The sequence below is a fragment of the Rattus norvegicus genome, chromosome 20, assembly GCF_021556685.1.
Source record: "Rattus norvegicus strain SHRSP/BbbUtx chromosome 20, alternate assembly SHRSP_T2T, whole genome shotgun sequence".
Taxonomy (NCBI): domain Eukaryota; kingdom Metazoa; phylum Chordata; class Mammalia; order Rodentia; family Muridae; genus Rattus; species Rattus norvegicus.
Window position 1 is genome coordinate 10796401 of NC_141553.1, and position 122330 is coordinate 10918730.

At 48.5% G+C, this 122330-nt stretch overlaps 2 protein-coding genes and 1 long non-coding RNA gene across 17 annotated transcripts; 2 read left to right on the plus strand and 1 right to left on the minus strand.

Annotated features, from left to right (window-relative positions):
• Window positions 1–7988: 7988 nt before the first annotated feature.
• Window positions 7989–94515, minus strand: Hsf2bp (heat shock transcription factor 2 binding protein). 14 transcript variants are annotated; one of them, XM_087598102.1, is made up of 9 exons: window positions 94343–94515; window positions 92649–92903; window positions 91452–91602; window positions 80702–80805; window positions 71159–71308; window positions 69018–69150; window positions 64982–65099; window positions 45961–46064; window positions 9268–10014 (listed from the first exon to the last, which is right to left on the minus strand). In XM_087598102.1, exons 2-9 carry the CDS (start codon window positions 92778–92780, stop codon window positions 9806–9808), a joined length of 1101 nt encoding a protein of 366 aa, XP_087454228.1. In that variant the 5' UTR covers window positions 92781–92903; window positions 94343–94515; the 3' UTR covers window positions 9268–9805.
• Window positions 32892–36402, plus strand: LOC147998566 (uncharacterized). Its single transcript, XR_015645659.1, has 3 exons — window positions 32892–32958; window positions 33239–33357; window positions 33965–36402. It is a non-coding gene; the product is annotated as an uncharacterized LOC147998566 (long non-coding RNA).
• Window positions 94516–94566: 51 nt separating the features above from the next.
• Window positions 94567–120214, plus strand: Rrp1b (ribosomal RNA processing 1B). 2 transcript variants are annotated; one of them, XM_087597433.1, is made up of 16 exons: window positions 94567–94763; window positions 103362–103681; window positions 104979–105036; window positions 105872–105957; window positions 106759–106820; window positions 107265–107394; window positions 108332–108396; window positions 108880–109046; window positions 109763–109851; window positions 110951–111048; window positions 112301–112320; window positions 113161–113289; window positions 113945–114630; window positions 116222–116362; window positions 116805–116868; window positions 117852–120213. In XM_087597433.1, exons 2-16 carry the CDS (start codon window positions 103679–103681, stop codon window positions 118043–118045), a joined length of 1992 nt encoding a protein of 663 aa, XP_087453559.1. In that variant the 5' UTR covers window positions 94567–94763; window positions 103362–103678; the 3' UTR covers window positions 118046–120213.
• The last annotated feature ends 2116 nt before the right edge of the window (window positions 120215–122330 follow it).

Consider the following 122330-nt stretch of genomic DNA (forward strand, 5'->3'; position numbering starts at 1 on the left):
TAGTATAGGGCTCCCAACGCTGCCACCAACTAGCCGAAGCCACGGTGATACAGATCAGGAAGGGCAGTGAATATTTCTTCTCTGAGTCACTTCCACTGGCCACATGAAGGCCCGGGGTGAGTGAGTGACTTAGGGTCACTTTGCCTCAAGTGTAGGCCTACATGGCCCTCACTTCAGACCACACCTCAGTGTGAATGAAGATCAGGCGGCTGGGGAAGGCACTCTTTCCGGTGAAAGGCTGTCTCCCCGTGAATTCCAATCTACACATGCCAATGCACACATGTACACACAATTTGCATGTGCACACATGAACACCTTTCCATATGCACCTAAACAAGGGCATGTGTGTGACAACATACGCATGCACACATTCCAGAGGCTCCTGGAGGTGTCCCTCGAACCTCTCCCCAGGATGTCTGGGTGTGATGCTAGCATGGCTCCTCAGGGAGGTCTCCGTCAGGCTCTCCTAGCTTCCATCACCCCAGGGCACGGTTGAGCTAGTGGATGTGAGAGGGGGTCAGGAGGCAGGGAATGAGAAACAAGACATCACCAACCTAGATCTATCCGCCTGTGATACTGGAGCTGGAGAACGGATGCATTAAGCCCTAGACAGAGGCCTCAGCCCTCCTGCTTCCATAGAGAGGGATCCAGACTTCCAGAAAATTCCAACAGCAAGTTCTCTAGGAAGGGCAGGCATCGGACATTGGAAATAGGGGCCAATCTCTGGGAAGGGCTCTGTCCAAGGACAGCAAGAAAGACCTGTGCTGTAATGTTAAGAGTATTCTGACGCCACCTGAGGCAAGCTGTTGCCCCTCCCACATGGCTGCTGATAGAAATGGTGACGTTAAGCTAGCCCTGCCCACTTTATCTGAAACAAAGGCCCTTAAACACCAGTCAGCTGGTCAGTGCTCACACAGGGTCAGGACCAAATACTCCATTACACTTGGACTTTTTGATAGGAAGGGTATTTACACTAAAGGAAGATTTATAAAAGAAGGGGCAACCATGACTTTTTAGTATCCTCTTTACCACACCAGCCCGGTCACGGTGAACCAGCCCAAGCTTCCTAGGTACCAGCGGAAGGAGCTGGAAGTTGTCCCAGTTAACCTTGAACTTGTAGTTAGAAAGTCCCGCCTGTACCCTTGCTCCCCTTCTGCCTTCCAGGACACAAAATCTATCTGACACTATGAAAGGGAGAGATGGGCTGGGGAGAAGGCTCCGTGGGTAAAGCACTTAACACCAAGTGTGAGGACCTGAGCCTAAGTCCCTAGGCCAACAAGAAGTTGGGCACAGTAGCCCACACCTGATACTTGCAGTACCCTCACAGGAGGCAGACAGGAGAATCCCCAGACGCCTGCAGGCTAGGGAACCTGGTGTACAGAGCGCAGACTCAGTCTCTAACAAACTGGAAAGAGAGAACTAATGCCCACGGCTGTCTTCTGACCTCTACCCTCATAACTTCAGTTCGGCAACACCCATTCGGACCCTGGATGGCAAAGTCAATCTGGTTAGGAGAGACAGAAACCACCAGGCTGACCCTGTGACACTATGTGGGAACGCATCCCATTTCTTCCCAGGATGCCCCTTCTCCACCAACCCCACTCTCTGAGTCACTGGGAGAGACTCTGTTTCTCAGCACGACCTAGCTTCTAGGCCCCCATCTCTGGACGTGGCAAACCCTTAAAGCATCATCTGATAACAAGGATCATGTGGGTGTGATGCAAACCCCAGCCCAATCTTTCCAGAACTTGGTCTTGAACCTTCGGCTTCCTCCCCAACTACAACCACTCCTTGTATTTGCCAGCTGGGTGGGGAGGCTTGCCTAAGACCAGCCCAGTGCTCCAGCAAGCTTAGCCTGCCCACGTACCGGGCTCTTGGGAAGCACCGGGACTGTGCTGGACCTGACCCGCAGCTTTCTGAGTCACTCTGCCTCCAGTCTAGCCTGCTGGCGTGCTGGGTCTGACGCACCTGCTCAGTGGATCGTGTGCCTTCCCCTCACTCTCACTTACTGACTCACGGATGCTTTATCCTGCCTCCGGTAGAAATTACATAGCAAGGGCTGGATGGCCAGGAACGCACACACCCTGATCTGCAACAGGGAGGAATGTAACTCAACTTTCTCTCAGACGGCCTGGCTTCCCCCAGAGCAAAGCCAGAGGCAGGACTCCTGCACGGACAGCCCTGCTGCACTTAGAAAATCCCAGGGAAGGAGTGGGCCTGGAAACCAGAAGGAAAGGGAGGCCAGCCTCAAAGGTCAGGTCTCCAACCGTCCATGTCCACCAAATACGGGCCTCCTTTTGGAAGCTACTGACCGGGGCTGGGGGTGTCCTCCCTCTACCCTGCCCCACTACAGACACCTAGGAGAGGCTCCAGAGAGTGGGCACAGAAGTGGCGGGAGAAGTGAGCAGACACAGGAGCGTCCATAACTGTGTGAGAGACAGATGTTGGCAGTTCTGTGGAGGAGAGTTCTGGAGTACAGCCTTTGAACTCTCCCAGCTGTACTCTCTGGGGAGTGAGGACAGATGACAGAGGTACCCCTGGAAACACCCGGGGGGATGCTGCCATACCATGGGGAGTCAAGTGAACGCTCAGATATGTCCACATGCCAAATACGGGGCAGTGACCTGACCTATGACCTATGACTGGGCAGCGAGGTGGACCACATTCCTTCACTGTGCTGTCCCTGGCTGGAGCTCCGCTCCCACCTTTCTTGTGTTCGAAATGCCAACAACACGTAGATAGATTTTTAACAGACACCTAAACAGCGCAAGCCGGGAAAGACTGACGGATGAAAACACGGCTTTCCGAGGTGCCCTACACTGTCCTCTCTCGGTTCCGCTGCTCTGAGAGCTGCCTGATTTTCTTAGTACAGAAAACTCTCCCACTTTGAAAGTGGGAGGCCTGAGGGAACTGGAGGCACTGGTTGGTGGGGGACAAGTTCTCCTCTTGCATGAGATGGCGTACGCCTACTCCCATTTCCACAAGTCTACTCCAGATAAGGTTTCCAGACACCACCAGCATGGTGTGAGGTTGCTGAGGGCTGCCCTGCCCCCAAGGAGGCCATGCCTCTCATGTGTCATTCAGGACTCAGGTAATGAGGGCAGACCTCATGCTTAGATGAATGCTCCGTGAGAACATGGGGGCAGGCCATATCCTCAACACGGGGGATGCCTCTTGGAGGATGTCTCAGGATACTTCTCTTGGGGGGTGCTTGGCCAGCTGTGGTGCTGGCTCCAGTGGGTGTGAGAAGAGGGCGGGTGTGTGGAGTGTTAAGAGGCCAGTGGCTATGGATGAGAAAGGCCCGGGAGTCTCAGGAAATGTCCGCTTTTCTGAGAAGCATACTGTTTGAAGGCTGGTATCACGGGTTGACTCACTGACGTCCTAAAGCATAGCATATTCAGATCTATAAGGAGTTGAGGTAACCTCAACGTTTGCCAGCTGTTCTTGGTGCCCACATTCCTTAACCTCAGTCACCCCAAAGCATAAATACTGCCCCTCTTTCTTGTTTTCATGGGTGGTGAGGCCACTTCATGTGCCAGGAGCTGGGCATATATGGTCCAGCATTGCCTGTTCTAGCTCAGGCCAGAGTTCACGCCAGCACAAACACTCAGAGAGGAGATGGAGTCTCCAAGTCTGCACAGCAGTCCCTGGAAAAGCCAATGAGCTCTCCCAACACAAAAGCTCTTGTCTTTTCTGAAGTGAAAGCTGCATCTTCACAGCCCGAGGCGTGGCCCAGGTCAGAATGTACTGGAAAGGACTTGAGGAAATAATGAACTGTGTGCTGAGGAAGGTTACGGTTACAAATTTCGGGAAAGAGAAGCCGCTCTGTGATCTGCAGCATGGCTTATGCAAGCCACACTGGATGCAGTATGCCCTCTTGGGAAGGGACTGATGCCAAAGGGGACTGCTTGGCCGGCAGTTGAGTGTGACAAACAGGAAGGCTTTTCACCTGCCTGGACCTCAGTCAAGGGTTTCCTGAGACAAGACGATAGGATCAAGAACCCAAGAGTACAGGCAGCTTTGTTCCTTGCTGGGAGTCTCCTGTGCTAATGACGTCAACAGGACAGACAGGGCCCCTGGAGCTAGCCAGCTGGCAGGTGCGTGCACCTCACACACCACTCTTACCCCAAAGCCTGAACCCTAGGCCTAGGCCCAGGGTTTATTTGTTTTCCTTGAGGCTCTAGTATATCCTGAATAAAGCTTTTTCCTGGCAACCCCCAGAAATGGGATTCTTTCTAGAACACCAGAATAAAAGAGAGGCTTTAGGAGGCAAGAAAGCCAGAAACAGAGATAGCAGCAGGATACGGTGCTCTAGTTTAGGCCAGCCTTCTGCTCAGGGCCCTGGTCAGTGAGTCACTGGCAATGGAAGAAGCAGTTGGCTAGAATCCTGCAAGGTGGGGACTTTTGGTGGGTCCTATAGGACAATGATAACTTGTCACCGCTTCTGCAGAACTGATCAAGTATCTGAGCATGCATACTTGGTCTACAACCGAAACATAGTCACACTGCTAATACAGGCCTGATCGCAGAACACACAGGGCTGTAAACCTGTCCCCTGGCCCCACAGACTCTTGCAGCCACAATGCCCCACAGGCCCACCAGATGCAAGGGGAATACATGAGGGAGATGAGAGGAAAACTGTATAGTGTTCCAGAACCCACAGCCTTGACTGCTCAGAGACATGTGGCCTTTACTTTTGATGCCTGCTCCTTGGAAGAATCCTGTCACATGGCTATGATTCACCTTGGAAAGAAGAGGCACCAGACCCAGGTTGGCTTAAGTCTTCCCATCCTCCTTGCACCCTCTTGGGGCTGCCCTCACTGCCTAGAGTCCAGCTTCATTCATCAGCACCCTGGTTCCCTGGGTACTAAGGAGGAGAGGCCTTTATCCTGGGGAGGTGTTTGTGGACATGAGCTCACTGCTAGTCTTAGCATCATAGTCTCTGACCATACTGTGTACAAGGGTAGGAAAGAGCATCATGACGGGGAGAGAGAGAGAGAGAGAGAGAGAGAGAGATTGTGCCCATTTCATGCTCAAAACCATAATCTTCTTTTAGATTTACGTGTAAATCCAAGGTTTCCCCTGCCCCACCTTCCAAAGCCAGCTATCATACAACATCCACCACAGAGTCTCCCACAGCTACAGTCCAGCTCCCCCTGCCACTGCAGGCCCTGGATGAGTGCTCTCCGGCCTTCTGCCTCCTCCTGCTGCCTGGAATGTTCTTCATGGACAGTCACAGAAGTACTCTGCATAAAAACAGAGCCATAAAAATGCCTTCGATGAAAAGCCATGCTTGACTATGCGAGCAGGTGTCCCTTTTCCAACCGTCAGTGACTGTGCCAGGGACTTTAGGCCCACCTTTGAGAGGAATAAGAGGCAGTCAGGGAGTCTGTTTGGGTACAGCCTACAATCCTTATAACAAGGGCTACTTACGAAGCCAAAGTGTTAAAAAAAAAACAAACCAGAAGGCAAAATATACACCACTTTCTGAGCTCTGAAAATCACATTTGTGATGGCGTGTTAAAATGACAACTACAAAGTTGAGCAAGTGGTATTTGGAAAACTGGATATCCTCACACCCAGGCCTTTGCTCAGACCATATGTAAAAATGCGTGCACTGGGAGTGGTGTCAGGTTCCTCAGTTACTCAAGATGTGAGAGACAGGGGGACTGCTTAAATCCAGGAGCTCCAAGTTACACAAACTAGTGAGATCCTCATCCCAAAACAAAAATAAAACAAAACAAAAAATCTCAAAGTGGATGGAAGCCCTAAAGCAAAAGAGATAAAACCATAACTATGGTCACATGACGACAAGGGGGGCCGCCCTCACGACTGCAGAATTGGTGATCTCTTAGATGCTCAGAGTAAGGACACAGGAAGAAACAGAAGCTGGAGGTGAGGGAAAGGAACAGCTCCTCTGTGTCAGACGACACCACAGTGAAGACGCACCATGAAATGACCGCAAGCAGAGGCAAGTCCTTGGTCCAATCAGGGATCCTGAACACATGGAAACTCCTACAGCTCTGCACAAAAATAAACAGTAGCTCAACTCAGAAACATCTCAAGGGCCTCAACAGGCCTCCTCCACAGCGATGGCCACAGCAGTGCCACCACAGGCAGGAAGGGAAGACCACAGTGAGACCTACGTCATGGCTACTGCCATCAGTGGTCTGTCGGTAAGACAGAAAAGGCAGAGTGTCCAAGGAGAGCGTAGGTGAGGACCCCTGCATTGCTGCTGTGTGGACAGAGACTGTGTGCAGCTTCTGTGGATAAAACTTTGCCATGAAAGTATGGGGGCCAGAACCTGGATCCTTAGGACCCGTGGAAACATCAGGGGTGTGTGACACTTACCTGCACCAGGTAAAGACAGCGTCCCTAGGGCAAGCTGGCTGGCTAGGCTAGATGGACGCATCAAACTCCAGGTCTGGTGAGAGCTCCCACTTCAGTATACACCTCTGAGACTAAGAAGATACCCGCCATCGACTTTAGGCCTCCAAACTCACACTTACACATATGCACCTGAACACACATACACAACCATGTACAACCACACACACGTATGCAAGAAAAAAAAAGGTAAACATAGCGTTGCAGCATGATCTAGCAATTTCACTACTAAGAATTCGCCCAAAGAATCAAAAGCAGGGACTTAAGCAGGCCTTTGTACACGTGTGTTCTTGGCAGATGTATTCACTAGTAGCTAAAAGATGGAATGAACCCAAATGTTCACCAAGAAATGGACAAGAACACTGTGATTACGTAAACGTGGTTGCATGGCCATTAGAACAATGGCGCTCTGACATACATTCAACGCACACAAACCCTGACGTCATACAGACGGAATAAGCCAGACCGAGTGGGACAAGCTAAACCCACTGACGCAAAAACAGAACAGGCACACCAAGACCTAGGAGGGAGAGGCTTGCGTAAGGGGACGTTATTCACTGGGTCCTTCTATCTGAGATGAAGTCCTAGACACAGTGAGAGGTGACAGATACACTGCTGAATTCTACATGTAAAACGGTGAGACTTTATGCTGAACTTACTTTTGTGACTTTTTTTTAAAACCACAAAGACAGTTTTCATTGTATGCCACACGCTAACTTCTTATCGTAAATCTGCACCCAAACCTAAATGTGGGCATGAGAAACGCAGAGACAGCTGTGTTGTGGCGACGTGGCGGTCACAGCATCTGCGGGGCTGGCCACAGTAATTGTTTCCTGGCTTTCCTGCCCTAGGTTGGACTGGGAAAGTATCCAGGGACCTTTCAGTGGATCCCCATAATCTTCCAAGCTCCCACACTGTTCTGGAAGGATACTGGGTCTGACACCTCATCCTGTGCTACCCCGGGACCTTTACTCAGGGTCATCAATTGGGCAGAGCCATTCTACTGGGACACTCTGAGCAGCTATGCCATGGGAAGATATATAGCAAATGCTAACACCATGACTTTCTGGGACATCAGTAAGTCTGCAGAGACACCTGCCAGTCCTGTTCAGTGTAACGCCACAGCAGCACACAACAGCAGGTCTGGAAGGACAGGTGTGGCAGGGAGTCTACAACCTTCTTCACATTCCTCCTTGGCCGTGTGATTTTCTTCTGGCCACGGACTTATGATTCTAGGCTTTAACTGATAGTATAGGAGTTGTACAGCCCTGAATTGTCGCACAACAGGCTTAACCCGGTCATACCCCATGAAAAGAAGAGACAGGTTTCTAGATCCATCACCAGACTTCGAATGGCTCTGAACATTCCAAGGCTAGTGCTGATAACAGAGCCAAGGAGGCTCAGTGAGGAGGAGTGGGTACATGCTGGCTCTCCTGCCAGGCTCCCCACCTTCTCCTAGAAGCTGATAGTGCCAAAGAAAAAGCTCTACAAATGCACGGAGAATACTTTAAAACCTAAAATTAAAAGTACTTGTATGTATTGCTTTACTAGTTTATCTCTGGGTTTTAAATTCACAAGGGTTCAGGCCCTGCAAGGCATACACCTCAATGTGTATTTTTATTTTTTAGCTGCTAGGTTTTCTTTAAGTGGCTACATACAGAAGAAACCAAGGAGACCATGATTTCCTGTCAGCCCTGCAGTGAAGAGTGGGGTCACTGGGCTGGGTCCTTTGGTGCTCCCTTTGGTGCTCACAAAGGACACCTGTGCGTAGCGATTCTAGGAGAATCTTGCTGGAAATCCTTGCCTACAGTGTACCTCAGAAGAGAAAGGATGATCACATCTTTACCCTCATGACCATCTAATAACTGCCAAGCTACCTGGTGTTCTGAGGACGGGCAGTGGTAGCCACTACTGCTGCCTGTGCTGCGGTTCTGGTTTCCTTTTCTTTTCCGTCTCCTTCTTCCTCTTCCTTCTTCCTCCTTCTCCTCCTTCTTGGTTTTTTTGAGACAGTGTTTCTCTGTGCCACCCTTGCTGTCCTGGAACTCACAAAGATCTGCCTGCCTCTGCCTCCCGAGAGCTGAGATTAAAGGTGTGTGCCATCACCGCCTGGCTGGCAGTGTCTTGTAATCTACACTAGGACACCAGGCTAGGCCTTTTTGGTAGAGAAAAGCCCAGCAATCCTGAGAGGCACAAGCGGATCACAACAGCTCCCCTTGCTAGGACACTAAACAAGCAGAAGGTTGGGGTGCCATGATTGGGTGTGCACTCACTCACCCTTCATCGGGACCCACAGAGCCACCAAGCACAAACGGACCCACGTCGGCCTCCCCTCCATGAATCCTGAGTGCTCCTCTCCCTGGCTCTGCTGAGTTAGTGCTCCACAGAGTCAAGCAGCCATACTTTCTCTTAAGTTCTTCGTTCAACATACAGTACATATTCTCTTAAAAGAAAATGAAGTCACTCTACAGCACCACACACAGGAAAGCAGCTCAACGTGTGTGCTGAAGCCGCCATTGCAAGGGGACACACACTTCCTCCTTACAGGATGCCCCAGCTCAATGCCCTGCAGTATCCTGTCCTGCCAGAGGCTTCTGTGGGAATCTCTCGCACAGCTCACCACCTGTGACAGGGGCAGCATGCTTTCTTTTGTCCTCTGCCAGTTTCTTAGAACAGAAGCTAGGCAGTCGAATGGCTGCACAGACAGACAGAGCAGCCTACGCACGCGTAGGCAGATGGGTGACCACGTCATGGAATGTGACCTCCTACTGCTCATCTTGAAGCCATTCCCCATACTTGCTTTAAGTTCATAGTCAAGAGGCCAGAACAAAATAAGGAAAGTGTGTTTTCCTAAACAAATAACAATGGACAAAGGACACCAACTTCCTAACCCCAAGATTATATTCAGAAACTGATACTGACTCAACTTTATTCAAAAATAAAAGCACGGAGACAGAGATCAACTGTCCATTGCATGTGAAGTAACAGGTCATAAAAGGTTACAAAGGTAACCTGTGCAGTGGGGTCATGGTTACCAGAGAAGGGGGTGGGCCATCACAGAAATGCTGCTGGAACACAGACCACATGGGAGGTGGTGGTCCAACTCCACGCGCAGGCAGCCTCCAGGGCAGCAGGACGCTACTCTGCGAAAACTCAGAGTAGCCAAGTGTTCTGAGGTGACCTTTCTGGAGAATACAACCTTTTTGGGGTCACTGCTCTGGCAAAATTAACCAGCTGCCTGACCAGTGTGCACTCCCAAGGGAGACACAGGATGCTTACCCATCATGCTCATCTCTAGTCCTCAAGGCCTGTGATCTCTAACACGTGACATAAGTGACATACTAGTTTTGAACACAAAGGTAGAAGCTCAGGAGGGGACAGGCCACTGGCACTTTCACCAAGCTCCGGTAGTTGGGCACATCTAAACACTACAGTCCAGGGCACGGAGGTCTTCCAGGAGCTCCCGGGCAGCGGACTGCAGGTGGGAGTTGCGGCTCTTGGACATGGCCAGGATGCGCTGCAGGGGCAAGGAGCTCTGGAGCTCAGAGGCCACCTTGGAGAAGACGTCTGGTTCTAGAACCACAGACTGGATGAGCCGCACGGCATGAAGGCACACTTCTGCATCTGGATCTGGGGAGAGGAGATGCTGCTGGTTAAAATCAAAGCCTCTTCAGGAAGCCACCCTGGAGGGGTCTTTCTGAATGACAGGTCTGACAGGTGAAAAGGCTGTGGGCTAATCCAGAAACAGAAGCCCAGCTTGGTATGTTTGTGATGGAACACAAGCACCACCACCTTTAGCAAACACCCATCCTCAAATGCTGTGATTATGTAATTTAAAGCAGTTCAAAGCACTTGTTTCCTTGGAGGACCAGGTTCAATTGCAAAACCCACATAGTGGTTCACAACCATCCATAACTCTCTAGTTCCAAGGGATCCAACACCTTCCTCTGACCTCCATGGGTACCAGGCACATATATGGTGCACATGCACACATACAGGCAAAAGAGTTGTACATATAAAATAAAATAAAATAAATCTTTTTGTTTTAGTTTGGTTTTTTGTTTGTTTGTTTGTTTGTTTGTTTGTCAGGACAGGGTCTCTCTGTGTGGCTCTGGCTGTCCTGGAACTTGTTCTACAGAGCAGGCTGGCCTCAAACTCACAGAGATCCACCTGCCTCTGCCTCCCAAGTGCTAGGATTAAAGATGTACACCACTACTGCTGGCAAAAATAAAATAAATCTTAAAAGAAAACCTACTAAGCTACAACTATCAGGGCTTCTAAGGGGTTTGATGTTTCCTTGTGGCTCTCATGGGAAAGACCTGGTGGTTACCTGGGGTGCTCTCAGGAGGTGGTGAGACTACAGAACTGCAGAACTGCACTTAAGGGAAAGCTCGGTCACGAGGAATGTACTCTTCAAGGGGACACTAGGACCCCTAGTCCCTTCACTTCTCTCCTGCTTCTCAACTGCTATGTGGTAAATAGGCATTTCTGCTGTCACAGCCCAAAGCAACAAGGACAAATGATCAAAGACTGAAGCATCTCAGACCACGAGCCAAAGCAAGCCCTTCGTCCTTCTGATATAGCAGTCCAGTGTACAGAACTCACTGACATGGGGCCTCCCACGTTCTGCTGGGCTGTCTACTTCTACAATTGCTTAAGAAGGTAGTACCTCTCATGTTCACGCCAACTGTGACACGTTCCTCAGTAATAACATAGATAGTGCCTACTCGTGGCCTTTGAGATGGAAAATGTCACAGTGTCATCGTTTCTGTTCTACTGCTGTGAAGACATCACGACCAAGGCTACTTATAAAGAAAGCATTTAACTTGTGCTTAACTTGTGGGGCTTGTTTACGGTGTTGGAGGGTTAGTCCATGATCATCATATGGCTGTCACATCATGGTGGCAAGCATGCCAGGCAGGCGGGCAGGCCGGTAAGCTTGGTGCTGGGGCAATAACTAAGAGCACCTATCTTATTCACAAGCTGGAGGCAGAGAACATGAAACCGGGCCTAGCGAGGGCTGTTAGAAACCTCAAAAGGATAGGCCTCCTCCAGCAAGGTCACACCCCCTGACTCTTCCCAGTCTACCACCTAGGAATCAAATGTATGAGCCTGCGGCAGCCATTTTCATTTACTCCACCACACACAGGCTACAGGATCCACAGTGGATTTCATTATTTTCCTGAATGCCCCTCAGGAGTGACAGAGCCTGGGAACCCTGCTTGTATTAGAATAACCACTGACAAGTAGACCAAAATAATAGCATAAGTCAAAGCTGTACTCTTTAACCCGGGTAGACTAACCATTCCTCTCTGGTGGATACACTACCGGCTGTAATGGGAGCCAGCACACAGCCAGCACCTCTTTCTTAGACTACACTCACTCAAAAGGACCCGTCAAGAAGTCAGTGGGACGAAACGCTACTCCCTCTGCCGGAACCACAGACTTCTCTTATAGAACAAAAGTGGGGATTGTCGTTAGGGAAGGCTAAAATAAAACCTGTTCTTCAATGAAGGAGAGACACAGAGCTATCCTAAACCCAGACCATAAAAACCTTTCTATTCTAGAGAGGTAAGAGAAATGAAGGGCATGGTGGCTGCTAAGGAATCCTACAGAGAAAGTCCGACACAGGTACAAGTAACATGGGTGCTAGGAACTAAGCTGGGTCCTCTCAAAGAGTAGTGCATGCTCTTAACCAGGGAGCATCACTTCAGCCCTGAGTTCAATTTTTTTAAAGAAGTAAACAAAAATAACATGGCAGGAACCACATACAGCTTCCAAAATTCAAAATGTTCACTATATGACCTCGAGTAGAAAAGCTTGTCTGACCCTGCTCTGTTGACTTACACACCATGCCCAACATTGAATCAAAAACCACAACAAAGAAACAAAGGCCACTAACTAACTACCAGCGACAGTCAGCCAGAGACAGTCAGCGTGTGTATCTGCACAAAGGCATGTGTAGCACCCGCATGCAGTGCCCTTAGAAGCTGTAAAGTGATGGATCTAGAGCTGCAGTTGTAGACAGAGGATTCTGAGCCACCGTGTGTTTGCTAGGAGCTGAACCTAAGTGCTCTGAAGCACTGAGCCACCGCCCCGACACCGCTCCACAGTATAAAAGCATATATACTCTGATTAAACTTTATATTGTGAACTCTAAGGCATAAACAAAAACATTAATGCGACCAGCCATACCAGACAAGAAGGAGGAAGAACTAGGTTTGAAGCCCTCCATGTGTTTCTAATAGATGGGTAACGATGTTGTGATCAAGTCTACCCCCAGCTCCCTCTGCCAACTCTCCCCATTCCCTGCCATCGCCACCTTCCCTCCCAGCGTCATGTGATCCTTTTAAACTCACTGAGTCCACTCAGTGCTGCCGGTGTGTGCAGATGTGGACTCGCCCACTGGAGCATGGCAGCCTATCAGAGCTGCCTCTGAAGAACACTGACTGCCTCTGCCCCGCAGTCATCAACTGCCCAGGGCTCCTTCCTCAAAGATTTTCTTTTTATTCGTATATGTGTATGCCATGTGTGTGCAGGTGCCCATATAGGCCAGAAAAGCGTGTCTGATCCCCTGGAGTAGCCATTAAAAGGTTATCTGTGAGCCAGCTGATATGGGTAGTGGGATTTTACAAGAGAATACTGTTAATTGTTGAGCTAATGGTTACATTAAGAGAAACAGTATGGAGCAAGATGCCCTCGTGCCTTGTGTGGTCTCCATGGGCAATGTATGCACACACACACACACACACACAGAGAGAGAGAGAGAGAGAGAGAGAGAGAGAGAGAGAGAGAGAGAGAGAGAGAGTGAGTGTGTGTTTTAGAAACTGCGTAAGTACAAGAGACAGAGAACACTCTCTGTATGGAAGCAAGCCTCTAGACTCTTGCTAGATATAAATGTAAGAGTCAAAACAGAACAGCCGGGCCTCACCAGTAAATGGCATCTCTGAGAAGACTAAGGCAGGCCTGACACGAGTTCCAGCCCAGCTTGGGCACAGAATGAGAAAGCCTGTCTCCAAAAACAATATGAAATGTTTAACAAAATAATGTGACATAAACACTAACTATAAGAAAGCGATGGCTGCCTATCATTATATCACAGTCTCTTATGTGTGTTTCAGAACAAGAAGTGTCAGGACTGAAGAGGACCTTGAGTAATTAAGAGGTCAGGGCATCCAGTGATGAAGCGGTTAGAATATGAATGTGCTTAACAACAGAGTGCCCAGAGCTGAGGCAACAGGGCAGAGAGCCCGGGAAATCAACATTCACAGCCGAGCTGGGAACTCTGACGCCGTCCCTATCATTGACTGTTGTTGTTGTTGTGTTGTTTTAAGATCAAACAAGATGAATAAGGAAATAGACAGCCCTGGCTGCCCTAGGCCTCGCTCTTTATACCAGGCAGGCCTGGAATTCATAGAGATTGCACTGCCTCTGCCTCCTCAGGGATAGAATTAGAGTGAGTCACCATCCATTTCTAAACAATGCTACCATCTCACCATCCTGGTCATTTAGACGACACTACACCCAAAATTAGTGTAAGAGATTCCTCCCTAGGACCTATGGGACAGCAAGCCCCAACAGAAACTCTGCTCAGGACCATAGGACAAATCTCAAAACAAAAAAACATTTAGTGACTCCTGAGTATGTTCTGTGACCACACCGTTAAGATGGAAACAGCAGTTCTATAAGAAGAACATAAAGACACCCCTAAAACTCTCTAACACTAAACAGGCATCAAACATAAAATCATTTCTAATCATCTTTGCCTTCATTTTTTAAAATTGAAGGGAAGGGCTAAACTAAAACTTGCAAAAACTAATAAAGATGTGTGCAGAAATTAATACAGTTGAGAATAAAAATGCTGGGTATGGTAGCTGGTGTCTGCAATTCCAGAGCTAAGGCAGGAGGACCACTGTGAGTTCAAGGCAAAACTGGGCCTTGAATTCAGGATAGCCAAAGACACACAGATTGTGTCTTGTCTCAAAGACCACCAAGTGAACAACAGAAAGATAAGTAAGTAAAATTAATTCAGGAGGAAAATAAAAAAGCCCTTCAAAAAATAATTCTAAAACTAGCCAAGATTAGTGGAGAGGGGGAAAGTCAGAAATGAGAACTGTCAAGAATAAGGCTGTTACCCTACAGAAAGTTAACAGTAATAAGGGATATGAACAGTTTTGTGTCCATAATTTTAAAACTTGGATGAATGAACTTTCAAAGTTCCCTGAGTTTTCTCTTTAGGTTGAAAAACCTAAATTAGTCCTATATCTACTAAGGAAATTGAATTTGAAGTAACAAGAAATGTTTAAACAATGAGTAAGAACCCAGAGCCAGATGGCTTCATTTAAAGAAGACACAGTAATTCTGCATAAACCCTAGAGTAGATGGCACTAGGCAGATGGCTCAGCTCTAATAGAGTGCGATGCTTTTCCCGAGGACTCAAGTCCCGTCCCCAGCACCACATCATGTGGTTCCCGACCACCTGTAACTTCAACTCCAGAGGATCCAAACCCGATGGCCTTTGTAGACACTGCATGCTCGTTCTCTCTCTCTCTCTCTCTCTCTCTCTCTCTCTCTCTCTCTCTCTCTCTCTCACACACACACACACACACACACACACACACACACAGAGACAATTTTTTGAAAGACTTCCAGAAATTAGAAAGAAGAACAAATCTCAATTTTCTAAACGAGGCCAGAGCTATCCTGATGCCCAAACCATATAAACATTTTATGAGGAAACAACAGAGCCTCGGCTTTTGTGAAAGCCCTGGACAACATATTAGCAAATCAGATCCAGGAACATAGAGACAATATCAAATAAATACGCATTTGCATCCTGGGAATGCTAAATGGGTTCAACACTTGTAAATTATGCAAATATCTCTTATCGTAACACAGACTAAGGAATATTTATCTTTCAACCAGATGCTGACAAGTCCTTTGGTAAATTTAGTATTTGTTCGGATTTGTTCTCAGCAAATGACAGCAGAATGAAATATTCTGAGCATATGAGGGCATCTACAAACACAGGCAGCCAGCAGCACACATAATGGTAGGAAAAAGCCTCGAAGACGCAAGGGCACGTCCTCAAAACCCCATCCAAATCACAGTTGACACGTGATACAATACAGAGACATATAGACTGAAAAGAAGAGCTAAAACTGTCTCCACTTCCACAGAACAGTTCACAGAACACACACAAAGCCACTGAACTGAGTTGTACAAGGTTTCAGGATTACAGGCTCAGCATATGAAGATTAGTTTTATCCACAAACTGACAAAAATCAAAATTTTTAAAGAATACCACTAAAGATGAAAAAATTATAAATACTAAGCAAACAGTTGTACAGAATGTCTGGAAGCTTCAAAAGGTAAACCCACGTGACACTGACGTGGGAACTGGAAGCAGCGGAACCCAGAGGTGTCCTACGCTGAGACCAGCTCCGTGCTGCTCAGAAACTTACACGAGGCTCGCAGCGGCTTGGTCTGATCGCTTCAGGGCCTCTGATGAGCTAGAACTTCATAGTTAAAGCACACGGTAGGAAAAGCAGCTCACCTCACACTGGGCAGAAACAGAAGGGAAGAAGAGAAGCCGGCCAAAGTTCCACAGTCCCCTTCGAAAGCAACTTCCTGAAGTGATCCAATCCTTTCAACTAGGCTCCCTCTCCCAAGGTCCCTTCATCTCCGGGCAGTCCCATCCACTGAGGACTGAGGCCATAATGACATTTAGGGACAAGATGTCTCAAGAGGCTTACAATGCCAAGTCTCTTCAACTTTATCTACACGTGTAATGTGATTCCAACCAAAATCCCAGTAAACACTTTAATAAAAATCAACAAAACAGAGCCCAGCACTTAAAAATACTGGTTGAGGGGTTGGGGATTTAGCTCAGTGGTAGAGCACTTGCCTAGCAAGCGCAAGGCCCCGGGTTCGGTCCCCAGCTCCGAAATAAAGAATAAAATAAATAAATAAATTAAAATACTGGTTGCTCTTCCAGGGGATCTGGGTTCAATTCCCAGCACCCACATGGAGGCTAACAATATCTATAACCCCAGCTGCCTGGACTCCGATACACTCACTCTGCCAGCTTCTGCAGGCACCAGCATACACATGGTACACAGATAAGCAAACACCATGCATGCAAAATGAGTGAGTGAGTGAATGAATGAATGAATGAATGAATGAAGCTGACACATACACACATATACACATACATACATACACACACACAGTTTTAAAAATCAATAACCCATTCTAGGTCTTACAAAAAAGGTAAAAGACTGCAAGAGCCAAGACAATTTAAAAAGGAAGTCAAGGCCTTGTGGCTCCACTGACAGAGCCCAGACCCATAGTTCTTAAGACGACATGGAATTACCAGGGGATTGACCTGGAAATAAGTGAAGAGGGTTGAAGACTCCAGAAGCAGACAATCCAAGGATGCTGCTTCGTGTAGATTACAGCTAATCTGCCTGACTTTATAAAACAATACAGCAGCGGGTACTAGACCCAGGGCCAGCTCCCCACTCTTTCCCTTCCCGCATGACTGGAGGCTGAAGGAGAGAAATGCTGCATGAAAAGGCCCTTCCAGAGGATTCCAGCACCTTCCTCCAGGACATAGAGATGACCTACCACCCACTGGGAAAGAATCTGATGCTCCCAAACCAGAAACTTTAGGCACTAAAGCATGGTCAGTCACAGAAATAAAAACTTCAACAAGAAGTGTGCAAAATGGAATTGAGGAGCTCTCGTAAGCAGTGTTACTAGACAGATGGACAGGGACAGCCACCACAGTCAAGAGAACTAGTCAGCAAAGTCAGCCACCACTGTGCAGTGACGCGGTAACTCTGAGCAGACCTCTGAGGTGAGGGGTATGTGTGTGCAAACTGAAAGAGTGCTTTTAGTTTTCAGACAAATTGATTAAAAATGCACAAAACATAGGAGTTCCGAGAATGCGACAGAGGGGATAAGATAAACTAGAAAAGCACAGCAGCACAGAGGATGGAGATGCCATCGTGAACGCCAGAACTTTAAATAACGAAACAAAGAAGTCACACATTTCTAAAGTCAGATCAGGTACAAAGACTCTGTAGTGAATCCCGTCTCAGATCAAAACAAACAAAACAAGGAAAACAATGAAACTGCAGCACGGGACACCAGAACAGAGTGAAGAGACGCCTTCACCCCGGAATCTCTGGGTGAGAAGAAAATGAACGTCTCTCAGACACGAAGCATCTCCTCAGCGTTCTCACACGCTCTTCTCCAACGCCAGACTACATGGTCCAACCTAAACAAGCCAACAAAGCAAGGAGGGGGAGGCAGAGGGGAGGGGGGCCCTTAGAGCATAAAGAAGCAAGGCGAGACTCTGCGGAACAGGAACCTATGGGCACACTTGGGCTAGAGAAATGTCTTCAGAGGAGAACTGAAGGTTAGATACATTATTAACATGTGGGATCCAGGCTGAATGAACCGGGCCTGACCGCACACACCTGTAATCCCAGCACTAGAGAGGCAGGGACAGGAGGCTCTCTGGGGCTGGCTGGCCAACCATCTGCCCGCCGGCCTGCTTCTGCCTACCTAACCTTTTTGGTAAACTACAAATCCCAGCGAGAAACCCTGTCTCTCAACACATACAGATGTGTGTACATATAAGAATACACATACACAGACACAAACATAATAATAATAATAATAGTAATAATAATAATAATAATAAAAAAGAAAATATACAAAATGAGAAAATTATTGCCACAATAAAAAACTGGAAGAAAAGGAAATAATTTAAGACTTAGGCGTGAGTCCTAGCAGTCATAATAAAGCGAAAAGTGAATGTTATCCTGACTCAAGCTATGACTGTCCTGGGACAGTGGGTTGTGGGAGCCAACGAGCAATCCTGAGGAATAAGTCTCCTCGGAAGGCCGTCAATGGGGAACCTGAGCAGAGCAGCCCCAGTACCCGTAGGAAACAAGTGGCGGTATCCACAGGGCATTTGAGAGGGATCAGCAGGGCTCTGATATGGAAATAATAATGAATTTGCACAAAGCTTTTAAATAAAATATGAATCTAATGAGAATCCTATTTCTATGCACATATTCTGTACATTAGAGTTCATATTCCAAATCACATGCAAATTAACTTAATTGAGAATATGCAATGATGTGTAATAAAAATTCTTCACAATCACCAAAAATAAGTCATCTCTGTCCACATATTAGTAATGGTTTACAGTTCTTTTCAACCACTCAATGTGTTCAATGACTAAACTATCCTGAAGGAATCCAGATGGCCTTTCCTCTCATCTGAGGCAAGGGCATTTGTTTCAACTGCAAGAATACTTGTTCCCACCAGGATTTCTAGATAATGGCCAAGTTCTTGGAGCACGCCTGTACAGTCATCTTCCTCTGAGACCCCTGGCCACTTCCAAGGCACTGTGGACACCTACGAACATAGTCTGTTCCAGCAGCGGCCTCAGCCTTGTGCTTCCAAACTGCAGAGAATGGTGTGTGTGTGAGAGTGTGTGTGTGTGTATGAGTGTGTGTGAATGTGTGCATGTGTGTGTGTGTATGAGTGTGTGTGAGTGTGTGTGAGTGTGTGTTGTGTGTTTGTTCACTTGCAGACCCCACAGGCCTTTTGCTTCCTGTCAGGAGACTCTAGGACTGACTGCTCAGGAGCCTCTAGGACTGACTGCTCAGAGACTCTAGGACTGACTGCTCAGAGACTCTAGGACTGACTGCTCAGAGACTCTAGGGCTGACTGCTCAGAGACTCTAGGGCTGACTGCTCAGAGACTCTAGGGCTGACTGCTCAGGAGACTCTAGGGCTGACTGCTCAGGAGACTCTAGGGCTGACTGCTCAGAGACTCTAGGGCTGACTGACTGCTCAGGAGACTCTAGGGCTGACTGCTATCGCTACCATTCCTGCTCCGACTCTCACTGCTCCTTACTTTGCAGTCACACTGCCACTCCTCAGTGCCTGAGGTGGCACCTCTCCAGGTCATGTTGATCTCCACATTGGTACTGCTCAGTTCTTTAGTGCTCTGACACCCTAGCCCTCCCTCCCCCGTCCCATGGCTCCACAGCACGTCCTCCTCACTGTTCCTCTCATGCCTTTGCCTCAGTCCCACGTCCTTCTCCCCACTTGTCTCCTTAGGTGGCCTCAGCCATGCTCACCGGTGCTGCTCTTCTGTTCCCCTAACGCCCCTCTCTCTGAAATCTGGATTTCCTATTGAGCAGCCTGACGGAAAGCTCACCTTGGGTGTTTAATGCCACATGTGCTTGTACAACATCAAAGTCCAACTCTCATTAAGTGGGCACTGACACTCTCACCCATCAGAAGTCTACAATGACTACACCCCAGACAGAGCTCTCTTGCCCAGTGAGCTGCGGAGGCCCGTTTAACACTTCCGAATTTTCCTGTGGCAAGAATGATGCTTCCTAAGTGGAAATCAAAATGCACCCCTCTCTGCTTCACGCTTTTGACAAAAACACAGCCTTGTGCATGGCAGAAGTCTCGCCCATCAGTTCTGCTGCTTCCCCGTTGCTCCCCCACGTGGGTGCCATCCTTCTAAACACTAGGACACTGCCTTGCCCTTGCTTTCCCCATTACTGTCTGTCCTTTCACCCAGTACACCTTGCCCCATTTCAAATGCCCTTCCTCCAAAGTTCAGCTGAGCTGTCTCATCAGTGACACAGACAGCACCTCAAAGCTATCTCTGAATCCTCACAACAAAAGGGATGAACTTTTGATCCATCTGAGGGCTGAACTCCAACAGCACCATCACTGCGAAATCTGGAGTCAGCGAGATCTGCTTCCCTGGAAAACAAACAGCTGGGGCCTTGGGCTCTCCCAGGGCCATCGTCTTAGGGTTTGCTGTTGGCATCTCACCAGGTCCTGCCGTCTAGAGGCTGTGACAGGGAGAAAGGTAGGCCCCTAACAAGTAGCGTGCCCTCTACATAGCAAAGCTGGTCCTCAGAAAAAGATTCAGGTCACACTTGAGGAGAAATATTGGTGACAGTTACAGCCCAGAGACACGTGCCACTAAGATGAAGTTTTTGTCCTTTGACAGGACATTTTCACTCCTCTCCCACACTCTACTTCACAGCAGTACCAACTACAGTTCCATGGGGGTCTACAGCTCAGGGAATGCCAGACACAAATCTCATCTCAGGAAGAAGACCCAGGAAATGTAAAAGCCAACAGGGGAGAGAAGCAAGAGCCTGACATTAGACACAACTCAAATCCCACCTAGATTAACAGAGAATGTCAGTGTAAAGACCTCCTTCCCTCAGTTCCTGTTACCCAGCAAAGCATAGCTCATCAAAAGCTGTCAGAGTCAGTACAGTACTGTGTTGAGCTGTCAAATCCAAACCAAATTAATTAAAGACTATTGGACGGTATGAAGGAGGGGGCTCTCATGGTGGTTCACGATCGACTGCAGGGACTAGTTTTGCACTGAGGTCACTGTAGCCTTGTCCGGAAAGTACCTCTTCAGGGACAGCCTGCCAGCAGCGTGCAGAACCTTGGACTGTCGTCACTTTATTGATCCTTGTAGCCAAGGAGTATTGTTTCACAAGGTTACATAATCTTCACTTCACTTTTGACAACGTCTCCTCAGCTCAAGCCCTTAATATGGCAGTTTACCAGGGCACACCTGTGTCCACTGCACTCCTCTGTCCGTCTCCAATAAATGTCATTATTCAGGGGCACTGCTCTGTTTCTCTGGTTAACCCAGTTTTCAACTCTACATAGCACAGTAAGAAGAGAAAGAAGGCGCTGGAGGGATGGCTCAGCCCTTACGAGCACTTGCTGCTCTTGCAGAGGACCTGAGTTCGGTTCCCGTCACTCATGGCAGCTCACGACCACATGCAGCTCCAGTTCCAGACAATCAGACGCCCTCTTCTGGCCTCCAGAGCAGACACTGGGTAAGAGATAGACATAAAATAACTCTACTACAAGAGATAAAATAAAAGCAGATCTTTAAAAAGAAGAGGAGACCAAGCATGGGAAGCAGATGCAGACACACACAGGGAATCGACCCAGCTGATTATAACATGCTCAGGGCAGTGCCGGCTGCCACAGCAACATCACAGAGCAGGGTGTAAACAAAAGAAAGTTACTCATTACAGTCCCGGAGGCTGGAGTCAGAGTCGGGTGCCAGCAGCTGGCTGCTCCTCAGGCCGCTCCTCAGTGTGCAGCCGGCATCTTCCCGTGTCCTTACACGGCCGCCCCTCTGAGTGTTCTCATGAAGACAACAGTCAGATTGGATAGAGGACTACCACAGTGAACTCATTAACTTAATTACCTCTGAAAGACCCTGTCTTCAAGTACAGTGACCTTCTCAGATCAGACCTTCAGCCTGTAGGGCACAGTTCAGACCATGGCATATTCTAACAGGAAAGGCTGAAAGTAGATGGATTTAAACAGAGACGGAAACTTAAAGAATGCATCAAATCTTACATCATCTCCTCGCTCACTCTCCAGCCAATCTGTCTTCATTCCCTAAACTTATTACAGGGCTCCTCCTCTCTGTGACCAAGTATCTAACAAAGACACTTGAAGAAAGATTCACCTTGACTTGTGGTTTAGGGAAGTCTAGGCCACAGTTGCATGGCTTCCGACGCTTGGGCAGAGCCTCCTGTTGATAGGAGAATGTGCTGGAAGGGCTTTTTAACCTCGTGGTGGATCGGGGGCAGAGAAAGGGGACAGAGGGCAGGGACAAGACATTCCCAAGGAATACTTTTCACACATACTTCTGCTAGCCAGGCCTCTCCACCGAGAGACCTCTTTCCCAGACCCTCTTTAAATAGCACCAGGGACCATGGGGTGTTCATACTCAGTGTATACCACTTCTGCAAAACGACCTTCTCTCTTTTCCCACCAGACTAAAAGCTTCACGACAGCAGGGTTTTGGCTGTCTTGCCAATAATACTTAAAATATCCACTATAAGTGCTTCTTGGCCATCAGAGATTCCTCTGTTGAGAATTCTCTGTTTAGCTCTGTACCTGTTTTTAAATTGGATTATTTGCTTACTGTTAAATTTCTTGAGTTCTTTATATAGTTTGGATATTAGTCCTCTCTCAGATGTACGGTTGGTGAAGATCTTTTCCCATTCTGTAGGCTGCTATTTTGTCCTATTAGATGGTGTCCTTTGCCTTACAGAAGCTTTTCAGTTTCATGAGGTCCCATTTATTAATTGTTGGTCTTAGTGCCTGAGCCATTGGTGTTCAGTTCAGGAAGTTGTCTCCTGTGCCAATGTGTTCAAGGCAGTTCACCGTTTCTCTTCTATTAAATTTAGTATATCCAGTTTTGTGTTGAGGTCTTTGATCCATTTGGACTTGAAGTTTTGTGCAGGGTGATAAATATGAATCTGTTTGTATTCTTCTACATGCAGACATCTAGCTAGACCAGCATCATTTGCTGAAGGCGCTCTTTTCCATTGTATGTTTTGGTTTGTCAAAAATCAAGTATTCATATTTGAGCTTATTTTTGGCTCTTCGATTTTATCCCATTGATCCACCTGTCTGTTTTGGGTTTTTTGTTTGCTTGTTTGTTTTTTCTGGAGCTGAGGACTGAACCCAGGGCCTTGCGCTCTACCACTGAGCTAAATCGCCAACCCCAACCTGTCTGTTTTTATCTCAATACTATGTGGCTTCATTACTGTTGCTCTGTAGTGCAGCTTGAGGTCAGGGATGGTGACACCTCCAGAAGTTCTTTTATTGTACAGGACTGTTTTAGCTCTCCTGGGTTTTTGTGTTTCCATATGAAGTTGAGAATTGTTCTTCCAAGCTCTGTAAAGAACTGTGTTGGAAACCTGGTGGGAATTGCATTGAATGTGCAGATTCCTTTTGGTGCAATGGCCGTTTTTACTATGTCCTCCGAGAGGCTTCATTCAGCAGCTGATGGAAAGAAACAGATGCAGAGGCCCACAGCCAAGCTCAGGGAGTCTTGTGAAAGAATAGGGGGTAGGGGGAGCAGAAGGATGGAGGGAGCCAGAGAGGTAAAGGACACCACAGGAAGATCTACAGAGTCAACTAACCTGGGCCCATGCAGGGTCATGGAGACTGACCCACCAACCAAGGAGCATGCATGGGCCCAACCTAGCCTCCCCTCCCCACATTTGTAGTAGATGTGCAGCTTGGTCTTCGTGTGAGTCCCCTAGCAGTCGGAGCGGGGGTGGGGCTGTCTCTGACTCTGTCGCCTGCCTTTGGATCCCTTTCTCCTGGCTGGGCTGCCTGTCTGGCCTCAGTGGGAGAGGATGCACTGAGTCCTGCTATGACTTGATGTGCCAGGGCAGGCTGGTACGCATGGTGCTTCTGAGGAGAAGGGACGGGAGTGATGAGGGAGGGGGTTGTGAGGGAATACATTGGAGGAGAAGAGGGAGGGAGGCCATGATGGAGATGTAAAGTGAATACATCTATAAATTAATGAAAATAGCCACTGTGTGTGCAATACTCAGAGTAAGGCTGTTACCCTGTAAGTAAAAGGCCTCTTTTATGTGGATAAGGCCATAACACAAATATAGAGAAACTGTTGGGTCCAGAGCAAGCCCCCAGATGGCAGTGTCGCTGATACTGTCCTGAATGACACAGTCTAACCTCCGCTCAGGCTGGACTCTGACCAGGTCAGCAGAAGGATCACTAGTGGGCAAACAAAAGCCTAAACTCCACATTCCTCAGAACCCTTGTAAAGTTGCTTTCTGTTTGTTGGGAAAGCTATCACTTCCCCTACCCAGCCCTTACAGGCAACTGCCTCTGGCAGGGGCATCTAGTTCCTGATTAACTCAAACAAACCTGTAACCGATTAAAGTCCCTTGGTAGTTTCCAGGCTGTTCTGGCCCACATCAGACCTCCCCTTGCTCTAACTCCCAGGCTGTTCTGGCTTACATGCCTCCCCCACTGCTAGTTGTCTCCTTAAAACTGGCAAGACTTCTTCCTTTTTTTTCTTTCTTTCTTTCTTTTTTCTGTTCTACCCTCTACTTTGAGACAGCCTGGAGGTTTGATTCCCCACTAGACCTCTCCTTCTACCTGTGCAGTGGCCTAGGCAGAGCGGCCAGCCTATGGGCACTTCCACTGCACCATCACTTACACTAGGCACCCTAGAGAGAGCTTGTGTAACCCCGGAAAGGGTAAATAAGACTTGAGCTATGAGATAAATGCAGCCAAGGATTCAGCCAACAGGAATAGCCTCATGATGACACCGTAAGAGCCCAGGCACGGGGACAACAGTTTCAGGAAGGCAGATCGTGGAGGGAACTATCATAAACCATACAAATAGAGTAATACAGAACTCAGTCCTACTCACAAAAACTTGGGACAGGTGAGGCAACATGATGAAGGCTCACCAAACAGAGGACACGCTAGGACTGTCTCACACAGAGGACACGCTAGGACTGTCTCACACAGAGGACACGCTAGGACTGTCTCACACAGAGAAGACACGCTAGGACTGTCTCACACAGAGGACACGCTAGGACTGTCTCACACAGAGAGGACACGCTAGGACTGTCTCACAGAGAGGACACGCTAGGACTGTCTCACACAGAGGACACGCTAGGACTGTCTCACACAGAGGACACACTAGGACTGTCTCACACAGAGGACATGCTAGGACTGTCTCACAGAGAGGACACGCTAGGACTGTTTCACAGAGAGGACACGCTAGGACGGTCTCACACAGAGGACACGCTAGGACTGTCTCACACAGAGGACACGCTAGGACTGTCTCACAGAGAAGACACGCTAGGACTGTCTCACACAGAGGACACACTAGGACTGTCTCACACAGAGGACATGCTAGGACTGTCTCACAGAGAGGACACGCTAGGACTGTTTCACAGAGAGGACACGCTAGGACTGTCTCACACAGAGAGGACACGCTAGGACTGTCTCACACAGAGAGGACACGCTAGGACTGTCTCACAGAGAGGACACGCTAGGACTGTCTCACAGAGAGGACACGCTAGGACTGTCTCACAGAGAGGACACGCTAGGACTGTCTCACAGAGAGGACACGCTAGGACGGTCTCACACAGAGGACACGCTAGGACTGTCTCACACAGAGGACACGCTAGGACTGTCTCACAAGGATCTATAGGACCCCTGCCTTTAGAGCCTTGTTCCCTCCCAGGACTCATGTGGGAATCTAAATGGCAGTCATGAGTGGTTAGTAGTGTAGATAATATATTAACTGCTTTTAGAGGCAAGGCCTTTGGGAATTGATTTAATCATTAGTGACTGAACCTTGGTAGCTTCTTAAAAGTAGATGACACACATACACCTGAGTTCTATACTACTACATGGCACAGCTCAGGGGTTCCTTACAGAACATGAACAGAGCTGTGAGGGCATTGAACCTCAAACCCATGAGCCAAAATAAGTATTTTTTAAAATTTACAAATTAGCCTGCCTCAGGTATTTTAGTGTAGTGACAGGCCAATATAATGGTTTTAAAGCAGCCATCATGAGAGTTCCTCAACCAACAAAGGTGTAAAGTCTTAAAAATAATATCACAAATAAAGAGAAGGTGTACAGAGTAACAAAAAAGACTAAAACTGAAAATACAAAAGCTGAGACAAGGGTGTTGGTAGAGAGAGAATTAAGGGGAGAGACGAAGAAAATCCTTGAGGGCCAGGAGGACGGACGCCTCAGTGAGTAGAGTGTTTGCCAGGCAGGCCCAATGTGTGACCTCAGAACCCACATGAAAAGCTGCCTGTGCTAGTTCACATCAGCATGGTGGCAATGTGTGCACACAGCACAGGAGAACTAAGACGTGAGAGATGAGTGGGGGAAAGGCAGGAAAATGGGATGCAGCAATGTGAGCTAGCAAGAGAAAGATGACGTTAAAACACCAAGGGAACTGGTGAGACACAATGTTGGCATCACTGTAGTCTAAGAGAGGGAGACTAGGAGGGCTGGAAAGAGCTGAGAAACAGAGCATGTACCTGATTAAGCCAAAGACAGGCTGCGGGAAAACCAACTGAAACACACAGTCTGATAGAGAGCTTACCAAACCTCGGGAGTCTATGCTGAATGCAAGAGAGAAATGACTCCTTAGTAGTGGGCTTCTCACAGGAAGTGATGCTGCACTTCCCACACATTGAACAAAAGAGAACGGTCAGTTCTAGAGACCTGTTTCCACGGGAACAGTGTTTTAATATGAAGGGGAGCTCTAGTCATGCACAAGTGAGGGAAATGACTAGAAAGCAGACTTGTGTAGGCACACTCCAGTGGCATGGGTCACAGCTAATGACTCAAGTGCCCATCAGACCATGAATGCATACATGCTGGACACCCATACTATAGACATTATGTAGCCATAGAAAGGAATAAAGTGCTGATTCATGTTATAACAAGGATGAATTTGAAAATGCCAGTGGAAGGACACAGGGGAATGGTAACGTGCTCTAACGAGGGTTAACAAGCAGACAGTGAATTACACCAGGGCGAACTTGGTAACTGTGTTGCCACTGTAACTCACTAGTGTGTGGAACACTAGTAGGATAGCTAATCTTGGTTGTCAATTTGACTACATCTGAAATCAGCTAACACCCAAATTTCTAGAGATGCCTGTGAGAGGTTTTCTTGATCAGGCTGTTTGAGGTGGGAAGACCACTGAATCCAGGCCACACCTTCTACTGGCAGCTCACATGACAGGACATGAAGACTGAAGCCACTGCTGCTGTCTACTTGCCCTGTTCTTGATGGCAAGTTCATCTTACCCTGCTGCTGCAGCTGGTAGTAAACCCAGCTCCTTCAGGAGCCCAGTATAGACCCAGTGACTGTCTAGGTACCCTCCCAGACTGGAAAACATCTAGTTTCTTGGACAGAACTTCAAGATTCTTGGCCTTTCTCTCCATCATGGGGCAGCCATTGTTGGACTATCCAGACCACAGCTTGTAAGCCAATTTAGTAACACACACACTCTCTCTCTCTCTCTCTCTCTCTCTCTCTCTCTCTCTCTCTCTCTCTATCAGCCAGCTCTGCCACTCTAGAGAGTTCTGACTAATACAACTAGTCTTGCAAGTTTTCTATAAATCTGAGCAATGAAACGGGAATGGAGTGTTGGGTAGGAAAGGAATCTCGTACAAGAGAAAGAGAAGGTGTGCTGGACTGAGAAGGGAAAGGCCAGCAAAGCTTTCCTGGGGCTGGTGAGAGTCGACACACATGAACACAGATTACAGGTGTGTCCAATGTGAACTCTGATGGCTAAGAAGTTTTCTTTTGTTGTCTCACTGAAGCAAAACTAGAAATTACAGATGACGACCAAGTTCTGACACTCAATTCCATCCCAGCAAGTTCCCTCACATCCTTTCCTTCCGCCAGCCAACCGTAAGCAACTGAAGTTCTCATGTGCTCAGTGGCCGCGTTCTAACCTGCTCTCGAAAACTGTGTAAATCAAACTATCCTGTGTTAATTGGTTTCTCTAGTTATGAAAAAATTGCTGAGAAACTAATTTAGAAGAATCATTTAGTTTGCACACAGATTCAAAGTTTCCGTCCATAGTCCTTGGCTGTTGATCCTGGGCTTCTGGTGAAGCAGAGCATCATGGTTCCCAGAGCACACAGCAGGAGTTGCTCGCTGCACAGGAGACAGAAAGCAGTGAGGAAAATACCACTGCCAAGAACACACTCTCAGTGACCACTTCCTCCAGCTGCGCCCCACCCCCTGAAGCTTCCAGAAGCTCCCCAAACAGGCTGTCACCAACCAGGCACTGTTCTTTAACGTCTGAGCCCTTCAGAATGACATTTCACACGTTATGATTCTGCCCTTGGCACCCAAAAGGCTCATGCCCACCACAACACAAAATACCTTCCTTCAGTCCATTTCTAAGAACCACCGTGGTCTTAACAGTTCTAATACAGTTCAGAAGGATCAGCTCAACGTCCTCTGGGACTCAAGGCAAACTCACAGCACATTCCCACAATGCAATAGCACCGAGTGAACACTCCCATTCTAGATGAGGAGGAAGACTAGAAAGGATGGACTGGTCAAAGACTGAAATCAGGAAGGGAAATGTTAAGTCCTGTAGCTTCCATGTCTGTCATCTAGAGCAAGTGATAATGGATGTCAGCCTCAGAAATCTTGGCGAGCCACACCCCTAAGGCCCTGTCACTCACAGCCCACATGGCCTCTGCTGAGGACTGCAGCTTCCCTTCACACTGGTTTCACAGCTGGCCTCTCTAACTTCAAGTCTCCATCTCATGTTCGGTTTCACCCCGCCCTCTCAGGAGCTTCCTGTGAGGATTCCACATGTGCTCCATATTGCCTGGTTTCCCAGGTTTCCTGTGAATCTAGTGACACCTCCATGCCCATAACTCTTGCACTGTGCATGACTGAAAGGTCGGCATCAGGTGGATGACATCAAGGACTGCCAAAGGCTCAAGCAGTAAAGAGCCGTGTCCCTGTGACCCTCAGCTGCAGCCGCCTCTGGGGAGCTGAGAGGAAACACTGTGCTAGGTGATGAGACTCCAGAAGGGTGACTCAGAGGCATGTCTTCTGGAAGGAAAGTCTCAAATGAATTCACTCTTTCATGCCTTTGAGCTGCCACAGCTGAGATGAAGTCAAGCCCTGAGATGTCCCCCGTCACCATTCCTATTGTCCTTGTGAAGTGGGACTTTGTGAAGGGCAATAATCTCCTTAACGCTCTTACTTTGGTTCCCACTTTAAATTTGCTTCTCTGGCCAAATGCTGCTCAAATCTTTCTAGACTCTTTTACTCCTAATTCTCACTGCCAATCGGGCTGAAGCTCTCACCACGACCTGGTGCCTGTAAACTCAGCTTCCCCTAAGTCTTAGGGCATGGACAGAGCACACACAAGTCCCATGTCACAGGAGCGTCAGTGGCCTTGGGTCCAGTCCCAAGCAGTCTCCATTCCCCCTTGGAAGCCTCAGAGCACAGGACTCTGCAGCTCAGCATCCCTATGAGATCTGAGTTCCGTCTGCAGCGTTCTGGTGCCTGTCAAGCCTCGTCTCTAAGAGCCCTCCTCCCTCTTGCGCACCAGCTCCAAAGGCTAAGAAGCATAAGTCATGTTTATCACAGCAAAGGTTCCACCCCCAGAACCAACTCTCATTTTTCTGTAGCTGTGAATAAAATGCTTCAAAGAACCACTCAAAGGAGGGCCTTTCGCTCACAATTTCAGCCCATAGTTCAGTTGATTCTGTGCTTGTAGTGAGGCAGTATAAGCTCCTGGTTCCTAGGTCCCTGAATTTAGGGGGTGGGGGGGGTGTGCAGAACAAGGTACAGTCCCTAGGACCCCAGCCCTAGAGATGCCTCCTCTGTTTATGCCCTACCTCCTAAAGTTTCCAGAACTTCCCAAAATAGTGTGACCAGCTGGGGACCAAGCCTTTAATACATGAACCGTAGGGGGAAATACTTTATGTCCCTATGGTAACACTCGGGGATTACAAAACAAAACAGGCAGTTTTATTACAAAAGCCCAAATAATCAATGAGTAAAGTAGCTTGTGCTTGTGTGTTTTCCTTCCAGTTTCTCGATGTGTGTCATCCCCCTTCCCCTGTATTTAAGGGGGTATTTTCTCCATAGTTCTTGGGAAAACCACGCCTCTGAGTCTCACTGTGCCTCCTCCTCAGATGGGACAGGCTCCCTGTTGGTATTCCCACTGTCTGAATCATGTGGGCGTGTGAGGGCAAACATGAGGCTGAGCACGAAAGCCACTGATCTAGAACAGGTGTGACAGGAGGGGACGGACAGCTGTGACACAGTGCTGAGATTCCAGATGGACATGAGGCTGTCAGCTTCTTACACAAACGTCTCCACAGCAGTGAGGGCTCCAACGCTGGTGTCTACCCCCGTGATCAGAGACATGTAACATACCCACGTGATAAAGATGGCACCGTCTCGGTCCCGCTGTCACCACCCGCACCTCGGGAAGGCTAAGTCAGTTAGAAGAACGTCCTCTGCTGCACCCTCCCTCAGCGATGCTCTGCCAAGCACACGAAACAGGGACGGGAAAGGAATCGTCTTCCATTTCTCTCGGATGGCCCTCGAGTGCCACTGGGACTGTGCTAGTCTAGAGAGCAGGGACACAGAGGACTGCTGCTGGGGCGGGAGATGCCTCAGTGGTTAGGACAGCCTGAAACTTCCACTCTGAAGGGGTTCAAAGAAAACCTATGCTCACCATCCAACCAAAACTAATCAAGAAGACAAATGACAGCAAATGCTGGAGGATGTGAAGGCAGGAATCCTTACTCACTGTTGTTCGGGATATAAAATGGTATAGCCATCATGAAAACAATGACCAAGCCATGTGGCCTGGCTCCACCACCCCTGGCATGTACATAAAGGTCCCTACATTCTTCTCCAGCAAGGCTTGATGTACACTGTGTTGCTACTCTACGTGTCTAACACGTGTCTAATGAATGGAGGATGAAAATGTACACATCAGGCCAGCAGGATGACTCAGAAAGAAATGCTTGTGGGGAACAACTTGTATTTCAAGCTGTAACAAAAGATTTGTCTCAGCTGAGAGCTGACGAGAGAAGCCATAGAGAGGATGGGGCAGCCTGGCCAGAAGCCCTTTCTGTGCAACAGTAACTCCCGAGTATTCCCAATACATTCTCTGAAACCAATACCTTCCTGCCTTCCATCCCTGAGCCCAGCTCTGTGGGCTGACTTCCTGGGAATAGCTAGCAGATGGCATAGACTTAAATGAACTTCTCTGAACTCTTGGTTCATCCCTGCTCCTTAGAACAGCGTTATCCCTGGCTCAGACGTGCAAACTGAATCCCTAGGTACCATCCTGACTGAACTCCCTTCCGTCTCCATTCTGCCTACTGTGGTTGCACTGGCACTCTCACCCTACAAGGTCCCTATGGCTCCTCTTAGCTCCCAACCAGTAGTCAGAACCAGCGATGACAAGGCCTCCTCTGTTCAGAGTATTGTCTGAGTCGTCACGTCGTCACAGGTAATTTGACTCCATCAGTCCCTCTGGTCACTCCTACACACACACACACACACACACACACACACACACACACACACACACACCCCAGTATAGCCACACTGACCTCCAGTTACTCCTAAAATGCCCGCTGCTACTCAGGTCCTCTCCACTGCTCCCCCATCATCCTACTGATCAGCTCCTCCTCTTAGTGTCAGCATGGTTTGTTCTTTGTTCAGACACCAAGAGGAGCAGCCTCACGTGTCATCTCTAGCCCACGCCAGATCATCTGCTCAACACGCTGCAAACGTTTTCTGTGTGTCTACTGTCAAATCTCCCTACCTGGCTATGACTTCTTGAGAGGAAAGCTCAGTTTTGCTCACTTAGAATCCTGCAGTAATAGGTGGAGCTGGTCCCTCTAAGACCACCCTGCCAAGAGCCACCCACAGCAAGACCAGTAAGGCAATGGAGGCTCTATCACTGTCCTATGTGGGAGACCAAGGAAACATGACTCAGAATACCAGCTCTCTCACAAAGCCAGCAAGTGCAAAGGTGGCAGCACAGGTATCAGAAAATGGCAGATCAGCAACACGAGCGTGCCAGTCCCCAAGAAACACAGAACAAGGAATATGGAAAGGCTCCAAGGACTGTGACGGTTTGGGAAGATAACAAAGCCCATCACCCACACACTCAGGAGACATGCGGGAAGGACCAGACCACCAGCCACTTCATATTTTTAGTGTTTTCCTTCCCAAACCCAAAACAACACTATTCCTCACACTTCAGAATAAATTAAAACCATCTTATGATGGAATGTAGCCTCCTGACTTACTCCACAAGCAGTGCTGTCTGCTTCTAAGTCGCACTCTAGCAACAGATTCCTCACTTCCTGCTCGCAAACTCTGCGCTTTCCAAGTGATAGCGCAGTTAGCAGATCACAGGGAAGGCAGTGGAAGAGGCGCTGCTTAGCCAAGTAGGCAAAGGGACAAGGCCGCTCTTCCAGACAGACTGTTGTGGCAGGTGGCTCCACTCTGGTGCAGTGCTGAGCCCGAGCCCCACTCTAACACATGCAAGACACATTCAAGTGGGCAGAAACGGCACGAGCGAGAGCTCTCAGAATGGTGTGCCGGCTACTGAAGTGGAGGCAGCATGTCGTTTTCACAGTTCGCATTAGATGTCGGTTTCACTAATGACTTCAGCCTGGCACAGCGAAACACACAAGCCTGGGCAGAGGACCAAGGACCAAGCATGGGGCCTCCTGGGTGGGCAAGGCAGGGGAGGCAGTGTCTCTGTTCTCTGAATTAGTGTCCTAGTAGGAAACAGGAGAAAGCTCTCTGGAAGCTTCACCCAGCTTGATGGGTCATGCTGGGGAGAGGGTGTCAATACCAGCAAGGGTTGTGGGGGAGGCCGCTGGCACACTTCTGCTACCATGTACAGTGAGAAGGCGTCTGAGCACTAGCAGGCAGGCAACAGCTGACTGCTTCTGGACAGTGGGTGCGGTTGGGAAGGGCTGCTGTGAGCCCCTGCTGCGTTGACTCTCCGCCCACATGGACTCCTTCCACCACATACAGAATGAACCTTCTGCCCTTAAGCTGGTTTTGTAAGAGTACTGTATCACAGCAACAGGGAGAGGACCTGAGACAGATGGTGACAGCAGCAGCAGGACAGACGTCCACATCTGTGAGCTTCTTGCTATTCATATGGGTGCAACAGCATCAGAATGTAGCTGGAATATGTTAAACATGCCCATTTTATCACCTAAACCGCCACCAAGAGAGAAGGAGTTAAAGCTGATAGTCAATAATGGAGAGACAAAGAATTACTACTTGTGCTGGTCTTAATATGTTTGGCCCAGGGGAAGAGGTACTGTTGGGAGGTGAGGCCTTGCTGGACAGAGTGAACCACTGTGGGGCGGGGCTTGGAGTTGCTAGTGTTCAAGCTTCCTCCTGGCTGCCTGCAGGAGAGAATCTCCTTCTGCTTCCCTGGAATCAAGAACTTTTGGATCCTTCTCCAGCCCATGCCTGCCTGGATGCTGCCATGCTTCCCGCCATGATAATGATGAACTGAACCTCTGAACCTGTAAGCCAGCCCCAATGAAATGTTGTCCTTTATAAGAGTTGCCTTGGTCATGGCGTGTCTTCACAGCAGTAAGACACTAACCGAGACACTACTATTGACTACTACTAAATTAATCCAGAAGACAGCAGGAATTTAATGGAGTAAGGAGCAAAAGACAGGAAAGGCAGAATATAAGCCAGGCCTACTGACGCAGGCCTATATTACAGATATTTAGAAGGCTGAGACAGGAAGATCACAAGTTCAAGGGCAGCTTGGACAACTTAGTGAGACACTGATTCAAAAGTTCAAATGTTTTAAGGATATGAGGATATACAGTGAGTGGCACGGAGCTTGCCTAACATACATAGGATGAAAAAAACATTTAAGTCCCAACTAAAAAACAAGGGACACTTTAAACAGAGGCAGGGTGCTAAGTTGAGCTCCTGCAGGCCGGTGTATTTAAATACTTAGTCATCCGTTGGTGGAACGTTGGGGAAGGATGAGAAGATGTGGCCTTTTATATAGCTTTGAGGTTTCAAAAGCCCACCCCATTCTCCCCCCTCTTTCTCTCCCCCTGCTTCCCCACCCTCACCCTTGTTCTAACATTCTCTCCTCTTCTGACTTGCAGATCAGGAGATGAGCTCTTAGCCAAGGCTCCAGGGCTGTGCCTGCCTGCCTGCTGCTTCCGTGCTCCCCGTCTGATGATCATGGACTCTAAGATTCTGGAACTGTGATCCCCCAAACTCAGTGCTTCTTTTTTAAGATGCCATGGCCATAGAAAAGTAACTGAGAAGCATGGTGTTCCGGAAGCACGGAGATGGACAGCAGGGATGATGTCCCCCACCAAGCCCAACATCAAAGCAGTCTTCAGAGCAAGAGCTACCATCAGGGGCGTTCATACATGGCAACACGGTCAGCTCATCAAAGGGACACAACGATAGGGAGGGGGTGTCGCTGAACATCAGAAGGGCAGAGCGGACAGAAATAATGGTCCGATGACCTCAACACTCCTTTCTCAGCCATCAGCTGAACAAGTGGAGAGAAAACCAGCCAAGACATACAAAATCCTACAGCCATCATGAACTAACAAGAAAGCACAAACACTCACAAAACTCCCTCCAACAGCAGCAGAGGGCACACACCCACTCCTTTGAGTACACTCGGGACAATTATAGAATGGGCCACACTTTGAACTATAAAACAAGCCTTGACAAATCCAGAAGGACTAGAATCAGCCGTAGAATGTTCTCTGGCACATTTACCTCATTTTAGAAATCAGTAACAGAAAGCTAGCCAGAAAACCTCCAAGCATTTGGAGATTAAAGATGCCAATTTAAATTATAGTATATGTCCAAAAAGCCAAAACCAAATAAATGGTGCCCTAATTCCACTAAAGCTAAGAAAAATGCTTATTTCTAATATCTGCTGTGGAATGCTAATATTGCACATTATGCTAAACACATTCATATATGCTGATTAGTCAGGTGTAATAAATTATTCACAGCTTGATTGCACATCAGGGCCCCTCCGAGGCTGCCCAGATGCAAATGGTGACCTAAGAAAACCACAGTCTCACAGGCCACAGGCTTCTTGTGCTCAAAGCCTGCTTTGAGTGCTCTCCTCTATGGTCCTGGATGGACTGCTCTACCCTGTGGCTGATGGCTGGGTAGAGTGCACAGTGGAGCAGAAGCCTCCCTGCAGGATCTGCGAGTGCTGCTGCCGTGTCATGGCCTGGGAAGTGTACATGAGAAGAGGCCAGAGAGTAAGCAAGACACAGAAATAGAGCCAAGCAGCCAGGTGTAACCTCCATGGCAATGGTGGATTCCTGTCATGGGGGCACAGCTGAGCAGAAGCAAGGAACACAGAGAGGCAGAGTGGGGAGGAGGCACTGTGTGGAGGAAGACTGAAGGAAGGGAACTGAGGACCGCGTGTTCAGGAGGGCTGAGGACGACAGCCATATTTTTTGAGTTCCTCTGCCCCTAGCTCCACATGCCTTCATTTCAGAGCAACCCTGAGAATGATGGGTGGTCTGATTTCCTCAGGACCAAGAAGATATTCCAGATGGAGGTGCTGGCCTAGTTGCTAGCAGCCTTGAAACTCACAAGGGCCAAGATGCCACTGAGCTCTGTGCTCTACAGGTCATTTCTGGAAGTGAAGAGCACCCCAGGCAAAGTCTCGCACTGAGATTGTTAAGACAGGGGAGGAGACAACTCGGTGGCCCAGCAGGCACCTGGAGACCTGAGTTTGAGCCTTGTAACCCAGAGAGAGGCAGAAAGAGAACTGATTCCTACTGTTGTCCTCTGACTTCCACACGCACTGTGGCACTCACCTTACCCCGCCCCTACCACACACATGGACTGCTATCGGCTCTAAATTCATGAACTCTCCTTCTGTGATCTACTGTCTGTCATGAGCAGGGTGAGGGAGGCAGGATCTCTCTGGCTCACTGTCTGTGGGCAGAGCTCACAGGGAAGAGGAGACTAATGGGCACACCGTTTCCAAGCTTAGGAGACAAGAAAGGTGGAGGCTGCCCACATTTAGTCTAATTCCCTCGGAGTCTCCGTCTAAAAATTCCCTCAGCATCACGCCCACAGTTTTTGTCTCCTAGATCATTCTAGAACCTGTCAGGTTGATAGTATTAATCATCACAGGGTATCAGATGCCCTGGAACTAGACTTATTGATAGCTATTAGGCACCATATGAATGCTGGGAATTGCAGGCGGGTCCTCTGACAGAGCAGTCAGGGCTCCTAACGTCCCATCAACTCTCAACCCAGCAAGTATTTTTTTCTACCCCACTCCCCTTCTCTTTTTCCTTGGTGGTTCTGTATTATAATGCCCTGTCTCATTTTGATCAACTCTTTAGACTGGATACTCTACTGACCAACTTTAAATGTGCTAATTCTTTCTACTCCTCTCAGACCTGTTGTTGGGCCTACCTGGAAACATCTGCTTTTGTTTTTTAACTTCTTAACTGATTCTTTGTGAATTTCACACCATGCACCCCAATCCCACTCATCTCCCCATCCCTTCACATTTGCACTCCACCCTTGCAACTTCCCCCATAAAAGAAAATAAAAAATTAAAATAAAAAAAATCTCACCATAGAAGCTGTGGTGTGTCACAGTATATCTATCACACAGCATACTCTTCTGTCCACACATCTTTACTTGCAAATGTTCATTGCAATGACTCATTGTCTGGTTCAAGGCCTCCGGCTTCTGCCTCTCAAATATTATGTTGCCCTGTGCCATAGAGATCTTGTGACTCTGGACTCATAGGACCAGAGTCTGAGCAGTTCATACATGGCATAGATGTTGGGTGGGCTCAGTCAGAGCCCTAGATCTGGGCCTGGGTGCAAACTGAGTTGGTCAGCGTACCAGCTCTCCCACATCTATGCCACCAGGAGAAGCTCTCCAGAACTGCCAGAGCTGGCTCACCCAAAGCTGCAGATGGCGAGCGGCAGGGCCAGCTCTCCAACTCTCACGCTCTCGGACCACACAGCCAGGGCCAGCTCTGCTGCTAACCAGGCAAGGGGTAGTACCTGCTCTCCTGAGTGCTGCAGCAGATGAAGGACAGGGACAGTTCTTCTGCTCTCATGACCCTGAGGCCAGCTCTTCCTCCTGCCAAAGGCAGCTAGGGGTGGGGGAGGAGGTTATCTCTCCCTCACCCATGCCACCTCATGGTAGACAAGGTGTGGGGCCAGTCTCCCACACTCACACTCTTGAGGCCAGCTCACCAGTGTCCCTGACCCCAGGCCCAGCTCCACTGTGCTACCCAGGCATGATGCAGAGTCCACTCTCCCAAGTGCTGTGGCAGGCAAGGAGTGGGGCCAGCTCTCATGAGTGCCCCAGCCTATGACATCAACATGGCTCCAGGTGGTGGCCCAGATCAGGGACATCTGCATGACCTTTGGTGGTAACGAGAGTCACAGACATGTCCCCAGACCCCTGCTGCTGCATGGCCACAGACCCAGACATGGCTCTCGGTGGCAGCACAGGCAGGGACTTCACCATAGTCTGGGGTAGGAGGGCAGCCCACTCATATCATGGAGTCCTCCCCACCCTCACCTCTCCAGTTCCACCTCTGCTCATGGTCCTCAACCATCCACTCCCCTCTCTCTACAACAGACTTGCGCATTAGTGGCTCCTGCTGCAGGGGCCACACAGCAGGCAGGCCTCTGTGTCTGCTGCCCACCTGCCCAACTGTTCCCTTTGGCGTTTACTTTTTTCTTTGTGCTTCTTTCAATTTGCTTCAGTTTCTTAAGTTCTTTTTCACAATTCTTGCTACATTCATTTGTTCATTGGAAGGGCACACGACACGATGTGTGTGGACTCGCAAGGCTGTCTTCCACTGTGTGGGTCCTTGAGCTTGGCGACAAGTACCTTTGCCCAATGAATCATCTCCTCACACGCACTCCATAAGTTCTTATGACACAAGTTTGGTTCACTCATTTTGTACTTTCTTCTTTTTGATATAAGCACTTGAACCTTGTACTAAGTGCTGATTTTAATAAATCTCACTGAACTGGCAGGCAGGGTAAAGGAGCTTGCAGCATAGACCTGAAAACCTGAGCTCCATGCCAAGTGGAAGGAAAACACTGATTCCTGGGGGTGGGGGTGGGTTCTCTGATCTGCCATTGTATGTGTGTACACACACACACATACACACACACGCACAGAGAGAGAGAGAGAGAAAGAGAGAGAGAGAGAGAGAGGGAGAGAGAGAGAGAGAGAGAGAGAGAGAGAGAGAGAGAGAGAGAGAATGAGAATGAGCTCATCCATTCTGATGTAATCCTCTTATTTAATCCCAAACCATCTGGCTTCCATCATGGCTGCCTCACTCACTTTGTGTCTGCATGAGGCATTTTACTGACCTCCAGCTTCATTGTACTCTACACTAAGAAGGCACTCCATAGATGACTCTGGCTGTCTAACATCTGTGGAACTCCCCTGATGTACAGTCAATAAACTCGCCAATTCTGGTGCGTGACCATGTGTTCAGGAAACACAGACATTCTCTATCTGGACACAGTGTTCTGTCTATTCAGCAGGCAAATTCTTCACATCCCGGCTTCGTTTTGGTGATACTGATCTGTCATCACTGCCCGTGGAGGGCTGAAAGCCCCCTCACCACTGAGTCACTGCTGACACTTCCGTTTTTCTTGAGACGATATACTATATACTGTCATTCGAGTGCATCACTTGTCACTGTCCTGTGTATCCCGTACCTTCCATACAAGCCCATACATATCCCAAAGCACATCCCTCAGACTGTCCTTTGCTCCCGATGGCCTATGGCCAACAGGCTGAAGGGTGTTTTGTCTAAAATGTTCTTGAAGGCTATTTGGTGGGTGTTACGGTGTGAATCCCCCACAGGCTTACGTGTTCCCAAAGGTGCTTTCTACAGGGCAGGTGAAGGGGAAGCGAGAATTTTAAGAGTTAGGGCCTATCTGGAGCAAGTTGATCACTGTGAGCGTGTCTTTGACAGACATGTCCAACCCTGGTCCCTTCCTCTCCCTGCCTCCTGTCTGGCATTATGGGATCTACTCTGCCACCCCTCCCACTCAGGAGGAACTAAAAAACTCTGAAACTATGAGCTTGATAAGTCTTCCTTCCTTTAAGTTATTTACATCTGGCATTCTGGGATATCAAGAAAGGAAACCAACACAAAAGAGAAAGAGAGTGTATAGATCATAATTGGCGGGTAGCTTTTCTCCCAAGAAGAATCACACTACTGTTCTGAGGGACAACTATCAGTCCACCATATTTCTTTTAAGGCTTTTACCTTTTATTCACCTTCTTCAAAGGTTAACAGGCGGCTTACTTTTTAAAATTGTTTATTTTTATAGTGTGTGTGTGTGTGTGTGTGTGTGTGTGTGTGTGTGTGTGTGTAAACATGTGTGCAGTACATGCAGAAGTCAGAAGAAGATACTGGACATTATAAAAGCCAGAGGCCTGGAGAGTTTGGTATAAGATTGTGACTCCCAGGAGTGCCAGAAGCTACACACACAAAGGCTCGCCAAGGCTGCTTAGACTGAATCGAGTAAGAACAGCCAGGATAGAAATGCCAAAGTGGATAGGGAAAGCCCAAGAGGCTTCAACACCACAAAGGAACTGCAACTAAGGTCAGAAACCAAGGGGTCAGCCCTAAAACCAAGTGAATGTTATACAGATCGAGCAGGTTGTACCTACTGTGTGTTTGGAATATATATGCACACATAAATGTGTATAATAACAGTTAATTATTAAAAGGGGGCCTTGAATTTGAAAGAGGACAGGAGGGACAAATGGGAGGTATTAAAATAAAGGAAAGGGAGGGAGGATATTACGTAATTATATTATCATCTCGAAAAATAAAAGATTCTTTTTAATTCTGAAAGGATATTTTAAGAATTCATTAAGGACTTAACTGAAGTAAAAAGTTCTTCTGGAAACATTTTTCTCATGGTTCTCCAGAGAAATGTGGCTGAAAAGATGTGGGGATGGATGAGGCTGGATCAGCACAAGAACAGCAGGAGTGAACAACACTAACTCTCGGCAATGGTGCACACGGCAATGAAGACTGCACAGCACCAAAGCAGTCAGGAAATGGAGACCCAGGAGAAACAACACACAGCTCCGGGTCAGAAGCCATCGGACCGACAGCCTCACACAAGCATTTCCAGTAAGGCAGGGAAGGGCCGAACTGCAGCTTGAGCAGCCTTTGTGTCCTGCTCAGGCCCCCGTCTGACTGGGCAGAGCTCACTGCACCAGTCAGTCTAGTAATTGCAAAGCTAATCTCCTCTGCAAGCATCTAACAAGTGTGTGCTTACAGTGGCAGGTGGAGAAGCCTTCGACTCAGCAAGGAAGCAGCCTGGCCACTCATTCTGCTTTTAAAAATTTATTATATATATAAATTTATTCTATATAAGTACACTGTTGCTGTCTTCACACACACCAGAAGAGGGCATTGGATCCCATTACAGATGGTTGTGAGCCCCCATGTGGTTACTGGGATTTGAACTCAGGACCTCTGGAAGAGCAGTCGGTGCTCTGAACTGCTGAGCCACCTCTCCAGCCCTGGCTATTCATTCTTGAAAGAGACTTTTCCTCCAGTACACTCACAGGTCACAGAAACATTTTCCTAGTGATCAGACGTAGGGGAACATCTCCACTAACTACCCTTGGGAGGTCTCTATTAGGTTATTACCAAGATTCAAACTTAGGCTTCCCCCGTCCTCTAAGCCCTGTCACAGAATCTGAAGGTCCGGCGTGAGAAAGAAGTTCAGTTATACCGACACTCACACCTCTAATCCCAGCACACAGTAACCTGAAGCAGGATCACAAGCAGGAAGCCAAACCAGGGGCAAACAAGAAATTCTCAGCTAAGCTCTGTCCTGCTTGAGCTTTATTACTTGAGTACAATTCGCCGTTCTAGTTCAAAGAAGCATTCTTAACAAAAGTTTTCTCTCTCAGTCCTTGGTTCCTGGAAGAAAGCTGGCCAGTGATCTGTTCCTCCTACTCCTGGCTCCCAACTCAAGGCCTGAGAGATGGACCACAAGACCTGCAGGGATCCCCCACATGAGAGGATGGTGGCTCACACAGGGAAGAAGTGGCAGTTGCTATGCTAATCCTAGGTGTGTTCTGAAAGCGGTCATCGGTCTTCCGGAGCAGACTGGATCTTGGTGTGACAGAGGAAAGGAATCAGGAGCTGTTGGGGAGTTGTGAGCGGCTGCTAAGCTGGGAAGGAAAGGTTGGATTCACTGAGACTGGGCAGACTGTGGTTAGGGCTGGTGGGGGAAGACTGAAGTGTGGTGTAAACATTGGCTGTGAATGTCTATTCACTGAGCCTGTGGACTCAGCACACAGAGCCGGCTCTGAGTCTGGAGCTCTGGAGGAAGTCTGAGCTGAAGAGGTCTGTAGAGCTCGCCATGCTTCAGATCAGTGGGAAGCACGTTCATGTAAGACGGGTGTGAGTGAGTGCCATGCGCACCTCAGCAGTGGATCCGGGGCGGCAGCACGGCGGCCACAGAGGGATCTAACACTAATCTGCTGCACTGCGGTTACATAACATGTGGTCACCACCCCAACACACTGTCCGCATCAGTTATTTGCTATAGTTCCGTGCCAGGTCTGTGGCTTAAGAGGAATGTGAAGAATCTGGGCCCAGCCTGGGAAAAAGGCAGCCATGGAGATGAACACATGCAAGAAAATGAGACCCAGCAGAGGTTAGAAGGAATGAGATGGGCTTACCAGATAGGCCAGCAGAAGTGCTGCTGTTCTCTGAAGCACGGGGTCTGAAAACCCAGAAGCAACGGCTTAGGTCAAGCAAAGAAAAAGGCAGCAAGCTTCCCCTGAAGCCCAAGATCCTTAGCCCAGCAATGAAAGGGAGAGCTGACACCGTCTGTATTAGGTGTCAGACCCTGGGGTGGAGTCCCACAGGACAGATCAGAGAAGTGAGTTCAACAGATTAGATCAGTTTCCCAGAAAGAAAGCTTCGATTCCCACCTCCATGTGGTGAGTCGAAGACTGTGCTCTTTAAAGCCATCAAGTCCCCTGACAGGGGTTGTATGATGAAGTAGAAACTGATTTCTGAGAGTTAGCAAGACCCTGGCTTGAGAGCTTTCAGAAAGTATTAGAGATTCTGAGCAAACCTGACTACATCTCACCAAGTGGATCTCCCTATGGCAGAAGAGGGCAGGCACAGTCTTCAAATCCTTCCCCGGCCTGAGGTCAGAAGGCGGGGTCCTGGGAGCGGGAGCACAGGCAGCAAGCACGAGCACCACAGTTTCCCAAGCAGCCGAAGCTCCTGTTTTCCCACCTCCCCATAGAATGTTTCGTCAGCTTTCTAAACTTCAGGGCAGTGCTGGGGAAGCAGCTCTGGAGCAGACTTTCTGAGCAGGCCAGGAGCCCCGGGTGCCGTACCACCACCACCACCACCACCACCACCACCACCACCACCACCACCACCACCACCACCACCATCACCAGCAGCAACAATGAAAAACCTTAAAACACATTAAATTCTAAAACAGTAAAGCCGGAGCAACATAAACAGAGCATACGTAACTCAGTGGTTAAGCATCTTGGACTTGAATCCAGTTTTGGTTTGACTTTACAAAGAATGAGTCTAAAGTTAACAAATGAGATAAGCTTTCAATAGATCTCAAGGTTTGGGCTACGCTTGCTATGTTCAAAGAGCCCTGAAGTGTCTTTAAGGACAAGAAATCCTGGGAAGTCAAACAGCCCTAGAAGCAAAGAGGTATTTAGGATACCTTAGAAGAGCTGGTGTGTGGTGTTGAGCACCTTTAATCCCAGCACTCAGGAGGCAGAGGCAGAGGCAGGCAGATTTCTGTGAGTTTAAGGCCAACCTGGTGTACAAAGTGAGTTCTAGGACAGCCAAAGCTATCACACAAAGAAACCTTGTCTTGAAACACACACTCGTGAGCAACCCCCCCACACACACACTCCCACTACACACACAAAGATTCCTTAGAAACTACCCCATTGAGTTTGTGACACAAAATCAAGGCAAGAGTCTACCCATATCAGAGCACACCCAACAGCCGTATAAACTAACTTGAAGCACTGAGGTTCTCATCCCACAGGAACTTCTGGACTGGTGCAGCTAGGGCCTCCAAGAACGCTTAGCCTAGGCTCTTCCTTCATGAGCGAGCAAATGCCTGACAAAGGCTGTTCGAGGGTCACTATGGCAGGAGGGATAAGCAGAGACAGGCACGCTGTTTAAAAGCAAAAGTCTCTGCAAAACCAATTCTGATGGCTTGGAGGTTTATGGCTCTGACCAGTGCCTGCAGAGCAGCTTGTGTGGGGGACAGGGCCATACAACAGGCAATCAGGGTTCAAACCCAGCTCTGTTGCCACACAACTGCTAATGCCCAGCATGGCACTTGGCCTCCTCATCTGAGAGCAGGCAGGAATGCCTGACCTCACAGGACACTGACAACAATAAACCACAGGACATATGTGGTCACGATAGCAGCAGGGCTGTCGGGGGTCCCTCTTCCTCTTCAATTATCTAGGCTAATACTGAGGACCTGCACACCAACATGAAGTCCAAAAATCACCTGATTTTGTGATGCATCTTCAAAATTAAAAAGAAAATAAAGGCTGCTTAGTTGAGTATCAGTCCTGGGGCAGGTGGTTTTACTTAAAGCCCACTCAACCAACCCTCAAGGTGGAAAGCCTAGAATGCCACCCTACGAGTGGGTTGTCAAGCTACACGCTACATTTTAAAGACTGCTAACAGAAGATCCACTCCTGTCTGAGACAAAACTTCTTACTCCTAAGTGCAGCCGGAGTACCCATGCCTGTGCTGGTTTAGGACCCAGTGCACAGATTACGCACATGACATAAACTGCCTCTCAGCACAGGGATCCCCAAGCCCAGAGACGCCACATCTCCTCACATGGGTGGTAGTGTGCCTGGCCTATGCCCTGGAATTAACTATCTTCATTCCAAACACTTCCTGTTGTGGAGAGAGGGAATAGATCTGTGTCCACCCAAGAGTGTTCACTCTATACATACCTCAAAAGGCAGCCAGAAGCCACGGAGGCCTGTCCACCTTGTCTCTAGACACACACACAGGGAACACCCACATACGTGGCCCCTTGGCCTAGAACTCACTATTGGTAACATGTAGATTCTCCCCTAAAGGAACTCCCCTGAGTCAGCCCTTTCTAAGAGTTGGTATTAAAGGGGTTGGGGATTTGGCTCAGTGGTAGAGCGCTTACCTAGGAAGCGCAAGGTCCTGGGTTCGGTCCCCAGCCCCGAAAAAGAAAAAAAAAAAAAAAAAGAGTTGGTATTAAGTGACAAGTTATTAAATGGCAAATCCATGTCAGAGGACTTAGAAACAGTCAAAACAACTTGGGAAAGAGTATAGCTGGAGGATTTATGCACTTAAGGTGATATAACAATCAAGATTCGAAGCACATTCAAACATGTTTAACAGTTAGGTCTTGAACCCAGGTCAAATGGCTAAGATGCCTAGTCAACATATCGAATCAGACTCTGGCCACCAGCTTTCCCCAGCATCCCTCAGTCCCTGCGGTTACAGGGTCCTGGCTGGCATACCAAATCCCCTACCTTAATATTCTCCAGCCCAAGGACTGGGCTGAGTTGCCCTTCCCCAAGTTGCTCTTCCCTATATAATCCAGCCACTTTGGCTATATTGGTCCTATTTTTACCCTTTTTCCTTTCTGTTTGGCCTCTTGGTCTCCTGACTCTCCTCTCTTTCTTCTCCTCACAACGGCCCGGCTCAGGGTTGTATTTACTCTGGACTCTCCCAATGTCTCCGTCTCTAGCTACTATGCTCTCCCTCATATCTACAATAAACCTCCTCCTCCCCCGTTCTAAGGGTGGTCAGGTCCTCCTTTCTTCATCCGACAGCATTAGTAATAATGGAACAGTGAGGAACTAAGACATCCCATCTGGAACACCTAAACCTAAATGGAACAAGTAGACCAAGGACAGGAAGACAAACGGCTGGTACTGTGTTCTCTGCTGGAGATGGGCACGGCAGAGCAGCTGGCGGTGTGAAACCATGAACGTGCATCCTCCATGTGACCCAGCCATTCTGCGCCTAGGAGATTCCCAGGAGAAATGCCAGCACATCCTCGCGCAAAGACCTGCACAGGCCACTCCAGCATCTGTGTCTGTAACGTGTCGAAGCTGTAAACAACCCAAAAGGTTCATGTGCATAACGGAGCAGTGGGTAAGGAGGCGGTGCACGAGTAAGACACAACCACTGTAAAAACAGAAACCGAACGACAGTGTAGAGGACAGGTGAACAGCTCTCTGGAAGGTGAGGGGACGTGCCGTGGGCAGTGATGCCTGGGACCTAGACTATGGTAATGACCTTATAGGTAGATATTTATATGCAAATAATCAGTTTTCCATTTAAGATATATGCAGTTATTAGATCTCAATAAAACTATTAGAAAAAAAGTACATCAAGAGTAACTAAAGCTCAAAAACAGATTAATATGAGTTATGAAAAAGGAAAAATGTATTTTTTACCACTTGAATATGGATGATATGTGTACTTTTTAGGCTTTACAGTTATGGTGAAATTGGGACATGACTTTAGGTAAAGATAAACAAGAAGGAAGCAGTGAGTTAAGTTTTATTTACAGCCCTGAAGTTCCAGCCACGTGGGTCTTCGCACGTTTCCCATCCCACTCTGTCTGGACTCCTCCCATGTCCACCTCCTATCTGCTCCTCTGCCTCAGAGAAGGAGCAGTTGGTGCCGTTTCATCAAGTCATCTTTGTGTCAAAGATCACAACTAAACTAAAAACGTAATTTAAGAAAAATGACTATAAAGCACTGACATACCAAATGGCTTTCTGAAGTGGGGAGTCATCGGGGGAGGAGCAGGACAGCCATTGACAAGCCAGTGTCTCAGAGAACCCAATGTGAATGTTGCCACTATGAAAGAGCGTTCCTCTTCCACCCCTAGAAGCCAGCCCAACACAGAGAAACTGTCACTTGCCAAGCTGTTCTGGTAGTTCGTTTTCAAAGAGTAGACATCCTACAGCAATGGTCCCACTTGCTAACACACCAACACCTCCTCCAGCTGTGGAGGAGAACACATGGCCACACAAGAACATAGCAGATACTCCTTACCACTCAGAAGCCACCATAGCAAGGGGATAAATCCAGGACTCTCACTGATGTATTTCAAGCCTTTTGAATTGATGCTCACATTGTACAGGGACATCAGCATTAGACTGAAATGCAAAAGAACACAGTGTTGACATGCGGGGCTATCCACATTGTTCTCACCTCAAATTCATCTCCTCCTCTGAAGGACCTAGACATTTTTACATCTCAGATGTCCGAGGATGGCATCTGGGTAGAACATTACAAAGTGGAAGACGTGTCTAATGGTCTTCCTCTACAGAAAGCCGTAAGATACCGGGAAGCTTTAGCAGTAGCTCTGTGACATCACCTTCTGTGTACTGAACCACAGGCAGAGAGTCTCATGGGAAACCTCACAACCCAGTGTCTCTGCCCTTGAAATACCAAGCGGGCATTTATATTCAGGCAGCCCTCAGTTTATAAGAATACTGAGTTCTTGAGGTTCAGTGAAGCCATCTACAATCTAATCACAGGTTTTATCCAAAGACTGCATGGTGACCTGGATGGGAATGGTTCACAGGTTCACATTTGAATACCTGGTCCCAGTCAGTGGGACTATCTGGGAAGAATTAGGAGGGATGGCCTTGTTGGAGGAAGTTCTCACTGGGAGTAGGCTCTGCAGTTTCCAAAGACTTGTGCCATTCCCAGTGTGCTGTCTACTCCCTGTTTTGGGGGTGAGATGTAGTTCTCAGCTGAGGCGACACTGCCATGCCTGCCTGCCTGCTGCCATGCTCCCCACCTTGATGGTGGTGGACTCTCATCCCCCTGGGACCACAAGTCAAGCTCCTTTTATAAGCTGCCTTGGTCGTGCTGTTCTATCAAAGCAAAAGACAGTAACTAAGGCACTGACACTGTAGTAGACTAACTGCAGTGCCGGACTTGACCATGTAGGTCAGAGGATATGGGAGGCTTTGAAGTTCTGGAGTAGAAAAATGGTTGACTATCGTAAGCAGAGCGTAACGGGCCATGCTAGCAGGAACCTGGAAGCCAGGGCCAAGTGCACACGGACTGTGGCGGTCAGGCAGAAGAGGCTTTGGAGGGAACACTGTCAGCAGCTACGCTACAGACCGATCTTCCGCTACTTGGAGCAAGAGCGTGGCTCTCCTTCTAAGAGCCCGGCTGAAGCTAAACTGAAAATTAAGCAACTCCTTTAGTAGTGGAGATTTCAAGGCAGCCTGTTACCGACTCTGTCTTCTGCTTCTCAGTAATCAACTATGCAGGTCTACAGCGGGGAAAAAAATCAAGCATTGCAAAGAGAAATACAAAATGCATAGTTTGAAGAAAAATGAGAAAACTGTTGGAGCCAAAGCTTGTGTTGAAGGCGATGAGAAGCTTGAGACGGCTGAGTCACGCTGGAATAAAGGGAGGGATGTCCTCAGGGCAAGACTCCACTCAGATAAGCTTCTAACTTCTGAAAGGAGAGGGCCTAAGGAATTTTCTCCTCCTGAGAAGCTATGGCAAATCAAAGCTGCTGCAAATGTGATTCTAGAGGACAGGGGTCACCCACACTGGTCATCACACTTGGCAGTGTCACCTATGTGGTGTCATGAGGGGCACACCAGTAAAGGGATCATGAAACCTCCCTTTGTGGTTATAGACCGCTGCTTAGGTCAGGCATGTGTCAGGAGACTCCTGCGTGGGGGCCCTCAAAGGCCATCATGTAAAACTATAAAAGTGAATTCTGGATTGCAGTGGAGGTCCCAAGATATGGAGATGTCCAAGCCATGAAGATCTGCCAAGAAGAGCTGCAGACAGGGAATGAACCAGCCCACGAGCAAGAAGTGGGTTACAGGCGGCAAGGCTGGCAGGAAGAGAGACGTCTAACTAAGCTTTGACATTCGACATGGAGCTGTAGGGCTTTAAGTATGCCCTGCTGGCTCTCAGTTCTTCTTCCGCCCAGCATTTCCTAACTAGGCCCCATTCCTCCATTCTGGGGTGGTAACGTATATTCTGCGCCACTGTATGTTATTATAAGCATATAATTTGCTTTTTGACTTTACAGAGGTTATAGTTAAGAGGCTGCTTTGACTCTCAGAAGAGATTTTGAACTTTGGACTTTTAAACAATGATCGACTAAGACTTTTAGGGACTTTTGAAGGTAGGTTAAATGCCTTTTGTATTATGATATGGCTTGGGCCTATGGGAGCCAGAGAATGGAATGTACTTGTTTGGATGAGAATAGCTCATAGGCTCACATGTTTGAATACCTGGCCCCAGATGGGGTGAATATGGGGTGGAACGGTTTGGGATGGGTTAGGAGGTGTGGCCTCGGTGGAGAAGCGTGTCACGAGTGGGCTCTGAGGGTTCAAAGAGTTCTTAGTGTGTTCCTGCTTCCCGTTTGTGGATTACGATGAGCCTCTCAGATGAGGCTCCATCACCAGGCCTGCTGGTCTGTCTCCCTGTCCCCTGCAGTGGTGGACCCTTATCCTGCTGGAACCAAGGCCCAGATAATCCCTTCCCTTTAAAAGTTGCCTTGGTCATGGTGTTCTATTAACACGACAGAAAGGTAACTAAGACAGTATGTGACATGTGGCATCATCAGGCCAGGCCAGATGGCGCAATGCATAGCCTGAAGATCCAAACACCTCATCTTCTGAACAATCAACAAGAAAATGGCCACAGCAAAATGGATATTTTGCACTGTTCTGAACAACTGGCAAGTCAAGTGTCCATAGAAGCTATGAACGATAGCCCTTTAGTTTCCCAGATTCTTCACATTGCTGAGTAATAAAACAGGTCAGACACATGTTTGAAGATGGCTCCCTAGATAAAAGTACTTGTCATACAAGTACCAGGAACTCGGTTCAAATCCCCAGAACTTACAGAAAGGTAGGTGTGGAGCATATTGATAATCTCAGTGCTCCTGCAGCAGTATGGGAAGTGAAGGCAAGAGAATCAATCCCTGGAAGCTCCTACGCCAGCTAACCTGGAAACCACAGCAGCAAACATGGGACCCGTCTCAATAAGATAGAAGGGGAGGCTGGACACCTGAGGTTATCCCATGACCTCTACATGTGTGCCATGGCATGTACATGCTCACATTCACATACCTGCACAGGATCTGTAGCATGTACAGATACCATAGAAACACACGCACAGTAGTTAACAGCGGAAGTGTAATTCAGTGGTAGAGCACTTTCTAGCACGCCAAGGCCTCCTGGGTGCGGGAACTATTTTATAATTTTATGTACAGCATCTTGACACAGGCACATTTGCATCTATAGGAACTTAAGCGCTGCACAGCCTATTTTTTTTTTTGCCCAAATTCTTTAATGACAAGACTTCATGTTTAAATTGCCAATGAGCTTGCAAGGAATTAAAGGAGCATCTCTTTGATCCAGGCCAAAGCAGGAGGCAAGTACAGACCATGACAGGCTCCAGAAGCTGAGAGCTCCCCTTACAACGCCTTCATGTGGAAAGACAGAGAGCCCCAGGCAGACACAGATGCAGTCAGACCCTGATGAGAGCAGATAAGAACAAATGTTAAAGCTGGCCTGAACTCATACTGTCAGCAAGCCTTAAACGCTCATAAACCAATGACAATATACAGTCAGCCAGAATGGGACAGTCCCCAGTCCTCCTAGATAGTAAAGATCTACCTGGTCTTCCAAGATGCACAGATACAGCCCTAACAAATATGAGCTTGCACCAGACTGCTGGATAGCACATGAAAAACCAAGACTGAACAAGTCACAGCCAGCATAAGAACAGTAGCAGAGCCAGAACCAAACAGCTTTCAGGCATTACAGACAGGTATCAACCCCAGAACAGAAAACAGATATGCTGACTAGGTAGAAAAAACTTTGTTGTTATCTCTTGGTTTTAGTTTTGATCTGTCCTGTTTTTTTAAAAAACCAGAGTCTCACTATGTAGTTCTGGGTAGCTTGGAACTAGAAACACAAACCAGGCTAACTTTGAACTCACGAGAGGTCAGCCTGCCTCTGCTTCCTGAGTGCTTTGATGAAAAGTGTGCACCACTAACATCCAGCAGTAAAAATTAAGAGGAACTAGAACATGACCAAGAAGCTAGGGGCACTATTATGAATTGGCAGGCAAAGCAAAGCAAGTCGAGCCTAGGTCAGGGAGATGTCTCAGTCGGTTATGTGCTTGCTATACAAATATGAGAACCCGAGCTCAATGCCAAACACTCAGAAAAATATAACCTAACCATGAATGGCAGCTGAGGAAGACAGTCAACATCAACGTCTGCTCCCTACACGTACATGAGTACACACAAACAGGCACACACACATAATGAAAAATCTCCTTAGCAAACCTTATAAAACTGTTATAGGCATATTATTTTTCACAACCTACTTTAATAAGGTTCAACCTCCCCTCTAGCCTGCCACTCGCCAGAGGTAATGGAAAAGAAAGGCTATTAGGATACAGGGAAGTGGGCCTGTTTAGAAATAGTTCTTTGGGGTTTTCCAATCTTCACTGTTCTCAGTCCGGTCCACTAGCAAACACCAAACATGAATCAGCAGCTGCAGTCCAGTCCACTCGGCAGACACCACACTAGAATCAGCAAGGACAGTTCAATCCAGAAGAAACCAGAAGGACTCAGCCCAAGTCCACAAAAGTGGCAAGCAGCCCTGGGAAACTTACGAGAAGTTCTTGGTGAGTTTCTGTGAAGTCACCACAAGTGAAGCCCAGCAATGCAATGTAAGGTAAACCAATCCATGCGTGTGCTCACCGAAAACCAGCAAGGTAGAGTAAAACAAACCAATGCTGGAGCTCCCGCTGTCTGTGGGGTCATATCTATATTCCTTTGAAGCATCACGTGTCCTTTCACATGTCTGCCCAGCAAAACATCATTATTCCCTAACTGAATATCCAAAGAAACCAGAAATTTCCACTTTAAACTATGAATACTAGAGAGATGGTTCAGTAGTTAAGAACACTGGCTGCTCTTAAGGAGGACCTGGTTTAGTTCCCAGAACTCATGTAAAATGGCTTACCATCACAAGGGATCCAATACTCTCTTCTGAGCTCCACAGACACCTCATATGCACATGTCCACCACAGACACATAACTTTTTAAATAAAAAATAAAGAGGTTGGGGATTTAGCTCAGTGGTAGAGCATTTGCCTAGCAAGCGCAAGGCCCTGGGTTCGGTCCCCAGCTCCGAGCAAAAAGAAAAGAAAAAAAAAATCCTAAAAAATCAACATACTGTAAAAAGTTCTAAGACCTGGACACATGCAAAAGGAAAAATATAAACAAAGCAAAGCAAAACAAAACAGAAAGATAAATGAGCGTAGCTAGAGAAAGTCCAACTGCCTTCCAATTAGTACCCCATGAAAAGAGCAACACACACACACACACACACACACACACACACACACACAAAGTGTTTCAAAAAAGTAAGACTGACACTTTTCAAGAAATGAGGAAATAGCCTTCAGATGAGAACAAATACAGATATACACGCATCACAATCCGACCACAGTACAGAGCCAGAGAGTTCCAAAGTGCCAGGGTAAAGGACTCTGTCCACAGAAGACATCCTAAAGCTGGACCTCAGCATCAAAGACAAAAGCCAGGGCTGGGGAGATGGCTCAACTGGTAAACCACTTACTGTGCAAGCCAAAGGCCTGTGTGTGGATCTCTATGCTCCACACACAGCTAGACATGGTAGTACATGGGTGCTGTGCAGCACTTTACCAAGTCTACCTTCCAACTTGGAGGGAAGCTTCTTAAGACACAGCATACAGATCAAGAAGCAGAGCAGAAGCAGATAAATCTCTCTGAACTTTTTAAAAGCCATATGATGTAAAGGAAAGGGGGGTGATAGGGCATTCTAGAACATGATGTTCACAAGAAGGTGAAAAGGCAGGGTATTTGGGGAGTACTGGGTAAAACAGTCTATCTTGCAGAGAAACCTAGTAAGACAGGAAGCAAATAATTCAAAAGAGCTTCAGGAAGTCCCCAGAACTGGCCAGATTCACTAGGCCCAGTTCTTCCCCAAGAACCAGCCCAGCCACCTGGAAGGAGCAAGAACGGTCAAACTGTAGAAGAAATTAAAAGTGGCTGAACGGCCTGTAAGAGGCTCGGCCCAACCAAGCAACCCGGAAAGGCACTCTCCCGCCTCCGAGTGCCTGCAGACTGAGCAGTGCACTGTCACACATGGCGGGGTGGCTCTGGTGATACGACTTTGCATCATTTCTGCTCCTATAAGTAACCCACATTCCTGTAAGCACCCTCAATAAAACTCACTGGTTCTTCAAGCTGAACTTGGATGGGATCTGCACTTTGGTCTGCGGTGGGCTCCCTGTGCAACAGCAAACCTGTAATCCCACCGTCCCTACAGGGAGATGAGAGGCAGACGCAAGAGAGTCTCTCAATGCATGGGCCAGGCTCACACACATCAGAAGGATCTCACACAAGGCAGAAGACAAAGATAACACTCGGGGCCTCTACATGTGTACTATAGTGTGCTTGCCTACATCCACACACATGAACACGCACATACACTGTACACACACACATTAAAAACAAAGGTTTTTTTTTTTAAAGATAGATGCCAGAGGGCAGGCAATGTGTGCTTTTCAAGGGAACTGAAAAATTGCTGTAACCTCAGAATTAAAATCCCATCAAAAAATATTTCCAGCAAATAATACAAAAGAAATCTCAAGAGATTGTCCCCAAAACAAACCTTAACTACAAAAACTTAAAAGAACTTCAAAATAAAAGAAAATGACCTCAGAAGAAAGTTCTGAGCTACAAGAAACGGGAAAGGGAACCACAGGACAGAAATGCAAACAGAGAAGGAAACACTGGGAAAGGCAGAAATAACAATGTGTAACACTGTGGCTAATACATTTCCAACAAAGCAGGGACACAGTCTCCAAACACATGTGGACTGGGAGGTAAGAACTGAGTCATTCTGAGGTCCTTCTTCTGCTCAGAAGAGAAAGGCATTCATTACTTTCAAGTAGACACCAAATATATCCAAGCGTGCTCTAAAGGGAAGCTAGCCACTGAGTAGAGGTCAATTTTTAATACCCTGGGGAGGAAAGTAAACTCAGAGAAGAAAGGCAGCCAAGGAGCAGCATAAGAAACAAGAAAAGGAGGAAGGAATAGAAATACAGAGGGGAAAATACCAAATAATCCACATAAAGACAAAACGACGGAGTGAAGCCGAGAATTTCAGTAGCTGGAAATGTTAGTAGGGAGGACCATCTTGCCAAGAGGCAGATTGCTAGACGGGATTACATCACAACCACAGAACACACCTAAACCCAAAGGTCATACAACAGATGAGCCCAAAGGAACAGCAGAAGACACATCAAGCAAATGCTGACAGAGAGGGAACACTCACTGAGGACAACTGCAGTACCAAACACCCAGGTCCTCAGGAAGCCATCCCTCTACCGGGGCAGGCATCTAGACTTGCGCCTCAAAGATACCTTGCAACAGATAAAGGCACTTGCTGGCAAATCTGACAACCTGAGTTCAATCCTAGGGACCCACACTATGGAAGGAGAGAATGAACTCTCTGAAGTTGTCCTCTAATATCTATCTGATCTTCACATGCATGCAAGGGCACACATGTACATACATGTACAACATAAACACCAACTGTAACTACAGTGTTTAAGTATGCACAGCGTTAAGAGCCCATCAACAGAACTACAAAGCAGCCGGTGCACAGCAGCAGCTCTCACAGTACCGAGTACGCCATACGGATTCTCGGACTCACCACGCAATTAGGTTTAAAACAAGCTTTAATCGCTCTGAAACAGGATCTGACTACATAGCCAGGACTTTCATCCTCCTGTTTCAGACTGACTTAAAATTATTTTTTAAAGTAAGTTTTAAAACTCCAAGCAGTATTTGGAAAATAGAAACAATGTCTCCAGTCTGGAGAGATCCCACAGCCGTTAGGAGCACTCGCTGCTCTTCAGAGAAGGAGTTCAGTCCCCAGTACCACTTGGGGCCAGTCTCATCCACATGGACTCCAGGGGATCTCACACCACCCACACTCGAGTGCACATATTCATATGCTCATAATTTAAAAAACAAACTTCTCCCAGCTACGAAGAATGTCTCTATTAAAATAAGCCAAGTAACTAACTAGAAGTTGTAAAGCCCAACCAACTCCAGTTTTGAAGCTCCAGGCGCTAAACTCCAATTCCAGGAGGAAAACCAAAGTCCACTTGAGCAAACATCCTATGGCAACCCCCTCCCCTAACAACAGCCAGCCAGGCCGTAAGAGCGGGGTCAAGGTACATATAAATAACCTAAGACATCCTGCAGACAAGAGATAACCAGGCCATCCTGTGTCAGGTAGCTTTGCCCCCGTGTTTGCTTCCTGCAGATTATGCCAAAAATGCAGTTTTTAAAATATTAACTTGTTGACCCATATGGAAACTCCCCAAGTTTGCTGTAACTACAATAAATACCTACACGCCTGGACTTGAGGCTCTCACTTCTGACCCTCTGTGACAATGTCCATGAGAGTCCTTGCTCTACATCTCTAAAGACCCTTGTGTTTGCATTGGAATTGGCTCCTACGTGGTCTTTGGGGTCCCTGCGACTTGGGCCATTACAGGAGTAGTCAGACAACAGTTAGAACTGAACTATAATAAATACATAGCATAAAACTTTAAGGTGAAAGTAATGGAACACACACACGCGCACACACACACGCGCACACACACGCACACACACACACACGCACACACACACGCACGCATGCACACACACGTACACACACACACACACACACACACACACACACACACGCACGCACACACACAGTTTTAGGGGAAGTTGAAACTTACTGAGCAGCAGTGATGATAGCCCAGACTGCCTGGCAACAGCCCTCTTACTTGTAGTAAACAGAAATTCTCCCTCTTAAGAGGATCGTGAGCAACACCCCTTCCACGGAGAGAGACAAGGAGGGCAGCTTTCACACAGCCCACACAGCATGAGTGAGAAGACAGCCTGGATCTCCCAGACTGTAGGCAAAGGAGGGAGAGGCAGAGGAAGAGGCTCCAATTAGAAGCGCCCAGTGCCCAGCCAGAGCCCCTGAGTGCCCAGCCAGAATCACCTTAGTGTCTGAGGCAGACACTGAGCCACCAGAGTGAGTGCTGCAAACTGAGGATGAGGCACAACCAGAGCCCTGATAAGACAAGCACTGATTCTCTTCAGGAAAATACCCAGAGCTTAGAGGCCCAGAACACACATTCTGCAATGGCCAAAAGACAGACTAGCAGGGACAGTCAATGTGTGGAGAGCTAAGTAGTTCCTTTGGGCACAAATTTGAAGAATTTCCTAAATGCTCTATGGCCATACTTTTTTATATAATAATATAAAAATTCTTTAAAAGCTGTAAGTTTATAAATAAAGGTGAAATGGGTAACAGCACCGTGCTGGGATGTATGGCAGCCCGGAGCGAGAAGAAACCAGAACAGTGATGCAGTGTATTTGCAGGGACTAATTAAGGAAACGATGGCACATGTGTGCACCGCACAGACAACACCCACTGCTGTCTTCTGTTGGGAGGCTGGGTTCCCCAAGACTTCAGTCTGAGAAAGGCAGGCTCTTCGTTTTGTCTTTACCCCACCATAGACTACCAACTGGATATAGAAGGAGTCACACCAGCAATTGAGAACTTCAACTGGGCACAACACGCACACAAGCAAAATCCCCCTTCTTCCATATTTCCATGACAATTTTCAAAGCCACAGCAATGCCAGGAGTCAGAAAGACAAAAGGCACCAGCACTTTCCAAAGCAGTGTCTTAGTTAGGTTTTCTATTGTTGCCATAAAACATCACAGCCAAAGCAACTTGGGGAGGAAATGGCTTTTGTTTACAACTCTTAGGCCACTCTGTTGCTGAGGGAAGTCAGGGCAGGAACTCAAAGAAGGCAGGGACCTACAGGCAGCAGCTGATGCCAGGACTATTAAGGAGTGCCACTTCCCTGGCTTGCTCTTTCTGGCTTGATCAGCCTGGCTTCCTATAGTTTTCAGGATCATCAGCCTAGGAGTGGCACTGCCCACAGAGATGCCCCCACATCAATCCTCAGTCAAAATAATTCCCCACAGGCTTGCTCACAGTAACCCGCGGAGGTGTAAACCAGCTTTTCAATTGAGGCTCCCTCTTCCCAGATGACTCCAACCTGTGTCAAGTTGACATAAAACTACCAGGAAGGCAGGGATTCTCAGTCCTCTGAGCTCCCAACAGGCTGTGAGCCATCTGAATTTCATTAGCAGTCTCACAAGGTTTACAAAGTCGCACCCTAACAAACTATGTGGTAGGCCTTAGGGCTGTTCAGATGTAGTGCCCCTAGAGAAGTCAGCCCTGAGGCTGGCTTTCCTGGAGTCTCTACCCAGGGGCTCCAGAAGGGAAAGCCTTTACTTCAAATCACAAACACACAAGTCCTCCACCTTAAACTATGCTCCAAAGCTGCTTTTATGAAGGTCATAAGAGCAGGACGGAGTAACAGCAAGAGCCCCGTGTGACCCACTAAGCCCAAAACACCTCACAAATACTTTTACAGAAAGTTGCCAACTTCTCTTTTACAGCATGATAATAAACCAGCCAATCTTCTCTAGACCTCAAAAAGCAAAACTACCATATGAGGATAACCACGGTTCAGGGAAACCTGGGCAAAGTGTCCTGGTGATTTAGCACTGTCATATAACCTTAAAATGGTAAAATTTACTCATATTGTTAGCATTCTGTCTAAGCTCTGCCCCACAGTTACCTGGGTAACATTCAGATTTCCTGACACTATAAACGGGGCTATTAGTTCCTCCCCACTCTCTTGTTCTCTCTCGCTCTTTCTTTCTTTCTTTCTTTCTTTCTTTCTTTCTTTCTTTAATGTAAATGAGTACACTGTCACTGTCTTCAGACACACCAGAAGAGGGTATCAGATCCCCATTACAGATGGTTGTGAGCCACCATGTGGTTGCTGGGATTTGAACTCAGGACCTCTGGGAGAGCAGTCAGTGCTCTAACCACTGAGCCATCTCCCCAGCCCCCACTCTTGGTCTCTTGCTTTTGCCTTCCTCCCTCCACTCTTTCCCCATTCCCTTCCCCCCACCTCTCTTTCCACGTGCTCATGGCTCATGCACATGCGCGCTCGCTCTCTCTCTCTCTCTCTCTCTCTCTCTCTCTCTCTCTGCCTTGCTCTGCCCCTCTTAACTCCCCTCCCCATGCCCTTAATAAACTCTATTCTACACTATACCATTGTGTAGCTGGTCCCTTGGGGTCGGGGAGGGAAGATGCCCCATGAGCCCGTTGAGGCACCCCCTTGCCCCATACTCCACCACACCTCCACAGAACATATTTCCCTCTCTTTATCTTTTTATAAACACATCACATATATCAGTAACTGTCTTTAAATTTTCATATCTGTCCCCAGAGCAGTTGTCCTTAAGAAGCTAAAATGAAACCAATGCAATTTTGAGAGACCTGAGCCCATGTCACTACCAGGGTACATGTCACAGAAGCCAGAGACCTCTAGGTCATGAAAGAGTTACCACACCAACCCAGAAGACTCTTGTTTCTTGTGCAAATGATTGCTCCATATGATATTTCTATTCCAACAAAAACTATTTGTGAATGATGTATCAAGTTTCTGATTGTCACATGGCCCGGTATCTGCTCCCCTGATCCTGTTAAACACCGCTGACATTAAGAACACAAGGACTAAAGGCAAGACAGAAAACAAACATGCGGCAAGGCCTGTCCACTGTTAACTCTGTGCCCTTAGAGTGCTTAGCTATCAACTGGATTCCTTAGTAAAACAAACCTTCTGTACAGAAGTGTTCTGATACACCATGATGTTTAAAAGAAAAAAGTTGTTTTAAACGGGAGGGATGAGCTTGGACAGTCACGCAGGCAATTCTGCTTAATGAAATGGAAGAGGCCAGAGATAGGACAGAAAGCACTCTTTGCTCTTGACCAACTGTGCCTGCAGGTGAGTCGCGTGAGGTGAAAGTGGTGCAAATGAACCACCTTCCTGCTCCATACTGAGGAGCTACAGTGAACCAACAGTACCACAGACAGACACAGACACTGGAACCCAGTCATCCTCAGCCTGCCGGCCCAACAACCAAGTCAGCACCACACCAATGCCAAGGCACAGAAACTAATTTCTCACCGAGGACAGCTTGTAAGTGGAGAGAACTGGTTAAGCTGTGTAATCTAGCCAGGGTGATGGAGATAGGACCTAGCACTTATACACACGAGGCAATGTTCTAGTCCTGGTCAGTTAATCCATGAGAGAAGCCTACAGCTAGAGGTCTGCTCATTTCTAACAGGAAACAGGGCAAGGAGGTATGTTTTCCTTCTGCATAGGGCCAGTCCCAGGACCTGGTGCATCCTTAGCAGCCAGATGGTTCTACCACGAGCCCGCCTCAGCCCTGGTCATGAATTGTTCTACATCTTTACTTAGATGTGGGGCCTCCACCCGTCAAGTAAGAGCCTAAAGCTGTGACTCACATTCCCACAATGCAATAGCACCGAGTGAACACTCCCATTCTAGACCACTCTGTGAGTGTTAAGGCTTATCACTGTGTAACACAGACAGAGCAGACCAACACCAGCCTCACTAGCTATCAATCCACACGTGGTGCTTTAGTATCAGCTTTTCTCAAAAGCAGCTGTTTTAATTTAGACCTTCAATGTTGCCTAGAGGCCATATGGTAAAACTGGATGCCAGCCTGTGGCAGTACTGAGCGGTGATGAAACTTCCAGAAGACGGAACCTAAAAGAAAGAAGTGAGGTCACTAGGGATTCTGTGATGGTTTGTATGGGCAGCCCAGGGAGTGGCACTATTAGGTATGGCCTTGTTGGAGTGGGTGTGTCACTGCGGGTGTGGGCTTAAGACCCTCACTCTAGCCGCCTGGAAGCCAGTCTTCCCCTAGCAGCCTTCAGATGAGGATGTAGAACTCTCAGCTCCTCCTGCACCATGCCTGCCTGGATGCTGCCATGCTTCCTGCTATGATGAGAATGAACTGAACCTCTGAACTTTTAAGCCAGCCATAATTAAATGTTGTCCTTTATTTATTTATTTATTTATTTATTTATTTATTTATTTATTTATTTATTTTTGGTTCTTTTTTTCGGAGCTGGGGACCGAACCCAGGGCCTTGCGCTTCCTAGGCAAGAAGCGCTCTACCACTGAGCTAAATCCCCAACCCCAATGTTGTCCTTTATAAGAGTTGCCTTGGTCATGGTGTCTGTTCACAGCAGTAAGACCATCACAAGTTGGTACCAGGAGTTGGGTACTGCTATGATAGGCTCATGCTTTTGTTTGGCAGAATGTAGATTTTAGCACTTTGGATTTGGAAAGCAATGGAATCCTTTGGGTGGAGCTTAATGGGCTATCCTAGTAGGAATATGGAAGACTTTGTTGCTGAGTGTAATTTGAACTGTGAAGAACCAGCCCAAGAGATTTCAGAGGTGAAGAATTTCAGTATGTGGCGTAGAGACTGTTTTTGTGGTAATTTGGTGAAGAATGTGGCTGCTTTTTGCCCTAGTCTGAAGTGTCTACCTGAGGCTCAGGTGAAGAGATTTATGTCAATTGCACTGACAAAGGAGTCTCAGATACGCCCAACAGAGACTTTGTTCTCTGGTTAGGTCTTATGAAGAGCATTCTGAACAAGTGTAGCAAGCTTGGAAAGGAAAAATATAAAGTCTATGGTTCGAGTATTAAAAGGGCACCGAGATATGAAATGGAGCTGAAGAGACCCCTGACAGGTGACATGAAAAGACCTGTTCCTAAGTGACCACTTGGTTCTCAGCTAAATGTTCCACCCCAGGTGTGGGCTGGGTTACAAGCCCAGCGAAGGGAACAACCTTTCCCTGAATGGTGCCTAAGTGGCAGATACAGTGTTTCACTGAGAAGGGTTTCAGAACAACATGCATGTAGGTCAGACAAGGGCAGGAGGGAGGACAGGCTCTGCAGGGCCACTTCTGGTCAAGGAATGGTGAACTGTAGAAACACATCTCAGAATTTCAGACCCACCTAGTCCTTCTCTGCAAAGTTATTATTTTCTTATGCCTCCTCAGTGTTACCACCTGGGGGAAATCAATGGAAGCACTGACCAGGTAGAGTCTCAGGGCCTTCACAGCCAACTTGTCCCACTAAGGTGAGCAAGCCCACCTTTGTCACTGGATCATGTCTTTCTCACTCTCTGGAAGACATGTCTTTCAGGCATGTGTGGATTGCTATGAGACCCTTTCTCATGGAAGCTCTTATTAGCCAAGGACGAGAAGTCTGGAATAGTCAGAGTGAGGGCTATTTTTGTTGTCTCTTTGCTTTGAGACAGAATGTCATAGAGCCTATGCTGCCTTGAACTCTAGGTATAGCTGAGGGTGATCTTGAACTTGTGTTCTGATTCCTCTGTTTTCAGAGTGTGAAGTACAGGCATGTACCTCTGTGCCTGATCTATGTGCTCAGTGAGAAGGTAGACCTCCTATGTGCTCAGGGAGAAGGTAGACCTCCTATGTGCTCAGTGAGAAGGTAGACCTCCTATGTGCTCAGTGAGAAGGTAGACCTCCTATGTGCTCAGTGAGAAGGTAGACCTCCTATGTGCTCAGTGAGAAGGTAGGCCTCCTATGTACTCAGTAGCTCTTCTACTAACTCGGCCATAGCCTGAGTGTGTTGCTTCTCCCCCGTGCTTGTCAATTAAATAAGACCTTTAAAAGGCTGGCGAATTTCACTTGTCAAATATGAAGCAAGAGTTCTGGTTGCCTGCTCTTATCCAAGATCAAATGGAAATACCAGTGTCACATGACAACAGGGGAAGAAAAGCTCAGGAAGTAACAAACACACTTCCTGGGAAGTTCCTGAAACTCAGAAGCCTCTCCCCGAGGTTATATAAGCACTGACAACTGCTAGAGGATGAGCCAGTTGCCTCCGAGCTGTCCAGGGAACTGAGGGCACAGCTCTGTGAGTCATCACCCACACTAGGGCCAGAACTCAGGGATGCAGCTGCTTTGACTCATCGATGCTTCAGTAAGGAACCCAAAAAATTTAGGTCCACTGAGCTAGACTTGGGTACAGTCACTAATTTGGTCTGTTGTCCGTGCCTTGTCTGGGGGAGCAGACATTTGTTCACATTTCCCATAAAAGGTAACACCACACAGCCACTCGTGTTACATTTTGCCAAAGACTCTAGCTGAATTGTGCCAGTCCTGAGAACTTGAGAGAGGCTGGATTCAAAGCAATGGGATTATTTGGTGGAGGGAATGTGAAGGCAGAATAGCATTCAGATTGTGACATGGTTTCTTCCCAATGCTCTTATCTAGGTCTACAGTTAAAGTGAATTGCAAGTGGAATAGAAGGATGTGATCTGACCCATAAGCTTGAGTAAAGAGAAAAAGAAAGCTACCTGGGAAAGTTGTGGACCTTTGAAATCTCAAAGCCCACTCCTAGGGACACAGCTCATCAGACGAGGCCACACCTCCCAATCCTTCCCAAACAGTTCCACTAACTAGAAACACACATTTGAGCACAAGGGACCTTTCTCACTCAAACCACCATAACGACTGAACCGTCTTTCAAGCCCAGGATGCTCGGTTTTTAAAGAAAGTTTGCACTTAAAAAGCAGCTGGAAAAAGGCTGGACCCATCTCCAGGCCTGAGCACAGCCCTGAAAGGGAATATCCTTTGATCATAAAGTGAGAAGAGCAAAATCCCAGGAGAGAAGTGAAACACAGATGTACAGGAAAAAGCTCAGCCCAGCACAGCAAAGGCCTTAGGCTACTGTCAACAGTGAAGGGCTTCAGTGCAGGAGGGAGAAGATCCGTGCACACACCTGGAAGGCTGCTGGGAAAGGAAGCCACGTGATGGCTCTGCAGCAGGTCCTTCACCATTACTGCCTTCACCACATGCTGTGATCCACAAGAACAGGGGCCAAAGAAGGGAGGCAGAGAAGCAGCCCCCATACAAAGCTCGCCGAGACGCTGAAGGAAAGATTAGCTGGCCATGAACACTTACAGAGACCACAGAAGAAAAGGAAGCAATGGACCAACACCAGAACCCACACAGACACCAGCACATCACTGTGGAAACAGCTTAGCAGGAGAGAGAGAAAGGTACAGACAGGTGATTCACAGAGAAGACATCATAGGACAAGCACGCAGAAAACACGCCAATCTCGCTGGTATTCCAGGTCAAAGGGGGGATGCAGGTAGACAGCTGGCTGGCCAATTGGCTGATGACACATAGACTCTCTATAAGAAAAAGGAACAAAATGCCGGCAAGGGTGCACAAGGGAGTACAGTGCCAGCATCTTACCGACCTGCACGGGTGCCACTTCTCAAAAAGCCCTCTTCTGGGGGAACTCCTAAAGGAGCTAACACAGGTCCACAAGGAGATAGCTATCAAGTGTTCAGTGTAGCAGTGCATATGTAGAGAAATTAAAAATATCCCCAAGCACAGAAAGGTGGTCTCAACATTAGGTCTTCTGCAATTTTTGAGTCCCCCCTCCCAAGAAATGGATGAGATCCACAGTCAAGCCTTAGCATGACTACAAAGCATGATTACAAAGAAAACTCCATGTCATATTACAGCATGCATTGCTCGTACACACAGACATGTCAGCATAAAACACTACTGCAGACTGCAGTGTGGTCTACACAGGGCATCACAGCAGAAACTCCCTCCGCTGAACACAATGCATGGAGCAGCTACCGAGACCGTGGAAGGTGACCAACCATGAGCTGAAGAAACGGGAGCAGAGCATCAGGTGCCCCAGCACGGCTTCCACGGCCTGCACTCAGACTGCGCAGAAGGCTCTCTCTGTCTTAAGGAGGAGAAAGGGCCATCCTTCTGGTAGCCACAGTAAGAGGAGGAGCCCTGGGCAACTCAGATGCTGCAGAAGGGGATGTCTTCCCACCGTGAAGGACCGTGGTAGCTGCGTGCAGTTAAGCAGTACCACAGGAATACTACAGACCACCAGACCTCAGCATTCTAGATGCGGCTAAAGAGTGGAGCTCAGGGCACACCAGAGCACTGCAGGCATCGTGGAGAGTCAGCAGTCAGTAAGTGACCCCACAGAGATACTTCTGAATTCCCAGCCTCACCTCAGCACACACAGCATAATCCCTGGGCCTCTAACCAGCCCATGAGTGGCACCAGAAGACACACAGGACAGCTCCACTGGCCTGGGGAACACCAGATTGAAATGTTATAGACAGGGGCTGACACTGAAACAACATTGTAATTTGTGACTCAAATCCAAATGGACTGTGGAGTTCTCCAAAGACTTTAAAATGAGGCTTCTGACATAATATTCCAAATGCCCAGGGTGCATCCAAAATTATTCAGCATACAAGGAGGAAAAGAAACTCTCATCTTCATGGGAATATATGAGACACCAAGGCCGAAATGGCACAGAATCTAGAAGTATCTGCCTCCGACGTTTAAGGGGCTCCTGAACTACGAAAGAGAAGCCTGCAATACACAAGGCACACAGTTGGAGAGATCGTGTATCACAGGGAGAACCCTAAACCCCCAAAGCTTTCTGCCATGGGTCTGTATGTTAGCACAGGGATGTTTGCTATGAAGAGCACTGGCTTCCATTCCCAGCACTGCCCTCCGAAGAAGAAAAAACGATTTCCTGTCCTACTCCCCAAGACTATATCTGCAGCATACTCTGATAAAGTTAGATTACATGGCCAACGAGGGTCTGCAGACGCAATCACAGGTACTAATCAACAGGCACTGAGCTGATTGAACAGGTTTATCCAATATGCCTAATCTAAGCACAGGAGCCCACAGAAAGCAGAGATGCCTCTCTGGTCGGGAGCAACAGAAAACGTGTGATACACACTGCGAAGGATAATCATCAAGTCAGTTAGATTTAGAGTTACCACGGAAAAGCAGCTCTGGGGATGTTTCCAGAAGGTATGGAAGGAAGACTGGCTCTGAACATGAGTGGTGCCATTCTGGGATCCGGGATCCTGGACTGAGTGAGGAGGACAAAGTGAACTGGTGCGATGGTGCAACAGGGAAATACCTCCTACTAAGACTGACTGGAGCCCACATAGCAGAGGGAACTGATGCCCATTAGTTGTCCTCTAAGCTCCACGTGCACGCTATACCTTGCACACAAATTCATGAGGAGCGCACATGTGCACGCACATAAATAAAGAGTTAGAAATACTTTACAAAAGGAGAAATGCAGCTGAGTGTCAGCATTCTGTTTCCTGACCATGGAAGCCATGTGACCAGCTGCCTCACACTCCTGCCACAATGCCTTCCCTGGACGAAGGACTGACTGCACCCTTGAAGCGTGAGCATAAACAAAGCCTTTCTTCTCTAAACTGCTTCTGTCACAACGACCAGAAAGGAAACTAATAGAGATGCCAATTTTAAGAAGCAGTGTGGCATGACAGCAGGGCCACGTGAGGAAGAGCAGTCCACCCTGGACAGGATTCAGCTGGCCATCTACTCACTCGGCTGATAGAAGAGAATAGGGAAGCAGATTCCTCCAGAGCCTCCTCCAAGGACCCAGCTGAGCACCACCTTGATTTTGGCCTTAGGAGACACCCAGCAGAGGACCTGGTCAAGCCAACTCAGATCCCTAGGACACTGAGATTCTAAATGGATGTCTGTCCTGTTACAATGATTAAGAAAAACTTGCTACAAAGTTTAGTACCTGAGTAGGAAACTGCCATAGCAAACACCTAGGGATGTTCATTCTGAGGCCCCAAGTAACACAGCCCAGGCTCTAAGGGGTAAATGCTCCTTTTCTTGATTTAAGTTTTTTTGTGTCCCCCCCCCCCCCGAGATGCTATTTAACACAACAGCCAGCAGGCTAAAGCAGGAGGAGCATGAGTTCAAGGCTACACATTGGGCCTATCTCAAATAAAATTAGATAAAATATCCTCTAAAAAGATAACACATTCCTTAAGTCCTCATCAGCTGGCTTCCTGTTTTGTAGAATTGGTGGATCAAACAAGTTTCCTTAAAGAGAGGCTCCGTCAGCATATTCTAAGCACTGTGCAAGTCGAGAGGCTGAGCTGCTATCTACTCACACTTTGAGTTTGGTGCACTGGCCAGGCTTTAAGTCCCCCAGCAGCTGCAACATGGTGTCCAAGAGCACCCGGCTGGAATTCACCAAAAATTCACGCCCACACGCAACAGCAGCAACATCTGCAGAAGACAGAAGGAAGCGTCAGGGTCACAGGTGTGGCCCAGGGCACACAGCTGCAGGCGGAGAGCAGCAGCTCCTGGTCTCCCTCCAACCTCCAGGCAGGCATCAGGGCATCAGTGCACCTGCACTTCCACTCCATTTCTGCCACCATCTCTCACGCACATGGTGAGGATGGCGTCGGTGAGGATGGCGTCGGTGAGGATGGCGAGGGTGAGGATGGCGAGGGTGAGGATGGCGTCGGTGAGGATGGTGTCGGTGAGGATGGCGAGGGTGAGGATGGCGAGGGTGAGGATGGCGAGGGTGAGGATGGCGTCGGTGAGGATGGCGAGGGTGAGGATGGCGAGGGTGAGGATGGCGAGGGTGAGGATGGTGTCGGTGAGGATGGCGAGGGTGAGGATGGTGACGGTGAGGATGGCGTCGGTGAGGATGGCGAGGGTGAGGATGGTGACGGTGAGGATGGCGAGGGTGAGGATGGTGACGGTGAGGATGGTGTCGGTGAGGATGGCGAGGGTGAGGATGGTGACGGTGAGGATGGCGTCGGTGAGGATGGCGAGGGTGAGGATGGTGACGGTGAGGATGGCGAGGGTGAGGATGGTGAGGGTGAGGATGGCGAGGGTGAGGATGGCGTCGGTGAGGATGGCGAGGGTGAGGATGGTGACGGTGAGGATGGTGACGGTGATGGTTGTGACGGTGATGATGAGATGGTGACAGTGATGATTACTTTCCTAAGAGATCACAGGTGCTTCACATTCTGGAAATTTCTGCTTAGCAGATCGTATACTCCCTGACTTTCTCCTTATAGATCCAAGGAGAGCAGGTACCCAAGGACACTGAAACACAGTGCTGCTTGTAGAGCTCACATGGTACTGACTGAGGACCTGACAGCGGTGTGACTGCACATCAGGAAGTCATGCCATAACTATGGAAGGGAGCGCTGGGACCTGGGTGTCTGCAGCACCACGCCCTGGAAAATAGTCTTGCCTTGGACCAATAGTTACGTGGTCCAAGAAGAACATGGGGCTGATGACTGGTCTTACTGGGGGACCGAGCATTGAGAAATCCTTCAAGAATGGCCTGAAGACTCTTCACGGTGACATGAAATGGGAATCATGTGACGTCACAAGCAGAGCATGAAAACTGAATCTGAATACTCTCCTGAATGCTCCTCCTGACTGTAGTCAGTAAACACATTTCCATACCCCAGGCTCTGCAAATGAGCATGGAGACCAGAGCGGTCACTGGCCCCATGACTGGTACAGCCAGCACTGGCTGCCCCACCAGTATCCACACACAACCAAGATTCATCCGTAAGCCCAGCACACAGTGCCCCTCTCTGCAGAGTCTTCTTCGTCAGGACTGAGAAGAAGGCAAAATGCAAAACGAGGAAGGTAGTGAACGAGGGGCCAAGATGGAAAGGGCCGGGGCGGCGGCCTGCCTTCCCTTGGCCGAATCTCTCCGGGGGATCCAGGTCAGTGGAGTAGCTCGTCTGCTTACAGTTCTGACTCCATGAACTGTTCTGAGCTCCTCACACACTATGTGGCACACATACACGCACACACACAGTGGGTACTGCAGAGATGTAGCTGAGAGCACTTGCTCTCGCAGCTCCTCCGGCACTATCTACTCAGTGGCAGATGGTGCAGATCCCGGGAATAAGAAACCAAGTCACTATCCGCATGTCATCGAGCCACTGTGGTGGTGAGGAAGAGTGGCCCCGATGGGCTCATGTATCAGGAATGGCACTGTTTCAGAAGGATTAACAGGATGAGAAGGCGTGGCCTTGGAGAAAGTGTCACTGCGGGTGGGCTGTGAGGTTTCAAAAGCCCATGCCAGGCCCAGGTTCTTCTCCTTTTCTTCCTCCCTCCCTTCCTTTCTCTCTCTCTCTCTCTCCCTCTCCCTCCCCCACCCCCTGCCTGTGAATCTGGCTGTGGCTCTCTGTACTGCTCCAGCACCATACATGCTGCCATGGTCCCTGCTATGATAACAATGGGCTAATCCTGAAACTCTAAGCCAGCCTTCAATTACGTGCTTTCTTTTTAAGAGTCATCTTGGTCATGGTGCCTCTTCACAGCAATAGAACAGTGGCTAAGACAAGAACCTAACCTAACCCAGACAGCCATCTCTGCAGCCTTCCTGGAGCCAAACTCTTCACAGAACAGAGAACAGCACATCCAGATTTTCAGGGTCTCATCCATAAAGATGAAATTCTGATCTGCCTTCATCTGCACTCAGAAGGTTATGTCTGCCAGGACTGAACAAAACCCCAAGTTATCTCTCCCAAGTCTTAAACTGACACACACATACCCATTTAGGACGCGTGCAGTCTCGTGCAGCATAACTGTGTGCAGTTCATATCTGCCCTTCACAGTAGACTGACTACATGACTTCCTCACTGACCCAACTAAAGAGAAACATGAGTTTCCAATAAAAATTCCAATTCATCGTATAGGGTCAGCTCTACTAACTGAAGAATGTTAGCAAGACGAGTAGGAGTTCCATACAAGAAACTGAGTATTACAGGTGAGCACTGCCAATTTTTCCAAGTAAGCAAGGCACTTATGTGATGGCGTTAGAGAAAGACATCAGAGCGAGCGAGCCCTCGGTGACCTCACAGTACCATTCAGCAGCCACCTCTTGGAGCCAACCTGAACATGAAGCTTTTATCGATATGTGTGAAAAGTCGGGCTGTGCACCAGAGCCACAGGGATGATTCTGTCTCCACATCTACAGACATTTGTTACGCTTGTCTGCTATACCACAGAATAGAGAGTGGTAGAAATATCATAACATCCTACAGTATGTGGGTATCCCTCTGCACAGCATGACAATGCCGAGAGGGAATGTGTTGTGCGTGGCCCTCCTTAAAGATCAGCACCTATCAGAGCCGCTGTACTGCAGGAACCCAGGCTTACTGCAGAGCAATGTGTGGGGGGCGGGAGGGGGAGGGTTGTTAGGGAAGGAGGGGGCGATGAATACAGAAGAAGGGGTGTGAAATAACAGCAAGGGTGTCTGAAAGTTCACACAGAGTCGTACTGATATCAGTTTACCTAAACATACGTACACTGCCGGCCCCAGTTAATGCTTTCTTTTATAAGAGTTGCTGTGGTCACGGTGTCTCCTCACAGCAATGGAACAGTGACAGAGACAAGAGCAACGTCTACACACAGAAGACATCTAGTATCAGTTTCTGCTTAGAATATGGTAAGCTGGAACTGCTCCATTCTTCCCCAGGGAGGGGAAGGGACATTCAAAAACATCACAGCTTTTCTTGATGTGAGAGCTAAGGCTGGCTATGAAGCACCTGAGGAAAGAGACCAGGACTTCCAGGTAGAGACATGGGTCAAGCACGCTCAACCTGGGACAGATGCTCACTGCCATGTTAGCCAATCCCAACAAAGCAGGCAAATGTTTAACAAGCCACCAGGACAGCTGCTGTGGAGGGCTGATATGGAAGGAAGGCTGTGTAGGGCTCCACTCCCTAGCTGGGGTGTTCACTGCCACACAGGTTTACTGAAATTCTCAGAACTTCAGAAGGATGAAGGGATTGGGGATTTGGCTCAGTGGTAGAGCACTTGCCTAGCAAGCGCAAGGCCCTGGGTTCGGTCCTCAGCTCCGGGAGAAAAAAAAAAAAAAAGGACGAAAAGGAACTGACAGAGTGAGACTGAAAGATCAGTTTGGCAGCAAAATAAACGACAGCCACCAACCAACCAAACCTGTTTCCTTTAGCTCAGTAATTTCTAGTAAGTGCTAGTAACCACAAGCCCTCTGGTGCTTTCCCATACACACACCTGACAGCCCTCCCAGCTTACTGAGATGGACTCCAGGGTGAACACTGTCCTTCAGACCCTGATACACACAGACGCACCCCTGTAATCACCAACACTGCCATACAGCACTGTGTCTGAAAAGTTACCTACTTGTTACAATTCCAGCCAGCGCAAAGACAAACTGATTTTCATCAGAGTCAACCTCCTTGACGTCCCCATCCAATGACTTCACAAAACTCTCCATAGTCTGACCAGTGATGTTGAAAAACTTCAATGCTTTGTCCTGAAAGTTAAAAAAAAAAAATAGAACTGTCACATCTTTCCACAGAGGCCAGTGTAACAACACCAGAATGGGCAAACCAATAGAAGAGAGACAGTGTGTAACTGTGTAATTACAGAAATAGTCATAAAGAATCCAGTGCCACCCCTTAACGTCCCCAGGAAGGGAAGCAGTCGATGCTGACACTCATGCCTGGCCACAGGAGCAGAATAAGCGACTTCTGCATTAACCCCACACACCCAGGCTCGGGGAACATCACAGAAGACTGGAGGGAAAGAATGCCAGACTTGGAGGATAAAAGGAATGCTGCAAAATGCTGTCCCCTGGACATGACAGGACTGCTGCACTTGTGAACTCCCAGCGGCTGTGCTACCTGTACAAAGCAAGCCAGGCCACAATCTAGCAATGAGAGGAGACAGCCTTAGGGGGCGCTGTGCCTCACCCTGCCTCACAGAAGAGCAACAACTGATGGCTGCCGGGGAGTAACGTTCTTCAGGACTGTGGGCACTGGCAGGCCCATGCTCTAGTGGATGGCCCTGCACCCAGCAATATGCAGGCAGCACTGATGGCCTTAAGTGAACACAGGAAATCGGAGAGGACCTGGGTTATGTGACTGAGATATACTGTGCACACATATGTGTATGTGCATATAAAGTTGTCAAGATGTACTTAGACCAAGGCACATTTTAGAATGTAAAAACAGAAAACAAAACATTAGAGAACAGCGTAAAGAAGCATCCTTGGTGATAGAATAGTCTGAGAATGGGGATGGTCTCCCAACTCTAGAAATTTTCTAAGAAACCAGCGAACCGTTTAGGTTCAGTGGGAAAATTACAACATGGAAATCATCTTTATTTTAAGGCAAAGTCTCATGCAGCCCTGAAAATTACACTTTAATAAAGCTCGACAAATGTTTAGAGGACACCTAAGACCTTCCCTGGGGTCCTTAAGACCCACCACTGTGTGTCCTCTAAGCGCTAAGTAATGAATTTGGCTTTCTGCCAAATACCCTCCTCTCCACTTCTGTTCCTCCCCCTTAGCTGTCACCTGTACCTGACACCTCATCTGTCTCACTCACACAGCTCCCACATGCCTTCTCCTTCCTCATCTGCCCTGCAGAGAGCTGCACACCTCAGCCCTAACCCTCACTCGCTCATCATCACGTGCATTTCCCGGCTATGCTGTGTCCTACCATTCCTTTGTCCAAAAGCACTTGAAGACTCTGTAGCCCTCCTACCCTCAGGGCAAAGCCAGCATTTGCTTCCTCTAATAACAAAGTGACTTCCCAATACCCAGCGAGTGACTTCCCACTGCTTCAGGGCAGGAGCCCTCTACTCTGTCAAGTGACGTCCTGCCCCTCTATCCTAAAGGAAGACATACTTCTCACTTCTACCTTTTTTGTTTTGTTGTTTGGTTTTTTGAAACAGGGCTTCTCCATGTGTATCCCTGCTGTCCTAACCTGCTACATAGACCAGGCTGGTCTCAAACTCACAGAGATCCTCCACCTCTGCCTCCTGGGTGCTGGGATTAAAGTATGTGCCCCGTGGGCCACTCTATTCCTTTGCTTTGACTGCTTCTTAAAGTGTCCTTACCACTTCTGCCATTTCTGTTGACTCATCAAAGGCCATTTCAAATTCCTGTCCTTATGTACCCTAATGTACACACATACAATCTATATTCTAAGCACATGTAGACGTCAAATAATTTGTGTTTAATTCCTATCTTACCCGTGAAGTGAAGCACATGTGAGCACTGTGAATGCGGCTAGCTTTTTATGCATACATTAAGTGGTTAAGATACAAAACGCCTGAGTGCTGGGACAGAGCACGACACTTAATTTTACATCCCCAGAGTGCAGGTGACATACTGAACACAGCAGGCATCTGGCCGCCATCTGGTGAATGAACTTTACAAATGTGCGGCAGCATGGCAGGACTCAGCAGTCAATGTCATGGCAGACATGCTGCCTCTTCTAGTCGCAAGGCACGTTCAACTGTGCTAGACAACTTACTCCTCCTAGAATGGCTTTGACGACCTCCTCGCTGCTGGAAACGCCCCAGAGGAGGGTACAGGTGACAGCCCCCATTTGCGTGCAGTACTCTGCCTGCTGCAGGAGCTGCTGCTTTGCCTCGTTCAGCTGCTGTCGAAGAGCCAACTTCTCCTAAATTCACAAAGAGAACAAGAGAACAGATGCTAGCATTCACTCTGCAAACTCTGTTACAAGTTCTCCTTCACAGCGATATCAGAGAGAGCGCAATCGGAATTCTGGCCCTTATGAGTCACCATCGCATCTCAGTTAAGTCCTAGCTTACAGAAGAACACACGGCTGTTTTACAGCTTATGAAGGATAACTTCATCCGTTCAAGAGAAAACTAGCAGTGGCTTGGGTCCCAAGTGAGGGGACCCACAGCAGCACTGCCAGTCTCTGGAGCGACCTGACACGCAGCCTGCACTGCACAGCATTTCTAGTAGGGAGCCTGCTGTGACCAAAGATTCACCATACTGGCAGACACCACACAGAGTTAAACAGAATTGTAAAAAGTCCGCTTCTAGACCAATGGTTCTCAACCTGTGGGTTTTAATCCCTTTGGGGGTCAAGCAACTCTTTCACAGGGGTCACCTAAGACCATCAGAGAACAGAAATATTTACACTATGAGTCATAACAGTAGCAAAATTATAGTTATGAAGTAACAACAAAAATATATTTATGGCTGTGGGTCACCACAACACTGAGAAACTGTATTAAAGGGCTGCAGTGTTTGAAAGGTTGAGAGCCACTGTTCTAGGCACACATCATGAGGAAATCCTCATGAGAGGGCCTTCAAAGGTGCTGGAATAGATGAAAAGCACGTGTGGCTGTGAAATGACATCAGAATCAAACACCAGACCTAAGACCAGGCAGGAAGGCTGTGAAGGTGGCTACCCCAGACATGCTCAGGCACAGCACATGGTCAGATCATGGAGGCCCGGGGAGGCTCCCTGCCCTCCCTCCAGCAGCATCTGAGAACACCTGCAGCTGGGCCAGACCCCGACGGGATCATTAAGGAAGAAGAGAATCATTCTCCTGATGACCCTCACGTCGGTACATCCGGAGAAGTTCTCACCTCCCTAGGAAATCATGTTTTCTGGTACTAAAACTCCCTCTAAGGAGACAGCATTTCCCGAGAGATGGACAGGGATGGGCATATCCCTCGGTTGTAGAGCACCTGCCTATCATACATGAGGCACCAGGGTCTACTCCCAGTACCACCAAGGAGGGAGAAATAAACCAAAAATTATAAAAACCTAGGTAAATTCATTTGTATTAAACAGAATTAGTTCAACCACAATTTAAATTATACTAGATGGTTGAGAGGTTTTTTTCTTTTAAAGAAGTCAATATTTAATAATAAGAAGGGATTTTTGTCTAGGGTTTCAAGAGATTTGAGGGTGGGACTAGAGAGAAGGCTCAGTGGTTAAGCGTATGGACTGCTCTTCCAGAGGACGCAGGTTTAATCCCAGCAGCACACCGTGGCTAACACAGCCTGTAACTCTAGTTCCAGGGGTTCTGACACCATTTTGGCCTCTGTGAGTACCAGTCTCACACATGGTACACATACATACACACAGGCAAAATACCCACACATATATAATGAAATCAAATAAAAAGTTTAAGAACCTAAATGTAAAACTATGTGCTTTTCATGTCTGACTTACTGACGACTACAGCCTGGATTCATGGACACAGGTGTAACTACACTGGCAGACAGAGTCATGGGTCTCATCACAGCATATTTACACACACTGTCACACTGTGTTCTCGTTTCCTCCCTCCATCGCATTCACAGTCACTAACGGAGATAATAAACACACCCAGGCCTGGCTGTTCTCAGCCCACTTCCTTCACTCTTCACAGCTCTGGATCGAGACCAGGAAAAGGTAGCACGTACATTCAGGGTGAGTCTTCAATCCCACACAGATCAAGGCCACCAAGAACATGCCCCACAGACATGACCTGATCTACAAGTGCCTCTCTTCCCCGGCAAGTCTAGGGTGTATCACGTCACAGCAGCATACTGGTAAAGTGCTTTTTTTAAGCTTACTGAAAGCATACTGGGAAAGGGGAGCCACCCCCCTTGTCTCACACTCCAACATGTTTATGTCAAGTGTCCTCCAAAATGCCCTGTCCTGGGTCAGTCCTCTCTCCCCTGCTCTGTAACAGGGGCAAAGAAAAACAGCAAGTAGCTAAGGGGATTAAAAACACTGTGTCCTTGAGAACAGCTAGAAGGTGAACCCTTCCCAACAGATCATTCTGCTGGTCCCGCTGTCTGATACGCCTGCTGCTGGTCCGCGGTCTGATACGCCTGCAGTGTTTCTTCCCCGGCCCATTCCTTCTGAGTGCCGCAAGCCTCCACTGGATGACGTTACCTTTGTTTGCTCCCGATCAGGATACACCAGTCATGTCTGGTGATGTTATCTGTTCCTTGCTATTTGTTCTCTCCATGTTGGTTGCTACATATTCAATAAGTCCATTTATCTGGAACTGTAAGTACAGAACTTGAAAATGTATCACAACAAGAACCTGACCCATTATTTAAAATAAGGTAAACATCAGCCTTCCAATTTCAACCAGGCAGCACGCACGTGATCCTGGCACTCTGGAGTCAAAGGACGGAACTGAGGAATGCACAGCAATATTCTGTCGAGGGGAGGGAGGGAGGCCACAGGCTGGGAAGAACTGTATCCAAAATATATCGGGCCTGCCACACACGCCTTACAGGTTCCAGATCCACTGATTCAGCCAACAGAGGCCTGAAGCTGCCACAGCAGTCTTGTTCTGTAGGTGCCACAACTGAACTCAGTACCCCACGCTCATACGGCATCACTTTACCAAGTAAGCCACCTCCCCAGCCCACGTACAAGTCATACAGCTCTCCATTGAATTAGATAGGAATAACCAAGGACGGCTTATGTGTGTAGGCTGCATGGAAATACTGCACTTATTCACAGAAGGGCCCCACCACCCCAGGACTATCCACAAGAGGTCTGGAACCGATTCCCCTCAGATACTGAGGGACAACTGTATCTGAAAGAGGACCCATAATGCAATCGAACAGGGAAGAAGTGTTGGCTTCTAGGAATACTACAGTGGGAGAAAAACATCATTAGTCTTACTCAGCTGTCACCCCTAAAGCTACAGTAATGACTGGCCTGGCAAGTTTACGGTGACTAGTGTATGGTGACTAGTGTATGGTGACTAGTGTATGGTGGCACAAACACAAGGGAGGTAACCATCCTGTCCCTAAGTTCCCATCTTTATACCTAACAACTAGTCCATGTCTCAACCCTCATCAGAGAAGCTTCTTTGTAAAGATAGCAACTGATTCAGAGACCAACAACCTGTCTATACTACACACACACACACACACACACACACACACACACACACACACACACACACACCATTCAGGGACCACTGGAAGAGAGAGCAGAACAATTTAGGAGCCTGAAGAAGTAGAGTCTGTATCAAATCAGTGTCTGCTGCACACATGAACTCATGAACACATGTGGCTAGGGCTACATGCATATGGCTTGCACCAAGTCAAGTCAGCTAGATTTCCAGCATGGATGGGGAGGAACGCATGAGATCCCAGCCCCATCTGAAGAGCTATTAGCAACTGGTGGCTGCTGGAGGAAATGGAACCACTTTTCTCCAGGGATATGGCCCCTGAGAGACTACCAAGCTCCCGTAGATGGTCTCACACCTGTGCACATCAGACCACACTAAATGGACTCAGTGGGTATTCAGAGAGGTGCGGGTACAGCATGAGAGCATGTGCAAGCTCAAGAGTACACATGAAGCTAGCAGTGGAAGTGGAGCTGATGTGATAGGAAAGGAAGTGGAGGCGGAGGCATAGGAGATGGATTGGATCCAAACATAGTATATGCATGGATGACTATGTCATAAATATTGTTTATCAAATAAAGATGCCTTCTAAAGATTTTCTACAGTTCATTTCAGATTCTAGCTGGATTATTCTACCAGCTAATTTCCTTTAAGAGGTTTCTTGAAGGGCTAGAAAAGATGGCTCATCAGTTAAGAGTACACACTGCTCGTACAGATGGCCTGGGTTCCAGTCTCGTATAACCACCACCACCGCTGCCGCCTCCACCGCCACCACCGCCGCCGCCACCACCACCTCCACCTCCACCACCGCCGCCACCACCACCACCACCGCCACTGCCACCACCACCTCCTCCTCCACCTCCACCTCCATCATCACCACCACCACCACCACCACCACCACCACCTATAACTCAAGTTCCAAAGACTCTGACACTCTCTTCTGGACTCCAGGGGCACCTGCACATACATGGTGCATATAAACTCACACAGGCACAGGCACACACACATACACACACACACACACACACACACACACACACACATTTAAAAATAAACTTTTTAGAGTTTCTTGAATCACTGAATTAATGTTTCCAACAGCTTCCTTTTTAGCATGCTAAAAGTAGCAACTCTTTCCTGATAAATTAAAAATATAGAAAGTAAAATATAACAGAAAACTGACAGTCTCTGTCCTGGCTGGTTTGCTAATGGGGAAAGGTCCATGCTATGAGATAAAAGTACATGGAGCCAACATGCTGGTAAATGCCTTTCATTCCAGCACTTGGAGGCTGGCTGAGACAGGAAGATCAAAAGTTCAAGGCCAGCCTAAGCTACATAGCGTTGAAGGCAGCTCAGACTCCATAGCAAGACCACATCTCAAAATAAAATAAAGTAAAATAAAATAAAACAAAATAGAGGCGTGGCTGCAGCTGCCTTTCAGTGCACAGCCTGACTGACTGATGGAATGGCCAGGCTCTGAACACTGAGTATTATTGCTGTCATGGTGTGCAGTGCGCTGACCTTATGGAAATGAGGGATGCTTTAGCCCTGACTAGTTTTCTATCTCCAGCTAAGCTGAACAGTTCACTGGATGAACGGGGTAAGTAAGCTGGCTATAATAAGGTCACTTGTCTCTGCAGCTGTCTTTTCTGAGGCACTGTCTGTGGTCCCTGCCCAGGCCTGTGCAGACCATGAGGCAGGAATGTCAGCTTATTATAGAGCTGAGGAAGCAGGAAAGAATCCAGCACCTCGGAGACTGAGTTAGATTACTGCCAGTAAGCACTTCAGGGTGGGTGAAATCAGTATCAATCCAGTACGTAAGAAAAGTATAGAATGTAAAACATGAGTGTGCAGTGCACGGGACAGTTTCTGTCCCCTTGGGCTGAGGACTCTGATGCAGGGGCTTTGCTGAAGCTGTAGTGACGTGGTCTCCTCTCCTTCAACGCAGCAACTAAGTTGGATCACTGGAAAAGAGAGTTGGGATGGATACCTGCTCTTGGAGGACAGAGGCCAGGGGAAGAAACTTGGCAACAGCAAAAGGTCTCTGTGCTCTGGGACAGGCACAGCTGTCACTGTTTGTTTTTGAAACAGGCAGATCTCAAGGTCACTATGTAACAGAGGATAATCTTGAATTTCTGACCTTCCTGCCTCCAACTTCCAAGTGAGGTGTGTATCACCACGCCCATTCTACACAGGACTAGAGAGCAGACCCCAGGCCTCATTCACCACCCCACTTCAGTGGGACTGCTTACAGTGGGCCTGCTTACAGGGTGTCTGCCCACAGACCTTTCAGCACTGAGCTGCTGTGTTATTAGCCTTTCATCACGGACAAATGCCTCACAGAACAATGTAGAAGGACAACAAGTTTTCCATCAGTTTCAGGGCTTCAGTCCATAGTCTGTCTGTCCCACAGCTATAGTCAGGACGGGACAGTAGAGCAGAGCAAAGCTGCTCACCTCACAGACACCAGCAAGCGCAGAGAGAACAGTCCCGTGCTTTCTCCTTCTTGCCCTTTAGTCTATCTGGGTTCTCAGACTAGTGTGTGACACAAGCAGGATTCGGAGTAGCTGTTCCCCCTCTTAATCCTCACCAGAATTACGTCCATAAGCACAGCAGAAATGTACCTCACAAATCTCCTTGGCATTTCTCAGTCCAAGTTGACAATCAAGATTAACTCTCAAAAGTGCACCCTCTGTCAACCTGACACCCAAACACATCTCCTAAAACCATATCTAATTCCGGAAGGTAGCAACAAGGCCATGATTAGTAACACATAACAGAACCATCCTATGTATACCCAAAGTCCTTTAGTTCATTTCCCCAGTGTCTCAATAGTTCCTGCACTGGCCAGTAGCACTAGTATAAAGCTTCCTGAGACTCAAGACAAGCTCTTGCCTGTGAGTCCCTATAAGGCCAAAACGAAAGTTTTGCATATCCCAAGTACACAGCAGAATAAAGACCTCCAATCCAAAAGGGGCACAAGGCAGAGAGCACAGAGACCAAAGCAAGACAGGAATCAGCAGGGCAAATGTCAGCGCCTACAGTTCCACGGCTGAGATGTGCAGTGGTGTTACCCGGGTGCCAAAGGCTGGGGAGCCCGTCCCCTAGAGTACACCACTGCAGCTCCATGGCTCTTCCAGGCTGGCCCTGTTCACTGTCTAGAACTTTCCCTGGCGGACAGTCTACACTTGCAGGATCTTCAGTGTCCTGGGGTCTCTGCCCCACCTCACACCCACTGCTCTCTCAAGGGCTACCTCCAAGTACTCTTACCTCTGTCACACATCATCCAGCCTCCCCAACATTCCTTGAAATCTGAGTAGAAGCCTCTGTGAACTGCCTTGCATACATAGCATCAGATGGGGGACAGCCAAGGCTATCACTAGCTTAGGCTATAGCGAGGCCCAGTGAAGACAAATTCATTGACCGTTCTAGCCCAGATCCCATCTCAACGCTCCTGAGCACACCCTTTATCTCTGTGTGTGTGCAGTCATCCTGGTCTTCTGACTTCCTCCACCAGGACCGTCCATGAGTTCTGCTCACAGTATCTTAGTCTGTGCTGGACTACGATTTTCTGGGTAACAAAGTGAGGCTGGAAGAACTCCAGTAGGGCGTGACTGTATTACAGCTGAGTACATCAGTTCTTGTCTAACATGCATAGGGCTATGTTGACCAGGCTGGTCTCAAACTCACAGAGAGCCTCCTGCCTCCGCCTCCTGGGTGCTGGGATTAACACCAGGTTGTCCTCTTGATTGCAGAGTGAGTCTGCTCTCTGCCATCACTGAGGTGCCCTCAGGCACCTACCTGTCCTATTGTCTTGGTACACACGATGGTGCTAATCTCCGATGATTATCCATTGATTGGTCCCAATTTTAAATGTGATTTTTTTAAAGCCAGTTTTAAAATGTTTCTACCCTGTTTTTCACTCTCAGTACTCATTGTAAATCAGGCTAAAAGTGGGCAGCAAAACCCCTGTGAGAGCTCAAATGCTAGGCGACCTTAAGTTTCCCTTTTCCAAGGGACTGGTAAGATTGTAAGAACCGAGAACCAAAGCTCTCTGTGAAGCTGTCTTCTAACTGTGACGAGAAAGCTATACCGCTGTAGCATCTACAAGATGGCTGCCTTAAAAAGACCCGAATAGCTCCAACATCAGCTGACGCACTAATGTGAATGAGGAAAGCTCACAGGGCCCACTCCTAAATGAAGAACTATGACAACCTACAACTGCTGAGAGCGGGAGAATTAGTCTCCCCCAGCAAAGAGGCCCTAAATGACTCTCCATGCCAAGTGGTCAACCCTGGAATCAGATACAGACAAGCAACAGTAAACAGACTCAGCAAGTTGCATTTATATATGTATTCATTTGTATACTTATGTGTGTGTGTGTGTCTGTGTGTGTGTGTGTGTGTGTGTGTGTGTTTGCAGAACAATGATAAAGAAAAACAGGTCATGAATTTGAAAGGAGCAGGGGTTAGAGACACGAGAAGCATAAGAAAGAAAAGGGAGAGAAATTATGCAATATTTGAATTAAAAATAAAATTCTTGGGCTGGAGAGATGGCTCAGCAGTTAAGAACACTGACTGCTCCTCCAGAGGTCCTGAGTTCAATTCCCAGCAACCACATGGCGGCTCACAACCATCTGTAATGGGATCCGATGCCCTCTTCTGGTGTGTCTGAGAGAGTGACAGTATATTCTCATATATAAAATAAATAAATAAATCCTTTAAAAATGCTTCGTCTGAAACTAACCACACTGCCTTGCAATTTATGAGCCGATCTTAATGGAATATAGCAACGCTAAAAATTCAACTTTGTGTAGTTTACACAAAACCTAATCCAGGCTTAAGAATAAACTCTCTCCTACCATGTTCTACTTGCTCTGTATTGAAATACAAGCCCGCTCTACCAGTTTACAAAACATCTGCTACAGCACGTTCAGAATTCCCTAGTGCGCAGGCAGTATGCGGACTCAGTGTCTTGTACGACAGTAACGCCTGCTGATATGTTTGTGAGCACACGACAGTATCCAACACACATTGGCTGTCACTGCTCAGCACTACTGCTCCATTATTTTAAAATACAGAGATAGGCAAGCCCAAAATTCTACAAGTGGAAGCCCAGGACTAGTTTTATAGTAGAAGAATTAATATATGCCATCCTATTATAAAAATATTTTCAAAAAATATTATAGGGGCTAGAGAGGTGGCTTGGCAGTTAAAAGTGCTTGCTAGTTTTGCTGAGGACCTAGGTTCAGGTCCAGAGCCTACAGGGCAGCTCACAGTGAACTGTAACTCCAGTTCCAGAGGATCTGACACCTTCTTCTGGCCTCTGGGGAAACCAATCCCACACACACTGGACAGACATACATGCAAAACACATAAAAATATAAAATAATTTTAATAAAGAAAAATATAGTTTTCCCAATAGTAAAATAAAATATAACTAGTTATTTCCTAAGTATCATTAAGTCATAACCAGATTAATTAGCAGTATTTCTAACTTAATATATTACCAATATAAGTTACTTGCTTCCAGATTCTTACCATGTTATAAATATGTACGATAAAGCAGACTTGTTTTGTTTTATTTGAGACAGGGTCTCCCTGTGTGGCCCTGGCTGCCCTGGAACTCACTGTGTAGACCAGACTGGTCTCAAACTGACTGAGAGCCACCTGCCTCTGCCTCCTGGGTGCTGAGGTTAAAGGTGTGAACCATCATGTTAAGCTGAAGCAGGCTTTAAATATAAACTTTACGAGGAGGCGGGTGAGATGCTCAATGGGTAAAGGTACTTACTTCCCACCAACCCAGAACCCACATGGGGGGAAAAGAAGCAACTCCCACAAGTTGTCCTCTGAACACCATACAAAGTGAAGCAAACACAAGCCTGCATAATATGCATAAATAGTCACACCAGACACTCTCTTATGCCCACAGACTCTAAATATACAAAAAATATATACTAAAAAGAAGTGAATGGTCTACCTGTTAAATGGTTATAAACTCCATTAACAGTTCACCTACCTTCGAACCCACTCAAAATACACATCTTTGAAACTACAATCTCCTGAGGGTTAACAGAGAAAATGTGAGATTGGTTGCTCCTCAGGAGCAAAAGGCAGCAAAGCAACAGCCTCTGGGCCCAGCCCCTGCAGGAGCCTTGCCCAAGAGCCTACCTTCTTCTCCCTCCCACTGTCTGCCAGTGCAGTTTCTAGCCGGGCTTTGAAGTGTTCACAGTCCAATCTCAGCTGCTCTAATTCTTGTTCTTTTCTTTCCAGGTCTAGAAGAGACAGAAAAATACTTAAGACATGTGGAACCACACACAACATTCTTATAGTCCTGTGTCTAGGCTCTCTTCCATTTTTCAAGCTTTACCAGAAATCCTTTTTTGTGGGGAGGGGTGGGAATAGACGCTGGGGAGTGAAGCCCGTCCCATGCACACTAAGCACAATTGTGGCACTGAACTGCCTCCAGTCCTGAAAGAAATTCTCCTGTTATCTTACTTTGTGATTTAAAGACCTCATTTACTGCCAGACGGGTACTCAAGGCTTCAAGAAAGCGAGTTATTTATAAAGTACTGAAGGCAGAGCGGAGAAGCCTGACTATCTCATGGCACAAACGTGTGTCTGTGCCATAAAAAGCAGAAGGCACCTCACGAGTGGCTGGTGCCAGCAGGAGCTGACTCAGAGAACAAGTCCCACCAACTGGCAGACTGACTCAATGGAACAACTGCAGTAGTAGTCAGTGGAGGCGGGAAGCAACAGAGATCAAGACAAGAACATGCTACCGTGAGGGGTAGTGACGACGACGTAACACTTCCTCTCCACCATCACTCAGCTTATGAGTCAAATGGCCAACAAAAAACTCAAAAGACACCCACATCAATAAACCAACGAGAAGCATATTATCAACTTTAAATACTGTCATACTGCAGAAATGCCACTGTTCAAAAGAATTGGGCATTTAATTGAAAATTTTAAGAATCTGATCTCAAGGCTAAGAAATCAAACATTGTTTTTGCCAATATATATACAAGATTTGAGACTAAGTACTGAGAGACAGTGACGAACAAATCCTAATATGCGAGGATCCCAGGGGACTTGGGCCTGGCGCTCAGAGTTTGTGATTCCACGCGTTTAGCTGGGCCTCAGAACTTACCTTTCTTTTCTGTAAGGTACTTCTTTCATGGACACATCTACTACATCTGGCTCCTTTCCGCCACCATTATCCACTCTCACACCCCTCCCACTCCTGATGATCGATCACCTGATGGCCAAGAAGCCTCCTCTTTTTTTTCTTTTCTTTTAATTGTTTTATTATATATTTCTTTACTTACATTTCAAAGGTTATTCCCCTTCCCGGTTTCCTGTCCATAAGCCCCCGTTCCCTCCCCTCCCTCTCCCCCATACAGGTATCCCCCTATACATCCCCCTTATTGCCCTCCCCCATATACCCCTGTACTGGGGTCCAACCTTGGCAAGACCTAGGGCTTTCCAAGAAGCCTCCTCTTATTCTCACGGCTTTGGCTGCTGCTGAGTTTGGACATTTTTATGACCTTCTGAGTTTAGTTCCTGAGGCAGGGACGTGGAGTACAGCGACTCAGCAGTGACTGCACCGCTGAGGAGAACCGTCCCCTTCACCCTACACCAGTCGCTGCCAACAGCTCCTCAGGGAGGGTAAAGAAAGGGCGCGTTTCTTTTTTTAAGATTTATATGTGGGGGCTGGAAAGATGGCTCAGTGGTCGAGAACAGTGGCTGCTCTTGCAGAGTTTTGTTCCCAGAACCCACGTGGCAGCTTACGACAGCCTGCAACTCTGACCGCCACTCCTGGCCTCCTCAGTACCAAGCATGAATACGGTGCACAAGCATACATGCAAGCACTCACACATACACTGAAAAGAAACAAGTCCTCTCTTTTCTGTATAAATGTTTGCCTGCATATATGCATCCGTACCATGTTCACCCCTGATGCCAGTGGATGCCAGGAGAGGGTGTCAGATCCCCTGGGACTGGAGTTACAAACAGTTGTGGGTTACCAGTACTGGGACCCAAATCCTAGTCCCCTGCCAGAGCGGCAAGTACTCTTAACCACTGAGCCATCTCTCCAGCCCAAAGAAATTAAATTTCTAACAAGGCTCCTAGGTGAGGTTTTATGGGAATCATACTTCAAAAACAACTTCCTCAGCTCTCATCACTAGCAGTAGGAGTGGAATGCACAGTGGACAAGAGGGCTCGGCTACAGCAATGGAGGAGTATAAACAGAGACTAATGGAACCCGGGAAAGGGAGGGTACCTCTGAGAACATACAGAACCATACACCCCTCCACCTCAAGGAGAAACAGTTTTCAGGCTGAGGATCAATTCAGCACAGGCAAGGGAAGGGGCAGGCTTGGTGCTCCAGAGGTCTGAAAAGGCAAAGGGACATTTACACAAAAACCCCAGGGACTGCCTACAGCCACTTGGCATCCCAAGCATTCTGGAGAAAGAACAAGGAAAGCGTCTACATTTCCTTGAGACCCTGTCCAAGAAGGAAGATTAGAACCCAAAGGTCAACAACAAGTTGGAGATTATGAAACTGGCTGGCAAGAGCCCGTTCACATTTCCTAGAAGCATGCAAGCTGGGCTGGCTATTTATTCTCCCTCCGTCAGAGCTCTCCTCCCTGACTTTTCAGGTCTGTCATACCGTATGAACTCTCCCTTGTCCCACTAACCCTGACCACCCATGCAACCAAAGAGCAGTGGACCTCTAGCTTTAAAATAACACTGTTGAATACATGTAACCGTGTTGAATGACACCTACACATACCCATATTACATTATAAGCACATGTGAGCTATGAAATACAGACCATAGCCAGACAGGAACTAAACAATAGAACTACCAGCAGTGTCGATGTTTGCTCCTGGTAACCAACTCTGAAAGTCGGGTTCTGTTATTAAACTTTGCTACTCGAACATAGACAAGAAGGGGGTAACTAAATGTCTACAAATCTTGTCATGTAAAACCAGCCGCCACTTCCGTTATATAAGTTCCTCTCTGTGTAGCTTTCTGTGAGCGTGCTGCAGGTTTTCAGATCAAAGCAACAGGCTCAGCGAGGCCCGGGTCAGGACATGGAACCTCAGGAAATTCCAGGCCACAGTGCTCAGGAGACTGTCCAGCCCTACAGCGGTCCTATCAGCAGTGTCAGAGCACCCCCTAGTGGCCCAACGGGACCACTGCTTGCAACCAACCACCACCACCACCAGGACCGGAGATTATCATGGTTTGTTTCATGCTGCACCCCAAGTGCTTAGGAAAGTGTGTGGAATGTTGTAGACACTCCCTAAATATTTTCACACGAGTGTCACTTCTTTATACATTCTTCACCTTTCTGCCTGGACAGACAAATACAGCTTTAGTTAAAACAGAAGATCTCCCTTAAGAACATGGGGCTTTAAAGTCAGGAGGTGGTGGTGCACTCAAGAGGCAAAGGCAGGCTGATCTTGGAGATCAAGCCTGGCCTGGTCTACAGATCGAGTTCCAGGGCAGTCAGAACTATACAAAGAACCCCTGTCTGTGGGTCGGGGATGGGGGAAATAAACTGCCTTTGGCCAGGAGTGGTAGTGCAGAAAGCAGATCTCTCTGAGTTCCAGGCCAACCTGATCTACACAGAATCTCTAAAACAGTCATAAAAACAATACATAAGGAAACAAAAACATATTGCCTTTATAAATTTTTAAATCTACAAACAGAAATAATATAAACAATGCAATGGCTGATACACAGAATGGAAACATCTTACACGAACTCTGTCACAGGGTGTCTGTCACCCAACCTAGCTGCCTCCACTGCTTTTAGAACTCAAACCAAGAGAATCTCTAGACACCTAACTGGATAGAAGGCGGCGCACTAGACAGGCTAGGATACTGGGAAGCCATCTATGCCACAGACTATTTCAACAGCAGTACTCTGGAATGAGGATCTTTATATAGCTCTGGCTTTGTTTGGGGGGTTAGATCACAGTCTCACCGTATTTTCCAGAATCCAGCTGAGTCGGTCTTCTCAGGGCTGGGATAATAGGTGTGTACCCCCATAGTCCGATAGGTTTGATGGGTTTTGGTGGTGGTGGTTTTGATAGCCCTATGGATTGAACGGAAGGTCTCGAGAATGCTTGGCAAGCCCTCTGTCACTAAGCTGTCTCCACAGCCCTCTTTTTTCATTTTTGAAGTTACCCAGGGTGGACTTAAATTTACTCTGTAGTCCTGGCAGAGCTCAATGTCAACACCCACCCCTCTGCTACAGCTCCCAGCTATGTAGCTGGCATGGCATGTGACACCAGATGTAGTTTTGATGGTGTTGATACCATGAGAATGAGTATCTCCACATTCAGCCTACTTAGGAAGAGGGACAGGAGCTGCTGGTGAGAGGCAGGGCTTCTGGAAAGCAGCTCACACTGGGGTCTGGTTTTTCTTCCCCCGTTACCTGGCATGTCTACAACACGTCATCAGTTGTTTTCCATAAATGTGAAATAGTTTTTACCACAACAGCTGTCTGAAAACCCAGATACTTTTAAATAACCATTAGCCTTTTCCTTCCCAGCACTCTGGAAGCATCAAGAGAAAAGAGTGCAGTGCTGACAAGCTCCATCTTCACTTTGAGCTGAGATTTGGGCGGTGTATACATTCCCAGCACATGGAACGTATGCCTCACAGGCCAGGGGTTAGCAGGGCCAAACGCGGGGTGAAACCTTGACAGGCAAACCTGTTCCTTGCCTCTTTCTGCCAAACATTCCCTGGATTAAGAAACACTTTGGCAGACCCTACATGGCCTGTTCTTCACGGTCTCTCCCCTCACTGGCCTCCCCCTATCTTCACACAGACCTCACTGTGACCACGATTAAAACTTTCCTGACAAGAATGTCATACTGGACTAGAGCCCATCAGGCCTCATTTTACCCCTGTGAAAACCTTTTTCCAAAGTCCCGTTCTGAGGACCTGGGGACTGTACTTGAAGGTACCTTTTCAGGGAAATTCTTGACAGATACTCTGCAACTTGCCAGGGTTTCATCAGACTGTCAGCCCTATCGCTTCTCGGCCTTTTGGCTAAGATCAAGTGCAGACTGTCAGCCCTTCGTGAGGCACTTTTACTGACATAGTTTTCCACAGCAAACAGACACCTCCAGAATGATTCTGCATCCTACAAGTTTCCCAGAAACAAGCCGTTGCAGAAGCTCAAGGGCTCCAGAACCAGCTCTGGACCACTATTCCAGAGGAGCTGTTAAGTATCTCCGGTACATAGAATAATCCAGTGACCCACAGAGGACGACCACATTCGTTTACCTGGTGAACACTGCTTAAGTCTAGTCAACTCATTTCTACAGTGTGCAGACTGTACACTGCACGACCTGCATTTCCCAACATGCTGAACTGAAATCCATTTGCCTACCGTACCAAATGCTGTTCCTTCTCTTGAATAAACTAATTCTAGGATGCATTTTAACTGTCCCCTAAGTCTACTCCTTCATAAAGCTGCCTTGGCTTCCCCCAGCCAACCCCCTTGGGATTCTGGTGGCCTTTTATAGTTGTGTGGCATCTGTGACACACCTCCCCTTTCACTGTCTCTGTCTTTTTTTACCCCTATTGTGCCCCAAGATTATAACTATCTGGTGTACTTGTCTTTCAAGTAACCACTAGAGGGCCCCCATGGACCAAGATCCTCAAGCTCACAAGATGTTCTAGCAGAATCTAAAATTCCCGATCATCCTGTCCCCTTTCAAGTCACAAGACTCTGGGATATAAGGACAATCTGGACTTGGTATTTCACTCCAGCCTCCACAGGGTTATCAGGCCAGGTAGACAGGCTCCTTCCTCACCATTCCTTGTGCTTCCCTTCCCAAACACCCAGTTGAAGAGGACAGCCTTCCCTGACTGAGGAGGACCATTCTTCAGCCAAACAAGCTCCTTAACCTCTTAAGGCTCTGCTTCTTGAAGCTGGCTCTGCCCAGGACTCGGCTGCCAGCAGCAAATCCTTTACCGTCCTCACTATAATTACAGAAAACTGAAGGGCTCGGTCGCAGTCTCTGTCCTATTAGCTGGCTGGTCTTGGATGATAACTGAAAGCCCCACAGTGCTCTTCCTCTCCCTGTCTCAACTGAGACCTCAACACGATCAACAACCGTGCAGGACTCCTCCCTTCCTGCACTGCCCAGCACTGAAGAGCACTGACAATGTCCACGGGAGTATTTCATATTTACACACTTTCCAACTTGGTAAACTTCAAGTCAAGGCTCTCCCAAGTTCACTGTGTGATAGCATCTGAGCCACAACTGACGCTGCTGGGCTGTGGATCTGCCAGAATGCTCTCTCCAAAAACACTTCCTCCAAGATTCTACAATGCAGGTACCATACAAACCATTCAGAATGATTAAGTCATCTCAAACCTGCCACATCCTTGGAGACTTGGGGGTTGGGGGGAGTAACAGAGTCCTAGGACCTTACTCGGGGCCCAGTATGTAGCCAGGCAAGTGCTCTAATGCTCTTAGATGAGTGCTTTATAGTTCCAGAAAACACAATGAGATGCTAGCCAACATGGAGGACACAGATGTCACAGATGTCCTGCCTCTCCACACTTCTACCATGGCCGATCCTGACCTACAATCCTTCCCTTCACCATCATCTCATGAACCCACCCATCCAGTCAGAGCAAGTCCAGTGGAGCCTAGCAGTTGCCCTGAGGGATACTCTCCATCCCACCAACCCTTCTAACTCTTCTGGATCCTCAGATTCAAACCATCCCCCAATACACACCACTTGATCTGTATTTTAGGATCACTCCAGTTAGGGGTTCCAAGCTCCTCTGACCTCAGCCAATCCCCTCCCGTCCGCCGTGAACATCCCACCTTTACTGCCTTTCTTCTGCTGGCCACAAGTCCTGCGCAAGCAGGAAAGCCACCTGACAAATCCAAACGACCATCCTTACTTACTCCCTTTGTGACTGTCACGTGTCTTTCCTTCTCCTCCTTAAAATAAACAGTGCTCTGCGGGGGATAGAGAGCAGCTCTTTCGGAGGACCTGGGTTCAATTCCCAGCACCTATATAGCAGTTCACAACTGTCAGTAAGTCTAGTAACAGAGGATCCGACACGCCCTTCTAAGTTCCTCAGGCATGGCACACATACATGCATTCAGGCTACATACTCAGACATATAAAATCATAATAATACTTAAAAAAAAAAAAAAGAAAGTGTGCCTTTTCCTCAGTGTTGCCTCTTTAAAAGACACTTAGACAAGGCACTGCTTACCTGCCCAGCTTCTCAGAGGCAGGTCTCATGCTAGCTCAGAATCAAGTTCGGCATGCTATCTGATACCTAGCTCACCCACTCGGGCCCTTGGGAGGCAGAGGCAGGGGGATCTCTGTGAGTGAAAGGCCAGCCTGATCTACATAGAGAATCCCAGGACAGGCAGGGCTACCAAGTGAGACCCTGTCACAAAAAAAAAAAAAAAAGAGAGAGAGAGAGAGAGAGAGAATTCAAGAGCAAAAAGTAGATAAAGGCGCTGTAGAAGGCCATCTCTTCAACCTTGCCTTGCCCAGAAAAGCGGAGGTAGTCAGGGAGGGCCTAAGTTGAAAGTTTACAGTGACCTCCCAGGAAGCAAAGGACACGAGGTGTGCCTAATGCCTAAACAGGGCTCGTGTCTGGGTAGTCAGAGCTACTCTAGGCAAGGCTTACCCGTCAGTACAAAGGCTTCACCGTTTGCTAGCTGCCCTTTGTCCTACGGACAAGGAGCAGCTATTGTAACAGCTTCGCTCCAGTGGTAGAATGATAGAATCAGGCAAAGATGACCAGGCTGGGGACAGTAGACACGGCCTAGAGGAGGCAGGCACAAGGGCCCCACCAAAACAGCAGAGATGACGACAGGCTGATAAAGTCAGAAAGCATCTCCCGAGCTCACTGGCGGTACAGCTCCAAGGCAGGCCAGGGAGAAGCAGCAGAAGGGAATCAGTAGGAGTCAGGCAGAAGAAAGTAAAAATGATCTTGCTAAGTGGAAGGGTGCCCTGCCACTTGTCGGGCTACAGTAGCAGGCCCAGATAGAGCCAGCTGCCAAGTAAACAGGAAACGTTATGTCTCCCATTAATGGGAACGTGTCACGATGTCACTTCGCAGTCATCGAATTCCTTTCCAAAGCTCCCCCACTTTCAAAAGATCTTTTATTTATTTTATGTATATGAGTACACCATAGCTGTCTTCAGACACACCAGAAGAGGGCATCAGATCCCATCACAGATGGTTGTGAGCCACCATGTGGTTGCTGGGAATTGAACTCAGGACCTCTGGAAGAGCAGTCAGTGCTCTTACCCTCTGAGCCATCTCTCCAGCCCGCTCCCCCACTTTCAGAAGGAGAAACCTGACCTGGCCTGAAGAGTGACACACAAACACAGCCTGGCTTCCCGATAGCCTCAAAGGTGCGGGCAAGGTCCGTCCACACAGTGGGCAAGGTCCGTCTACACAGTGTTCTACATTTATTTGAGCGTCACTGTTTATGAGCAAACAAGACCCGGGTCCGCTTCGCACTCAGCCTCTAGTTGCCTCTTTACACAAAGCTCCACCTTGCTCTGAGCCGTCGAAACAGCGCTTAAGGACTTAGGGGGCTGAAGCAGGAATGTCTACTGTTTGAGGCCAGCCTGGGCTGCACAGAGAATTCGAGGTTATCCCAGGATATAGGAAGCCATCTCCAACATAAAACACTGCTTCATTCCCACACCGCCTAAGTCCAAGCCTGTCCCCAGGGCCCGGTGAAGTGCCTCCCATTCCTCTGTACCTGTGGTCATGCACGCCTCAGAGAGACGTAAACCTGATCTAGTCAGACACACACCTGTCCCTGATAAGCTTAGCATGGGCACTTAGAGTCCAAATGATCAAGTGAGAAAAGATGCCAAGTGGGAGTCAGGGAAAGGCGGATGCTGGCTACAGAGATACGTCCAGCAGCCACTCACATCAAAAGGACTAAGGCTGTCTGTGTGCACGAGACTGCCTTGGGGAGGCTACGATGAAATAGGAAGGACTAGGCTGGGCCTCAGGCACCTGCACTGTCTAAGGGCTTCTGAGTAGCAGTTTTCAACCTGTGGGTCACAACCTCTTGAGGGCTGGGGATCAAAAGACCCTTTCACAGGGGTCACCTAAGACGATCAGAAAACAAAGGTATTTGCATTACGATCCATAACAGCAGCAAAATCATAGTTATGAAGTGGCAACGAAACTATTTTAAGTTTGGGGGTCACCACGACATGAGGAACTGTGTCAAAGGGTCGCAGCGTTAGGAAGGATGAGAACTGCTAGTCTTGAGAAAGGTGAATAGGCAAAGGTGACCAAGAGGACATCGCAGAGATAGATGGGGAAGGGACACACAGCCCGGGAAGGCCACGAACCTCAAGTGAACAGCCCCTACAGTCTGACTTTATCAAGTTACCAGATTCATGTGTGGCCTCTAGCCTGCCCTGGGAAGGAGACTGGCGTCTAATCTCTGACAAATGAGATCCTGATACGTTTTCGCAGACCACCGGTTCGTGGCTTTACAGTGAAACAATCAGCCAGCAGGCTAATGCACTCTGTTACCAGGCAGCATTTTCCTTTTCTGGAAATAAATGCACTGACGCTAATTGCTCTCAAAACTTGCCAGCTGAGCATAAGATCAGAATGAAGTGGTTAGAAAGTCAATAACCGGCGACAGGAGGAGTAAGGCCCCCCACGAAGATAGTGACATAGCCAGGGAATGGTGATGGCCCTCTCAAAGGGAGAGTGTGTTATTGAAGCCCAGTAAGAGGTAGACTGTGGAGGAGGCCACTGGGAGGGCACTTGTGGAGCAATGCCACCCAAACACCGGAGTAACAAGAGGGGCAGAGGGCAGGCCAGCACCCCTCCCACCCGGTCCCTCTCTCTTTGCTCAGAGAGGCCTTCCAATTCTAGTCTGTAGGGGGTCTACCTCCCAGAATACAGTACAAGGCAGAAGTTAATGGCTGAGAAAACTCCTGACAGAATAGGACAGGGCTCCGTGTAACCATTAACCGTTTACTCCTTTCTTTTTTTTTAATTTTTAAGTTCACACACATTGGCATTTTGCCTGTAGGCGTGTCTGTGTGAGGATAATGGATGCCCTGGAACTGGAGTCTCACAAACTTCTAACTGCTTCACCCTTCTAACTGAATAGGGCTGGCTAACTGGCAAAGTACACGTGTACAAACTAGAAACCCACATTCCGATCCCTTCTAGCTTACAACTTATGTGGCCTGATTGTCCTCCCCTTCTGAGATCACTGTGCTGCCTGTTTCACAGCTCTCAGGTGAGGCTTGAACTTGGTACATAGGGGAAAATGATCCTGAACTCCCGGTCCTTATACCTCCACCACCTAAGTACTGGATTACAGGCACGGGCACCATCGAGACTGGCTCGGAAACCTACATTCCTCAGTCAAGACACTTTCTTGGTGGGGAAGGAGGTGGGGGCAGCTGAGGACACCTTCGGGATGACAGGACGACACCACACTGGTGTGGGGGAGGGGCTGCAATCGGGACGTAAAGTGAATAAATAAATTACTGGGGAAAAATAAGACACTTCCTTATTTGGACTTACAGCTCAAGACATTACTTGGGCCTCTGGGGCGCACACTATGAGGGCTGGCGGTCCGATGTGACTTGAGAAATTAGCCTTACCCACCGAAAAGCTGATTGGATTGCAGTCCAGTCCCAATTGGGAAAGTGCTTTTGCAAGCTCCAAGTACCTCCCCCCCCAAAAAAAATAATAATAATAACAGGGTCCCGACTGGTATTTGATACATTGTTCAAATGTCAAACATCTGGATAGACAAGTCCTAGCAATCCTGGACTTAGCTCAACACTGAAAGCTGGCGCCCCCTACCCACCTAAAGACAAGAGGGCACACATGAGGGAAAACTCACTTTTTTCTACAATCTTCAACTTCTGGAAGCTTTCCAGTAACTCCCCATTTAGTATTCTGGGTAAGAAGTCCCGGATTTGCATCACTTCCGTCGTCAGCCGCTCCAGGTCCTTCTTTCTGACTTTAACGAATTCTTCCTTAGATTCCATGTGCTAAAGGAACAAGCAGGTCTTAGCATTGTAGCATTTCTCTTCAGATGACTAGAACTAGCAACCCAAATCAACTTTCCTTTTCTTTCCAGACTCTTACATTCATAACTGCCTCACAAATGTGTTTACATCATGTTCGTGTGTGTCTGTGTGTGTGTCTGTGTGTGTGTGTGTGTGTGTGTGTGTGTGTGTTCCAAAGCGCGCGCGCACTGGAGCTTTGATTTGCTTTTTGAGAGGGCGGGTCTCACTGTGTAGCCCTGGCTGTTCTGGAATTCTGCAGACTAGGCAGTGGGCCTGCCTCTGCCTCCCTAGTTCTGGATTACAGGCCTCTTCCACCACCCCTGGCATCTGATGTCCCTTCTGTTACACATATATGGATATAGATGTGTATTCGTGAGTGTGTTTGTGTATACGTGGGCTTTATATACAGAGAGCCTTGCCGGCGGTGGATGAGGGTGGTAATCCACACCCATAGTCCTAGCTTCTCAAGAGACTGAGGCCGAAATATGGCTTTGCCCAAGCGTTGGGAGACCAGCCTGAGCAACACACCAAAATTCTGATTCAGTAAGAACGAATATAGCGGAAGAGGGAATGGAAACACTTAAGAGGAAAAACCAAATATACATTTCTAAAAGCCAAAGAAAATGCCCGCAAGTTAATGTGCCCCAAACTGAACTCCTCCAGGATGGGATCCCTGCGGCTGCTTTTGGCCTCTGCTGTCCCCAAACATTCATGCTACTATACAATGGCGTCCCACTGGAAGTAGGCGTCAACCAGGCCCTCTCGTGAAGGGACACCAGAGGCAGAACCCAGATAAGTGCACGGCTCTGGTTCCCCAGAGCCTCACAGCCTAAAACCTGAGCTACCACTTTTTAACTTGAAGGCCTCCACAGATGACTTGGAACCGCGCCTCGTGTCTCTGGTCTGGCCCACCCTTGCGCGGCTCCCGGCCTGGCCCCTTCAAGGCTACAGGGACATCTTCTCAGGCACAGGAGTCACCCTGAGGGAAGTAAACACCAGTAGCTCCCATATGTGGGGCACACACTGACCCGGCAGGCCTCCTCAGTACCGGAACGCTCGCCCACGATCGCAGCCATAGCCAAGGCCTCAGCTTTGTGCGCCTGCGCAGAGCTCTCTAACACGCGCAAAAAAAGTGCGGGAATCTGAAGATGCCCGACCATACGGAAAGCCGCGAGGTTCAAATCTCGCCAAATTTGCGCTTCACTCTCGGCCCCTGGACCCAGGGATGAGAAGGAACCAGACTCTACTGCGGCTCTTCTCCTTCAGTGTTTCAGACTTGTGACCTGCAAAATGAGGCCTGAGTGTCAAACAGAATCCGTCCTTCCCTGTTTACGGAGAGGATGCTAGAACCAAACCTACAAACTGAAAAACCGCACAGGGAGAACCTCGTCGTCCCTTGGCCAAGTGCTTCTGTGTTAAGGGATGCATTTTCGCATGCACAGAAGAGTTATTTTAGCTAGGTAACTGAGGTTTGAAACTAGATGTAGTGGTACATGCCTATGTCCCAGCACTTGGGTGGTGGACGCTGGAGTTCAAGACCAACTTGCTACACAGCAAGGGAAATCTAGCCTGGGCTACATGGGTGGGGGAGCGGGGTTCAAAATGAAATAACTAAAGCTTGGAAGAATATACTAATCTAATAATTCTCAAATGTTTGATGACCTAGAGTTTTGGATGTCCCTAAAGTAAGCATAACTGTTAAAAGACTTCTTTCATATTGGTTTAGTGTGTTCCCTGCTCGTTCTGGTTTTGTCAACTTGACACAAGTTAAAGCCATGAGAGGAGGGAATCTCAATAAAAAAAAAAAAGTCTCTATAAAATCAGATTGTAGGCAGACCTGTAAGGCATTTTCTTAGTTAATGATTGATGGGGAAGGACCCCACCTGTTGTAGGTAGAGTCAGCCCTGGGCTGGTGGTCCTGGGTTCTATAAGAAAGCAGGCTGACCAAAGAGCAAGGCCGTAAGCAACATCCCTCCATGGCTTCTGCATCAGCTCCCGCCTCCAGGTTCCTGTCTTCTTTGAGGTCCTGTTTGAGATCTGGTCCTGGCTTCCTTTCATGGTGAACAGTAATACGGAAATGGGAGTCCTCCCCAGCTTGCTTTTTGATCCTGGTGTTTCACTGTAGCAATACTCACTACCTACTGCTCAGAACTGTGTGTTTTGAATGCAAGAGGTCTTAAAGACAGAGCCAAGCTCCCTCCCTGTTAGACCCTCAAAATTTTTCCCTCTCCAATGGACATCCCTGCGTCTGACCCAGTCGTTGTGGGTATGGGTTTGCTGACTCCCCATTCAACAAGTTTGCACCCGTCCCAAGATGCGACAGGGAGGCTTGCTCGCTGCAGGAACGGATTGTTCACTACACCGCACCTCTGTAAGTGCCCTTGTTGCTTCAGGGACGGGTTTCTCTCTCTTCTCCAAATCCCGAACCTGTCCTAGAACGCTGCAAGGGTCTCCTCGCCCCCTCTGCACTCGTCCCAGCACATTGGAAGAGGGCCCATTCCCTCTATAATGCTGCGTGCCTGCATCAAGACTCAAGGCACTGTCCTGAGGGGAACGGGGCGCTGAAGGGTGGGAGAGTGGAAGTTGTCCCTGTGCTGTTGTAAGCCTCGGGATGCCAGGATAATGGCCTTCCTTCTGGGTCTCAAGTCTGCTCAGGGAAGCCCGCGGAGTTCACAGACACCGGGTGAATGGAGGTGGCAGGACCGCCGCTTCCCTGACAGACCTTTGTTAGCTGTGGTTAGACTCTAGAACTGCATCAGGTTAGCCGTAGTCGTCCTGCCGGAGGAGATCTGACCCTAACTACCCGCCCAGAACTTGGACCACCCACAGGATATACTTCAGTAGCGGGGCTACGTATCTACTCGCACAGGGGCCACGCGGGCTCCCTGGGCGCGCGGCAAGCGGCGCACCGGTGACGCCATCACCCACGCGCCGCGGCGCCTGCGCAGGCGCAATCCAGATCGCTCGGCGGCTAGCCGCACGCGCGCAGCCCGGGGATGCTGAAGCGGGTGCGATGGCTCCCGCCATGCAGTCTACCGAGCTCCAGTTCGCACAGCGGCTGGCCTCCAGTGAGAAGGGCGTCCGCGACCGCGCCGTGAGGAAACTGCGGCAGTATCTCAGCGCAAGGACGCAGAGCGACACAGGTGCGGGCCTGGGTCCGCGCCGCTGCGCGCGGCGAGGGTCGCGCCAGTGGGCACGGGTGCGGCTGCTACGGGCTGTGCGGCAGAGCTCCTGACCGCTAGTCCCAGCTCACCGCTGGCCCAGTTCGCCGAGGCTCGTTTGTGTTTCTTGTTTGTGTTCCATGGATAGTACCTGTAGGCGCTGGGGTGCGTTAGAGAGTTAGCCCTGAGAAGAACTCTGGCAGTGTGGTGGTAGAACTGATGGCAGTGTAGTGGAGCACGTGTGAATGCGGGAATGTATATCAGTAGCGTGGAAAAGTGCAGGAGAAAGTCCTTCTAAAGGAAGCCACCTGTGCTCTGTTGAGATTTTGACAGGAGGAAGCCAGGCAGGCAGACGCAAGAACGCTAAGTGTGCCCTGAGCCAGAGAAATCTATCTGTAAGTTGGCGCGCAGGGCGTGTTGAGATAAAATTGAACCTGGGGGCAATGTGGTCACTTCGCTGGCTTTGGGGAAAGGGAGGGGAGGTTGGATTTTAACTGCCGTGGAATGCATTGCAAAGATTTATTTTAAGTGACCCAGAATAGATTCTGTTAACTCCTGAATGAATTCGCAAAGTCTAGACTGCAGCATACTGTGAAGGTTTCAGGTTGCAGCCAGTTGGCTAAAGTTTGAGTTACGGGTTGCTAAATCTGATTAAAATTGAAGTCTGGGGGGCCTGAGAGATTGCTCAGCCGTTCAAGTCCCAGTACCCACATGGCAGCTCAGAACCCTTTTCCTGGAAAGGAGTCACCCCCTCTGACCTCTACCAACACCAGGCATGCACGTGGTGCATAAACATAGAAGCAGGCAAACCTCCCACTAAACTACCTACTTACTCATACCTAAACTAAATCTTTTTTTTTTTAAATGGTTTTTGATTGAAATCAGTCCCAGGTGGCAGTACATACCATTAATTCCAGCATCGTGAGGCTAAGGGCAGCCAGGGTCACAGAGCAAGCAAGACCTTATTGCCAAGAAAGGAGACTTTTTGAGACGTCTGATAAAAACTAAAAGTTTTTTTTTTTTTTTTCTGGGGCTGGGGACCGAGCCCAGGACCTTGCGCTTCCTAGGTAAGCGCTCTACCACTGAGCCAAATCCCCAACCCCAAGTTTTTAAGTTCCAAAAGTTATGTTTCCACTGTGGAATCCAGAGGTCAGATTTAGGTAGTGAGGTTTACCGAGCTGAGCCGCCTTGGCAGCTGCATTTCCCATCCCCACCCCCACCCCAGCCCTGTTAAGGATTGCCCCAGAAATTCAGTTTCCTCTCATATTGTCAATTTTCCTATATACGTGTGCTGGTGGTCCCTAAACCTAACTTACTGGCCCAGGTGGACCTTGGCTATCCTCCGCTCAGATTAGTGTCACTAGCCTGGTACTCCACCTGGCTGTCCCATGAGTGCCTCAGTACCAACAATGGCATCTGCTCCTCCCTCCAAACACCTGTTCTCTCCTGCTGCTCCTCCTCCTCAGCTGCTCATTCTTCCCACATTTTCTCACCACCATCTTACATACACACACACACACACACACACACACACACACACACACACACACACACACTATCCTTCTGTCCTTCTCAGTTAACTTGAATTACTCTGCCTTAACCAGAAGTTCCTTTATTTTACCTAGATTTCTGGTCCATCCGTTCCCTTAACTCTGTTGTGCCTTTTGTTTACTTGGGTCCCCTCCACCCCCCGCTGCCGCCGCCCCCCCGACCCGACCCCAGACAGGGTCTCTCTGTATCCCTGGCTTTCCTGGAACTCACTCTCTAGACCAGGCTGGCCTCGAACTCAGATTGCCTGCCAAGTGCTGGGCTTAAAGTTGTGAGCCCCCATTGCCTGGTTTGTTTGGTTTTGGTTTTTTGAGACAGGATTTCTCAGTGTTATAGCTCTGGTTGTTCTGGAGACCAAGCTGGCCTCAAACTCTCAGAGGTCCACCTCCCTCTGTCTCCTGAGTGCTGGGGTTAAAGGCATTTGCCCCAGGCTTCCATTGTGCCTCTTTAGTCTGCCCTCCACAAACAGCCCAGGTCATTTTCTTAAAGCAAATCTCATCTTCCCACTGCTTCCCTTGAAGGCCACAGTCTGACAGACCTGGTGTCCTCACCTGCTCTTCTAATTCCTCAGTAGTCCGTTAAACCCCTGTGGCTGAGCACACCACTCACACTCTTCTTGCCTCCTCCCCCCTTGCATTCAGGCTTGTTCTACAAAGAATTTTGCCCTAGCAGTATCACTTCTGAGAGAAATCCTCCTTTATGATCTCTCCCACCACCCTGTCACCCCTAAAATTATAAAATCTGTGCCCCTCTGATAGTGCTTAGATACAGAGGGAAGGAAAAGCTATTTGTTCTGAGAAAGGATTTCCCAGAGCCAGGAGTGGTCTCTACTAGCTATACTGAGAACGGATGACCTTGTCCTCAGCTATGTGCAGATAGCTTTGTTTGTATGAACTCTGTGGTTTGTATCCTTTCCCCCACAGGCACTGTAAGCTTCCCTTTGTCCTCTAAGCCATAGGTGAAAATATGGAGCCTTAGGAGAGCCTTCAGGAGACAAAAGCAAAGTACAGTACACCTGGACTGGAGACAGCCTGAGAGCATGCTTCTCAGAACCCTTTGAGAACAGCCCCCCCCCCCAAAAAAAAAGAGAACAGGCCCAATACCCCAGGGTACTTCCTGATGACTTATCTTTTTCCCCTATTCATCATCGTGGCCAGTTTGTGGGATATCGTAGGCCTTCAGAAAAATAAAATAACTGTGGACTGTAGAGGGACTGGAGAGATGGCTCAGCAGGTTAGAACATTCGCTCCTGCAGAGAATTGGCATTCCATTCCTGGCACCCGTGTGGTGGCTCATAACCATCCATTACTCTAGTGTCAGAGCCTCTGACACGGTCTTCTAACCTCAACAGTCTACAGTCACCACAGACACACATGGTGTACATGTGAAATAAGTATGCGTGAAATAAATGAAAAATAACTGCGGGGCTAGGAAAATGGCTCCCTCGGTAACATGCTTGTCATGTACCCATGAGGACCTGAGTTCAGGCGTTTACTCATGAAAGCCAGTGTAAATCCTGGGGTAGCCAGATTGATACGATAATCTGTCTCAGAAAATTAGCTGGAGAGCTAGGGAAGAAAATACCTAGCACCGACTTCCAACCTATACATGTGTGCCATGCAAATAAGTAAAAACTGCAGGGTAAATGTCTTAATGATCATGGCCCAACGGGGCTGCAGAGAAGGAGCACTGGCTGCTCTTCCAGACCTGGGTTCAATTCCCAGCAACCACACACAGCTGCCAGTTTCAAGAGACCCAACACCCTCACACATACATACGTGCAGTCAAACACCAATGCACATAGAACGGAAAAGAGAAGAAAACATTTAAAAATAATAACCATGGGACAGGAAAACCAAAGTGTCTGGCACTGCAAGGCCCCATCATAATAGAATCACAAGCTTGCATCTCCTTGACAAACTCAGTTTGTTTTGTAACCTTACTTGTTGGGAAATCTGACATTTTCGTCTCACTGAAGACTTACTGTTGACTTACTGCCTTACTGTCTGTCAGCAGCATAAATAGATAGGTCTGTGGTCTTTGCTGTCAAGAAACAGTCTCGGCATTTTAGTTCATGGTGGCTCATGAGTCCTGGTATAGCCTTTCATAAATGCAGCAAACAAAAAGCGCCATGTCCTCTTGTGTACACTGTTGTTGGTGTAGAGAGTACAGCAGTGAGCCAAGCAGGCAGTCCCTGCCTGTCTTAGCATTTCTCAGCCTTAAACATTTAACACCTACCATAAAGCTATGGTGTATCCTAGCATCAACCCTGTGGCAATTCCGTTTGTGTCATTGTTTTTATTAGTAATAGTTTGCGTGTGTGCTCACACACACATGATGTGGGAGGAGATAGAACACACCACATGTTTGGAAATGTCAGTCAGTTCTCTCCTTTGGTTTTCACGGGGGTTCAAAAGCTGGAGATCTGGCCACCAGGTTTGTGTGGCCAGCACCTTCTCTGCCAAGCCCCAGCCTCCTTTTGGTGGCGTAGAAGGTGACTGAATTTGTGGTTGGTGGTGGCTTAGTCATTGTAGCTGTTGTGGAGGTAAGTGCCTTTGCTGCTGGCGGCATTAGGGTTCTCCATCAGAGAGTTATAAAGGGGGGAGGTGTGCATGTCTGGAATATGCACAGCCCCATCCAGAATGGCTCCTGTGTTCATTCCGTGGAGAGGGTTGCTATTGGATGTTGTCATTTCAAAACAATGGTATGTCCTGTGTCTTCACACCTTTAATATCCTTGACATTGTTTTTAGGCTAGCTAAATCTGAGCTGTTGTCTGTCAGAAAGTAGGTCATAGAACATGTAAATTCGTCCCCACCCAGGCACTCACTTTCAACCCCAGCACTCAGGAAGTAGAAGCTGGTGTATATTGCTGAGTTTAAGGGCAGCCTGGTCTACATAGTGAGTTCCAGGCTAGACAAAGATACATGGTGAAACCTCCCCCCCCCCCAAAAAAAAAAAAAGTTTTTTCCTGGACAAGTATGGTAGTCACACTAGTGACTTGAGCTTGGGAGGCTGGGGCAAGATTGTAAGTTCCAGGTCAGCCTGGGCTACACAGAAAGACCATCCCAAAATAAAGGGCAGAGGAGGAGAGACTTAGCAATAGAGCGTTTGCCTGGAGTACCCAGGACCCTGTGTTCATTCCCAGTGCCTCACAAAGTTGTTGCCAAGAAGAAAAGAGCTTTGAAAGCAGTTAGCAAATAAAGCTACTGCAGATACTTTCCTCAGTGAGTAAAAGGGATCAGGTACTCAGTGTTTCTCCAGACTTCTTTAAGTTCTTTAAAAATCTGTTCCTGTTTTTACCAACTAAACTCTTAGGTAAAAATGGGGTTTTTATATGTATTTTGGAAGTAAATTTTTAGAATGGGGGACTTGAACAGTCTGGGGCTTCTTACAGTTTTTTTTAATCACCACCCCTTTGGCCTGATAGTATACAGATTTATTCACTTATAAACAAAACATTTGCTAATGATTACGTCAGAGAATTTTATTTTTAAAACTTCTGGCACATACATACTCTTGCCACGTATTGAAAAGGAGAACAGTATGCATCATCAACAACAACAATAATAATAATAATAATAATCCAGAGGCAGAAGCAGGTGGATCTCTGAGTTCAAGGCCAGCCTAGACTACCTAGCGAATTCTAGGACTACCAGAGCTACATAGTAGAGAGACTTTGCTGTCCTGAAATTCTCTCTGTAGACCAGCCTGGCGTCTAATTCACAGAGACCCACCTGCCTGCAGCCCACTAGTGCTATGATTAAGGTGTGTGCTACCACCACCGCCTTGCCATTTTGGAGCGTGCTGTGAAGGAACAATACAGAAACAGTGAAGTCTTCAGTTTTCAGTAATTAAACCACTACACTTGTCTAAAGGCAGAGAACACGTGTATAGAGTACAAGGCTATAGTTTGTCACCTACGGTTGTCAAGAATCTGAGGTCAGGTGTTGTAGGCGGTGTTCACTGGCATTGTGCCATGGTGTCATACAAAGTACAAAATGGGCATGTTGTGTGTTCAGAACTGGGGCCACGTACACACATACATGGTCTAGCACCGCCAGCAACACCTTGGATTCATTGCGTGTTTAATTTGAGTTAGTTTTGCAGTGCATTCAGAGAGCTTTTACTACTGACTTGAAAGTTTTGAATGTTTTGCAAGCTGTATTTTCATTGTGCAGTATTTGGCCTGGGGTGGGAATGAGAGTTCGAGACATACTTGGAAGGCGGGTAGGACGGTTTTAGCCGGTCACAGTCCACTCGGCATCTATGCCACAGATTTTAAAGGCACAGAGATGCCCCTGCATGACAGCTGAACCGCAGTTTCTCTTTGTCCCACTGGTAGTCCCCATTCTTTTGCTCTCCCCCTGTGTGACTAGAAAGACTTGTGTGCCAAGCCTGAGCAAGACGGATGTCCGCAGAGCCTGGATGGTACTGTGTGAGGAGGTTAGTTGCCCTGTCTCTGACTTAGCCTGAGCCCTCATTGTTGGCAGTCCTCCCTCGACAACCTTACCCTGAACTCCTACAGTTAGCCCTGAAGGGACTAACAGTGCAGCTAGCAGACAAGACCTGACGTGCCCGGCCCTGGCCTCATGTGGAACCAAGACTTTAATCCTCTGTGCTGTGGTTCACTAATGGCCGTAGCGTTCCATGAAGAGCACCCTCTTTTTATAGCTGTGGTGGCTCAGCACTTGACTGGCCATCTGATGTGTCACTTCCATTCACCTCACAGCATGTAGTCCCCAAACATAAGGATTCTTCTGACAACCACAGCATCTCCTTACACCATAAAAAAGATCTTAGTCAGGCCCAGGGGTCTGCGCCTGTCATCACAGGAGGAGGCAGAGAAATTTAAGCATTTGAGACCAGCCTGGGCTACATAGCAAGACTCAGAAAAATCACACAAATAAAAGGTATTGGTGTCATGAAATTATTAAATTTATTCAAATTATTCAACTTCATGGAGTTTTCTCTCCATCTTTTATGTGTTTATGTCAATGCAAACAAGACTCCTGTGGCTGGTATATGTGCAGACTTAATTTTTAGCAGCCCCACCCCCCTCATTCTGTTTTTTACTGAATGTAGGTCATTTGTCTTGTAAAATGCCACCCCTTTAGTCTCATTTAATGTGTTCCTCTGCACCCTAGGTTTTCTATGAACAAGTATTCAGAGGTACAGGTCAGATTGTATATGATTACACAGACCAGTCTGTGTTACGTATTTCCCTGTAATAAGTTTTAGCTGATGGTTTGGTGTGGCCTGATCCAAGTGATCTAAAGTAATTTCTGAAGTCACCAGCCTTACCCAGAACCACAGTTCTCCAGGGACATGTACATCTTGGATCACGATTAAACAGGAACGGGTTACCATGACAAGAAGAGTTGTGACTGCAGTGGGGCAGGTGCTAGGGGTTGTGCCATATTTGCATTAGCAGAGAGAGGCCGGCTCACACATCGGCTGCCTGTATGGCTCCTTAAGGAAATGTCTTTGACTAGCTAACTCCACCACGGTTTCTGTTATCCTGGTGTTTGGGTGTGGATTGTCTGAGATGGCCTTGCTAAGTAGCCTCCTGGAACTCTGCCTGCATCTATATTGGGATGAAAGGCATGTGCTCCCACACTTGCTGCCTTCAATTTAAGTAGAAAACTACTGTAAAAGCATGAAACTGCAACATTATAAAGGTATCGACGAGAAAAACCTTCCTTTAGAAACCTTTTTGAGAGAGTATTGGAGGGTGTGGGTGGGTGGGTGTGTATGTGTGTGTGTGTGTGCGCGCGTGCGCGCGCACTTGTAAAAGCCATAGAGGCTGTTGAGTGGCTTCCGTGATCCCTCTACCCTATTCCCTTAAGGCAAGTTCTCTCACTAAACCTGAAGCTTGGTGTTTCTGCTAGGCTGAGGTGACCATTGGGAATCACAGGCATACAGAGCTCTTCTGTGGAGCCGAAGATTCAGTCAGGTCCTCCTGCATAACAGATGGCCTCACCTCAGCCTGGAGATGGCTCTTAAATCAGTCATAAAATAAGATCGGCCCACCAAGCACACTACAGAAGCATGAGTCCATTGCAAGGGCTCTTGGTCATTTAAGAATACCTTTTAGAGTTAATAGCACACTGGCTTCAAATACGTACTTGAGTTGTGTGAGGTGGAACACAGACAGTGTCAAGGCCAGTCTGAGGTAAGTAGCAAGACCCTGTCCAAACAATTAAGGAAGCAAACCAGCAAAAAAGGAAGTCTGCGTTCATTCATCTAGTGTGTCCCAGAGTGGTGCTGAGAAGACCTCCTGTGCTTCCCAGTCACTCAGCTAGAGACCACGTGTGACACATCAGAACCTAGAATGTTCCTTGTCCCCTAGCCTCATCATTCACAGTCATCTTTGCTTCCTGACACCAGGAGCTGCCGGCCATGAGCCTGGCAGCTCAGCAGCAATGGGCAGAGCAATGACCCCTCCCGGGCACGCCACTTAAAACAGGCTGAAACCGCCTTAAGAGCTGCCCAAGAAGTGACTGGCACAATCAGAAAATGGGGCATGGTTGATTTTTGCCCATGGCTGGACCCTTCTACAAGTATAATTGAGCAGACCCGTCCTTGGGCTGGCCCAGTCTTCTGTCTTTGGACCAGGAGGGGTTCTGCCATTTTCTAGGAATACTCTGTGATCGGAGACTCTTACATCTTTTATAGGGTTTGTAGTTCTCCTTCGTTGAGATGGTGAAACTTCCTTTCTTCCCTTCTTGGTTCAAGGGATGAGTTCAAGGCCTTGTGAGTGTTTAGCAACTGGTATACCAGGCACATGGGTTAGTTTTAGTGTCGCACATGCAGATAAGGACTTGCCTCTGTTGCCACCCTCCCTTGGCTGATAACAAACAACACGTGTGGTACTTGGAACATTAGCCACTAGCATAAGGTGTACTTCGGGTTTAGGGACCGGTATGCATAGGAAGGGAATGCATGTAGTAGTTTTGCCATTTGCATAGCAACTGTAAAAGTTAAGGAAAGAGTGTAGACTGTAAGGTGCTTGTGCTGTTTTCTCCTGCAGGAAGTTTCAGTCAGGAAGAACTCCTAAAAATATGGAAAGGACTCTTCTACTGCATGTGGGTGCAGGACGAACCCCTTCTGCAGGTAACGCAGTCCCCAGCCATGGCCCTGGACCTTTGACGATGGATAAGAGACTTGACTGTTTACGTCCCGCCAATCTGCTGCCATCCCCAAACAGCTGGAAGTAAATGCTTCAAGGAGCCATTGTCTCAGCTCTTGTCCCCTCAGGAAGGGGCGGCGGGCACTTAGGCTGTGCTTTCAGACATACCGGACACGCTAAGTCATAGATCCCATTGCTCTCGCCATTTCATAGCTTCCATGGTAGGTTTTCCATGACGTCTTAACGCTTCTGTTTTGTTTTCTGTTGTCTATAATGCATGGTCAGAAGCACAGCGGTCAGTGACCTGCTGAATTTCAGTTTCCACACAAAGCAAGCAGCCAGGCCCTGTGGCTAAAGCACCATGAGATGCTGTGGTTCCCAGAATGCACAGGCCAGCTTTCATCTCTGCCCACTGAGCCTACTTGCCACATGTACTACTGTAGAAGAGCTTTGTTCTAACACCGGAAACTAGACCTGCCTCAGTAGCAAGGGAGTGAGGGTCACAACGCACGACCACAGCGTAGGGTCCTCCTGGGTGGCACTTACCTTGTACGTGAAGCCTTGCTACTTTTCTCAGGACATGTAGTGACTTGTCTCGGTTCACTGCATTGATTCTGCTGAACATATTTTGAGTGGGCTAGCAGGGCAAAATATTGTAAGATTATATTCAGAAGTAGCAACAAGCAGCTTTAGTGGAGGAAGAGAACCAACAAAAGGAACATCATTTTCAAGTCTTGGAGTTCATTCAAGACAAATAAGGAACTCTGGGCACAGGAGACGGGAGCAGTGCCAAGAAGGGCACCCGTCCTCAGGTAGCAGGGAAATAGAAGGCTTCCTCCTAGGCTCAGCCACTTAGTTCTGCTGAACAGAGTCTGCTGTGCCACAGGCACACATACCCCTCGGGGGCAATTTGCCCAGAGCACAACCTAGAGGAATCTCTTGGCATTTCAGCCCTCCCCTCCTAACAGGAGACTGGAGTGCAAACCCTATTGCACAAGCACCAGCAAGGTGGCTCTGTGCTTTCTGGCTTTGCAGCATTTGGTACTCAGGATAGATTCAGTTTAGTCTACATCTTAAAAACAGAGTGGGGCATGGTAACATGCACCTTTAGTCCCCGAGCTTAGGGGACAGAAACAGGTGGTTTTCTCTGAGTTCAAAGCTAGCCTAGTCTACAGAGTGAATTCCAGGACAGCTGGGGCTGTGTATAAAAAGCCTGTCTCCGAAAAAGGAGGGGTGGGGTGGGTGTTGGCAGTGAGATTGTTTTCCTGGAATCGTCCAACCTCCCACCACAGACACTTTCTTGAACACAGTTTTAGCATTTTTCCAGAAGCATATGGCATTAGCCCAGTAGTTGATTGAAGTTTGGAGTTACACATTTGATAAAGCCTGAGGTGTCAGCCACAGATCTAAAACAAGAAGCCCAGGCTTTCCCACCACAGAGGGAGAGGGATGCAGCCCGCAGCACCCGCATCAGTGTGACCACCTAATAACCGATGTTTTCCCCGCCCACCTTTGCAGGAGGAGCTAGCGAACATTATTTCCCAACTCATCCACGTTGTTAACAGCTCCGAGGCTCGTAAGTCCTGCCGTTTTCCTGGCTCTGACTTCCTTGGTAGCAGGTCTGATAGCTTACCTGGGGAACCTAGTCAGTGCTTTTCTTCTGGTCTGGGAATGAGTGATATGGCAGCCTCTGCTAGTGCTGAACAGAGGTCATATGACATTTCAGACACTGATCAGCTCCCAAACTCAGGCTGCCCTCACACTTAGAAGCTGTGACGCCTTTGCCACTGCACCCTGGCTGAGATTAGAGCCATCTTGACTATAAATCACTGTAATAAAGTGTAAGGTAACCCTGCTCTACCTAAAAGAAAAGGTGGAAATTTCTGAAGCTGGACAACAGTCAGTCCTGTTTGACACCTTCTGAATTCTGGCTGACTTACAACACCCAAGATCCTGCATTTGTTGTATAGTAAAGATTTGCGTTTGTTTATAAATTGTGCTGGGCATGGTGGTATATGTCTGTAATCCCAACATCTAGAAAGCTAAGGTAGGAGGTGTGAGAGGCCAGCCTGGGTAGCAGCCAACCCCTACATTCGAAGGAAGTGTTCAAAAGTCAGTAAGTGGGGAATCTGTGGATTAGATAATGTGTCTCACCCAGACAGCATGCACATCAGAAGGATGGATAAAGACCAGTGCCTTGGGAGCGCTTTGACCGAGACGCTGACGGCATCTGTTGTGATGTCTTTATAGCTGCAAAGGAAATCACTGAGCATAGTTAGCCATTGGCCAAGCTCCACCTGTCCAAGAATTCTGAGATAGACACGTAAAGAGAACTGGGTGTGTTTTCTGTCGTTCCTTCCTGCTATGTGCTCCTGCGGCAGCAGGGCACTGAGAGCCTCTTGTCCCTGCAGAGCACCTGTTTATTCAGACCTTCTGGCAGACCGTGAATCGAGAGTGGCAAGGGATAGACAAGCTGCGACTGGACAAGTACTACATGGTAAGGTGGTGCCTCCCCATGCGGACCGGAAGAGTTGACACACAGAATGTTCTGTCTGCAGAGTGGCAGAGAGCTGGGGTGCAGCTCGGCACTACTGCACTTGCCTGGCATTTTTTCTTCTCTTTCTGAAGCTGAGTTGGAGTTTGATAAAAGGGTTTCTTGTGTGTGTATTTGGAGGTGGGAGGTTGGTTTTGGTTTTTCAAGTCAGGTTGCTCTGTGTAGCCCTAGCTGTCCTGCACTCACTCTGTATACCAGGTTGGCCTCAAACTCAGAGATCTCAAGCCTTTGCCTCCCAAGCAAACCACTTCCCAGCTTGCTAAGAGGTTTTATAGATTTGTGAACAGTAGAGTTAAGAGATAGAGAGGCTGTTGGGAAGAAATTAACCCACACCCAAGAACATGGGTATGAGGTTCTCAGACAGAGCTTGCCTTGCCCGGCCATCTTCAGACCAAGCTTCCATCCAAAGCAAGAAAATGGTGAAAGTCCAGACGTGCTGTGGCGGAATCAGGCACGTGCCGAAGGTGCCTCTGTTCCCGTCTGAGCTGCTGGGAATGAGGCTGGGAGCGCAGATGTCTTGCATTGGTTTTGTTGGTTTTCTGAGGGTGTGGGGGAGTCTGTGCTGTGCCGTCTCTGGTCTTGGATAGAGGCACTTACTACCCCTGTCTGCCTCAATGCTGCTAATCCAGAAGCTGAAGCGATTTAAGGACGTTGTCTTGCTTTGGGGACCCAGAACTAGGGTCCTCGTCCTGCCAAGATAATCACTACGTTTTTACTCTTACTATAAAACATGCCGACCCTTAGCTGATCCGCCTGGTCCTGAGGCAGTCCTTCGAAGTTCTCAAGCGGAATGCCTGGGAAGAGAGGTGGGTAAACCATTTGCGTGGACGTGTGGTGGCGTTAAGAGCATGTCAGAGTTGCTGGGTGGTTCAGTGGTGGAGCACTTGCCTGATGGGTATGAGGCCCTAGTTCTGATCTTTAATGTGCTCCCCCACATCTTTATAGAACAATGGGGTCCTCTGGGATTCTAGGTAATCAGAAGCATGAATTGGCTCGTCTCTGCCTGCCATGCTTAGTGCCATGAGAAGCAAGTAGACGCTGAGCCAAGGGAGGGTAAATCCAGGGGAGCCCGAAACGGTCACTTGAAGCCAATGAAGAGCAGTTTCTTCTCTTGGGGCCTCACATTGACTTACACAGTACGAGCAGTAAATGCGTATTTTTGTCTGTTCTTTGAAAAGAGGGAGGTATTGGCGATAATGTCTTTAAAAAAACCAACTGTGTTATTGGTTTGTTTTCTTGCTGTTCTTCAGCCAAATCACACTGTTTCTGGACATCCTGATGAAGGAGATCCTGAGTCCCGAGAGTCGGTCCCCCAACGGAGTGAGATCCCACTTGATTGATGTGTACTTGGATGAGCTCTCCACTGTGGGAGGGAGAGAGGTGAGGAGCAGCGCTGCGCTGGGACCACCATGCCGGGGCTTGTTATGGGCACTGTCAGCACCAGCAGCCTCTCTGAGGCTTCTCCCCTCCTGGCACCCTGTCCCAGACAGCTAGTGGGCTGTACCTGTGTCTGGAAGTCTTACCTGTGAAGTAGGATTGAGCCGCACACTCAGCTGGAGTAGCTGAGGCAGGAGAGTCGTTTGAGCAAGGAATGCAAGGCCCGTGTTCAGGCCTTGCGGACACTGAAAATCTCAGCACTGACTACACATCTCACGTTCCAGGGCGGCCTGTGCCATGCCACACCACACCACACAGCAAGGCCCTGCGGCTGCCCGCAGAAAAACAGCGTCCAGAGGGAAAGGAAAGAAAGGCAGGGTGTACCGCCTAGTCCCAAAGCTGCGGGAAAGCCGGTAGACGGTGCGGTTACCCAATATAAGCCGACAAAAGGCTAGAAAGAAAGGTGCACTTTTATGTACAGATGGTTTTCTCAAGTTAGGATATAAACAATTTCTACTCTTTGGCATTTTGTAGTGGGTGTTTTATACATATATTAAGTAAAAGGACTTATAAATAAAATTTCTTTGAGGGGCAACCATGTACACTTACACTGAATCAATGAATGAATGAAGTTTAAACAAAGAATGGCTTTGTTGGCATCCACATAGAATTCCTATTTTCCTTGCCGTTCTGGAGCTAGCCAGGGCCTTCTGCTAGGCAGGTGCCACACCCAGCTGTCTAAAGAGGTGGTCACAGGACTGAGACACCCGGAAACCCACAGTGAGGTTTCGGGCAGTTCTGCGGTGCGTCTGGGACTGCCTGGACAGGCATGAGTGTGACTGTCTGACCTTCGAGAGGGGCAGGCGCTTCCTTCTCTAGAACTCATCAGAGAAAAGACTGTCTTTCCTCACTTTCCCTCTGTTTCATATCTGAATTGCAGCTCTTAGCTGATCAGAACCTCAAGTTAATCGATCCGTTCTGCAGAATTGCTGCCAAGACTAAGGAGTAAGTGGCTCCAGCCCGTGTGTTCCCACTGCTTCCGTTGGTACCCGAGGGTGGGGTTCTGCCATGCAGCACCGTGCCAGGCAGTCATCTAGTATAAGGAGCCCCCATTCCTAATACCCCTCACAGGCCTCAGACCAAGGCCAGCCCAGACTACACAAGATCCTGCTCAGATGAAGGGAAGAAAGCAGAGGTTCTAGTCCCTGTCAACAGTGCTACCAGTTGGCTGCCAATCCAGGATGCTCTCCCACACCAGACTCTATCCTTCTGTCTGTCCTGTGGCACATGGTGATTCCCTGAATCTTGAGTGGACCTGTTTCAGGAGTGTCTGAGTCCCTGCTAACAAGTGGGGGGGCACACCAGGCCCCAGGCAGGCACATACATGTGCATGCACTTACCTGAGCTGTTCTCCACTGTGCTCCTGTCTGCACAGGCTCCAGGCCAAGCGTTTTAATCTCATTCTCTCCGATGTGCTTCTGCCCTCAGCCACACGCTGGTACAGACTGTAGCGAAGGGTGTCTTTGAAGTCATTGTAGATCAGTCTGCCTTTGTACCTGAAGAGTCTGTGGAAGAGCAGAAAACCAAAGAGGATGGCAATGGCCTCCCTGCAAATGAGCTGGCCTGTCAAAAGGTGGTCGGTGGGAAGAAGACTGGTGAGAGGCTTCATCTTATACTCTTCCTTTCTGCGGGGTTGGTCGGCACCTGGATTGTGCTCATTGGTGTATACCAGTTTTGTCTGTGTGTACACGCGCACACACTCGTGGATATATTTTCATGTAGAGGCCAAATGTCAGTGTTGGAAGTCATTCCTCCGCCTTCATCCACCCCTTATTTTGAGATGAGATTTCTCATCGACCTGCCTAAGCCTGCCGCCCCCTCTGGGTTTGGTTTTTAAGTCTTCATCAGGCGCTTTGTTGGCATCTCAGGGAACATAGGCCTCCCAACATATAAAGCGGACGCGTGTGTACGGCTGGTCCCCAGGGAAAACCCAACAGCACTCACACTAAGCCCAATTGATTCTGTCCCTCCTAGATGGTCACCTCCCTTGTGAGGTGTTTGGCCCATGACTGTGAGAGCTGCTGTGCAGTCAGGAGCACACACTTGTTCCTGTGGCTTCCTTCCAGCATCCTCAGTTGTTTGTGGGGGGTAGGGTTGTTTGGTATGGGGTTGGTACTGGGAACAAGACCTCAAGCTTCACATATAAAATAAAGACTGGGATATTTAAGAGTCTAATTTCGAGTGTCTCCCCAGGCAGCAGTCGCTAGTGTCCTCCCTGGTAATGGGAATTAAACCAGAGCCTGGAGGGACTAGGCCACTTCTACCCTTGAATGTCAAGACTGTGTCTTTGTCTTTGGGTGTGTTTTGGCAGCACTGGACGAATGCCTCAGAGATGGAGTCATTGGCAGCAGAGAAAGAGACATCTGTGCAGCCTTGAAAGATTCAGGGTCACCTCTCCAGGTGGGGGCAGCTTTTGCTTTTTATAGAATGTAGGTTGACCTGGGGTGGCTTGGCTAGAGAATTAGGGTCAGAGCTCATTAAGCCATAGGGCCTAAAATGTAAAGTCTTTTATAATCCCCTCTGTAACTAATGTCTGTCACCATTCTTAGAATGAGCTTATTGGGGACAAATTTGAAAGAGTAGGGCTGGGCTGGAGAGATGGCTCAGCGGTTAAGAGCACCCGACTGCTCTTTCAGAGGTCATGAGTTCAATTCCCAGCAACCACATGGTGGCTCACAACCATCTGTAAAGAGATCTGATGCCCTCTTCTGGTGTATCTGAAGACAGCTACAGTGTACTTATATATAATAAATAAATAAATCTTTAAAAAAAAAAAAAAAAAAAAGAAAGAGTAGGGCTTTAATCAGGCATGGTGTTGCACACAGGGACTCTCAGCACATAGGAGGGTCTTAAGTTCAAGAACAGCCTGGGCTACCTAATAAACTCCTGTTCAAAAAAAAACAAAAAAACAAAAAACAAAATGAAGCCATGCGTGGTGGTACACACATTGAATCCCAGCCAGCACTCAAGAGGCAGAAAATCGTATCAAAAATAAACAATGACCAATGAAGTGGGTTTTGAAAGACACTGAACCTTGTTTTCTACGCAGTGTTGTCTGTTTTCCTTCATGCAGCCCTAGTGGTCCTTCTGCTCCTCCAAGTGCTGGGAATACAGCTGTGTGCACCACCATGCCAGGCTTCCGGTTTTGAGTTTTGGTTGCTTGGTTGGTTACTGGGTCTTTTATGTAGCCTTGGCTATTCTGCTAAGTAAACCAGGCTGGCCTTGAACTCACAAAGATCCACCTACCTCTGCTTCCCAACTGCTGAGATCAAAGGCATGTGCCACTACACACATGCATACACAATTGTGCTTTGAAAGAGCAAAGGCTATTATAGAGTCTAAGATTGAGAGCCCAGGGTGAGCATTAAAAAGAAGTCATCAGGCAGGTTTAAGTCTGCATGAGACCCCAGTTTGGAGAGGACGACTCCCAGGAACACCTAGAGGGTTCAAATAGGCCAGGCTGTCTCACCACTGCTCATGCTTCCTGTCTCCTTGGTAGTTTGACTATAAGGCTGTTGCTGATCGACTCCTGGAGATCGCCAACTCGAAGAGCACCCCTCCCTTCAACAGGAAGCGACTCTGCAGACTAGTCAGAAAGTAAGTGTGATCCCGCGGCCACGCCAGCATCTCCCCACGTGTCTCTTTTCCTTCTCCTCTTAAAGATCTATTTACTCTTAAATGTGTAAGTGTGTGTCTGTGTATGTGTGCTCTTGCAGTGGCCAGAAAAAGGTAGTGCTGAGCGGAAATCAGGGAAAAGCAACCCTGCTGGTCCCTCACAGCCCTAGGGTAGTAGTGCCAGTGTGCTCCTCTCGTGTCACCGTTGGCATGGCGTGGGACATGGGGCTTCAGTTAGTCGTGCTCACCCTCGCCTCCCAGCGGGTTTGTGCCGGAACAGTCAGATAGTCCAGTAGGTCAGCATCAGTGTCTGTAGGACCGCAGTGACAAATGACTGATGAGCCAGAAAGCCAGTTGGTGTGTTCTAACTTTGGACAACAGCTGTCTGGTTATGTCCTTTGTTTGGGTTAGCAGGCAATGGTCTAAGCTTGAGCCTTTATGTAATGAATGCCTTTAGAAAGGAGCTGGGGACCTGGCCCAATGGCTAAAGCACTTGCCACTGTGTGGGAAAACACGAGGGTTACGGTGTGAGGCTCATACCTAATCCCAGCACCCATGAAGGTTCCAGGTAGCAAGGCAGCTCGCTTGATTGGGAGGCAGAGATGGGACTCCCAGAGCAAGCTAGCTAGACTAGCCAGATTGCTAAGCTCCTAGTTCAAATGAGAGGCCCATTGGAGTGTGGCTGAGGAAGATACCTGGTATCAACTTGTGACCTCTACATGCACATGTGCTCACATGCAAACATGCTGACACACCAGAGCTGGCTCTTAGAGAGTACCCTGGACAGTGGCATCCGTCAGTTCTCATGTTTTATAGCCGGGTCTCTAAAGGCATGCCTGGGGCTCCCGTGTGGATGCTAGAGCTGGCCTGCCTGCCCCAGCCCCGTGTACATCCCTTATGTCCTCGACTTTGGTTATCTGGTCTGAAGCATAAAGCTGCATAGAGAGAACCTGGCTGGGCAGACCTCCCCTGAACATAGCAGCGTTAAACTGTCTGCCTTCAGAAACAAGTGAGAAAGACATTGGATCTCGGTACTGTGTGCCACTGTGTCTGTCCTTGCAGAGCTGGTGGAATGGCAGGCGCCTTTGTCCTAGGCTCCTTCCTCCCTCCCTCCCTGCATCCCTCGGTGGGGCTATGAGGAGAGGGTGAGCACTGAGAATCCGGATTCCTGCCTTACGTTCAGTACCTGAGCTGTGAACTCTCTGACCTTCCCTGTGCTCTTTTCCTTTTTCAGGTTCCAGGACCTCTCTGAAGGTAAGAAGAGTTGTTCTCATCCAGTAAACACCCCACCAAGGGCATCCCTGACAGATCTAGGACATGGGGTTGTAGGCCTTCACGGGAAAGTGATCGGTGGGGTGGCCACCCTCACTGGTTCACCTGGCACACCTAAGCGAGTGCCTGAGAAACGCCATGGTGCAAGACCCCTTTGTACATACTCTCCATCCATCTCGTGCCCCCTGTGTGGGGGTAATACTTGTGTGGTATTTATTTGAATTTTTATTGGTGCTTCCTGCAGTTAAGTTTTTAATGGGAGGAGGGAAGGCAGAGGCAGTGACTCCATGGTCAAGAGCATGGGCTGATCTTCTAGAGGACCAGGGTTCAGTTCCAGAACCCACTTGGTAGCTTACAACTATGTAACTCTAGATCCGGGAGATCCAGTCAATGCCCTCATCTGGCCTCTATGGACCCTAGGCGTATACATGATACACAGCGTACAGGCTGACAAACCTGGGCTAGGAAAATTACAGTCTTTTGTCAAAAAGAAATCCGGGTATCTCAGGACCGTTCATTTTCCTTTAGGACGAATGTCCCCAGGGTGTGAGCTTGGTTAAACCTGAGCGGGCCAGTGAGCCAGCTCTCCTGTTCCTTGTGCACTGACTGGATGGGCTCAGAACCAGTGGGAGTGTAAAGCTGACTAGACTGAGAGCCCACTGTCCAGGCTGTAGTCTGGTCAGGAGCCTCTGAGTGAAGTTGGAGGAGTGGCCGGGAGTGCAGGTGATGGAGCTGAAGCCAGGCTCAGGGAGGGCCCAGGAGCTGGGCTGCCACAGATGCAGAAGGCCCCAGAAGCTGACCAGTGTCCCTCTGAACCTACAGGCAATGGTGCTCAACTTAGTTTTGCTGAGGATATTTCTGCTGGTGAAAATGGTCAAGCCCTCAGTCAGAGAAGGCACAAGAGGAAGAGAAAGAAGCTTTTAGAGAGAGCTGCTTTAGAACGGGAGGAAGGTAAGCTGCAGAGCCTTAAGTCTCAGGGCTGAAGGAAGGTCACCGCTAACTCACATCTGGGTAACTCTGCCCTTGAGGTCATTTGTGTTTTGTAATTTGTTTTGGTTGGGTTGAGAGGGAGGGAGGTTTGTTCTTTGAGTTAGAGCTGTTTTATGTAGCCCAAGTTTCCCTCAAACTCACCTTCTGCTTCTACCTCTGCACCCAGAGAGCTGGGTGCTTTACCAGTGGCACTGCACCCACAGGTTCTCTAGGTTCTGGTGTTTTCTGTGCAGCCACTGATCTCTGGTTCTCTGGGCCACCAGTTAGCATTTTATGTGGGCTCTGTAGATCCTAACTCAAGTCCTCCTTTGACAGCCAGCACTTTACCTACTAAGCCATCTGCCCAGCCACCTGTGGGGATGTACAGACCTTAGCAGCTCTGTGGGGAGAGCCTGTCTCTAAAGGAATGTGCTGTGATGCTGTGCACCTGTGTTCCTGTCACTGGTGAGAGGTGGTCATCAGGATCAGGGTTCAAACCTACAGCACCCTTGTCTGTACGGCAGATTTTAGGCCAGTCTGAGCTACCTGAGACCCTGTCTCAGAAAAACAGCAAAACAAATCCCTGGCTGCCTGCGGTTGCCAGCGGGGTCTGCATCACTGATCTGCATTTTTGTAGGAAACACAGTCTCTGCTGCTGGTGAAGAGGACGGCGGGGGTCACATTCACAAGAGGAAAAGGAAAAAGAGGAAAAGGAGCCACTTCCAGTCTGACACTCAGGACCTGGGTTCTGTTGCCGAGGCTGCAGTACCTAGTGCTGACAGTGAGCCTGGTGCCGCCCAGAGGCATGCACTGCAAGCCTGCGTGGCGGCCCCTACAGCAGAGGCCACATCCAACACCAGGGAGAACAGTTCCGAGCCTACACCCGCCACGCCCATCCACAGTAAAAGGAAACGGCAGAGAAAGAAGAACCTGAGGGCCCACAGAGAGATCTGGAAATCCACCACTCTACCTCAGGAGGACGTATCAAAGAATGACCCTGCCAGTGGGCAGCCTCAGACTGCTCTCATTTCTTCCTCAGAAGGTGGCCAAGCCCGGAAAAGGAAGCGGAAACTCGGAGCTCTCCCTGTCAGTAGTGGTGACCTAACTGTACAGAAGGCAGGTACTCCAGCAAGCCCAGTGGAGGGAAATGATGGCCAGACCACCCTGCCCCGGTGCAAGAGGTCACAAAAGAAGACAGCATCCAACACCCTTGACCACTATGATCCGTCCAGTCAAAAAACAGCAATCTCAAAAAAGAGAAAAAAGATGAAGCAGACGTCCAACGGTGTGTTGGAGTGCAGCGCTGGGCAGATCCAAGCTCTGGTAAGATGGGAAGGGCCTAGAGCTCGGGTGCTGGGCTTGAATAGCTGTGCTCAGAGAACTGAGCTGTCTGCTAGGGATAGGGATAGGGATAGCCACACGTCGGCGAAGCAGTGGTCAGAGTGCACTGCTTTATCACCGCTCTCACCAGTAAGCAGATGAAAGGTTCCCGTCTCAGTGGCCAAGGGCAGCTGCTCCACACAGAGCCTCTGCCTCTTCCCCACCTGATGTCCCTCTAAACCTGGAGCTCAGAGACTCAGTCAGGCCCCAGCCAGCCCCTGTGGTTATAACTTTTGGGTTAAAGGAAGAACTTTCTTTCTGTATGGGCTTTTAGAGCTGTAAGGACCCAAGCTCTTGTCTTGTGCCCTGTCTAGGCAATGGGCTGCAGGCCTAGCAAACACCACAGCAGGTGCTCACTGCCGTGGCCCACCAAGCCACCAAGATGGTGATGCTCTGGCTTTACAGGGAGACATCTGACTTTGCTCAGCACCACTGCCTACACACACTGCCTGGCAGTGCCTGTGACATTGAAGCCTGTCCCTGACTAGGAGAGCAGATCCTAGGGCTGGCTTGGACATCATCTCAGCCTCCAGCTCTGCCCTTGGAAGAGGCGTCCTTTGCTACATAGCCTGCTTCTCGTGCCCTTGGCAGTCGGTCTTGGAATTGGGATGATTGCTAATGAGTTGGGTCTAGAGAGGTCACTGCTGTCTGCTCCCGGACTAGGGCTGCTTTGGGGCCAGAAGAAGGCGTTGTGCTTCAGCAGGGGCACCAAGCTCCAGTCTAGCAGCCGACATGGTGGCTCCACACTTAGCCTCCCAGATGTGAGGTCCCCTGAGCCTGAGCCTCGTAGCACCCTTGCCCCTCACACCAGATGTGTAGCCCACATAATGTCTGATCACAGATAGACAAAAAAAAGAGTTCTCATTTAGCGGGTGCACCTTGAAGAATTACTAGCACTGTAGGCCCTGTGTTAGAACACAAAGTTAGGGGGGAAAACAGGCTTTACTGCTGAGAAGACAGTGTGATCGTTGCTGTCATGGTGAGGTCTGTGCTCCACTGAGCAGGAGAGCTCCTGACAGAAGAAACAGTGGGCTGTGGCCAAGGAGCTTGGGGTAGGTCGGCCTTTAGCACTTCCTCACTGCACCGTCCTGGTGTGGACCTGACCTGTTCACACCATCCTGGTGTGGACCTGACCTGTTCACACCATCCTGGTGTGGACCTCACCTGTTCACACCATCCTGGTGTGGACCTCACCTGTTCACACCATCCTGGTGTGGACCTCACCTGTTCACACCATCCTGGTGTGGACCTCACCTGTTCACACCATCCTGGTGTGGACCTGACCTGTTCACACCATCCTGGTGTGGACCTCACCTGTTCACACCATCCTGGTGTGGACCTCACCTGTTCACACCATCCTGGTGTGGACCTCACCTGTTCACACCATCCTGGTGTGGACCTCACCTGTTCACACCATCCTGGTGTGGACCTCACCTGTTCACACCATCCTGGTGTGGACCTCACCTGTTCACACCATCCTGGTGTGGACCTGACAAGATCAGAGTCTCCTCTCAGCTTCCCTTCCTTCTCACAGGGAAGCAACAGGACTCTGAAGAAGCCACTGAAAATGGAGGACGACCTTGTGAAGTTTGACACCAGATTCTTACCAAAGGCCCTGTTCTTCAGGAAAGCCAAGAACAGCTCTGCCACCCATCCCCAAGGTCCTACTGTCCAGGTGAGCCCTCTACAGGGACATGCAGACAGGGGTGCTGAGATCTGGAGTGCAAGTGCTCCATTCTACCTGGTAATGCAGGACTAATAGTAAATAACGCTTTTAATTCTGGGACAAAAGAAAGGTGATTATTGGAATATTCTTATAATTTGGGGTGATAAATTTGGGGTTCTGAACACCCTTACCCCTTACGGTTTTTCACTGGGAATGCACAGTGTCTAGTTTGGGAAGTCTGTGCATTCGGAAAAGTAGTTTGTGATCGTCACAGGCAGAAGTCTGGTAGTGCAGTCATTTAGGCTACAGCATGCTGCCCGGTTAGTCTCTGTGTGTGTGCAGGTCAGGAAAAGTACTACAAGGGCCTTCCCTGGGTGAGCTCTTCAGAGAAATCCCAGGCAAGGAAGCCCAGTACCTGTGTTACCATGGTTACTCCTTTGTTGTTCTACAGCTGAATAAAACACCCTCCAGTTCCAAGAAAGTCACCTTTGGATTGAACAGAAACATGACAGCAGGTGAGTGGGTGGCCTTCTGGAAAAGTTGCTTGGGACCAACCAGCTGGAGGGTTCCCCAGCAGCCAGGGTTCCCCAGCAGCCAGGGTTCCCCAACAGCCAGAGATCATGGTCCTGTCTATTTCCAGGGAATTTCTATGTGGTCCTGACTGTCCTGGAGCTGTCCTGGAGCTCATTATATAGACCATGCTAGCCTCAAACTCCCAGAGATCGACCTGCCTCTCTGCCTCCTGAATGTTAAGATTAAAGGCTGGGAGAGATTTCTTGGGATCTTCCTGGGCCACCAGGAAAAGGGTGTGGTGAGATGCCATTTGCCTGGGGGCTCTCTAGTTCTGTCTCAGGCTGAGAAACCCTGCAGGGTTCCTGAGCTACTGCTGCCTCGACTGAATGGTGGGCCACTCCTACTGTCAGATCAAAGAAGCCCACGGGCTCCTGAGAAGGTGTGCTTGGTGGTTGGTTTTTGAGGAGTCTGAGTGCGAGGCTGTACCCGACCTGGAACTCACAGATTCAGCACCCCTGCCTCCCTCTTGAGTGCTGAGTTAGCCAACGGCGCATTCGCCACACCCTAGTATTTTTAAATTTAACATGAATCTAAGACCTTATTCGTGTGGACAGTGAGTGTGAGCAAACATCTGTTTACATGAGGGAGCACATGGGTTTGGAGAGAGAGCAGAGGGTGCAGAAGGAGGGAAAAACAAACACCTCAAGCTAAACAGTGCAATGCAGAGCTGGAGGGGAAGACAGCCCTCAGGCAGCTGCAGTCACTGCCTACGCACGCACACACGCACGCGCACATGCACGCACACGCGCACACACACGCGCACGCACGCAGCAAACCCCAGGACCCACCAGCTGGAGCATGCTCCCCTCGCTGCGTCTAGGCGTCCTCTGCATTTCTGGGGCCTGGGGAGCCCTGCATACCTGGAAGGGACAGAGATAACACCCAACTAAATAGACTAAGTAACCTTTACCTTTCTTTGGGACAGAATTTAAGAAGACAGACAAGAGTATCCTGGTCAGCCCCACGGGCCTCTCCAGAGTGGCATTTAACCCCGAGCAGAGGCCACTCCACGGAGTGTTGAAGACTCCCACAAGCTCCCCGGCCAGCACGCCTCTATCAACCATGAAGCTACCAGCAACCACCCCAAAGAGAAGGCCAAGGGCTGCGGACTTCTTCTGAGAGCCAGAATCCCTTTTGGAGGACTGCTTTTATACTGGATATTCTATAAATTATAACTTTTAAATGTGGGCTTTTTAATTATTTTACAAATATCCATGAATGGGACAATGTTTTGAACCTGGACTGCAGGCCACTCCTGCTAGGCTTGCAGCCATGGTTCCTGTCTGAGTCCACGCACACCCTCACCAGAAGGACTAAGTGCTGTTGGTACATGGAGCCCCCTCGGTGCCCATTGCTGCACCTGCCACAGTAGATTGCCTTCCTGGGCATCTGCTGTCTCAGTCTATCTCCTTGTGAAAGCATGTCAGCCTCAGGCACGTCTGGGCATTTGGCTGTTTGTCCTGGCGATGACTCTTGGAACTGAATGAGCAATGGTGTAGCTTTTCTACGGGTGACCAGCAGGAGGGTGGGCAGGTGTGAGGTGGGGAAAGCCACTTATCCACGAGGCTTTTCCTCCTCTGCCTGGCCTGTCCCTGTCCCTGTCTTCCTACCTCTATAGCAAGCCCAAAGTGTCTTTTCCGGAGGGCCAGTGCCCCCCAGGCTGCTGCCCACGTTAGCACATTGTCTTCCCAGGCCTCAGGCACAGTTCCTAACTGTGAGTGAGCCTAGGGCCTCCCTGACTGCACCAGCGGTGTCTGGACCCCAGGTTCTTGCCTGACTGGGAAGTCGGCCGCCCAGGAGGGGATGCACTCCCAGCTGTCTGTTACCTGCCTCCACGCATTTAACTTGGTGCAGAACCCAGGGAGCCACTCAGGCTTCCATCCAAACAAATCTGGCTCCTCCTCTAGAGCAAGGCCTACTTGGCAATTGCTCTTGTTAAAGGAAACCACCTTGGGTCTGAGGGATGGAGAGGCCTCAGAATTAAGCACAACAGGAGGCCCAGCACCTGGTTTTACCATCAGGAGCTGCTGGCTTGACATGGCAAGGCCAAGGCCCTATATCTCAAAGTCCTATCCATTTGCCTACTGTGCTCAGGGCATCCCCAGGTCTGTCTTACTCTGTGCACCCTGTGCAGGAGCCCCACTTTAAGCACCGCTGCTCCTCAGTAGAGGGTAGCAGCTCACTGCCAATGGGATCGCAGAGTTCAGGCACCACCTCTGGCCTCGCCTCACACAGTCAAAGGTCCACGTCCAAGTCTTGAACCAGCTGACTCCTAAATGCCATTCCCGATAGGAGTGAAGCAGTGACTTTGTCCTTTGCCTGCTCAGTCATAAAGTATACCACTAGGCCATAAGGATGGAGGTAATGCCTTACTAACGTCACAGTAGGTCATGCGCAGTGTAATGTGCATGGTTACAGCATGCTGGGTTTACGTTCAAAGCTGACACCTGTCTACGAAGGTTAGGGTCAAGGCAGCAAACGCCTCGCTTCCTATTTTAAAAGTTCACTCACTGAGCCCAGCCCTCTTCTCTGTTTTAAAGATGGGGTAACAGAGCCAAGTGGGTCATACAGCCCAGCGGTGTGGAGCAGTACACCATGCGGCAGGGATAGAATCAACCTCGCACCGTTTTCACGATGGCGGCCCATCCTCAGGAACCGTGAGTGTTCTGGGAGCACACCTACCAAATTGCTTCCAGGACGGAGGGTGAGACCTCAGTGCTGGGCACAGGTGGGCACCGCCATGCCTAGCAGAAAAGATTTCTGTTTATCTCTCATGCACAGCACAGGAAGGCTCTGCCATGTGAAGGAGTGCTTTAGAATGCCGTCCTGGTCCTTGGTGCAGATCATTTTCTCAATTCCTTCTTCAAATCCAGAGAAGCAAATCTTAGTGCTGGTGACCGGGTTGATTTTTGGTAAAAGACTATCTCCATCCTTAGTATGAGTTGTGATCGGTTCTGCACAATTCGGTTTCAAACTTACCTTTTTCTTTCCCTTTAAAAACAACAAGAACCAAGGTTTCCTTATGTATCCTATCCCATACTGGTCCCACACTGGTGGTCCTCCTGCCTCAGCCTTGCTAGGGCTGGGACACAGTATCACCTTTCTGAACAGAAGCACAGAAGTAGCATGAGGGGGATTGGGAAACAGTTGCCTGCCTGGGAAGTGGGTCTGTGTTCTCTCTAACTGCCGCAGTTCTGTTTGTTTACCATCAAATTGTATCGGTGTCTCCAGGGCTTGGCGGTACAAATCAAAGCCAAGACCAATTAAAAGAAATGTTTTTATCTTTGGGTTGGTCTTTGATGTTGACTCTGTGTATTATAAAAATAGACCTCTCTGGGAATTACTGTCATGTCAGGGTCTGGAAAATTCGGGCATCTATTGTTTTTGAAAGCAGGGTGCAGCACGTTCCTATCCCTGTTTCCCCAGAGCTAGCTAGTGGGCTTGCTCAGCCACGGCAGATGGCTGACCCTGTCCTGGGATAGCTTACTACCATCCACTGTGTCTAAAGCAGGGGAGTACAGTTCCCCATCTTCTCCACAGGGAGAAAACACATGCACCCAGCCTCGGTCTAAATGTTCTAAAGTCAAAACTCACGCAAAATCAGCTAGAGGAAAACGGCGCATAGACAAGGGAGACCCAGAAAGGTCAGCCTATCTCAGGAAGGACTGTGGCAAGCGGAGGTTGGAAGTCTCCTCCCGAGTATTCTGGAGACCAGGAAGCATTCTTAGAACAAAATTATCCACTTAGACCTAGCGTAATAGATACTACATCCCAGAGCTCAGGAGACGGAGGCAGACCTGTCTCTGAGTTTAAGGCCAGCCTGGTCTACATAACAAGTTCCAGAACTGAGTACTGAGACCCTGCCTTAAAAAAAGAAATTCTTGGCTAGGGTGTAAGGGAGTGATAGAGTGCTAGTTTGCAGCCTGCTGTGAGCTGACTTCCCTGCCCTCCCTATACCACACACAGTCCTGAAAAGTTGGTTTGTTGTACATCTTGAGTTAGGAGCAAGAGAGGCTCCCTTAGTCCCACTTGGCCTTCACTGTATAAAAGGAAGGAAGAGGCAAGAGTGTTTTCCCCCTCAGCCCCAAAGCAGTTCCCTTCAGCCAGGAAGTTGTCCCTTTGCTTTAGGACATGCCCTGGTGGGTGGGGTTGGTATGTGGCAGAATTTCCCTACATGATTCAAACGGGTTTCAAACTCAGATCCCTTCCTCAGCCTCCAAAGTTTGGTGATGATGATCACCAACCATAACACCTGGGCAGGACCTTTTGATGAGTTTCACTGACTTTTTATAGCCCACCAGATGGGCTCTGGAACCAGGGGTTGGGGGGTAGCATAGGTTCAGCAGAGGTCCTGACCTTTCTGTGGCAAGTTTCGGCCCGTGACAGGTCCAGCCTTCTCCCAGCTCTCTCAGGAAGCTAGCCTAGAAGAGGACTTTATTTCAGCTCTAGGTAAGGGACACGCACACACATGCACACGCACGCGCGCACACACACACACACACACACACACACACACACACCCTGCAAGCCCTTCTCCCAGCTCTCTCAGGAAGCTAGCCTAGAAGAGGACTTTATTTCAGCTCTAGGTAAGGGACACGCACACACATGCACACGCACGCACGCACGCGCGCACACACACACACACACACACACACACACACACACACACCCTGCAAGCTTCAGGATGTGAATCCCTAGAGCTGGAGAGGCAGCCCTGGCAGTTCAGAGCAGCTCTGAGTAACACAGGCAAGCACGTCCCCTAGAAACACACCAAGGAACTTGTCCTCACCCAGGCAGCATGGAGCCAAGTCCTGTGGGAACACAGCACATCCCAACAAAGCACCATTCCCACGGATGTCCTTCCTGCAGCTTGTCAAAGAAAACTGTCACCTGACCCCTCTGAAGCTGTAGATACAATTGTTGGTATCAGGAACCAGCTTTACGGTTGGTTGCAGATAGCCCTCAAACCCAGCGATGGTGATATCGCCCGTAGGCGACAGGGACCCGGGCATCTGTTGCCATGACAACCACTATACATTCCTAGCATCCATTTGGTTTACCTCCCACCTTTACCTGCGAGTGGTTACCTCCGCAGCCTAAATAAAAGACAGACTCTTCCTGACCTGTGCCCCTTTTTTTCTCTTTTTCTCCCTTTGTCGCTGTCACCCCCGTTTGTACCCTTACCCCACAATGAACCTCTCTCAGGTGGAACTGCACTGGCCTGAGGTGGTCCTTCCAGATGTGAGGAGTGATTGCATCACAGCAATAACCTAGAACCAAGAGGGCTGGAGAGATGGCTCAGTGGTTAGGAGCACTGACTGCTTTCCAGAGGTCCTGAGTTCAATTCCCGACAACCACATGGTGGCTCACAACCATCTGTAATGGGATCCGATGCCCTCTTCTA

Bases quoted from the DNA above. Each gene is read 5' to 3' on its own strand.
- Hsf2bp (XM_087598102.1), bottom strand. From the start codon at position 92,780: ATGGTCGGGCATCTTCAGATTCCCGCACTTTTTTTGCGCGTGTTAGAG. The intron at 69,151-71,158 runs GTAAGTTGTCTA...TTTAACTTTCAG, and splicing joins TCAAAGCCATTCTAGGAGGA to GACAAAGCATTGAAGTTTTT. The intron at 10,015-45,960 runs GTAAGGAGTATC...TCCTCTCCCCAG, and splicing joins GCTATGGTGGCTTCTGAGTG to ATCCAGATGCAGAAGTGTGC.
- Rrp1b (XM_087597433.1), top strand. The intron at 113,290-113,944 runs GTAAGCTGCAGA...GCATTTTTGTAG, and splicing joins TGCTTTAGAACGGGAGGAAG to GAAACACAGTCTCTGCTGCT. The intron at 116,869-117,851 runs GTGAGTGGGTGG...TCTTTGGGACAG, and splicing joins GAACAGAAACATGACAGCAG to AATTTAAGAAGACAGACAAG.